Consider the following 144,179-nt stretch of genomic DNA (forward strand, 5'->3'; position numbering starts at 1 on the left):
TTAGGAAACAATAGAAAATGAAATTTAAAAAAAGAGTCCATAATTCACTGATTAATACTAATAATATTAGCAGTAAAAATGAAAAAATGGAAAGAGAAACGAAATTAACTTACCAGGAAAAGTGGAAAAGGAAACAGAATTAACTTACCATGAAACGGAATAATAATAATAATAATAATAATAATAATAATAATAATAATAATAATAATAATAATAATAACAATAATAATAATAATAATAATAATAATAATAATAATACCAATAACAAAGTAAAATTCTACCAAAAATTACTAATTAATAATAATAAGGATCTGAAATCTATACTATTATTAAAAAAAAATCCTCCTTTCGTACATACCTGCCCAGACACTTCTGCCCAAACAATAAAAAATGAAAATTAGAAAAGGAAATGGAAATCACTTATTTCTACTAATAATAATCAGTATAAAAGTTAGCAGTAAAAAGGAAAAATAAAAAGATCCTTAATTCAATAATTAATATTAATAATGTTAGCCGTAGAAAACAAAAAATGGAAAAGAAAATGAAATTCAGTTAGGAAACGAAATTCACTTAATAATAAAATACATACTAATATTTATGCACTATATTAATCATACAAAATTAAAATGCAAATTTTGTTAATTTTAAATGTGATTATTTTAATTATAAATCCATCAATATATATATATTATAATTATAGAAATTATATTATAGAATTTTCTTATATACTTATTAATAAATATTATTTGCATACGATGTATTATACAATCGTTAAGAAAATGCATCCAATTAGAATTTAAATTTACTAATACAAAACTTAAAATTTGCATCTTTTTTTTTTAAAATATAATTTTCTTAGTTATTATCCATATTGTTGGAATTATAATATATATGAAATACACTTATGAATAAATCAAATTAATTGTGTAAATTTTTTTTTCTATAAATTTATCTAAATGTGTACATGATTGATTAGAGACTATATTCATTATACAAAATTTAAATTTAAATCTTATATGCTATGAAAAATAGATACTTAACAAAATATATTGAATTACAACTATATTATTATATTGTACATTTTATAATATTTATATTTCTCAATTTTTTTTATTTAAATTTATAATAACATAATTTTGTTTGTGCATCGCACGGGTAAAACACTATAATAAAAAAAAGATTGAAGAGACGAAAATATCCTTGCCTAAAATAGTGTTTCACATAAAAAATCTTTGGAAGGACTAAAAGTGTCCAAAATATGATAGTCTGAGATATTAAATGGCAAAAACGATAGTTTGAGACTAAATTTAAAATTGCTACCAAAGATAATAGACCTCCACTAGAATTAACTTTATATATATATATATATATATATATATATATATATATATATATAGAAATAATTTCAGGTGCGGCCGTGCTCTCCCGTACGGTCGTGCGGTCACACACCACTCAATGTTACGAAATACACCACTCAATGTTAAGAAACACACCACAGTGCATATTTGTGTGGTGTGTTTCTTAACATTGAGTGGTGTATTTCGTAACATTGAGTGGTGTGAACCGCACGGCCGCACGGGACAGCACGGCCGCACCTGATCATGACTCTATATATATATATATATATATAGAGACATGATCAGGTGCGGCCGTGCTGTCCCGTGCGGCCGTGCGGTTCACACCACTCAATGTTACGAAATACACCACTCAATGTTAAGAAACACACCACAGTGCATATTTGTGTGGTGTGTTTCTTAACATTGAGTGGTGTATTTCGTAACATTGAGTGGTGTGAACCGCACGGCCGCACGGGACAGCACGGCCGCACCTGATCATGACTCTATATATATATATATATATATAGAGACATGATCAGGTGCGGCCGTGCTGTCCCGTGCGGCCGTGCGGTTCACACCACTCAATGTTACGAAATACACCACTCAATGTTAAGAAACACACCACAGTGCATATTTGTGTGGTGTGTTTCTTAACATTGAGTGGTGTATTTCGTAACATTGAGTGGTGTGAACCGCACGGCCGCACGGGACAGCACGGCCGCACCTGATCATGACTCTATATATATATATATATATATATATATATATATCACGATACTTTGGGCTTATTGGTTATTGGCGGATCCGCCATTTTGAACATCAATACACTAAAAAAATAGTTTGGTAAATGGCCGTTTGGAGCAACGGATTTGCTCCAAACTGCCAAGTTTCTACAGCCACATATAGCAGCCTTTTATCATGGTGTGTTGGGGAAAGATCTTTCTTTCTTCAAAATGCCCTTATACTATTTAAAAAAAAAACTTGTAACTAGAGAAATTAAGGCTTCTTAAATGAAGTTAATTTCTAAAGAAAAACAATGCTAACCGCTAAGCCTTTTTACATGTTAACCGCTAATAACAAATAGCTAATTTTATCAAACATCTCTTTACAAAGATACTAATAAAATTTGTTGGTCAAACCCACCAACACAAACCACTATCTATTAACTGCTAACATAATCCGCTAACCGCTGATTACCAAACAAGGCATTTGATTGCAAGAAGTATATAAAACACACTGTAGTTGTCATTTTTTCTTCTTTTTAGACTTGGCATTACAAAATAATGAACTTAGACCAAACAAAGTCGCTTTAGAAATATAAACAGGTGGGATGTTCAAAACAGGGCTAATTTTTAAACTACCATAAGCTCTACCACTCCTACTCTTCTTCAATGGACTACTGCTACAGCTACTACTACTACTCTTTTTAGATGAACTTCTCAAAGGGTGGCCACCGCATGATGATGCGGCGCGTGTAGCCATCGGCGGAGGCTCTTTCTTTGAACTCCGCCGCTGAATGGGCCTTGGGAGCACAGGCGGTGGGTGATTCTGTGAAGAGCCTGTAGAATTACTTCGCGACAGAAACTGCAGAGATCTTATAAGGCTATTGGCCCTGCCATTTTCGCAGTTCAAGCTAAAGCTTCTTTTGAACTGCCAAAATGGTGGCTTTGATGGTGGCGGTTTCTCTTCTGATGAGTTTGCTGATAGTGATAGGAGCTCTTTAAGCATATGTCGTTTTGTGGGTTCATTAGTAGAAGAAGAAGAGGGTTTTGGTGGTGTGGATTTCTTGAGCTCAACGGGGAGGATTTTGCCGTTGGCAAAGAGCTCGTCTGCGGAGGAGAAGATTTGGTCGGCTGTGATGCGGAAATCGAAATCAATGGTGGAGATGAGAGGATGGGATTCTCGGACAGGGGTGATGATCATCCTGTCTGATTCTTTGAGGTCATAAGAGAAGGAGATTCTTGGGCTGACTACCAAGCTTGAGACCTCACAACACACATCAACCGCCATGTTTATGATGGATGTTTTAAGAGTGGGAGAGAATTTATATGGGTGTGGGTGAAAGGGGCTAAAGCCTAAAGCACAAGAATCAAGAAAGACAAAGGGAAACATGGTGTTAGATTTGGGAGTCAAAAAGAGAGGGCTAAAGAGAGGATATTGTGGGAATGAGAACCGGCTTTTGCTTTTCTTGTTAAGGTTAGGATGCATCAGCCCCAAGATTCCAATATTAAATAGAGTTTTAGGTCCCTTTTAGTTTGCCAAAATATTTGAAGGAAATCAAATTAAATTTCATGAAAAAATAATTAATTGAAAGATTGATTTAATTGTTTGGTTGGTAAAAATTATATTATTGTAAATATTGATTTTTTTGGTTGGATTTAGAATTGTAATGAATAATGAGTATAAAGATTTATATGTCTCTACACAATAATAATGAAAATAAAAGTAAGAATGAATCACAAGGATAAAATAGTCATTCACAAGAAAAAAATTTCATGAACCAAACATTCCTCAAATTTAAAAAAAAATTCTTTGACAAAAGTTTTCCATCCAACCAAACACCCTCTTACTACTTTTATTTTAGGAAAAATTACAGTTTGTCTTAGGTTATAACATAAGTGTTCCCTGATTAATATGGTGTTGTAATAATACCTATTACTTTCTTCCTATTACTATTTCTAAGTTACTAAGGTGGTGTATTTAGTTCTCACGTGTCGATACTGTAATTTTGGATGGAAAAATTCACACGTGTATTTGTTTCTAACATGAGTTGTAATTGATGATAGTTAGTAAATATTGAATATTGCAACTATATATTAACGATTATATAATTCTTACACTACAAATCTCTAAACTCCTACAAATGTTCTATTTTCCATCCAAAATTGATTGAATCATCTACAAATATCGTCTACAATACGTAGTATAAACTTGTTGGATATTTTTTTAGCTTTTAATATAAGAAAATCATACTGAAAATACAATTTTGTCATTTCTGTTTAGAGTTCCATTTAAAATAACTCCATCCATTAGAACTAGGACTAAGTATGCTACATTGGTGACTAATTAAGGAGTACTATTGTAATTCCACGTTAATTAGAAACGAAATTACAAATGCATTATAACGCTGAGAGTGAAACAACAACTTTTCTTTATTTTATTTTTACACATTTTAATTGATGATTGGTCTTAAGAGATGATCTTTTCCCCTCTTTTTTACTTCCTTTCTAATTTATGAATATAAGTTATATATAACGAAAATATCCTTAAAATGCAAATAGCATTCTCTTATAGGGGACAATGTGTTGCATAGACATTTACTTTCACTTGGGAGCAGAGTGATACTTGGGGGTTTTACATGATGGGAAATGATTAGAAGAGAGAGAAAGAGTGTGTGTGGTGTGAAAGTGATTGAATTTGGCCACCGAAAGGCTAGAGGGTGAATGAAAGGATCTAATCCTGTACAGGTTCTCCAAAGAAACTTTACTAGTTTTTGAAAATGATATTTGAATTAATAAATTAAAGAACCAACTTCATCTTGAAGACTCACCCTCTTTTTGTCAAAGTGAAAACAAAAATAATTCACATTTTAATTTTCATTGTTTGGCCACATTTAGCCAATGCAAATTTCAGAAGATCTGTAATGGATAAAGTTTGGATAAATAAATTAAATGAGATTAATTACTGTTTCAATTCACTTTTAAAACGTTTTTTTTAACTACCTGAAATAACTATTTGTTCAAAAGGAATTTAAAAATAAAAAAACTATTCAAATACAATAAGATAATTAGTACAATCACTAAAGATGGTTCTCCTTATAAATGATTACTCATGCTACTTGCAGATTTATTCAGTAATGATTAATTTTATACGTTTATACATAATTTTTAAAAATTTAAACAACATTTTAGTGCTGCGGAGTTATAAATATTATTTTAAACTTGTTAAGAATTTTTTAAATTTTATCGATCAGGAATTTATGTGTGTGTGTGTGTATTTGATGGAACTAATTGATCCGGGGTATGCAATTATATGAACAAATAAGCTTGCATAAAATATATAAAGGAGTAAAATAGATAATCGAGAAGAATTGTAATGATATGGAATGGATTAGAGCTTGAAGATTACAAGATAATTGTATGAATAGTACATATTAAGTGATATCTTGTAAGGACAAATTGACTTCTTGTTTGAACCCCCAAACCCAAGATGGCGGGGATTCTATTTCACCCACGTAACCAACAATTTCCAACTGGATAGAAGGCGTTGATCTTCCCCAGGAGTCCTCCTCTGATACTATAAACGATCTTAGAAACAAGTGTGCAATTCTTATTGAATCCTTCTCTAAAAGCCAGGGAATAAGACCTATCGTGGTAATAATTGGGCAATATAATGCCTATTTATACAAGGGGATTGTATCTAATTTAACTAAATACGTGTTAACCACATGACAAAATCAAGATCCACACTCTTAGGCAACAAAAATGGGTTGGATCCGACAGTTTGAGCTAGCCCTGGAGATGGGCTCCAAGGCGCCCAGACACCGCCAGGGGTCGGCCACGGAGGCCAGACCCTGGTGCTCGAACTGTTGAAATAAATGCTTTTAACTGTTGAGTTTTCGAACCTTAATGTATTAAACGGAAGAAGAACATCGAAGCTCTTAAGCGTTTTGATTTGATGTAGGTTGGCTGAGAATGAGTGTTTATAGGAATAGGAGAGTAGTTATGTTTCGTGTCTAACAACACTACCTTAAAAGCATTTAGACTAGAGCAATCGTATGCTTTCGACAGGTGCGCATAGAACAACATGTCACAACCTGTTTATATATAATGCTCAGACGTGAAGCTTTTAGCAAGGGAAGGATGGATTACGAAATCTGCATTCTCAGCTTTTAGCAAGGGAAGGATGATTTATATACTGTAAGCTATAACGAACTCCTCTCTTACCAGCCTCTTTTAAAGTCTCTTTAAAAGTCTAAATTGAATACTCCAAACTTTTAAAGTTGATAAAAGTCTCTAAAAATCTATAAAAGTCGTGATTGAATACACCCCCCCCCCCTTAGTTTGGAGGGTGGGTCTAGCATCCTACTATCGAAACGTAATGTTGAGTACTACGCAAGTATAAAAATAAATAAAGTTGTGTATTCACTACTAGGTATAACTTTTTTGTATAGTGGAAGCTCTTGATACGAACAATTTATATTAGACAGGTGTGCATTTGTAGCTTCAATTAATATACTTAGATATAATTGTTGCAAGACACAAAAATTTATTATTATTTTGTTAAAATTTAGATATACTTGTCACAGCCAAAGGCCTTGTGGTCAAGCGGCATGAAGTGATTCTCCCAAATGGGAGATCATGGGTTCGAGCCTCAGTGGGGGCAATGTGCTTCAGTACTTTGAAAAAGTATATGGACAGATACTACATGTAACATGGTCAATAGTATTCAAAAAAAAAGATATACTTGTCACAAAATATGAAATAATCATTTGCTTGTCACTAAGCGTTTTTAAATTATCCATATGCTAACTAATAGTGAACTTAACAAGATCATGATATGTAAAATTGTTTTTTATTTAATTAGATATAATTATTACAATATTTTTTAAGTACTACTGACTCGGTTATAGTGTAGTATCTATTCATAACTACTTTCTCAACCTATTGAAGTACAAAGAGACAATATCGCCCCTATTGGGGCTCGAACCCATGACCTCCCATATAAACGTTTAATATTAAATTATCAAAATTTGAAATTCTAGATATAATTTTCATTTATAATTGGACATGTAAGATAAACAAAAGTTTAGTATTAAATTACTAAATATTTACAAAGTTTTAAAATTTTTATTTTTTTCTCTAATAAACCTTTAAAACTTTGGTGTTAACTACAGATTTGTTGTTCTATTTTCATTCAACTCTTTAACCTTAACAAAATTAAATTTGGCCCTCAAGTGGACAAAAATAAACTGATTTAATTTGTAGGACATTTGCTTAAACTTCACGTAAATTATTTGTTGAGATGAAAGGAAAATGTCAAAATGTTGATGTTCAAAGACACAGAAATGATGGTGCCCAATACTTGCACGTTCAAATCTAAATGTCTAGTAAAGAGAGGCCTACTGTCATCAGTGTGTCATGCAATCTGGTATACAAACCGAGAAATGGCAATATGAATGTGCAAGCAAGATTGACTTTCCTGTGTGAGTTTTAGCATGGACCATTTGAGGCATTGATACCTCAAGCTTTTTCTTTTTGTTTGTTTATCTCTCTCTCTCTCTCTCTATATATATATATATATATATGGGCGAGCTCAAGTAAGAACAAATGTCTAGGAAAGAATTGAAAACCAATCGCAGTCGTCCACGTGTCCAGATTTAATGGATCAGATGTATTTTTTTTTTTTTAAAAAAAACACAATAAAAAACACCTATATAGTGACGGATTTAGCAGCCAAAATTATTTTCCGTTGCTAAATTAGCGACAACTTAACGACGAGTTTTAATTTTGTTGCGAAATTGACATTTAGCTACGGATTAACAACAAACCTGTCGCTAACGAATTATTGAATCTGTCACTAACATACAAGGCGGGAATTTCATTTTTTATTTTTAGCAACAAATTATTAAATCCGTCACAATTTAGCGACGAATATGTAAATCTGTCTAATTAAGGGGTGCAACTGTGCTTATTTGATATCCTTTTGTGGCTAATCTTGGTGTTTTATGCTCTAATGTGTCAATCAATTGCAAAGCTCCACTCTTGGCACACTTTGGATGGTTCTAAAGGTTCATGAGGCTTAAAGGGGAAGCATGTGAACTTGGCAAGTGAAACGAAAAAGGAGAAGAGACCGGAGGAAATCCACACACACTTCCACGCGTGGAGTGTGGCGTGGAAAATATTCAGCAACCTCCACGCCACCATTCCACGCATAGAGGAAGAGAGATTGCATTAAGTGGTGTTTTCCACGTGACCATCCACGCATGGACATGGCGTGAGGATATTGGCCAAGGGCAATTGGGGGAGGCTATTTAAGACATTAGATTAGATATTTTAAGGGAGAATTTTGTTAGTTTGATCATGAATGAGATTTTCCTAGAAAGAAGGTAGAGCTTACACTTAGATTGTAGTGAGAGAAACATTTACATTTCCTTGCACTCTTGTTGGAGAAGATCTACATTCAAGTTTTGATTTGGAATTCTATTGCTTTTGCTTAGGTAAATCTCTATTTCTATTGTGATCTTGTTTGCAATTTAGATTTCAATTTCCATTTCCAATTTATGAAATTAGGTTTTACTTTTGCAATCATGAGTAGGTAATTTTCTATTAGGGATTGAGTTGGAAAATTTCATGATGCTAAGTGTTGTTCTTAATTCCTAATTTGGAGATTGAATTGTGTGGATTACATGAATTGTTCTTGTTCATGATTGATGGTTTGTATGTGTTCCGTGAGGTTGGCCAACTCTTTGAATGATCTAAGGTATCAAAGCTAGGCAAGATATTGTTAGCATTGTTGTAGCTCCGATCAATTGTGATTTCCTATTTTAGACTTGACAAGTATGAATAGGTAAGGTGATGTAGGCAAAGTGTTTGTGAAAATGCCTCTTGGTTGCCTAAAAGCACTCCAAAGCTAGAGAGTTCCTAGTAGACTAAAGGTGAACGGTAGTAGCAAAGTTGCCCATGAATAACCAACCACACAAGTCAATTCTCCTATGCAAAAGATACACAATGAGGCATCATGATTGCTCACAATTCATTCCCTAGCTTTCTTTATTTGATTTAATTCATTGGTTCTTTCTTTTGTTCAAACTACAACAACAATTCTTTCATTCGTTGAATTTTCGTGATGGGGCGAATGATGAAACCACAAGGCATTCCCTTGACTAAAAGCTAAGCAATACTTCCTACTTGACCTCCTTGAGAAAATGATAATACCCGGGGGTAACCCCAATTTTTTTATATGCACTCAAAAAGCGTAAATCAAAATGGCGACGTTGCCGGGGAGGCAATTGGTTGCTATTGTTTAGCTTTTGCTCTTTGGAATACTTGTGTACTTTTGACTCCTTTATCACTTTTCTTTTTCTTTTACTTGCTACTAACCCTCCCTAGAGACTACTTATAGTTGGGGAGGAGATCTTGCTTCTTTCAACCATTTTGTAGGAGAGTGCACACGAGAGCGAGAGGCACTCAAGGCCTACTCCCTCTCAATCCGGAAATCAATCTTGCAACAATGAGCAAAAACACACACTTGGAGGATATGGCTTCAACTAGTGCTAATAGAGGGGGATCCCACGGAAGGGGGATTCCGCCCCAAACACCATCACATATTCAAACCCATCCTCCGGGGGAGAGAGTGCAAGGCGGAATCCAAATCCCTCTTAAACCTACAATCGAAAAAGAGCCTCACTTAGAGAATGAAGGTAATTTAGAACCCATCCGGATGGAAGAGTTCTATGATGCCCCAAATGACCAACGGGGAAGATCTATAGCCGATTACATGACGCCTGATTTTAGAGGGAACAATTCCATCTATGTGCCACCATTGGAGAATTTGAACTTCCACATCCATCCCTCCGTGCTTACTCTACTTCAAAATAGCCCTTTTAGCAGCTTACCATCGGAGGACTCACATGCCCACATTACAAGATTCATCCAGGCGTGTGGCATGTTCAAGCAAGAAGGTGTGAGCGACGAGATCATCCGGTTGAAATTGTTTCCATTTTCCGTTATCGGAGAAGCATCTAGTTGGCTTGATAGCCAAGATGACCATCATCTCCACGGCCTCTCTTGTTCTAGCGATCTCTTCCCTTTGTAGTGCGATGGCCTCACCATGCCTTGTGAGTGACTCCCCATGTTGAGTAAGAGTGTCTCCATGGGTACAAAGGAGTGCCATTTGCTCTTGATGAAGTTGATATTTGAAAGCCTCCATGCTCTCCCAATTTGTGACATTTGGCAACCCTTGAGGCACGATGTTGGCTCCTTCTTCTTTCTCTTCTTGTTCCTCATCTTCCCACTCGGGTACATAATCTCCTCCTCTCCTAAGGCTCGCGCTATCCAAATCATCCAAGGTTATTGCCTCCATTCTAGCTATCACCCTCTCTCTTGCTAATTTTCATCTAAGCCCCAAACCATTGGACAACTCGGTCACTAGAGGTCCTATGAAAACGGTTATCACATTGGTTTTCACTTGAGAAGCTAGCCACTTCTTAACTTGCACACCCATTTTGATGGGTTCATTGTTCTCCATGCTCCACATGTGGAAAAGATCTTGGCAGTAGGTTTTGTTCAAGTTTGTAGTCTTTCTAGAGAAATTTATAGCCAATGCTAGCCTCACCGCCTTGAGGTAATTGTTCTTGATGTCCTTGGCATGCAAGTTACTCGAGTTGTACTCGGTGTTGCCCGCAATTCCCTTCCAATAAGGTGATGCCTCGCCCTCGGTGTAGAAATTGTGACGATAGTTGTGAAAGGCAGGGTTACCCATCTCTTCTCGGGTGTAGTTATCCAATGTTAAGGCCAAGTCATTCAATGAAAGAGTGTACTTCTTGTTGAATAAGTGGAAGAAAATAGATGGATTGCTATCATAGGGCTCTTTTTTTTTTTATGTCCAATGTGGCTATGAACTCATACGTGACCAGGGAATAACTGTGTCCCCTCCAACTAAACACTGTGTGCCAATGGCGGTGGGATAACATGTCTTCCATCGCTCTCTTGCAGTCGAACTCATCCAAAATGGGGTAGTCAAAATACTTGCACCCCATCAACCTCCTTGTCTTCAAGTCATCAACTAGTGCCAATTGCTCGGGGTTCAATTTACATAGCTCTCTTGTCCCCACAAGTGCATCCTCACCCGATGCTTGAATATTGGCCTCCGTCGGCCCTCGGCTAGAGCTCGCATAATCATATTTCCTCTTCTTAGCCACTTCTTTATGTCTCCCCATAGTTCCTACAAAGTCTCAAGACAAGAATTTTCTCCATGAATTACAATGGTTAGCAAACGACGGACTCTTTTCTTTCTTTTTCCTCTCTTCTTCATTCGAATTTTTTTTTTCTCATTTTTTTTCAAAATTTTGACATGATATCCCATCAATTTTCATCAATCCTCACTTACAAAGTTATCATAATTTAACATAATTAATCAAAGCTGAAGAATATGCAACTTCAATCATGGTCAACAATTTAAAAAAGTCAACTTCATCTTCTTCCCCAATTCATAACTAGGATTGAAGAGGGAGAGTGCAATTTCATCAAGAATGTGTGTGCATCATCAAATTTCTTTCACAAGTAAGCATAAAACATGTTTCCAATCAATTTCCATCATCAATTTCAATCAATTTGCATGCTATCATCAAACTCATGCATGTGCAAGATTTCTATTTCAAACTAGGGTGGTCTAGTGGCATCAAACCCTTCCCTTTATACGGGAGGTGGTGGGTTCGAGCCTCAGTGAGGCAATACTGACTATTCAAAAAAAAAAACTAGGGTTCTTCAAGCTTTTCAATCATCACAAGATATTCAAATTAAACCAAAGAAATCAGAGAAAACATTGTTCTAAGATGCAAAACTAACCATTATTCACAAGTTTCAACCATTTTTACGGAGATTTATCCCGACTGGGTGGTGAAAAGTCTAGAGAGGGGGGGGGGGGGATGAATAGACTTTTCTAACAATTTTATAACACTTCAATAAAAATAATTCCAAGTGAATAAGTTCAACTTGAAATGCATAGTGGAAATATCGAACAGTAAAGTGCTATAAAATAAATCTCCGTAAAAATGAAGAGATGTATCACATGCAACACGATGGATTATCTAGAAATAGCTCAAAGAATAAGTATGTAAAGTTTGAGTCACATGCAAACGCGGGAACACACAAACCCAGATGGATTAATCAACGCAGTATGAAAAGGGTTAGTGAGTCTAGCATGCAAAATAAATAAATTGTTGTAAAGTAAATACAGGTAGAGATTTATAGTGGTTCAGAGATGTGGTGTAATCCTACTAGTCCACTCTTCTCCTTTCATTCCAATGAGGGAATTCCACTATCTTATTTACCCATATATAAATAGTGAAACACCAGTGCTACCCAAGCATTTCCCGAGTGTCTCGCACAAAACTACACTCAACACTGAGCTCTTCGCACAAAGCTAAGCTCCCGAGCGCCTCGCACAAAGCCATGCTCCTACACCAACCAAGTGCCACGCACAAAGCTACACTTAGTTTCTCTGAGTGTCTCGCACATAGCTACACTCAACCAAGGATTTCACAACTCCTTGCTACTCTCCCTCTTTCTACACTAAGTAGAGATGTTTTTACAAGAAATAAAGATTTCTTTTCTAAGACTTGAATTTCTCTCGTGTATAGCTCAATATCAGCACTTTGGATTTTTATCGTAATTCTCGTTGTAAGTCTGTTACCGTCACCATTGTAAGTTGTGATTGTCTTCAAGTCTTCTTGGGCTTCTTATAACTCAAAAAGTTATTTGCCCATTGTGAATATTCAAATTTGAGCGTTCACTAGATCTGATGGCCATACCAAATTGATCCGGCGACCATCACTCTTGATCAGATTGCTTTGCCAATTTGTTCTGCAACATTTAGGGGTTGTTTACTATCTTGGAAAAATGGAGAATTTTCCAAAAAAAATGGAGAAATGAGGAAGTGGAAAAAGGAAAAATGGAGGAGTTGTTTACTAAATTTCTTCCTCCAAATCATTTTCCATCTCCATTCTCCACTTTTCTTAAAGAATTTGGAGAAGTCCAAAACAAGCTTCTCCAAATGGAGAAATGGAAGGATGCGGGTGAACAGTACTCGCTATGCTGAGGGCCTGGGATTGAATCCTGCTAGCGCTTGAGATTGCTGCGCCTTGTCTTTTTCGTCTTTTTCATTATTCTTATTTTGTTTTTGTTTTAGAATCCTGCTGAGTGCTGGCGCTTCTTATTATCTATTATTATTATTATTATTATTATTATTATTATTATTATTATGTTTTTGTTTTTGAATCCTGCTGAGTGCTAGCGCCTCTTATTATTATTATTATTATTATTATTATTATTATTATTATTATTTGTTGTAGAAATATACAAATGTTGAGATGATTGTATTTAATGAAGTTTTGCGCATTTTGTTTTGTAATCAAACTATATAGTAAAATGATTGAATTAAATATAATTTATTTAGTAATATGTTTTTATTGACTTTTGTTACCTCACCACCACCACCACCACCACCACCACCACTTCCTTATTATTATTATTATTATTATTATTATTATTATTATATAAATATAAAAATGTTATATGGGATGATCGTATTTAAGAAATAAAAAAAATTAGAGAAATGAAAAATTGGAGGAATGGGAATGAAAATTAGAAAATTGGAAAAATGGAAAACTGGAGGAATGGAGAAGGAAAACTGGAGAAATGGAGAAATGGAAAACTGGAAATGGAAAAATAGAGAAATGAAGTAAACGACCCCTTAATACCTTTGCTAATTTTTGAAAAATTACCTCTACAAATTGCTCACAAAGTCTTCTAATTCGACTTAATTGATCTTGAAATGTGTAGCCTCCAATTTTGACATTGTTGCCTTCAAAGCCTGATATTTTTGACTTTGTTACCTTCAGAGCTTGATATTCTTGACTTTGTTGCAATCTTGATTTGATCTTGGCAAGTTGATATTCCAAAATATTTTTCTGGTGATTCTTGCTTGAGATTTGATAATAATCTTCATGAAATCACCATCTTAAATTTTCAATCTAATCTGGTTCATAACTTCATGTACTGGACTTCAAATATATGTGAGATGTTAGAAAATTGGCTAAGTATAGTTCTACTCAACGTTGCTCCCCAACATGCTCTTTGATCAGTCTTCACGCGTGTATAGATGAAGTGTAGTCTACGCGCCTAAGCCTTGCCAAATTTCTTCCCAAGGTTCCTCCTCTTACTCAAAGTACCTCCATAAGTAGCTCCCTTGAGTTATGTTGACTTTGATTTCCTCTAAAAGTTTAGCCGTTCCAAACTAGCTCCCCTTCATTATCTTTGAACGCTAGACTAGTAGATATAATGTTCAAGTCTCTAACCAATGTTCCATATTAACTCATCGATTAATATCACCAAGATAAAATATTTAGACATACTTTGCTTGTGGTAGCGTATGGTGCAGCTTTAGACTTTCCAAACTTCCTCCCCTTTGATCTCCATTGACCTTGAGTTGCTCCCCAACATACACGACAACATCCTCCCTTCCTTAATAATTCAGCTTAAAAATAAATAAGCTTAATTTTGGGATTTGAACTCATGCCTTCTTATATAGGATATCTAGGTCTTCTCCATTCTATCACACATTCTCATGTGTTTAAGTGGAAGCAAATGATTTACAGGTTTCATGACATGATGAACTCTATGATACAATAATTCGTACCATTTTAAGTCACGATTTTGACTTTCGGGTCAACTAGCTATACTCTAAAAATAAAATAGGGAATTTCTAAAAATTACAATTTGGCTCATCAAAACGATTACAATTTTATTCCTAACATGCCCGATTCTGGATCACTTCCACTAACAGTTCCACATGTGGAAGTGCTCGTGAAAGTTTATGTTTATTTCCCACGTTCTGTTCAGGCGTGGTTTTTAGGTGTGGAAGTTTCTGTTTCTTTTCCACGCCCAAGTCCATGTGCTCGTGAAAGTTTATGTTTATTTCCCACGTTCTGTTCAGACGTGGTTTTTAGGTGTGGAAGTTTCTGTTTCTTTTCCACGTTCAAGTCCATGTGGACTTGGGCGTGGAAATGAAACAGAAGCTCCCCGCTTTCTTCCACTGTTTTCCTCTCTACTTTTGATCATTTTATGCACACTTTTCTCACAAAATTTTCTACACAACTCTTGTAAGTTAGTCCCAAAGAAGTCCCAAGAACAAAAACCAACAAAATCAGCAAAAACACAAAAGAAACAATAACACATATTCACAAGATAACCTTGGGGTACCTCCCAAGAAGCGCCACGTTTGGTTGGTAGCACTTGGGAACCCAAGTGTTCTTCCACCTCAATCTATCAATTTCCCATTTAGGCTTGGTCTTAGTTTTCACCTTGACCATTTGCTTTGAAGCACAACTCCTTTCCATCACACAATTGACCATTTCGGTCTTTGCTCTATTTCCATCAAAACGAATAGTAATTTCCCTCGTGCCTACATCAATCAAGGAACGACATGTGGCCAAGAAAGGTCTTCCCAATATCAAAGAACCAAAAGATTCATCCTTGCCCATTTCACATATAACGGGCACCAGAAAATTTCCAACCTTGACTACCATATCCTCCGCCACACCTTTGGGATACCAAATGGTCTCATCGGCTAGTCGGAGGGTGAGTCTAGTCGGACTCAAATATGGCAATTACAATTCCTCAAAGACACTTAATGGCAAAAGATTTATGGCAGCTCTGAGATCGGTCAAAGCTTTGTGGAATTCCACGTCCTTGATAGAACATGAAACTACAAAAGCCCCGAGGTCACCCTTTTTGATTGGGCACCCTGTAGAGAATAAAGTCGAAGTCTCTTTGCCTATGCAAGCAAACTCCTCAACATCATCATCATTTTCAAACATTTTCCGCCATTGGGCATCACAATGAAACTTTAAAAAAGGCGCTAAAAGTACATTTCCTTGCCCATGTGTCTTTCTTCTTCGGGGTATTGATTTGGTGCTTTAGGAGCACCTTCTCTTCCTTTTTGCTTGGTGGACCACAAGAGGTGGTCTCTTTTTCTTCCTTCTTTCGAAAACCACAAGAGGTGGTCTCCTTGGCATAATACGTTTGGACACAAGAGGTGTTCTCCTTTGCTTCTTCCTTTTGGAAACCACAAGAGGTGGTCTCCTTGCCATTGAACAATGGACCACAAGAGGTGGCCCTTCCTACTCTGTTCTCCTTGCTCTCCCCACCACAACAAGTTCCGCACACCTTTTCCATAGCATCACATCCTCCATGGCTATCCTCCTTGATTACGACAATCGCATTGACCCTCTCCTTGGGGTTGTTCTCCGTATTGCTAGGCAATTGTCCCTAATGCCTTTCCGACATCATCTTGAACATTTGTGAAATTTGATTCGCAATGGTTTTCATGGTGGGCTTTGATTCTTGCCTTAATGACGCAATCTCTTGTCTTATATCTTGTATGATCTCATGCTTGAAATTCACCTATCATTCTTTAGCTCCATTATAGCCTTAGATAGCCTCTCATCAAGCTCCCCCAAATCGTCTCTTTTTTCCCTGGGTGGTCCATTTGGGAGACATAGTTTGGCTAGTAGTGATTCATTTGTGCTCCTCCTCCTTGTTGTGGGCCATATGCAATTCGACCTCTATCACCTTGGCCATAGGTGGGTTTGCCACCTTGGTTCAATTGGGGCCTCCCTTGGTACCCCCCACTATTGTTCCAACCTTCTCCTAGCTTCCAACCTTAGTTGTTTCCGCCACCTCCATAAGCATTGAAGTCATTCCCCCTTTGGTAGTCATCCGCCTCCACTTGTTCACTAGCGGAGGTGGAAGTGCACATGTTGGTGTCATGGGGTCCGCCACAAATATTGCAATACAATGCAAGGGCCATACATGGCTTCGACCTAGCTTCTAATTTCTCCACCATGGCTTGGAGTTTCTTGATCTCATGGTTCATAGCCTCCACTTTTGCATCACTTGCCAGGTTGTCTTTCACTTCATACATACCGGCGCGGGAGTCCCACTTGTTATACCAAAATGAGGTATTGGATGAGATCCTCTCTATCAACTCCTCCGTGTCGGATGGGGACGAAGATACAAAGGCACCATGAAACAAGGAGTCAAACAACATTTTCCTCTTGTCTGTGAGACCTCCGTAAAACGAACTTATTACGTCCCATACAAAGGCACCACGAGACGAGGATTACAACAACATTCTCTACGCTTCACCTAAGCTTTCAAGCGAGCTTTGCTTGAATTCTTGAACTTGTTTGCTGACTTTCATGATCTTGGTTAACGGGAAAAAACCATTCATGAATTCCTTGTGGAGTTGGGGCTATAAGCGGAAGTGGTGATCATCTTGGCTATCGAGCCACCTAGATGTTTCTCCAATGACGGAGAAGGGAAAAAATTTCAACCGGATGACTTCATCGCTCACCCCCTCATGTTTGAGCATCCCACATGTCCAGATGAATCTTGTGATATGGACATGTGGGTCCTCCGAAGGCAAACCACTAAACGGGCTATTTTGAACCAAGTTGAGTACTAATGGATGGATGTGGAAATTGAGATTCTCCAAGGGTGGCACATAGATTGAGTTGTGCATGCTAAAGTTGGGTGTCATATAGTCGACAATGGATCTCCCCCTTTGATTATTCGGAGCATCTAAAAACTCCTCCACCCGGATGGCCTACATTCTCCATTTGGGGCTCCTTTTCATTGGTTGGTTCGAAGAGGGACTTGGACTCCCCCTTGAGCTCTTTCTCCGGGTGGGTGGTTTTGGATGTGAGGTGGTGTTTGAGGCGGGATCCCCCTTTCCTGTGATCCTCCCCTATTGGCACCTGTGGAAGCCATGTCTTCTTGGTGTGTGTTCCTCCTCCTTGTTGCACGGTTTATCTCCGTATTGAGAGGGAGTAGGCCTTGGTTGCCTCTCGCCATTGTTTGCATTCACCTATGCAAAGTTGAAAGAAGTAAAGTTTCCTCCCCGACTAGAAGTAGTCCTTGTAGGGAGGTTAGTAACAAGCAAAAGTAAAAACTAGTGACAATGGAGTCAAAACATGCAAATATTCCAAAGATAAAAGACTAGACAATAACAATCGTTTGCCTCCCCGATAACGGCGCCATTTTAATTTATACTTTTCGTGTGCAATCAGTCAAAAGATGATTAGGGTTAGCCCCGGGTTTTGTTGGTCTCTAGATAGGGAGGTCAAATTTGAAAGTATTGTCTAATCTTTAGTCTAGGGAATACATTGCAACTTCCTTATTCGCTATATCACAATCAATCAAAGAATAAAGAATTGGTGTTGTAATATCTACAATTACAAAGAATAAGGGCTGAAATCAATTAAAGAAACTAAGAAGTGAATTGCAAGTAGACATGATGCATAATCGTGTGTCTAAGTTCTAGGAGAATTGCATTGCTAGATTGGTTATTCCCGGGTGGTTTTGCAAATACCTTTCACCAATCGGTCTGCTAAGTTCTCCCTAGATTTGGAGTGTTTTCTAGGCAACCAAATAGCTTAGGGGCATTTTCACAAACACTTAGCCTTCACCACCTAACCTACTTGCACTTTCTAGGTCCAGAATTGGAAATCAAGGTTGATATGAGCTACATCAAGTCTAGCAATATCTTGCCTAGCCTTGATGCCTTGGATTATTCAATTAGATGGCCACCGTCAAGGAAAACACACAATTCATCAACAATGAACAAGAATAAGTAATCCAATCACACAATACAATCTCCAATTTAAAAATGAAGAGTTACACTTATCATCATGTCACTTCGCAATTGAATTCCTAATGAAGAAATTATGTAATCATGCTTGCAATTGAAATCCCAACTAACCTAACTGCACAAATTCGAAATAGCAATTGAAATCAAAATGCAAATAAAATTAGAATCAAGGAATTACCTAAGCAATAGCAATTGAAATCCAAATCAAAGAGCTTAAAAGTAGATCTTCTTCAACAAGATTGAATTGAAGTAAATGTTCTTCTCTCTACAATCTAAGAGTGAGCTCTAACTTCTCTCTAAAATTGTCTAATTCCTTTCTACTAAAACTTTCCAACCCCCTAAAATATCTAACCTAACTCCTTAAATAGCTTCCTCCAATTGCACTTTGACCTCATTTCCGCGGCAAGGATGGTTCCACGAGTGGGCTTTTTACTAAACCGCCTTCTTCCCTCTTTCCACGTCGTGGAGTTGTGGCGTGGAAGTTTTTGGAAATAATCCACACCACATTCCACGCGTGGAACTGGACGTGGATCTTCCATTGTGCCTCCTCCTTTTGTTGTTTCAATGCCCCAAGTTCATATGCTCTCTCCTTTAAGCCTAAAAAATCTACAAAACCATCTAAAGTATGCCAAGACTAGAGCTTTGCAATGATTTGCACATTAGAGCAAAAAACACCATATATTAACCACAAAAGGATATCAAATAAGCACGATTGCACCCCTTAGACCCTTAACCTAGGTATCTTTGGCACTTATCAAGGGGAAAGCTGGCTAGTTGGCCTAGTTGGTCGAACGCTCGACCAACATCGGCGACCTGTTGCCTAGTCGACCAGCCTATCAGCAAGCAATATATATATATATAAGGTGCATTAGGTATGCATAAATGCACCATACAGTATTCAGAAATGCACCAGAATGAAATGCACAAATGCACCACACACCACAAAAATGCACCACACGTAATGCTGCATTTATGCATACCTAATGGTAAAATCTACACGCCCGCAAGGGAAGTCTTGTCCGCACGGGAACCTGACCATATATGGAAGGATTCAGGTGTGGGTATACTTTCCCATGCGGCTGTGCGGTACTCACCTTAAGCATTAAAACGACGCACCTTAAGTACACAAACCACGCACCTTAAGCAAAGAACAAAAACTATGCACCTAAAGGTTTTATATGGTGCACCTTCAGTTGAGAACACACTGCGCACCTTAAGTACACAAACCACGCACCTAAAGTACACAAGCCACGCACATTAAGAACACAAACCACGACCTAAGGTTTTAAAATGATGCACCTTAAGTTTGAACAACTCACGCACCTTAAGCATATATATCACGCACTTTAAGAAGAAAAACAACGCACCTTAAGAATGAAAATGATGTCTTTGATTCTGAACCATTATTCAATCCTTATTTTAGTTGTTTTTTTATAGTAATTGCCTAACTCTTAATAGGAAATTGATACTCATTTATATATTTGGTGTCTACAGGTGCAACTGCCTAAAACGAGTAGCAAAGGAAGAATTTTGGAATGTTTTGGATTAATTTTGGAAGCAAAGTAAATTACCTAAGGAATGAAAGGAGCAGCGGAGCACGAAAGGAAACAAGAATCAAAGTTGGAAGCTGCCTCACGGCCGTGAGGTGGGCCGTGAGGCCCATCTGTCCGCTATTTATTATATGAATTTCTGCAACTTTAAGTGGTTCCCAACCCTAGTTAGTTTTAGTCTATTTTTCATCTTCTCTTTAGATTTCCCTAGCATAGTTTAGATTAGTTTTACATTAGATTATTTAATTTCAAGCTTGGAATCTCGGATTAGAGTTGGATTTATTCTTTATTATTAGTAAAGTTATCTTTTTCCCTTTATTTACTTTCTTTTCAGATTTCTTGCAATGTTTATGGCTATTCATTATTGCTTTGCTTTGTTTACCATTACAATGCGTGAGTAGTTCGCTTTTGGGTTTGGATTAGAGTTCTATTGCTATTCTTGACGCTAGGTTTATGATTATTGCATAAAGGGGATAATTTATTAACCTAGGATTTTTATGTTTGAATTGGATTATAAATTCCTCTTATTGATAATTGATGCACATCTTTTATTGATTTGCTTTGGAGAGGTTTTTTTTACAACGAAAGTTGGATGAAAAACTCAGCCTAACCAATTTCAAACCCAATTTTCGTACTATGAGAATAGGGGTAATTTAGGGGCTTATAATGCTTGTGTGTTTCAAAGGTTAAGATTGATGCATCACGAAAGTGGGGCAATCCTACTCTAATTCTTGTTTATTGATTGCGAAAGTAGCTTGAACTTTAATTCTTATGTGCATTGTCAATAATCCCTTGGTTAATTGTTTTCCCCTAATTCAGAGATTGTTAGTGTATCAAGATAACAATACCCCTAATCTGGACCCATTCTTTTATCATATAGTTATCCCTTGTTTAATTTGCATTCCTTTATTTCCATTTCTCAATCTTAGTTTGCTTGGATTCTAGTGAATTTCAAGATTTTAGTGCCTAGAATTCTACATATCATACAAGTACGCGTCATAGCGCTAATCCTCAGCGTAACGACATTCACACCCTCTTTTTACTATCACCATTTTACTCATCACAATTTTGGCGTCGTTGCCAGGGATTGGCTTAATTTGGTTGTATTGTATAATTGTTTTATTTCTAGCATTAGAGTTAGTGAATTCTTAAGAGATCAAGTTTTTATTTTATTTTATTTAATCACAAACTTTTTTTTGCTAATGTGTTTGCAAGTCTATATCATTTGATTTGATTGAAAGGGATGTCCCATGATGGATCAAGGAGGATATTGCAATTATCAATTCTATGAAGGGTATAGATACTACATGTCTCAACAAGGATACAATAATGTCCCATAGTCCTTGTACAATTTAAGCCCCACCTCCAAATAATTACTATGATCCTCAACAATACCAAGATCCCCAATATGCTTCATATGACCAATACTTTCAATATTTACATGACTACAATCCACCTCAACATCCTTTCCCACCTCAAGATTACTCTCAAATTCAATACCCCTCACCCATTCATTACACACCATACCCCCAAGGCACTCAACCCCCATATGCTCACTACAACCATTCACCAAGTGTGGGGAGTTATGGGATAGATGAGGAGACTTTGGCGTTGGCTAGGTGTTGGGGAGTCACTTAAGAAGAAAATTACGCACCTATAGCCACCAAACAACCGCATGGGAAACACCCCACCACACTAGAATTGAATTATATTTATATACATATATATATGTGTATACATATATATATATATATGTGTATACATATATGTGTATACATATATATATATATATGTGTATACATATATATACATATATTCATTTCCGGTGACAAACGAAAATTTTCGGCCTCTGATGACAACTTCCGGCGACCGGCGACGACCGAAACGTCGCCGGTCGCCATCTCCGGCGGAAGAAAGGTCGCCTTCTCAAAAGGTTGGTCGCCGTCTCCTAGGGAAAGCGACCAGAAACTGGTTGCCTTCTCCCGGGAAAAGGCGGCCAGGCGACCAGATCTGGTCGCCTTCTCCCGTGAGAAGGCGACCTTTTGGTCAACTTCGCCGGCGACTCGCCGGAGAAGGCGACCTTTTGGTCACCTTCGCCGGCAACTCGCCGGAGAAGGTGACTGGGGCCTTTTCCGGTTAATTTCTACCGGTAACCTGTTGGTTACCGGTAAATTTGATGTATTTGACTCAATTTAACATGTTTGAGGGTTTAATTGATTTTTTGAAAGTTTAGGGTTCTAATTGACTTCTGGTGTAAAGTTTAGGGGTCTATTTGACCCTTTTCCAGTAGTTTTATCAAAATGTAACTGTAGTTGTGTTGAAATGTAACTGAAGTTGTGTTGAAATGTAACTGCAGTGTATATGAACTGAAAGTGAGTGACGCGAATTCATCCGTCTATTTTTATTAATCAAAACGACGTCGTTTTGATGCGCGGTCCACGATATAATTTGTGGTTTATAACTATTAGGCCGGCATGAACTAGGTGACCCCACCATTAATTAAAATTGAAAGTTAATTATTCAATTAAAAAAAGTCTTGCAAGGATGAAAAAATTTAGAGGTATAAGTACCATTATTCTTCTAACAAAATTGTCCATTCCCCTAAATAGAAAAAATTGCACTTTTCGTCCCTAAGTTATATGATACTTGTAAAATTCGTCTCTAAATACTGGTCATGCTCACTTTTCGCTCCTAAGTTATTATTGGTGTTGCAGTTTTCGTTCTTTTATTAACATTTTGTGCTCACTTTTCGCCTCTGAGTTATACTAAAGTTGCAAATTTTGTCTCTGATGTTTTGTTAGTAAAGGGATGAAAAGTGAAATAACAATGATAACTTAGGAACAAAAAGTGAGTATAAGTGTATAACCAACACTTAGTGACGAATTCTACAATTATCGTAAAACTCAGGGACGAAAAGTGAAATTTTCTCCACTAAATATATAACAATAATAACAATTAAAGCTTCATCACCAAAATATGTTATAGTTAATGAAAATAAAAAATTAAGCACATTTATTCTGTGTAAAAATAAATAAATAAATAAAAATAACTATGTGCCTGTCAAGCGGCATGAAGTGATTCTCCCAAATAGGAGATCATGGGTGCGAGCCTTAGTGGAGCGATATTGACTTGTTATGCTTCAGTTGGTTGAGAAAGTATATATATATATATATATATATATATATGGACATATACTACATATAACAAGGTCAATAGTACTAAAAAAAATCAATAGGTCAATATATTAAATACTATATATATATATATATATATATATATATATATATATACACACTCTCTTATATTCGTATATTATTAGTACAGGACTACGGAAGAGTATTATGAACCAATTGTCGATAATGCCTAAATGCCTAATTTTTGGGTAGTGATATAAAATTAGTTAAAATTATGTTGAATGAACATTGAACTGGTGAGTGATATAACTAATTAAAATATTGACATAATTGAAATAGTGAGTTAATTACCGATTTGGATCGACTGTTGGGATTTCACCACTTTGGTCCTCGACAATTTTTCTTGCCCAATTAAGTCCTCAACTTTGAAAAAATTAACCAATTTGGTCCTCCGTTTATTTTACCATTTCATATTCGTTAAATCGGGATCAAATTGGTAATTTTCACTATAGTCAAGGGACCATTTCAGTCAAAATTAATTACCGAAATGGTCCCTTGACTATAGCAAAATTACCAATTTGGTCCTGATTTAACGGTTGTTTAACACCAAAATAAACGGAGGACCAAATTGGTTAATTTTTTCAAAGTCGAAGACTTAATTGAGCAAGAAAAATTGTCGAGAACCAAAGTGGGGAAATCCCAATAGTCGAGGGACCAAATCGGTAATTAACTCTTGAAATAGTAGTTCCCCTCGTAATATTCATCTCATTATGTGTCACGTAAATATATGATGGTGTATTTTGTATTTGATTAATAATTTTTTTTTTTTGTGTGTGTGGGTGAATGACTAATTCACAATAGCCAATAATGAAGAGTTCTAATATATTGCCATTTGAAGGTAAACAAACATTAGAGGTAAAATTAAGAGAGGAAAATAGCATTATCGGTTTGATTATTTGCACTTAGAATCATCATTGCAATTAAGAAAAAAAAAGGACATAAAATGGATAAAAATATAAGAAGTGAATGATGAGTGGTTACCTGATGAATGGCACACATTTCCTTCGCCTTTTCCAGAATACCAACTGAAACCATGTGATTCCTCTCTTGGATAGAGGTAACCAATTCCGGAGCTGTTATTTTGACCCAATACGATTCAGTCATTCATGAAGTTGAAACAATTAAAATAAGGAAAATGGCATCTTTAGTCCCTGAGTTATAGGGGTAGTGTAGACTCAGTCTCTGAGTTATGGCTGTATGCGAGTTTAGTCCCTCAGTTATTCGCGAAGTGACGAGTTTAGTCCCTGACCATTAAATTTGACGAAAAAATTAAAAAATATTCAAAATTTGAGGAGTAAAATAGGAAATTCACATTTTATTATTCTTCTTATATCAAAACCACTTTTACAACATTATTTTTCACTTCTTAGCCTAATTATTTTCAAGATTTTTCATTTTTAAAAGCATTTTAATAACTTTCAAATGACTTGTTAGGAACCTGACTCTCGTATAACACACTTAAAACTTAGCACAAATAAAGAAATGCGTGATCATTGTATTTAGGTGTATGAAACACACTATCCTAACAAGTTTTTATCTTTTTACTAAGCAACAAATGTAATAAAATTAAAACTTTTGAGATAGGATAGTGTGTAAAAAAATCTCAAAAGTTTTAATTTTATTACATTTGTTGCTTAGTAAAAAGATAAAAACTTGTTAGGATAGTGTGTTTCATACACCTAAATACAATGATCACGCATTTCTTTGTTTGTGCTAAGTTTTAAGTGTGTTATACGAGAGTCAGGTTCCTAACAAGTCATTTGAAAGTTATTAAAATGCTTTTAAAAATGAAAAATCTTGAAAATAATTAGGCTAAGAAGTGAAAAATAATGTTGTAAAAGTGGTTTTGATATAAGAAGAATAATAAAATGTGAATTTCCTATTTTATCCCTCAAATTTTGAATATTTTTTAATTTTTTCGTCAAATTTAATGGTCAGGGACTAAACTCGTCACTTCGCGAATAACTGAGGGACTAAACTCGCATACACCCATAACTCAGGGACTGAGTTTACACTACCCCTATAATTCAGGGACTAAAGATGCTATTTTCCCTTAAAATAAACCCTAAATTCCTGTCACATTTGCAATGAGAGTGATATGATCCTAATTTGGGTAACATATTTCTCTAAATATTCACTCTTGATATGACACTACAGGATAAAATGTTTTTGTATTTAATTGCTAAACTGATGTTTTCAGTTCGTGATAGAATTCGATCACCTATTCATGTTTCAATATATACACACATGCACACAACATTATGAGATAAATTTAATTACGAAAGATCAAAAACAACATCCGTTTAGTTGCGAAATGTTATATCTTAAATTGTATAGTATTTTACACAATAAAATATTAAAAATAAAGGAGGAGTACCTCATGAAAAATATTATTTTTCCTACTAAAATCACTCTATAATGTTGATTCCAAACATACATGAAATTATGCTCTAACAAATTATAAAAAAAAAAAAAAAACATTTTACTGTTATTGACTACTTCTGATTGGGTCAAATACCACAAATTAAGAAAAAAGTAATACTACAACGGCCTTTCTAAAAACTTCCATCTCAAATTCCCCTCCTAATGTGACAACATCTAATTGGATTATATAGTATTTCATTAAAAGTGTGTAAGCTCAACTAATTTATGACATTTAATAAATATAAGTCGCATCGTGGGATAAAATATTAGGAAAAAGTTAAGAGGGATACGTAGAATATTTCTTAATAAAAAGCTCATGTATAGAGGTATCTACAATTAAGTGAAAATTCAATTAATCAACCAAACTAATAAAGTTAATCATATTTTAACTAAAATAATTTTTTTTAGTTTTACTGACTCTATTATTATAGAGTGTAGTATATGTAGAGTGTAATCCCATGTGGGAGAACTGAAATATTTATCTAAGGCTCAATCTCATGATCTCCCATATGGGAGAGTCACTACATGCCGTCTGAGCATAAGGTGCTTGGCTTCTATTAGTTCAGTTTGAAAGTATTAGTAAATCTTCAATTTTTTATAATTCATAAATTATAATTATAATATATATATTATAATAAAGTTTCAATTTTTATGATTTATATATTGATGTAATGGTTTTCAAAAAAAAAATATATTGATGTAATGATTTATTTCAAAAAATATATATATATTGATGTAATGACTATTTTGGAGGAGAGAAAGGAATAGGATGAACGGTAAGTAATTTGTTTTTCTTAGTTTTATAAAATTTTAATTAATAATTTGAAAATTATAAAAAAATTGAATATATGTTATTTTTATTCATTATGCATTACAAAATCATCAAATGAATATTTTGTACCGCTGTATGTGTACACAATCTTAGCTATCACGTTTACTATTAAATTTATTTAGTTATTTTAATTTATTTGAAATACATTCTTTTATAATTTCTAATTATATTTGTAGTGTTTAATTATTCTCAAAAAAAAAAAATTGTAGTGTTTAATAAAAAATTTAATATAGTTTTCAAATAGGGAAGCTCTTCTTACCCCTCTTAATTTTTTTCCTCTTAAATGGTCCCTCGACTATTGAGAAATTACCAATTTAGTCCTCGATAATTTTTCATGCCCAATTGAGTGCCTCGACTTTGAAAATTTTAACCAATTTGGTCCTCCATTTATTTTGTCATTAAACAACCGTTAATTAAATCGGAACCAAATTGATAATTTTGGTATAGTCAAGTGACCAAATTGGTAATTAATTTTTCACTGAAATGGTCCCTTGACTATAGTAAAATTACCAATTTGGTCCCAATTTATCGGATGTTTAACGGAAAAATAAACGGAGGACCAAATTGGTTAAAATTTTCAAAATCAAGGGACTTAACTGGGCACGAAAAATTGTTGAGGACCAAATTGGTAATTTCGTAATAGTCGAGGGACCATTTCAGTAATAAACTCTTTCCTTTATGACATGACTTTTAATTATTGCGTGTCATGAATTGGTTATCCCTACCTTTTAATAAAAAAAATAATGTAACCAATTAAATAATACCATGTTAGAAGAGAAACTAATTAGAGAAAAATTTGTTGGGGGGCGAGTAGCATTACTTTTTCAAATATATGTAAAATTTCCATACTAAGGCCTTTCCCAAAAGAAGGTTTTGGTGGGATTTTGCAGACCTTAAAATGAGTGAAGAGTGTTCTATCAAATGGGAAGAGGTGATTTGGGGCTATTTTTTTCTCCTGCAAGCTTGAGATTTTATGCTGACATGGTGGGCCCCCTTGGTGAGAGGAGAACTGCGCCTCACAGTCCGTGAGGCGCAGTTCTCACGCCTGCCTGGGCGCGTAAATAACCTTTTTTTTTTTACTTTTTTTTTTAGTTTTTTAGTTTTGTTTTATTTTTTCCTTTTATTTTTTTCCTCCATTCCATTTTCTCTTTCCTAATCATTCTTACAAAAACTCCTCAAAATCCACACCAAAATTATAACTATTGTGGAAGGCCTAATACTCCATCTTATTATTGTTTAAATCAAATTTCTTTTCTCTTATTTTTAACATTTTATTAATTTGTTTTGTACTTAATAAGTTTTTTAATGTATCTTTAAATATATATAATTTTTATTCATTACTACTATAAATTAGATTAAAACTTTTGAGTTAAATTTAATTAATCAAACCAAAGCTACAAAATATTTATAAAAAGAGTTAATTTCATTTTTAGTCCTACACTTATATGTATAATTTCATTTTTAATTCTATTTTTAGAACACCCCATGTTAGTTCTAGTATCATCATGATCATTTTATCTTCTAGCAACAAAATTACATAAAATACGATAACATTTTTGGTTTTTATACAAAGTGGATTGACCTAAGGGGCATTTCATCAGCTTGCTGACAAGTTTTAAACAAGTTTGTTGACAAAAGATAAAAAATAGTCATGTAATAATAATAACCAGACCAATATATAAAATGTTCTAAGAAAAAAAAATTAAAAGTGAAATAACACATGAGTCTAAAATTAAAAATGAAATTAGTCCTTATAAGAAAAAATAAATTAAAAGAAATTTAAAAAGTCAAAAGTAGTTAATTAGCGAGGCACATAATAAGACGATAATCATTATTGTGTAGATCATGTGTGGACCACACTATTAAATAATGTACATTCTATATAAAAATAATGTACTTTTAATATATTAAAAATAATGTACTTTTAATATATTAAAAATGTACATTATATTAAGGAGATGTACATTATTTGTGTACTGAATATACATTGTATTAAACTTGTTTAATGTATATTCAGTACACAAATAATGTATATCTAGTATATTAAAAATATACGTTATGTTATGGTACACACAACACCAATCGTTATTGCATGGATCATGGTCCACACAGCTGTGTAGATCAAAAATAAAAAGTACATTATTTTTGTACTGAAGGTACATTATTTTTGTACTGTAGGTACATTATTTTAGAGTACATTATTTTTGTACTGTAGGTACATTATTTTTGTACTGAAGGTATATTATTTGATATGTACTATCAAATAATGTACCTTCAGTACAAAAATAATGTACTTTTTATTTTTGGTCCATACAGCTGTGTGAACCATGGTTCATGCAATAATTTGCCACACACCACTATGAGGACCATGGTCCACACAATAATTTGCCATAAAAGGAAATGAATGTGATATAATAGAATTGAAGAGCGTAGATATGGATGGATGGGGTTTGAATACGTAACTGGAGGCGGCGCTACAGTACATGCGAGCCGAGGAGAGGAGGGCGGGAGCGACGGTGTTGGAGTGGTTGGGTCGGGGCTGAGCCATCAAGAGGATGAGAGAAGAGGTTGTTATGGATTCTTTGAGGTTGTCCAGAACCCATTTCAGCGCGTAGGAGCTCGACTCGCTCTCGTCTATTCACACCATAACTCTCTTCTCCGCTTTGCTGCAACCTTCCCCTGCCGCCATTTCTCTATCTGCGCTAGATAGGATTATGGTGAAACCACGACACCTCTTTCTTTCGGTTTTCTAGCTAGTAGACTGGAATTTGTCGGTTAATGTTTATCGCACCCAAGTCGGTTTCAACAACAGGCCGCCCAGGTGTGAAAATAACATGTTATATACGTGTCCTGTTTTACCCATACTTCTATTTTAATACATTAATTAATCTTTTCAATCGATAAAGTTTATTAAAAATATCTGAAATACCTCTTCACTTCTAAACATTATTTTATAAAATTTTACCCTTTTCTAATGTTAAACTGAATTTCATCCATTCAAAAACTTTAAAAGTTTAAATTTGGTCAAAGTAATAATTAATAACTAAAAGTAAAAATATAAAAAAAACGTGACGTAATCTGTACAATAAATTACAATTGGGATTAATTAATAAACATTTGTATTATAATCAATTAATACACACACACACAAAGTAGCTGAGTCATTGCCACTTTTGGTCCTATTGTTATTGGGGCATTATCAATTTTAGTCCAATTCATTAATTTTTGCCACATTGCAGCCAGTCTTATTTAATCTTTGCCACTTTTAGTCCACCGTTAAAATTATCGTTAAATGGCTGTCCAAAACAGGGATATTTTCGTCTTTTCATGCTTTGTTCGTCTCCTTTACCCTTTGCAGTGGTTTTCCTTACACATTTTCATCCAATGGAGACCTAAATCTTTCTATGAGGCGTCTCCTATTTTGGACAACTGTAAAGGGTAAAGGAGAAAGGAGAAAGTGACGACTACAAATGTGTAAGGAAAACCACTGCAAAGGGTAAAGGAGATGATTAAAGCATGAAAAGACGAAAATACCCCTGTTTTGGACGGCCATTTGACGAAAATTTTAACGGTGGATTAAAAATGGCAAGGATTTAATAAGACTGGCCATAATGTGGCAAAAATTAATGAAGTGGACTAAAATTGACAATGCCCCAATAACAGTATGACCAAAAATGGCAATGACTCCATAGTAGCTCAAATGGAACATGAGCTCCCATGCGGTCATGTAGTTGCATCTGTGTCATTCAATTCGATTAATCTAATAGTGGCAATTGTAATTCGCGTATGTTAAGTGGATGGTTTTTTTGGTAACTTTAGTATCTATATTATGTGATTTGAAATTGTGCATTTTAGTACGTGGTGTGATGCGTTTTATTACGTATGTTGATACATTAACCGTGTTGTGGAATTGTGTGTTTTAATCCATCCGCTGGTGTATTTTCATACGTAGAATGGTGTGTTTTAATCCATCCTCTGGTGCATTATTAATACGTAGAATGGTGTGTATTTTAAAACACATATTTTCTAATAAGTGTAATAATGCATGTTTATAATCTGATATGTGAATTTTCTATAAGTGGAATTATGCATTTTAACACACGTTGTGGTGCATTTTAGTACGTAGAATGGTGCATATTTTACCACATGTTTTCTAATATGTGTAAATAGTGCATGATTATAATCTGACATGAGGCACGTTGTGGCGCATTTTAATACGTAGAATGATGCGTTTTATTACGTATGTTGATGAATTTTAAGTGAATAGGTGCATTTAGTTATAGTGTGGAATGGTGTGTTTTATTTATCATCTCGTCCATTTTAGTACGTAGAATGGTAGGTATTTTAACACATATATTGCGCGTTAATTTGATGATTTGCTGTCATCTAATGGCTGAAAAACAGCCGCACGACCACACCTAAGGAGCAAGCCACACTTGAACTCAACTATATATATATATATATATATATATATATATATATTTCTATTCAGATGTGGCCACGTACGTCTTCCCGTGCGGAATACACCACTATGTATATAAATATACACCACTCAATGTTAGAAAATGCACTACAATGAAAATACACAAGAACACCAAAAAAACACATCACACATCCAAAATAATGCACCATAACTCCCCTGCCCCTAATGGTGCATTTCCTAACACTGTGCGGTGTATATTTACATATCTAGTGGTGTGTTTTTTGATGATGCGTACCTAACGGTGCATATTTGTGATTCATTTTCTAACATTGGATAGTGTATATCTGTATACATAGTAGTGCGGCCGCACTGACCGCACATTAAGACGCGGGCACACCTGATTATGAATATATATATATATATATATATATATATATATATTCTGTGGTTTTGATTGGGTATGGTGTCGAGTTCTAAATAGTAGCATATTCCTTTCATGAGCAATAACATCTATTTACAATTTACCATGTAAGTCTATTAAAATTAATTATTTAGAAAAAAAAAAGAAAAAAAAAACAAAAGAAAACGCTTGCCATATTTAATTGTTGATTTTAACAAAGAGTTTTGATTCATTGAGAAATTTTTTAAATTTAATTAGAATTTTAATTTTAGTAAATTTTAAAAAAAATGATGGAATCAGGCATTAATCCTCAAAATTGATTGTGAAATGTATTTTTCATTAGCAATACTAAATTGATTGTTTAAAACAACACAGCATACTACTAGTAGAATATTATAAAGTATTGTGTTATTAGATACCATGTACACCGCGTTTGAAAATTTTAAATTTAAATAATTCAAATGTACTTATAATACGAAACTTACATATATATATATATATATATATACACACACACACACACACACACACACACACACACACACACACACACACAAAACAAAAAAAAAAAAAAAAAAAAAAGATTTTGAACACTACCAACCTACTAGAAAGGGACTACCACATGCATGAATAGGAGAGGTAAGACCAAGAATGACACTGAAAACGGGAGCATGAAGCAAAAGAGGATATGTTTGTGCCATGTCAACCAACACTACCTTAAAAGCATTTTATCCTAGTGCAACCACGATGTTTTTCCAGTATGCCTTCAACAGGTTCACACAAGTGGCTTCTGGATTCTAAGCTCAGACATAAGGGAGAGATATGAAACGGTTTGTGTCATATGAGTGTTTGTATTTTTTGAGTTTGTTGTATTTTGTAACCAGATGAATGAGGTTATTTATAGTACAGGAGTTCAACAAACTTTGTAACATTGTCCGCAAAACTAACCCAAAAAAAAAAAAAAAAAAAAAAAAGAGGAATCATGGATCGCACTTTGACACGCTCATGCAGCGGACGTGCGGACAAGGCATTGGTGATCCGTAAAATTATGAGAAAAGACTAGTCTGAACAAAGCATAACACACATCTTTTCCTTTGAATGACTTATTTTTCCCAACAATCCCTTACTCATTTAAGGTGTGTTTGAAAACCAGGAAAATGACTTCTGAAAAATGTTTTCTGGAAAATGAGCCATTTTCCAGAAAATAGGTTCATTTCCTGTGTTTGGGTGTGTTCTGGAAAACTGTCTTTGTATGTTTGGTTCATTTTCTGAAAAATGAATAGAATTTTATAATTATATATTTTTATTATTTTTTAAAAATATTAAAATATTTATAATATTATTAAAAATAATATTTTAATTATAAATATTTATAATAATAATAATAATAATAAATTAAAAAAAAAAAAAAAAAACTCCCCCCGTTTCCGGCGGAAACCAGGGCACTGCCCTGGTTTCCGCAAAGCAGTGCTCTGGTTTCCCGTTGCCGTTCCGCCGGAAACCAGAGCATTTTTGGTTTTCGGTGGAAACCATGGAACCATGGTTTTCGCCGGAAACCATAATGCAACGAAGGACTGACGGGCGGAAGTCATTTTCCGCCCTTTTGGGGTGATTTCCCCAGTCAACGGAAATTGATTTCCGTTGACTGGGTTTTCCAAGGGCAGCCAAACACTCAAAGCCCAGAAAATGATTTCCGGAAGTCATTTTCCGGGCTTCCAAACACACCCTTAAAGGAAAAGGAAATTGAAACAGATTACGTCTAAGCAAAGCACACCACTGAATTTTGTATCAGTGTTTACATACTGACATTGAGTAGTCTCCTTCCCGAGAGTGAGATTTATCTTGAACTCATCAGTCATAAAGACTTTGAACTCACGTGTGCACATTAGCCTCTCACCAGGTGTAGGATCTTCGGAAGTCAAACTTTGATGCTTCCGTCCCTCAACTTTGTCAAGTCTATCTCAATATAGACCACATTTTATCGACTACAAAGTTGATTATTGTTTTATGTAAGTTTTTCCATGATTTCGTTAGGCTACAGAAGTGCTATCCATCATGAATTCCTTACCTCGCAAGGTTTTAAACCCATCATTTAAATATATTAGAACTAATATAAATTTACAATTCATTTCATTTTCTAGACTCAACATATTTTGGATTAAAGGAAAAATCAGCATTAACCTTGACAAAAAAAACACTTAGTATTCAGACTACTTGTAGAGTCGTTGTTGTTATTGTCAAGTAAATAAGTTATGGAACTAGAACAAAATGCACTACTCATAAACCTTCTACAAATATAATAAATATTAATATTTTGTTCAATATTTTTACATGAGAATCTACGACACACATCTCACAACACATGAAACATGTAAGGGAAAAAATTACCATTGTCAAAAATATCAACAGCCGCTTGCAAAATAAAGAGTTCATAGTACAACTAAGATCCCAATCATATACACAGCAAGACAAATCTAAAACTTCGTACACCATAATCTCATTACATGACGTTGCCCTGTATGTTACTACTAGTAACCCAATTGCATATGACACACTATGAATAAAAAAGAAGAGGATAAATACCGAAGATTCAATGCTACAAAAAGAGAATTAAGAAGACTTAGATATATTCAAACCAAAAGTATTATTTATTTAGACTAATATTTTTTAGATTAAGTATTTAGACTAGCATTATTACAAAGTTGAAAACATTTATTTTAATGACAATTATAATCAATCTCTTCTATATTATCTTGTCATATACTTTGAATTATTGGTTTAAATAAACAAATTCAACATTGAATTACCTATGCATGAACATCTCCTACATAATCTTGCTTGTATATAATTTGAAGTACTTATTTAAAAATAATCATTGGGCATTATATCATCCGCACAATGCACGTGAAAAACTAGTGCGTGCGTGTGTGTCTATATATATATATAAATATATATATATATATATATATATATATATATATATATAAGGGATCCTGTGAAATTAGTCCCTTAAGTGAGAAATAGGATGAAATATAGACCATTGGATTCAATTTTGATGCATGATCTCAGCCATTGGATTTAAAACTTGTGCTTTAAATGATCTGTAGTAAGATTAGCGTTCTTGGGCAAAATCGTCTGTAGCCTTTCCGATCCACTAACCTTTTCCGTTACTCTGTTTTCTCTGTGTCAAGCTCTACCACTAATCACACACAGTATAAGAAAAGGATAGATTGTATATAAACGAAACAAAGATACAAATATCATTGCATACAAAGTGAAATAGGAACCTGATGCTTTCGAGGTTCGTCCATGGCGGATTGTGATTTGCGAGGACAGTTGACGGAAATAGTTATTATTGCGAGGACACTTTTGTGTTTCGTCTTGAACAAGTTACTTTCCGCCGAAGAAGACGAAGTGAAGTCGATGAATTCTACGACTAAACAACGTGCACTGTTCGTTGAGAAAATGTGCACTACTAGCCGCAAAAAGTTGCACTATACAGTTGAAAATTATCCACTACAAGTATTTATGAAAAAATAGTGTGATTTGTGCATTTTTATTTGATTAACCATAAGAATGTGCACTGGTAGGCACAAACCTTTGCTCTGTACGGCACAAAAACACGCACTACAGAGAACTAACCTAAAAGATGGATGATAGCCTGAATTCTACGATTGAACAACGTGCACTGTTAGTTGAGAAAATGTGTACTACTAGGCACAAAAATTTGCACTATACGGTTGAAAATTATGCATTGCAAGTATTTATGAAAAAATAGTGTGATTTGTGAATTTTTATTTGATTAACCATCAGAATGTGCATTGGTAGGCACAAATTTTTGCTCTGTATGACATAAAAACATGCATTACAGAGAATAAAACTAACCTCCTAAATGGTTAATAACATGAACTCTAAGACAGAAAACGTGCACTGTTAGATATAAAAATGTGCACTACTAGGCACAAAAATGTGAACTACATGAGTGAAAATTATGCACTACAGGTAACTATGAAAAATAATATGAGGTAATTACAATAGTACCCTTAATGATGCAATTTCATACGTTGGATTGAATTAGATCTATGGCTATAATTCCATCTTATTTCTCACCTAAAGAATATAATGTACATAAGTATCTTCATATATATATATATATATATATATATATATATATATATATATATGCTGGATAAAATGCAGGCAGACCTTCCCGTGCGCATGTGCATTCATGCACCACCAGGAATGCAAGAATACACCACCACGTGTTCAGAATTGTAGTAGGGTGATGAACAAATGCCCCACACCTTGGTGTATTATTCCTAATTTAATAGTTAATTTATTGGAATAAATTATTTCCATAATAATTATATTAACACACAAGCTAAGTTCGAACTTACATATTGTTAAAAATTCTAGTACATGATGTAAATTGAACTTAGTACAAGGACTAATATACAACTTTAAAATCCTGTGTCTACGCTGAATGTAGTATTTCAATTTTTTGCATTGTACGAGGCAACCTAAACAGTCATCAAACAATGGAGAGACCACAATAAATTATAGTACGTGAAGAAACAAACTGTCAATACCAATCTAAATCATTCAAAATTGAAGTCTCCATTGCCTTATCTTGGACAAGTTCAACAGGTATTACCGGTATAGAGTCCCACCATTCCTGCAGCCGCCTGTTCCCCCTTTGGTTTTGCCTTTCTTTCGCCACCATCAACGTTGCCATGAAACTGTACAACGTAAGGGCCATGAGGACAAACTTGAATGGAATCAGTGCCAGCACAATTGCAGCGATGGTCATAGCGATCATTACAACGTATGCATGCTACATTACACAAAAAGGTTGGAAGTCATATCAAAATACGCAAGAGAAAATATCAATTTTGGTCCCACGAATATTAACAAAATGGCAGTTTTAGTCGACATGTTTAATTCCAACCAATTTTCATCCAACTATTGTTTTAGTTCCAAAATTCATCACGCCCGATCACCCATCCGTTTAAGACATGCCAGATGAAATTATTATGGGTATTTTCATCCTTTCGTAATTAAGATCCCAATTTGAGCATAAATAAAGGGATTTAAGCCCTAAGATCCCAATTTGCCATTCTCCTAATTTAAGAAGGATGAAAAGGAGAATGGCGAATTGGGATCTTAGGGCTTAAATCTCTTTATTTATGCTCAAATTGGTATCTTAATTATTAAAGGGAAATACACTTATAATTTCATATTCCAGTATGTCCTAAACCGAGGGGTGACCGGCGTGATGAATTTTCGTACTAAAACAATAATCATGGATAAAATTTGATAGGAATTAAATATGTGGACCAAAATTGTCATTTTGTTTTATACCGTGGACCATGGTCATGGCTGATATGCAGTTGTGTTGAACTGATATTGCAGTTGCGTTGAAAGGGAACTGCAGTTGCGCAGAATAGACAACTGCAGTATCAGTTCAACACAACTGCAGTTTCAGACGGATGAAACGGCCTCTGTTTCGTGCAATTGCAGTTTCCTTTCAACATAACTGCAGTATCAGTTCAACATAATTGCAGTATCAGTTCAACACAACTGCAGTATCAGCCATGACCATGGTCCACGGTATAACGATTGATTTTGATAATACTTGTGGGACCAAAATTGGTATTTGTTGGAATACACAAATGCAAACTATGAGGTAGAGTCATAGTTAGTACCTTAGGAGTGTGCGAAACCATAACTGACCAGATTTTCAATATTATGACGTTCAAACATTGAATCATGTCATACACAGTTCTTATTCCCTGTTGTAGTGACACAATGCATTGCATTGTCGTTTGAGGTTCAGTATAAACAACTACCTTGTTGTTCTTGTATGGATTCCTACTTCGTCTTGCCATCAACATTGTAGCAACCATCCACAATAAGAAAGCTGAAATTGCCTTGCCCACCCACTCTCTACATTTTCAAAAGATTTCAAATCCATCCAATTTGTAAGTGGTAAGAATCTAAGAGAGAACATATGAGTTTATAAGGCTATGGGTTAGACTAGCTAATTGATTGGATTCAATCTTTTGGTGTGATTTGACCCACGTGCATTATAGCCCAATTGAGTGAATAACAAACAAATAGCCAAACTTAAAGAACATACTTGTAAATAACTAGGAGGGTTGTTACAGCAACAATAGAAGTGGTTACTGGTCTTTCCCATGTAAAAATTTTCCAAACTCGTAGCTTTAAATCTCTAAGTGGCTGGAGAAGACACTGTGTGCAACAAAATTAAAGTCAAATGAGTTAGAAATATGAAGCATCAGGAAGATTGTCAATTAATCGGAATTAGCAATGGTGGTGTCTACTAAACCGCTTATCAAGTACGTAGTCTAAAAATTTTCATAAAACCAGTGATATATTGATGGATCTCAGCATTGCATGCATAACCATAGAGTTTTTGATTCTCTAGGTGTCATATCTTTCTTAAAACCAATTGGTGATAAGTATGTGGATATTAGCCATTTAACCACATCCCTCTATGGTAAATCACAGTGCCACATCTCGAATCGAGCATGGGCTGAACTCGGCTAACGTCCAACATATATGTTGAGTTAGATGCATGGGTCTTCATGCCTCATCGATTTAGATTGTTCATTTATATATAAACATGCACTTTTATCCCCACTGGGATGAGCACTTACTATAAAAACCTGGAAGCTGTCTCCGAGTCCTTCTTCTTTTACTTCCCGAGCAGTAGCTTTAGCCATGTCTATTTCTTTCTCTTCCTCCCGCGATTGCTCAATTGCACTCGCCAGTGGCGAGGCATTTTGAGATTGAACAAGTAGGGTGCCCTTATTGTCAATTTCTTTCACCTCAGTAGCAGGTACAGAGAGTTGGGGAACATTTATGGTCCTCAAGATTGAGCTGGAACTACACGGATGCCTAGTATCGGTCTTCTTCAAACTTTCACAGAGCTCTTGAAGTAAATGTTCACCCTTGGGCAGCTCATCAATCAAGTCTAAGATTAAGAAACTCTTGGGAATTGGGGGTGAAAGCCTGAGCATTTCCCTTGCCGCGTGAAGCCTTATAATTCCTAATATTGTCCTAGCATGCATTCCCCATGATTGGACCGGCGATTTAATATTGAACATTAATAAGAACTGGTGCAGCAACATAATCTCCTTTATGAGAGCAAGCCAGTGGTCACGTCTTGTGGAGCTTGTCATTTCTGGAAACTCTAGGACAACACCTTCTTGCCTATATATATAGCGGTCAGTCAATGTAAACAAGCCATCACATAACAATATCTAAAACCTCAAAGAATTCCAAACAGTGCAATTACTCTCTGTTGGTATTAAGATTTTGCATAGGGTATATTACATGTTATGTTTGTCAACCAAAACCAAGCTGCTATCCAGAAAACCCAAATTCAGTAAGCAAAGTGCAATGCATGTGACCATTGCAACAGTCAACTAAAAACCTTATTGAAGTAGGAGGTTACCCTAGCCAAGATGGCAAGAGATCCACACTTGTAATCACAAGGTCACAAGTTTGAATTCTTGCCTCCTTGGTTTGAGCTGGTTAACCTAGCCTGATTTACTTTCTTGTGGTCCTTTGCTAGCTAGGGAAACAAGGCGAGGTTTACCTACACCCAAAAGGGATTTGGGGTTTCCCTCACCATCTAAAAAAAATGAATAATAGTCAAATAGGCCACCGAATCAAATAGGCCACCGAACTACACACGAAACTGCAATTAGGCCACCAAACTAAAAAACAATGCAACTGAGTCCCTGAACTACACAAATTCATACAAATTAATCCAAAGTGACTTGTTTGACCTGATCTTCCGGTTACCCGTTTTAAAAAAATATTTTAAAATATTTTTAAATAAAATAATTAATTAAAATATTTAAAAAAAAAAAAACAATAACAGACGTCTCCGGCCGGCTTCGTCGCCATGGCCCGAAGACGAAGAACCTTCATCTCCGGGCGGCCATGTCGACGAAGCCCGCTTGAAGATCAGGTCAAACAAGTCACTTTGGGTTAATTTGTATGAATTTGTGTAGTTCAGGGACCCAATTGCATTGTTTTTGAGTTTAGTGGCCTAATTGCAGTTTTGTGTGTAGTTCGGTGGCCTATTTGACCCTTATTCCCAAAAAAAAAAAAAAAAACCTTATTGAAGTAATCGTAAAGACCTAGGCAATGGATCTGACTCTTTTTTTTTTTTGCTAGACAATTGCCAATCTACATGGGCCTTTGTTCCTTGGATTCTTTTCTGAGATTTTTCAATACTCCTCTGCCTTTTTGTGCTAGGTTTGGTCCGTAAGATGAAATTTTATCTGTGTACTCAAGAAGCAGGAGGGTGAATGCTAAAGTTTAAGAATTAAATTACGCAACACACAGGCATTTCCTTATCATATGCTGTTCAGTTGCGTTAATGATCCTATGCTTACACAATCCAAGGAAATGCCATTACTTCCAGCTCCACCAGATGGGAAATAATTAAATTTACATGCTTAGGTAATTTTCTATCAATCTTATGGTTGAGGATTGGACTTACATCTCAGAAGATTGATACACTATAGCCTTGTCAAAAAGCGGAGCACCCCATGGTCCTGTTACAGTTGGTTTCACACTCTTTTGAACGTCCTTCGAAAGGTCAAGCTTAAGAGCATCTTCATAAGACAAGATTCCAGATGCCTCAAAGTAGAGAGCATAGTTTGTTAATGTTAGCCTACCTAAAAGACAACTCTTGAAATTATTGCCATTTACCCGATAATGTAAATAATATTTATTAAAAAAAAATGAAAAAGCTTAAGACATACCAGGCCAACTTGTTCCTCCTATATGGCGCACAACCCTCTGCGAGGTTGCAGTTCCTTCAACGTGTAGTATAAACTCATCATCCACGAGCTCCATCCCCGTTGGTACCACCTGTTTTTGTAAATGCCTTACGCATCTGTTGGAAACAATCCGAAGAATAAAGGATTGATGCAGAAAACTCAATATTAACTTGATTCCAAATAAGAGCATGCAACAAAACAAGTACTTTTTTTTTGTTTTGGAGACTGAATTACTTGTCAATCTCTTTCAAGAACACGTCGTAAGCTGGAAAATGGAGCCGACTGCCAGTAGAGGCTGTCAAAATCTCAAAAGTAGATCTCGCATTAACAACATCAGCTACTACTGGTACAAGTGCTGCAAGCCAAACAAATGAATCTTCTCCAACACAGGAACTGTCATCAACCTGTAAACGCAGTCACAGTTAACACGCACACACCAAAAAAAAAAAAAATCGAATCTTTTATTTGTTACCATGTAAAAATGAGTTAATACCCAAATTAGTTCTCGACTATATATAGTGGTTTTTTTCTCAATTTAGTTCTAAATGACTTTTTGTGCTTAATTAGGTTCTCGACCTTGATGGTTTTACCCAAGTGACTATAGTCGATGATTAAATTGGGCATGGTTGCAGTAGGTGCTAGGCGCTAGTCGGGCGCCCGGGTAGCGCCTAGCACCTAGGCGGCTTAGGCGGGCACAAAAAAAATAATGGCAGACTTGCAGTTTTCAACATTCAATCAATCATCCAATGATTCAAAGTAGCAAACTATAAAAAAATATCAGGATATGGTAATAATGTTTGTTAATTAATGAAGTATGAAATAAATCAAATAAATGAATAATTATTAATTAATAAATTGGATTATAGAATCAATGAATAAAATGTATTAACTAATGAAATAAATTAAATGTTTAAAGTTTAAAACTTTACAGTAGCAGTCTAGACTCCAACGACCAGTCAAAATCGGATGAAATCGGCCAACTCGGCCGAGTTGGCCGCCTAGGCCGATTTTGCCGCCTAGCCGGCCGACTAGGCGGCCGACCGATTTTTTACCGCCTAGCAATGAAAGCGGAACGGCCTAGGGGCGCCTAGCGCCTAGGCGGGCGCCTAGGCCGATTTTTACAACATTGAAATTGGGTAAAACCACTATAGTCGAAGACTAACTTGGATAAAACTGCCATAATCGATGACTAAATTGGGTATTAATAGATGTGAAATTACCAAGCTATCTTTAATAGGTAGAGGACTCAATTGAATAAAACCATCAAAGTCGATGACATAATTAAGCACAAAAAATCGTTTAGGACTAAATAAAAAAAACCGCTATAGTCAATGACTAAATTAGGTATTAACTCTTGTAAAAATGCAGTCACAATGTTCAAATTAAAGGTCAGAGTTACGTACAAGGAGTGGCATGATATCTGAATAGAACAAAGCAATGTCATCATGTTCATGACTCATCTTTATAGCCTCTTTGTTAGTATCTTCTAATTCTTTAACCAAACTCTCCTGTACATGGAACAGATTAAAGAGGTGTTCATAGTACACATTGCAGTAATGGACTTAACCATTCATAAAATGCCCCCAAAACAGGCATTGAAATCTCTCAAATGATTTGAAGACCATTTCAATGTAGAATTTCATGTCCATTACTTAAGGGAATGTTAGGATCAAGCGTTTACCATTACACTTAAAGCTATAACTAGTAGCGAAGGCGCAACTTTATTTCCTTATACCGCCACACATTTTCTAGAACCAGGGTTATGGACTTGACCGTTTACTGGCCTCCGCCGAACAATCCCCTAGCCACATGGTGCTTTATTTCCTTATACCGCCACACATTTTCTAGAGCCAGGGTTCTGGACTTGACCGTTTACCGGCCTTCGCCGAACAATCCCCTAGCCACATGGTGCTTTATTTCCTTATACCGCCACACATTTTCTAGAGCCAGGGTTCTGGACTTGACCGTTTACTGGCCTCCGCCGAACAATCCCCTAGCCACATGGTGCTTTATTTCCTTATACCGCCACACATTTTCTAGAGCCAGGGTTTTGGACTTGACCGTTTACCGGCCTCCGCCGAACAATCCCCTAGCCACATGGTGCTTTATTTCCTTATACCGCCACACATTTTCTAGAGCCAGGATTCTGGACTTGACCGTTTACTGGCCTCCGCCGAACAATCCCCTAGCCACATGGTGCTGGACTTGGCCCTTACCGGCCATCGCCCAACAGAGAATATAATATTTTGATATCCTTAGCAATGCCAGCAAAAAAATGGTGAGTGAATTGGAATGTATATGTACAAAACAAATATTGGCATAATAAGAATGACAGGACAGAGATGATTACTGCATAGAGGCCTTCATGTTCTAAGCTAGGCATCTCCCAAGCAAGCATCATGTTGAATGTGAAGCGGCTAAAAGAATCATCAAGAATACAATTATCAGGGTAACTGAATATTCCAGTGAGTGCCTTGGAGCAGCAAACTTCCACTATCTTCCTTGAATATACCTTCACATCAGCCTCATATCCACCACCCTCACTTTCAGCCACTAGTGCATCAACAGATGTATCTAGCTTCCTGCAACAAAATGTGCTTATTGTAAGCTAGGCATCCCCTCTATATGGAGATTTTTCTTGAAAGAAACATTTAAAAAAAGGGAAAAATGCAAGTTTGGTCTCCCAGTTGTTTCTTGCTAGCGGTTTTAGTTTCTAACTTTTTACCGTTGCAATATACAACCCTAACCCTTCAAAAAAGTTACAGTTTTAACCCCTGAAGCAACAAAACAATTAAACTCTATTCAAATTATACTTAGTACATTGGAATTTCGTACTCCGTATTTTTTAATGTTTATTCTCTAATTATAATCTTATTTAGTATTGATATTTCATTTGTACAATTTTTTTTTTAAAAAAAAAAAACATAATTTTAACTGGGTCATGTAGGAAAAATAGGGACACAATTGAAAAGGAAAATTTTAGGGAAGAAGGCGGTCAAATCTCTATTTTGCAGATGAAATACCAAAATTGACATTGTTATAAAGAACAAAGATAATAAAACTTTAAAATATCCATGTACTAAGTAAAAATTTTAATAGAGTTTAATAGTTTTGTTGCTCCAAAGGTTAAAAATGCAACTTTTTTGAAGATTTAAAATGTATATTGCAATGATAAAAAGTTTGGGACTAATATCGCTAACAATGAAAAAATTGAGTGACTAAAATTGCATTCTTTCCATTTAAAAAAATACATGCGAGTATAAACCTAAGACTGTATTTATCCCGGTAAGTTACTCTCACTTTCAAAAATACTCAATATTATCATACCAGCATATTTACAATTCATTATTATTTTATTGCACTTCTAGAATTCTAATTTACTATAATAATAAAATAATGTTTAAACTTATTATTAAAAAAAAAAAGTAGAAATTTGTTTTAAAAAGTCAACAAAAGAATACAAATGGATTGCAGTGACATAAACAGGATTACAATGCACTTGAATTCTAGGGCTGCATTCAATTCAATCAGGCCGCCGATTAAAATGACGACTACCACTTATTTCAACTACTCGATCTATCTGGACTGAGTTTCTGGCGTCAAAGTAAATGATCATCCAATGATAAGTACACATATTAATATAATCAACATGATACTAATTCTGAGAAGAAGAAGAAGAAGAATTTAGGATCGATATGATGATGGGGGAGGTGAGAGAAATAATTACTGTGCACATTGGCGAACGACGTCGTTGGCGATGGCTGAGAGATGTTTCACCTCCATTAAATTAAAGCCTCGCTGATTGTACAATGGCGATTGGGATTGAAATTGATAGCTTCGCTTGTTGGGAATTGGGATCCGGCCGGCTGATGATCGATCGTTGAGAGAAACTGTCTGCGTGAGCGTTTTGCAGTGTGGGCGGCCACGTGCTCGACATGCAAGTATCCATGCCACATTCAAACGTCAAATTTTCTACCTCATTAGATTTATTTGTATTTTTTTATAAAAGTATTTATAAAGATGTACTCCGTAATATATTACGTTCATTGCACATATTTTGTAAGAATCAAATTTATAATAATTCAGATACTAGAATTAAAAATTAAACTTGTAATCATTTAAATATTAAAATTATTTTTAAATTTTTTAGGCCATACTTGTATGAATTCATCTTACAAATCCTTATTCGTGAGACGGAATCTGATCGGATCGAATCAATATGGGAATATAATACTTAATACTTATACTGAAAAATATAATACTAATCAGGAATAAATTAAAATGTTTGTTATTTTTAGGATATTATTTTGATGAAAAATGTAATAATTTTAAACCAAATGTAAAAGTATTACATTTTTTTTTTACTTATAAGAGAAAAATATAATACTTTTAGAGGTCCTTTGGTAGTCGGGAATGTTTGAACTCTCCTGTGAATTTAAAAGGTGGAAAATTATTTTCACATTTGGTGCAATCTTTAACTTAGTAATTAAAATTCGGATCAATGAGAATTACATTCCATGATGTCAAGAAAAGTAAATCTCGCCTCGCGGATGTAGGATTTTTTTCCCGAGTAGCTAGGAATCTACAGTACGTACGTACGTGTTATATATATATATATATATATATATATATATATAACTTGATTAACTTGAGTTTAATTTTTATTTTTTAATAATTAATTAATTTGATGACTTGAGATTTTTTGGCATATTATTTATTAATTTACAAGTAATTTATTAAACTCTCGATTATTTGTTATATATATATATATATATATATATATATATATATATATATATATATATATATATATATGATTGTTTTAAGCAAGAATACATTAGAGATTATAAAAAAATTTCTAGGGAAGTTTAAACGAATCAAACATGTTAATTAATGATTCATGTAAAGTTATTCTCATCAAACATATTCATTGTAAACATAGACGGAACCACTGTGGGGGCAGCTGCCCCCACTCACCTCACCCCCACCCCATATATAGCCTTTGTATGTATATATGTATATATAGTACATGTTTTATATATAAATATATATAAACAGATAAGAGTAATCAATTATTAAGCTTGTAGAGTTGGTAAGTGTGTGGTTTTGTCTTGAAATGGCGAAGGTTTGAATCCTAGGCCTAGCACTTTGCTTTACAATTGTATACGTACATATATAGCTTTCTTCCTTTTTTAATATATATATATTAATAATAAGATGTATAATTTATAATGTGTTTTCTATTTGAATTATTTTATCAAATTAATTATGTTTTACATAGCGTTATGAATAATTTTATAAAGTTTTGATACGTTTTATTTTCCGCCTATATCCAACAATATTTATAATGTATTTTGTAATTTAACAATTTATTCGTATCTGATAGAGTTTTTTCCACTTTTGGTCCTATGACTTTAGTGTTTCCGTCAATTTAGGTACACGACTTTCATTTTGCCACTTTTAGTCCTTGACTTTAATTTTTTTGCCACTTTTAGTCCTTGACTTTGATTTTTTTTTTCCACTTTTAGCCCTTTCGGCCATCCGAGCGACAATTTTAATCGAAATCAACAAATTGTTATGCCATTAAGGGTAAAAGTGTATTTTGATAAAGTTCTAAATATATTTATAAATAAAATCAGATAAAAAATAAAAGTTCTAAATATATTTATAAATAAAATCAGATAAAAAATAGGAAAAATAAATATATTTATAAATAAAATCAGATAAAAAATAGGAAAAAGAAATATATTTATAAATAAAATCAGATAAAAAATAGGAAAAAGAAATATATTTATAAATAAAATCAGATAAAAAATAGGAAAAAGAAATGTTATTTGCTTGTTCTGCTTCGCTTTTTAAGCAAAAAGAAATGTTATTTGCTTGTTCTGCTTCGCTTTTTAAGCAACAACTTTTAATCGGAATCAATAAAATGTTGTGTCATTAAGTGTAACATTGTCTATTGATAAATCTCTAAATACATTAAGCGTTATTTACCCTTAATGGCACAACAATTTGTTGATTTCGATTAAAAATTGTCGCTCGGATGGCCGAAAGGACTAAAAGTGGAAAAAAAATCAAAGTCAAGGACTAAAAGTGACAAAAAAATTAAAGTCAAGGACTAAAAGTGGCAAAATGAAAGTCGTGTACCTAAATTGACCGAAACACTAAAGTCATAGGACCAAAAGTGGAAAAAACTCTATCTGATATTTGTATTTGAACCTTGTGGCACTTGGTTTACACTTCCACATGGAAATGAGTGAGTTCGAGCCTCAGTGGAGACGACTGTGAACTCTGGAATTTAATTGATGGAAAAGTATTAAACGGCATCTTAAATCATAACGTAAAAGTATTCTAAAAAAAATCATAATGTAAAAGTATTATATATATTTTTTCAAAAGTATTACACTTTCCTTATACGGAGTAAGTAATATAATAAATATTTTATTATTGATTAGTATTATATTTTTCAATATAGATATTACATTTTCATTTGACTTGACCGTTCTCACACAAGTTTCGTTTTTACTTTTTTTTTTTTTTTTTTNAAATAGGAAAAAGAAATGTTATTTGCTTGTTCTGCTTCGCTTTTTAAGCAACAACTTTTAATCGGAATCAATAAAATGTTGTGTCATTAAGTGTAACATTGTCTATTGATAAATCTCTAAATACATTAAGCGTTATTTACCCTTAATGGCACAACAATTTGTTGATTTCGATTAAAAATTGTCGCTCGGATGGCCGAAAGGACTAAAAGTGGAAAAAAAATCAAAGTCAAGGACTAAAAGTGACAAAAAAATTAAAGTCAAGGACTAAAAGTGGCAAAATGAAAGTCGTGTACCTAAATTGACCGAAACACTAAAGTCATAGGACCAAAAGTGGAAAAAACTCTATCTGATATTTGTATTTGAACCTTGTGGCACTTGGTTTACACTTCCACATGGAAATGAGTGAGTTCGAGCCTCAGTGGAGACGACTGTGAACTCTGGAATTTAATTGATGGAAAAGTATTAAACGGCATCTTAAATCATAACGTAAAAGTATTCTAAAAAAAATCATAATGTAAAAGTATTATATATATTTTTTCAAAAGTATTACACTTTCCTTATACGGAGTAAGTAATATAATAAATATTTTATTATTGATTAGTATTATATTTTTCAATATAGATATTACATTTTCATTTGACTTGACCGTTCTCACACAAGTTTCGTTTTTACTTTTTTTTTTTTTTTTTTATAAAAAAAATACATTCTAACCTATAAATAGTATTTGTTTAACATAATGCCGATCTTGATAGTGCATGCATGCCATGTATCCTTCAATATACACTAGGTAAAAAAAATATTTTAATGTTTGATATATTTGAGATTATTTATTTGTGTATACTAATTCCTACCGTTGCATACCTATATCAGATATCATCATATCAGTTAATAGATGAATTTGAAAAAGGCAGGAATGAAATTCAAAATTTGACATGCGTGTCGAGATATACTCATCTCCCTTGTTATCAAGTACTAAATCGATAAGATTTTGCAACAAAGTCGTAAATGCGCGCAACACCCAACCAACACAGGTTCTTACATCACTATTCTTAAATGCATATATATGTCTTCTTCTCATTTATAAAATTATTTTTCTCTGTATAAATACCTACCATCAATGCACTACTCCATGCATCATATCCTTCCCACAATCTTTCTACGTAGTATTAGAAGATCGACATACAGGGCCATGAAATCTAATGCATATATTTGTGTTTTCGTTGTTGGTGTACTTCTTGTCACCTCAGCCTTCGCTACTGATACATCTCAAGATGAAAAGAAGAGTATGTTACAAAGGCTCTACTTTGCTAGCTTAGCTTGCATATAATAAATTTATAGGTTTTATATCCTTTATTTTTTCTATGGATCGGAATACCTATTTAAAGATCATGGTTGTGCATGCATTTTTGGAATAATGCCGCTGATCCATTAGTCTTTAATTACAAGTCATGTTTTTATTTAAATAATCTGTGTGGTTATTATGTCAATTATCAACACAAATTTGAGTTTGATCTTGTAACCATTCATTTGGAATGGTAACAAAGGTGTCCGTAATTTATTTTTAAGTTAATATAGAGTAGTGATTTGGCATTTATATTAGATGTTTTTCTAAAAGGTATTTAATTAAATTATTGTAAATATAGATACACATTCGTGCAGGTATATAGGTTTATTATGTATTAAATTAGCGTGCAAAGATAGTTAAAATTGATGATATATATATATATACACACACACATTATGTATGTTTTGCAAAAACTGAGGCGTGAGGGCATATATGCAGGCAACGATGTGAAAGACGCAAACAAAGAGGAGGAAGCTTTTGAAACCAATCCATACTATGGAGGCCGCAGGTGTAGATACGGTTGCTGTGGTCGTTTGGGCCACTTTGGGTGCACCCGTTGTTGCAGACCAGCTGGTGAGATAGAATGATAGATGTCGCCTAATTATATATATATATATATATATATGCTTGTGTTTATATTAGAATCATGTCTTAGGTAAAATATGCATATGCGAACTACTCATGAGCACATACAATCTATTACAATGCACACAATTTACTTGAAGGACAGTGAAGACCCTTGAGTAATTGTGTGTGCATTTGTAATAGATTGTGTGCATTCATACAGTTCTCACATTATTAGTTCTTATTCTAATTTAATTTTAATTTTGAACCTACAATTTATATATACTTTCAATAATATTGGAGGATTGGAATTAGCTAGAACTGGAACCTTATAAGGAAGGTTCTGTATCGATTCCTCAAATAAACTGCTTCATTACAAATTGAGAATTTTTTTCCAATTTTTATATTTTTAAAATTTAACTTTTAAGAGTTTTTTTTATATTATTTTAAACAAATTTTAGATCAAATATTTAGAGGGTGCCAAAGGCCTTGTGGTCAAGTGGCACCTGGTATACACTCCCATGTGGAAGGGAGTGGGTGGGTTTGAGCCTTAGTGGAGACATCTGTTGACTCTTTGTGCTTCAGTAGGTAAAGTTTTTAAACTTTAAAATACTTGAGTGATTATTTTTTACTTTCTAGTTTAATTTTGAACTAGAACTCATGGTTCTGATCCTAATAATTTACAAATCAAAACTGCCCTTATAGTTCTGGTACGTTCTAATTAATGGGATTAACCCTTTATTTGTGGACGGACCAATAATATAATATAATATAATACAGAATTGGGCGATGCCGAAGCAAATGAAGTAACAGCTGAAGATGCGGAAGGCGGCGGGTATGGCTATGGGTACGGAGGAAATGGAGGGTATAGGTACGGGTGGGGTGGAGGTGGTTATAGCGGTGGAGGGTGGGGAGGACGCGGTGGCGGCGGCGGCAGCTGGGGAAGAGGCCGCGGATGCCGTTATGGTTGTTGTGGCCACAACAGATATGGAGGCTGCACCTATTGCTGCCATACTGCTCAAGAAGCAAAAGCCTATGCGGAGGATAATGAAGCCCAGCCTTGAGCACTCTTAGCGAGCATCATATCCTTCCTTGTAGTATATAGAAAGTATGTAGCACGTACAAGCCACCATCCTTGTGGCTAGCTAGCTTTATTACGTATTCACAATAATGATGTACGTGTATTATATTGTGCTTGTTATGAAATAGTTATATGTGTTGTTATGTGTAATTTAAATATATATAATAAATAAGATTAAAGAGTTCATATTTGTTTGCGCTGAATTGAAGTGCTTGATTCTAATTCATAAAGACACGATTCAACGATTGAAGAATTATGTCTACAAATTTTAACAAATTTAATTACAAACAACATGTATCAAAATCAATCCTATGAGTGGCCTTATTCAAAATCTAAGAAAATTATTATAATAGTCCATAAATTAAGTTGATTTCACTGATTTTGTCCTTATGTTTTAAAATTGTTCAATTTAGTTCTTTGACGATCAAATATTTACTTATTTTCATCCTATCCTAGATGCTTGAGATATAGCAAATTTGAAGCATATAATTAAAACATCATCGAAAAAAAAATAATAATAATTAAAACATCATCACTATTGACATCCAAGCCATATTCTTTACTCGCTCGTACAAGAGTATGTTGCCTAACAAACAAAGCCCCCAACTCTATCTCTCTGTCAAGATATGATAATCGAATAGTTCGTTGAACATTCAAAAATTGTAAGGATGTCCAAACCATACTAGGGAGCCTTTGGGTAACGATTGAAGAGCAAGATCTCTTGATGGAATCTAGGTTCATCCCTCCATGAACCTAACTAAAGACAATCATGGGCATCGAGAAAACTAACATTGTAACTTAAAAAAATGTTTTCTCCTTTGGCCTATAAGGTGTTCTTCTTTAATTGCTAGGGAAAAAATGACAGTTCTGAGCTGAGTTAAATTCAAATGTAAGAAACGCCATGCCACTTTTCTTTTTCTTTTTCTATTTTCCACTCTCTCGAAGTTGACATAGCACCATAGCTACTCTTGCTCACGCTTGTAGTGGGCTTGATGAGGGAGTGTTTACCTTGAGCCTAGGATCTCATCATTGACCACAATAAAGGATACTTGAATCTATGAATCCCCTAGAATCTCATTGACCACAATAAATAAATACCTAAAATAATTACTTATGTATAAGACCGTGAAACCTCCTAATTTATGCTAATATATTTTGCAAGAGTATTAGCAACTAATTCACATGTTTGACTAATTGGAATTTTCACTAAAATAAAACCTCTAAAGATTGCATTAAGGATTTATGATTTCTACTAACGATTTCACTCGAATACATACAAATGATTGATGTCATTCTATTCTAGGGTTGCTTGCTACTCCTTTCAATCTTGTGGTGGTCTACACATACAGAGAATATCTCTATCGCAATAAATATGCATCAAACATTAATTTAATAACTCAACAATTATTAATTCATGGATAATGAAAAAATGATTGAATCAAATGATAAACAATTATATTAAGGCAAGAAAACAATTAAGAACAAGATCTCATACTAACGCTCATCAAAGAATCCAAGAATACAAAAAACCCTTTTAATCCGCGAAGAATTCTTGTGGCCAAACTTTCCTGAGATGTAAAGAGTTAAAGCATGGTTGAAGTTCTTAAAAGTGTCTTGGATCATCTCTTTGAAATCTAGGATCAAAAAGTCCTCCAAAAGGGTTAAAATGCGACAGGATAATTGGGCACGCAGCACCCCGACCCGAACTGCAAGAAGACACGCACTGACCCGAAAGAAGATAAACGGCCACCAGTTACATAAGAACTGCACATTGAAGGGAAAAGTTATTACCAACGGCTCCATCACCATACATTGAAAGCTCACCATCATACTGTCTGTTACAACTCATAGAAGAGGAGTCGTTGCACCTGGAGTATATGTAGAAGCCTATTGTAGGAGGAAGGGGGGACACTTTGTTTACTACACACAACACTACTGTATTGACATTGAAATCACTGATTGCACTGAACTAATAATACAAATGATATTCCGGTAACATATTTACCGTCATTGGTGCTCTTGTTGAGAGTTGAGGCCAAATCTCAGGTAAAGCTCTACATATAATAAAAATACTAGCTTATTATTGGAGATGACTAGATGAGGATCTAGCAGCTCCCATAGATCCTGTACTGCAACGGCAATCATGGCCGCAATGGGGATCTTTGTAGTAACCCAAGCTGACCGCGATGAACCCGAACTGGGTGTGGTTTTGCAACAAGTTCATGAGACGGTTGCCCCGCTTCTCCGTCTCCATGTCGACGCCGATGAGGTCATCCAGTGCGCCTCCGCCTCATCCGGTGCGTCGCTAACAATCGATTCTTGAGTTCTAGTGGTGGTAAGATGTAATGCATGTGATAGAAGTGATAATGATAAAACGAAGAGTCTGAACTCCTCGAGTGTCTGTCTCGAAGGAAGGACGTGGAGGTTAGTCTATGCTATTGCTTTCAATCGAATGAACATGTGATGAGACGAGCGTGGGTGGTGAATGGCATGTGAGAAATGTAAGTGTGCAAGAGGTAACGAAAATCAATGTAATAAATGATAAGAAATAAGTAATAAGGGATAAGAAATAAGAAACAAGGGAATGAACTGTGCTTGTCTATGTTGCTTCATCGTGTGTCTCAAGTAGTGGTCTAATGATGCAATTGTATTGGCTATTCAAGAGTGTGTCATCTTAGTCCTTTTCCACCTTTGTGTACTAGGGCTTCTTAGGCTTAGGAGTACCATTTGGCAACCAAAAGCCCTAAGAGACATTTTATCAAACACCTAGGCTACACACATTCCTACTATTCCCAATCATGGAATTCCATAGGATCTAAGATTGCAAAAGCTTCAACTCAACTCAAATCAATACCATGATAGAGTCAATGTCTCAATCTCTCAATAGATTGGCCAAATCTATACAAGATCTAATCAAACCAACAATCAATAGACAAGAATAGATTTTCCAACATCAAAGCGATCAAAATCACAATAAGAAATATGATCTTCACACTAGCAACATGGATTCACACAACTCAATCCCTAGATTAAACTAGCCAAACATGATCATAGATTTAAGCTAATAAACTAATTCAATCCAAGAACAAGATATGTAAATAGAAATAAGATTCAAATAGATATCACCTAGTAGATGAAATAGTAGTCTTCAATCCAAGCTTCAATTCTTCATTCACTAAGGAAATGTAAATATAATCTAATCTAGAATGGAAATTTTGGGAACTTTCTAAAACCTAAAATTTAGAAAACTAAGAAATCAAAATTCTATTGGAGCTTCCTCTCCTCTTTTTGAAAAATCCTATCAATGTTCCTTAAATAGTCTCCCAAAAATTGCCCTAAAAATAATTTCTCCGCAGTGTCTCGTTCACGTGACCTTCACGCGTGAATGGTCACGTGAATGCATACTAGAAGTCATCCACGTGGCATTCACGCGTGGATGCAACATCCTGGGCCCACGGGACTTCTGTCCTGCTCGGTTTTGCTCGTTTTGCTTTTCTCTCGTGCCTAACAGCTCCCGGGACCTGTGAAATGTCTCAAAATACACCAAAGGTAGCTTTGTGTGTGGTTCATTGATTTAAAGCACATAATCTCATAAATCAGTCACATAAGGATACCGAAATGCTATAAAACTATCCCTACTTATATCAAAATATATAGGTATCTTGGGAGCTTATCGAGTTTCCACACTTTACTTCTTGCTTGCCCTCAAGCAAGACAATTCATTTCTAATCACATAAGTTTCCAAGATACTAAGCTCAATCAATATGGAACTCTTGGTTAATCAAAAATGAGTTTTTAAGACTATCAAAGAGAGGAAATCTTTTGTGTTATCTACAAAGAATGTTGGTTAGATGCCATATAACTCAAGGAATATTTTCAGGAAGTAAAACCCTTCGTAGATAATCAATTAAAGCAAAGGGGAACACACTTCTCACACCACGCGCAAGCATGCAACCCAATTTAGAATTTACCTCTCATGTAATTAGAGCCTCTAGCCGATCCCACTAGTGGGAACGATGTACACTAGTTAATCAACCCTTTCGTCCTAACGCCAAAGCCCAACGAGTAAGATAAGTGAGGGTAGGGACATGGACCACTCACCGCCAATGGCTTGGGGCGGTCCCTCTTTCTTCTCACTTCTCCTGGGATATCGCCATCGAGCGATCCAACTTCACATGGAGTTCCATGCTTTTTAGAAGATAGTGCAATGAGTGCCCGAATCCTAGCGAAGCGGCTCACATCCTCTCTATTTTCTCATCTCCTAGGAACATTTTATGTGGACAACTTACTCTAGGTATAGCTTTTGATTTTCCGAAGACTATGGTTGAACACAACCTAGTGAGATGGCTTTCCTCAGTTTTTATCTCTAGGATTGGCCTTTTTGCCTTTTCTACTGTTTCTCCATACAACCCCTCATGCCTTTTCCTTGGGATTAAGGGATTTTTCACTCTAAGCTCACTAATAAGCTCACCTTTTGCCCCATGCCCTACCAAAAATTAGTTCAATTTCGGGCCCCGCTTAATTTATCATTCTCAAATTAAAAAGTGCACACTCCACTTCGAGAGATCCTTGACTAAGGTCCTACTTAAATAAGAGGTGAACATCATGCAAGCAAACAAGAATATAAACTTATTTGGCTCTAAACACTCTCATGGGTGCAAAAAGTAACTTCCACAAAGATATTTCAAGAATAAAAAGTTAATTGGCATCTAGTCAAAATTCTTCCTAGATAGCAGAAACAATAACTCACTCTCCAATTTGCAAACACAGCCGTTTATCATGCCCAAGAGACCACTTAAAGCAACAAACATTAAGCACAAAGTGCGTCATTTCCACACTTTAAATGAAACATCGTCCTCGATGTTACCTCCAACTCAGGGGATAAAGGGAAACAGGTATAAATAAACATTGCAAACAAAATTCCTTTCCACACTTTGGAATTTGCTATGGGATATAGGGTATACTAAATTGATCCTTAATGACAAAATAACATGGTACGTTCATCATTTGAACATAGTACACAAGCAAAGCTGTATAAACAATTTCCACATTGTGAATTTGAAAACGGGGCATAAAATAGAAAAGGGATAAGAGGTTAAACCAAGTATGCATCCCTTTTTCTACACTTTAGCTTCCAACATCGGTTGGCCTCCGTTATCAAAGCTATATCGCCTCCTCAAGTGGCATCCGCCTTATTAAGTGCGTCGCCTCCTCAAGTGGCGTCCGCCTCATCCAGTGCGTCGCCTCCTCAAGTGGCGTCGGGCACATCAAGTGCGTCTAGGGGTGGGAATAGGCCAAGCCCCTTTATAGGGGCCTATGGCCTGGCCTATTTAGGGCCTGGTTAGGCCTGGCCTATTTATTAAATAGGCCAGGCTTAGGCCCAATCTAAGGCAATATATAATATTTTATATCCAATATATTTTTCTATTTAAATATCTTTACTCAGACATGTAAACCCTAATCTACTTCTTATCTTCCTCTGCCGCCTCCTTCCCCTCCCTTCCCCTTTTCACCGCTCCTTTCCCCTTTCCTTCCGTTTCCTCTAAGCCTACGTTCAAGGTTTCATTATTCATCAACGATGCTCCTGCTCTGTCTCCCAACTCTCCTTCTCCGTCGCTTTTCCTTCATCAACAATGTTCCTGCTCTGTCTCCTAACTCTCCTTCTCTGCCGCTGGTCCTTCTCCGCTGTTGGTGCCGGCTTTGTTCGTGATCGGAGACTCCTCTGTTGACTTGCCAAGTCGCCAACCTACTGGCCGCTTCTGCAACGGAAGAATTCCGGTCGATTATCTTGGTAAGTACTTCTCTAGTTGCTTTAGTTTTCTTTTCCGACCTTAGAGCACAAATGAAAATTCACTGTTTTTATTACTTAAAATTTTAGTGACTATTTAAATATTTTCACTGTGTGGTGCCTCAACATTCAATCATGCGAACAACATATACTACATATGTCGTGCTCATCAGTTGGTAATGGAAGGATATAAATGGATGTTTAATAATTCATAACTATTGCTACAGGTAAGTTATTTAATGATGCTTAGATCCTTTCGTAATCTATCCTAGAAAAAAAACTAGTAAAATACTCACTGTTTCTTTGTGGAATTGTGGTACTGCAGATGCGGGAACTTTGCAGCAAATCTAACAAGTTCTTAAAGGTGACAACATTAAAGAATATGCTCACGGGCGACAGCATTAAAGGAGTGGCCTTCATGTGTTTTGAGAATTTATTTTATTGTTGTTTAATTTGTTTCAATTTGTTAATTGCAAGTGTCTGGGAGCACTTTTTTTGAAAGTGAAGTATAGGTTGACATAATTCGTATATATTAGGAATTTGCAATGTACTTTTTTTAAAAACTGTATTTGCAATGTATTGGTGGTTATGCTTCTCCAGAATCTCCTATTATATTACACGAATTTTATTAGGCCTTTAAACAAGCTTCAGGCCTGTCAGGCTAATGGTAGGCTTAGGCTTGAGCCTAAGAAAAAGCCTGCATACAGGCTTAGGCCCAGGCCCAAGCCTTGAATTATTGTAACAGGCCCAGGCCTAATTATTTAAAGCCTGGCCTAGCCTGGCCTATTTCCACCCCTAAGTGCGTCCACCTCCAATGGCGCCACCTCCTCAAGTGCATCCGCCTCCAGTGACGTCGCCTCCTCAAGTGGCGTCCGCCTCATCTAGTGCGTCGCCTCCTCAAGTGGCGTCGCCCCAAGAAAAATTTCACACTCTATTCCCTTAGGACCGGCATAGGAACCGATCTCGCTAGGTACCTGACGGGAGGGTGTTTTCTGGGTCAAGCTTAAGGCTTGGTTACGAAAACACCACACTCTATTCCCTTACGGCCGGCACGGGATCCGATCCGCTAGCCACATTCAGCCGAAGCCCTGCGTGTTGCCGCATGTCTCCCTGGTAAGTAACACACTTAATCACCAGTCGGGGTTTAGTCGGTAGCCACCTACAAGCGCAAACTTGGGGTTCCGGAGGTCATCCTCGTAGATGGCAAGGATCGTGCGACAAACACGTGACACGGTGTCGAATTCCTCCCTGGTCGCAGCTATCCATGTGGCGCTGTCATCGCTTCTGACGTTGGTGCACTACTTCCAACCACAGCGCAAGCAGCCCAACACCACCACACACTCCACTCCACATGCCACAGACATTACACCAAATAATATTTTCACCTCCTCTCTAGTTTATGCTTTGATTTCTACCATTTTCATACACTTACCCAGATTTTTCCTCAACTAGGACAGATAATTTGTGTTTAATCGAGTAAAAGGAGTCACGACGGAGATTAGAGGAAGAAACGGATTTCGCCCAAGTAAATTGACTACTTTACCCTCAAAATAACGGTTCAATGACGACAATTGTAACGGTGGACGACATTGGGTGTGATTTTAAAAGACATAGGACTAAATTGGGTACTAAAAATACTTTGGGACTAAATCGAGTATTAACTAATAGTCGGGGGACCATTTTGGGTATTAACTCAATAATATACTATGAGTTGGTCTGTAGAGTGATATCATAAATTTCAATGTCATGATCAAACAGTATCACGAGTTCCTTACATTTAAATATACCATTTATATATTATTAATACCATAATGACCTAAATCAATCCCAATACTGCAAAAGCATAATTAAAATATTAAGTATTGTTCTAAATAACCAAAAGAAGATTAATTAAACGAAAAAAAAAAAAAAAAACTTAACATAGATTTGTTTTTAAAAAATGCAAGAAAATGATTTTCAATGTTTCTTATTAGTAATTTTTTATGCTCAACTTTGAATGTTATGTATATAGTCTGACTAATTAATTGACCAAAGTTCATGTCAAATTTTATATTGTATTTTTTAATACATTCTAACATATGCATAGTATATGTTCAAAAATTATGCCAACTTCGATGAGTAGGTTGGGGTTCGAATCTAAGACCTTCCTTATGAAAATAAATGATTAAGTTAAGAATAATAAATATTTAACAGAATATTCCGTTACTAAAGTTTACACTAATAGAGTGTAGTGGTACTTAGGAAAAGTAAGTTATATAATAGAAGGTATAGTAGGAAAATCAAACAAAAATACTAAAATCAAAATAATCTAAATCATTCATTTCATCAAATAATTGGACGGAAATTTTATAGTTCTCGTTATAGGCCTAACTTTATTGGCTCTTATTAATATTATAATAATAATAATAATAATAATAATAATAATAATAGATTTTGCACATTTAGGATTAACATTTTGCATATTTAGTATTAAAATATTGCACTTGCAAAAATGTGAAAGTGTATTGTACTTAGAGTTTGTATTTTAGAGTTTATGACTGGGTTTTTGTTTTATTTGATTTAGTAGTTCACTTTTTATTGTTTAATGTCTAGTATTTACGGTTTAGATTTAAAATTTTGTTTTTTTTCGTTAATTTTATAAAATTTAGTAGGTTTGCATATTTAATTGTTAAACATTGCATATTTAAGTGTTCAAGTTTGCATAGCGAAATTGATGATAATTACAAAAACGCCATTGCATTATTTTTTAAATATGATCAGATCTGTCAAATTTTTACAGATGTATGGCTGAAATTGGTTCTTATTTCTCTCCTATGGTATTATTCTCACAAAATCATTAGCATATATATATATATATATATATATATATATATAATATCGTGGTTGCAGTAGGCGCTAGGCGCTAGCCTACCGGCGCTAATCGGGCGGTAGACTAGCGCCTAGCGCCTACTGCAACCACGATATTATATATATATATATATATATATATATATATATTACTTCTCTTATTTATATAAATAAATAAATTTAATCATATATAAATATAATAAAATATTAACAAGGTCGACTCTCCCGAGTTAACTCGGCTAACTCTGCAAAGTTGCGCGAATCAACTCGGCCGAATTTTGTTGAGTCAGCCGCCAACTCGACCGAATCGGCAAAGTTAGGCGCTAGGCAGCTGCCTAGTCGGCCGACCACTTAGGCGACCACCTAAGGAGCAATTCGCCTCGGTCTAAGGGCGCCTAGCGTCTAGGCGGCCAATTTTTGCAACAGTGATATATATATATATATATATATATATATATATATATATATATATATATATATATATAGGTAAATCGACTTATTCGCCACCTACACTAGGAATAAAGAAGAGGGGGATTATTATGTTTTAAATCAATAATAATAATAATAATAATAATAATAATAATAATAATAATAACATAAAAATGTGATAAGTCTCAATCCAAGTTATATCTCTGATTTATATCCATTTTTTTGTTTTTTTTATACGCTATGTTATAAGAATTGTACTATACAATTTTTTTATATAAAAATATCCCTACCGGTATAACTTCCATTATCTTTTCCCATTATTATTGTCGTGCACATGCATACATAATATATTTTACTATATTCTTCCATGATAATAATATATGTAGACATTATTATACATTGACAAGGGTGTTTGGTTGGAAGGAATTACAATTCCATTTCCACATAATTCCGAAGTCAAGCAAATTTTTCGTTTGGTTGGAGGGAATTACAATTCTGCAGAATTGAAATTTCTTCATTTTCATAGAATTGGAATCCAATGTCCCCCTTGGTATTTCAATTCCATGGATTTTAGGAAAAAAAACAACTTTGAGACAAAATTACCCACTCTTTCTTTAACCTAAAATTGATGTTTGACTTATCTCTTTCTGATAACGTTAATTCTTGCATTTGCTCATGCATATCAATCACGTAGAGGAATTGTATGAAAAGTATAGTGTAAATTCCATGACTGGTTCTCAATTCTTCTTTTTTTATTCATTGTCTGAACCATTTAGAGAGAAGAGAGAGAACAATGCTTGTTGGGTATTTTTAGAGAGAGGAAGAAAAGGCCAAAAATCCTCTAACTTGAAGGGTTAGGACCTTTTTATAGGCTCATACTCATACTCGTATATCGACATACGTATAAAGTACCTATGGCCGTATACCCGGGGTATATTCCCTATCAAGTAAGCCCCCAATCCGAGCCCTAACGTCGAGTTAACAAGGAAGGGGTCGGGCTGGAAGACTGGCCTTACGGTCCGCGACTTACGCTAGTTGCCTCTTTAAAAACCTTGGGCTAAGAAAAAAACCCAATGGGAAAAATCATAGCCAAGGAAAAAAGATCACAACTTTAAGCGCCAATGACGAAGAGTTCGAGCTTGAAAAAATTGATTGTATAGTCTGCGACTTACGCTGGTTGCCTCGTTAAAAACCTCAGGCCAAGAAAAAACCCAATGGGAAAAAAATCTTAGCTTAAGGAAAAAAGAGCACAATCTTTTGGACTATAAGGGTCGTTCGAACTCAACCGATCGAGGGATCGGATTTGCGAAACGATTGAGAGGTCGAATTTTACCGATCTAAGGATCGGGTTTTACCAATCAATAGATTGGATTTATTCGAGGCGAAATGCCGACCTGGCAGGCTGAATTGCCTATCTCGTAGGGCTTAATGCCGGGAATTGGTTCCGAGCTAATTGTGTCGATGATGGCGATATGATGCCGATCTAATCGGGTTTATAGCACTGGTGGTGGTAACGCCGACCTAACCGGACTTAACTGCCTACCATGTAGGACCTATGTCGGGATATGGTCTCGGGCTCACCAAGCCGATGGTGGCAATGCCGACCTAATCGGACTTTGCACATGAGTTATCTATATACATAACCATGTACAATTTACAAAGTTAATTAAAAAATTCACAAGCTTTTTAAAACTTCAGCTTTGCTCAGTCGCCACTTCGAACATGCGAGCTCGAGCGCTTGATGGAGTTCATGGATCTTAATGATCGCGAATGGGCACCTTACTCCCAATGCCCTATGACTGGGCAAATAAACGGGCACCTTGCTCCCGTGGTGGGCACTAAACCCAAAAAATCGGTTCGAGGACCGTAACGGGCACCTTGCTCCCATAATGGGCACTATACACCCAAAAAGATCGGTCCGAGGGCCATAACGGGCACCTTGCTCCTGTAGTGGGCACCTTGCTCCAACAAATCGGTTCGAAGACCGTAACGGGCACCTTGCTCCCGTAGTTTTTTTCTGACTTTTCGATCGTAGCGTTTTTTTCGACCGCCGTCATAATTATGCCGGGATATGACCTCGAGCTTACAATGCCAGTGGTGGACAGGCCGACCTAACCGGGCTTATTACATTTTATTTTTCTATTACAAATTTCTAAGTACAATGCTATATCTATACAAATTTTACAATGTGACAATAATTTAAGAAAAAAAAATCTAAAAATTTCGAAAAAGACCCCGAACTGCTCACTTAAAATTTATGCAAGCATTTTTAATCGGGTACATGACTCTGAGTCCGAGGACGGGATTAGTCAGCTACGCCCAGCTCGCGATCATCGAAATGATATGCTCGGTGCGACATAGCTTTGGGCTTCTAAATGACAACTCTGTTTCCGGTCTCCCAACCTCGCTTTAGTGATGAATTTGTTTACCAGAGTTCATCATGCTGTTGCAATAGCTCTAGATGGCGTGCTTGTGAGCTTTTATTTCAGCTCAGATAATGTTTTGGTCGGTGAGTTCTAAGCGGATGGAAGCGGATCCCAACCACAACTGACCTTCATGCACGTACCGGTTTCAACATTTTAACATTTACAACGATAGTCTGTTGAGGTGCTCATTTGCTCGAGAATGGGGGGTTCTTGATCTTAGTCACTAGCCCGGCAACGATTCTAGAGAACATAGTCGGAGAATTGAGCACACGAAGTCGGGAAGTCAATCGGTGCTATTGGAGGTTGCCTATAGCTCTGGGTCTTGAAATCTCCTCCTTGGCCGGTCGTACTCCGATCGGTTGAGACTGATGCAGAATGGCAGATGATCTTTAGGTTGGTAGTTCATACTCAATCTGCCCCGAACTCTTGCAAAAGATTTGTTAATGGCCTATGTTTACGCAAAGAGTATGGAGATATCATTGCAACAGCATGGAGCTTTGGCTCAGCTCGGTGAAGTTGGAAAGATACAGACAACCAATTCAGGCTAAACCCAGAGGTCTTTTTCAAGCAGACTTTCGGATTATCACTCAGGTTGTGCAATTTCTTGCCAAAATCTTGCTATCTCTTAGAAAAGAGCTTGCACAATTTCTTCTAGAAGACTCTTGCTTGCCGAATTCATTAGCAATTTCTAGCTTTCCAACCAATGGGCCACATCCAAACTTGCTTTATCTATTACAGCTGGATACTGAAGCTACATTAGATATTCTGCAATATGCATTTGTAGAAGATGTTCCACAATTGAACCATATTTCCGATGATTCAACCAATTCAAACACTGAATCAGCTGAAGTAATTGGTTTGTCTAACAATCAAAACTTGGTCCAAGAACTAGTAGATGTCTTAGCTGTAATTCTTGATGCAAGTTTCTTCCAAAGTAACTATTAGAGGAACAACATCAAGGTGGTATCTCAACAGAAAAGTCAGTGGCAGTTAGTACAGCTACAAGTAGCAGTTAGTTAGTTCAGCAAGTGGTTCAGTTCCTACCATCTGTTAACTGCAATATATATAGCATTATATAAACAATTCTGAACTAACCTCTAAAATACTGATGAGAATCTTGGCAACTTAGCAATGAAAGACATTTTTCTTCTCTGAGTTCAGTTCCTCCTGTATATGCTTTTTGTTCTCTTTCGTGATATGGTATCAGAGCTATAAGCTGCGTATATGGCATGGACAGGAGCAACAGTCAGATCATCGGCGATTCCAACGGTGGTCACCTCTCCAATCAGCACAAGTGCAGCGAACGAAACTCGTACTATTTTCGATCCAAACGACACCGCGAGTCCGTTCTCTCTACATCCAAATGAGAATCCATCTCTAATCTTAGTCTCTACTGTTCTTAATGGTAGAAAATATCATCTATGGGCTAGAGCAATGGATATGTCACTACTTTCGAAGAAAAAATTAGGGTTCGTTGATGGTACGATTGAGGTACCGAGCATAGATGACGTGAAATTTCCATATTGGAAAAGATGCAACAACATGGTTTCTACATGGATTACGCGGTCAGTATCACCAGAAATCGCTCAAACAATCCTCTGGCTCGGCACGGCAGCGAGGATTTGGAGTACGCTGAAAGCTAAGTTCAGCGAATCAGACATCTTTAAGATTTCTGATCTGCACGTAGAAATTCATCAAATCAGACAGGGTGATTTGAGTGTAAGTGCTTACTTTGCCAAATTACAGGTTCTATGGGATGAATTACAAGTTATTAGGCCACTACCTACCTGTAAATGTGCTAATAAGTGTAGTTGTGGGTTGTTGGACACCTTGCAAAACCATCTGGAATGTGATAATCTGTCTGTATTCTTGAGGGGCCTTAATGACAGTTATGGTTCTGTTCAATCTCAAATTGTGATGATGAAGCCCCTCCCTACTGATGATGAAGCCTTCATGATGGTTCAACAACAAGAACGAAGGATTAATGGTGGGATTGTAGGCCTACAGTTACCACATTTGGCATAAAATCTAGGAGCTGGGAGTGTATTTTTGGCACAGACCAATGGGAACAACTAAAGACCTAAGAAGTTCTACTCTAATGGAAACAAGAAACCAATCTGTACCTATTGTGGCTACACTCGACACACTGTGGAAAAGTGTTACAAGAAACATGGGTATCCACCCGGATGGAAACCAAGGACCAAGAATGGTGGGACAATCAACCAAGTGCAGCTCAATACCACTCAGATGACTACTGAGAATGCAGTTTCTTTGACTCAAGATGAATATTAGTTGTTCAAGCAACTATTGCACAGGGATATTGCTACACAAAGCTCACCTTTGGATGTGACTGGGGAGTAACACCTCAAGCTAATCTCATTGCTGCCAACTTTGCTCCCAACTCACAGCTTGAAGGTATTAATCCTAAACTTCGCTCTAAAAGCAAGATAGTCTGGATATTAGACAGTGGGGCTACTAATCATGTTGTCTGTCAACCCCATGTATTAACAAATGCTAAGAAAGTCCAAGGCATGTTCGTTGAACTACCAAATGGTGGTAAGGCTGATATTACACATATTGGATCTATTCATGCTGCCAATAATTTGGTTTTACAAAATGTATTTTGTTTTCCTGCATTCCATTACAATCTAGTATCAGTCAGTGAATTAATGAGGACATCTAAGTGCATATTGTTATTCCATTCTGAAACATGTGTTATACAGGATCAGAACCTTGGGATGAAGATTGGTATGGCTAGCTTGAAGAATGGCTTATATCAGTTAGTGAAGCCTGATTTTTTGTATCTTTTTGACAAAGTAGAACAAGTTAGGGTCAATGCTTGTACATCTGGCAGTCTTTGGCATGCTAGATTAGGACATTGTTCCTATGGAAAGATGAGTTTGTTACAATTGTCAAACACAGATCTCAAATTTAATAAAGAAATTCCTTGTGACATTTGTCATTTGGCCAAGCAAAAGAGACTCCCTTTTACTAATAGCTCTATTGTTTCTTCTGCATGCTTTGATCTTATACATATTGATATTTGGGGGCCATACCGTGTACACACTATATATGGACACCAATATTTCCTAACTATTGTAGATGATCATAGCAGGGCCACATGGGTGTACTTAATGAGAGGGAAGAATGAGGTCAGATCCCTTGTGAAAGGTTCTGTGCTTTTGTTCAAACACAATTTAATAGGGTAGTCAAATGCATTAGAACAGACAATGGTCAGGAGTTTAGAATGGATAATGTTTATCAAGAAAAGGGGATCATTCACCAGACTTCATGTGTTTACACCCCACAACAAAATAGTGTGGTTGAGAGGAAGCATGGTCACATTTTATCAGTTGCAAGGGCTCTCAAGTTTCAAGCTGGCTTGTCAGATGGTTTTTGGGGTGACTGCATCTTGTATGCAGTATACATTATCAACAAGTTACCTTCTATAACTTTGCAGGGTCAGATCCCACATCAAATTGTGTTTGACAGATCTCCACAGTTCAATCACCTCAAGGTATTTGGGTGCCTAGCCTATGTAGTATTGCAAAACAGGGGTCAAGGGAAGTTCTCTCCTAGGGCGAGAAAATGCTTATTCCTTGGAGATCCAAATGGAGTAAAATGATACAGAATGTATGATTTAAAGACTGGGAAATATTCATTTCCAGAGATGTTGTGTTTTATGAGGATATTTTCCCCTATAAAGCAAGTAGTTTAAGTGAAGAAAGCCACACTCAGGGTCCTATTTTTCCCACAGACAGCAACCTCATAACAGATGACACTATGCCTCAGAGAGCTCCTCATGAAGTGGATAAAACTTGTATTGACATCTCAACAGAATCAGATGCTCATGATGACAATTTGTCTGAGAATTCAACTAATGATTCCCATGTTTCCCAGCAGCAAGAACAACCCAGAAGATCTAGTAGGCAAGTATCCAGACTTGCTTACCTTAAGGACTACAGCTGCACACTTCCTGCCACCAGGATTTCCCCCTATACACTTTCTGCAGTTCTATCTTATGACAAGGTGTCCTCCAAATTTAAAGCCTTTGCCACAAATATTCTCAACAGCAAGGAGCCCAAATCATACAATGAGGCTATTAAACATGATTGTTGGAAGACTGCTATGCAAGCTGAGATAGATGCACTGCAAAGCAACAAGACTTGGGAGTTAACTACCCTCCCACCTTCCAAGCAGGCCATAGGTTGCAAGTGGGTTTATAAGGTGAAGTACAAGGCTGATGGGACTGTGGAGAGATGCAAAGCTAGGTTTGTGGAAAAGGGATATACCCAAACCTGTGGATTAGACTACATTGATACCTTTAGCCCAGTGGCCAAAGTCACTACCATTAGGACTTTGCTTGCTGTGGCATCGACAAGGAAATGGCAATTGCACCAACTGGATATTAATAATGCTTTCTTGCATGGGGATCTCCATGAAGAAGTGTACATGACTCTTCCTCCAGGCTTTGATCCTCAAAAACCAGGGCAGGTTTGCAGACTGACTAAATCCCTATATGGCTTGAAATAGGCTAGCAGACAGTGGAATGCCAAGTTACTACTGAGTTAGCAGGTATGGGTTTCAAATATGGGTTTCAAATAGGTTGTGTGTGATAATTCTCTGTTCACAAGGGGCTCTAGTGATAGGGGTGAGCATCGGTCGGTTTTCGGTTAATAACCAAAAATATTCTACCCCTCCCATAATCGATCGAAGTAACCGACTCACTACTTATAACCGAACCGACCGAAAACCGAAATTTTCGGTCGGTTACGGTCGGTTATTTGTAACCGAACTTAATCACCTAACGAGCTGTAATTTCTTTAAAATATTAGGCTAAACTCAAAAATATTAACACTAAAAATACATTACTATTTAAAGTAGTAAATAACATAAAAATTTGAAATCAAATGTCCATAAGTAATAAAAATTAAAGTCTAACAGTCCAAAATGCTCATTGCCAATCTTCTTAGTGCTTACAATCCAAAGTCAAAACATCATGGTCTTAAAATTACAAAACAAAAGATAATACTCCATAGTCCATAGAAATAAGAATTAAATTAAAAGTCTAAGAGTTCATAATTTAAAATATGCTCCATGCCAACTTGCCAAGTACCAAACTGCTACTTAGTGTTCACTGTCCAGTGTCCATGACTCCATGCTGCTCACTGCCTCAAAACATAAAAGAAAAATTAAAAAACACCATCTAAACTAACTTTGACCAATCTAAAAACACATACAAATATAAATATCAAGTATTGCAAAGCAAAACTAAATTATATTTTACCCATTTCTTCAATTGATTTTGGCATCTTATGAGTCAATCACACCATCCAAACTAACCTTTGACAAATCTAAAAACACATCACAAATTCACAATAAAGTTAGTATATTTTGACATAGAATCAAAAAGTAATAAAACATAACATATTATGAACTAGAAAACAAATACAAATAAAAAGTAAAACATACCTAAGTCAAACTTATCCATTTCGGCAATTTCATTCTCCATATCATCCTCACGTGCTCCTTGTCTTATCCAATCTTGAGTACAAATTAGTGCTTGCACTATTTTAGGAGTTAAAGAACTCCTATAAGTATCAAGAACACGTCCACCTGTACTAAAAGTTCATTCAGAAGCAACGGTTGATATGGGCATAGCTAATATATCACGAGTCATGGTTGATAAGATAGGAAACCGATGACTATTCTTCTTCCACCAAGCAAAAATATCAAAGTCGTCGTCATCTTCATCATTATCAAGTTCTTCATTAAGGTACCTATCCAATTCAGACTTTTGCTCTCCACAACCAATTTCAACCTTATACTTCTTAAAATCACTCTTGTTCTTCTTTCCTTTCCCCTTCCTTTGAGAGATATCATCAGTTAAAGATGAAGCATTACTAAGCCCTATACTCTCTCTTTGTGTAGATTGAGAAGATTGAGGTTGATGCATTTTTTTGTATTCTTCAAATAATTCAACCATTGCATTTCTAACTTTAGTAGACAAGATAGAAGCTTGATCCTTCAATTGATCCACATGATACATCTTCTTAAAACAAAAATCAACAAAAGTGTATTTGTATCTAGGATCAAGTACACATGCAATATAAAGCAACATATTCATTTTCTCCACATTCCCCATACTTTTCAACCATTCTTTTAGCCATTGCACTAAACTCACAATCACTACCTTGCAACCAACTACGTAAAGTAGAATAAACATCACAAACTTCATCAAGATAAACATTGGCAGTGATATACAAAGAACCAAATATCTTCACAATAAGATCATAAAAATGTTGCAAGAACATGCTTAATCTCTTAACACTTTCCCAATCTTCATGATTTGGAACACCATCACCAAATAAGAGGTCATGTTTATAATTAGGGTCAACTTCTTCAAATCTCTCAAATGCCCTCTCAAACTTTTGAGCTGAATCTAACATCAAGTAAGTGGAATTCCATCTAGTGCTCACATCTAATCTCAACAAAGCTTTAGATTGAATCTTTTCCATCTCAACGCATTCTTTAAATTTGAGCAATCTAGATGGTGATTGTCTAACATACCTTACAGCTCCCCTAACTTTAGCAATTGAATCATTCATATCTTTCATCCCATCCATGACAATAATGTTTATGATATGTGCAATGCATCTCATATGAAGATATTTCCCTTGTAGGACACTAGTACCCAAATTATTTAACTTTCTTCTCAAGTATCCTACCGTAACATCATTAGAACTAGCATTATCAACCGTAATGGTGAAAACATTATCAATGCCCCAATCACGCAAACACTTTTCAATTGCTTTACCCACATCCTCACCCTTATGACTTGTAATTGGAAAAAAGTTAATTATCCTTTTATGCAATTTCCAATCATTATCAATAAAATGACATGTAAGACACATGTAATTGACCCTTTGCAATGATGTCCAAGTATCAGTGGTGAGTGACACTCTAACAGAATGTGAGTGCAACAAAGTATTCAGATTTTTTTTCTCATCCAAATAAATATCATAGCAATCCCTAGCAATAGTCCAACGAGAAGGCATTTTAAATCTAGGACAAGCAATAAGCATATATTTTCTAAATCCCTTTGCTTCAACAAACTTAAAAGGTAATTCATCTTCAATAATCATTTAAGCTATAGCTCTCCTAAGAGCTTCTGCACTATATTTCCCAAAACTTATTGAAATCTCCCCTTCATTTCTTGTGCAAATTAATTTAGTTTGTGCAGGATCAGAACTAGTATGTGGGAATTTAGAACAACTTTTCAAATGAGCTTTCAATGAACTTGTCACATTCATTTTAGTGTCTGCAAACAGCCCTCTTTCACAATAATGACATCTAGCTTTGTGCTCACCACTATCTGTAATAAACTTATGGAAGTGATCCCATACCTCTAACCTTGGTTGTTTAGCTTTCGGTTTACTCTTTTCAACCCCACTAGTTGTACTTGTTCCACCCGTACTAGCCTTAGTTGCTCGTGCTTTTGCTTTTGTCCCTTTTCCTTTCTCAACTAATTCCGAATCTGTTAATGATGTCGATACCTAGTAAAAGCAAAAATAAAAAATTAAATAAGTTGAGTACCAAACAATCAACAATATTAAAGAACCAAACAGATAACAATTTTGAACCAGAATAGTTAAAGAAAACATGCCAGAACCAGAACAGTTAAAAAAACAAAAGCATGCCAGAACTACTATTTATCAAAATTTTATAACAAAACCAGAACACTTTATCACAAATTAACTATTTTGTATTTTATTTTAATCCTAATTGCCTAACAAACAAGAATTAAGCAATTGATCTTTTGTATTTTGTTTTAACCCTAATTACCTAACAAACCAGAATTAGGCATTGAATCATTGATAATGTACAACAAAACTACTAACCTTCTACTGATAATGTATAACAAAAAATAAAGAAACAAATACATATTACAGGTTATTTCACTAGAACAAAAAATGGTCTAAACAAAGCTAGAACAAAACTGGTAGAAGCCAAACAAATGCAAATGGAGAATTGGAGATTGAGAGAACTTACACTATGATTTGAAGGAGTAGGACTTGATCAACTCCCGGCAGACTGAAGGCGAAACTTCTTTTTAAGAGGCCTCATCGCAGTTCACAGGTTCATCGTCGTCGGCGTCGCGTAGAGAAGGGCAGAAGGCAGTAGTGCAGCACCGCAGACCACAGCTAGTCCCTGTCGCTGAAGTGTTGAACGGCTGACGGCGAACTGGCGATTGGCGAAGACTCGACTCTCTCGAACGAGCAGAATAGTGTAGGCAAAGTGGCGATTGGCGAAGTTGAGAAAAGGGAATTAGGGATTTAGGATTTTAGATAATCTAATTGTCTAAGTGGCTTAACACTATTGAGTACTGACTTGCTAAGTGGGCTACTGGACTTAGTATAATAGTATGGGCTTATTTGGACTGGGTTATGTTAAAAATTATTAAAATGAATGGGCTTTCTTCCTCGGTTTTTCGGTCGGTTTATTTTTTTCAGTCCAAAACCGATAACCAACCGAAAAACCAAAATGACCGATTTTTTTTTAAAGGCCATAACCGATAACCGAAATATTCGGTCGGTTTGGTAATCGGTCATCGGTTTTTCGGTCGGTCCGGTTTTTTTGCTCACCCCTATCTAGTGATACTTTTATTGCCTTGTTAGTATATGTTGATGACATAATATTGGCTAGCAGTGATGCAAACCAGATTCAGCAGATCAAGGGTCATCTACACTCTACTTTCCAAATAAAAGATTTGGGAAGTTTAAGATTTTTTCTTGGACTTGAAGTTGCAAGAAATCAAAGTGGAATATTGGTAACACAGAGGAAGTATGCCTTGGATTTGCTACAAGAAACAGGGTTTCTAGAAAGCAAACCTATGAGATGTCCTATGGTGCACACTACCAAACTTTGCAGAGCTGAGGGCACAGCATTGGAAGACAATACTCAATATAGGAGATTGGTAGGCAAGCTTCTCTACTTAACAATTACAAGGCCTGATATATGGTTTGATGTACAACAGTTATCTCAATTCTGGACAGTCCTACAACGCTTCATATGCAGGATGCACATAAGATATTAAGATATGTTAAGGGCTGTCATGGACAAGGTCTATTCTTCCCCACCAATTCCAGCCTTAAGTTGAGTGGGTTTGCTGATTTAGATTGGGAAGCCTGTCCAGACACTAGAAGGTCATTGACAGGGTTCTGCATGTTCTTGGGAGATGCCTTAGTGTCTTGGAAGTCTAAGATGCAAGTTTCTTCCAAAGTAACTATTAGAGGAACAACAGCAAGGTGGCATCTCAACAGAAAAGTCAGTGGCAGTTAGTACAGCTACAAGTAGCAGTTAGTTAGTTCAGCAAGTGGCAATTAGTTTTGCAGTTTGTTAATTGCAGTTCCTACCATCTTTTAACTGCAATATATATAGCATTGTATAAACAATTCTGAACTAACCTCTAAAATACTGATGAGAATCTTGGCAACTTAGCAATGAAAGACATTTTTCTTCTCTGAGTTCAGTTCCTCCTGTATATGTTTTTTGTTCTCTTTTGTGATAAACCCCTTGTAGTAGTGATGATGATAGATCCATTGATATCTGGCCTTCAAACATAGAGAGAGATTATATTTTGGACTTCATTGCTTACTATGTTTCTTGAATTGATGCGGAATTTCCAACAAATTAAATGTTGATGACATTGTCAAGCCGGTTGGTGGAATATCACACACGCTTGACTTCACATTGTTGGGGATCCACTCCACAAAGTAGGATGAGTTCTTATCTGGACGTTTATCATCTGTTCATCCACCTCCTTTGTGCTCATTTTCCCATATTTGTTGAGTAAGTTCCGGGACAGTGAGAAATTGGAGATGTATTGTTGTGACCCACGAGAGGTGAGTGGTGCAAATCCCACCATGAAGAAATGACGACGTGGGAAAGGAATCAAATTCACGGCCAGCCTCCGAATGTCTGAGCTCAGCTGCCCAAGGAATCTCAAGCAGCAAGTAATTCCACCAATGGTTGAGGTTGCCAAAGCTTGGAGTGCTGAGTTTCAAGGTCCTGAAACAGATATCATAGAGTGTTTCGTCATCAAGGACCATGCATCCATTTGCATTCTCCACCAATTGATGAACAGAGAGTTTGGCATTATATGGCTCTACAGTCGTTCGTTCAGGTGGTGCTCGGGTAGTCGGTAGCTCGAGACTGCTTAGACTATGCCGGAGGTTCGTCCATCTTAGTCGGCGTGGTCAGACCGTGGTCGACGATCGGAACCGAACTAGGAGAATCTGGCAATGCGCCCATGTGCACATTTTTCTCTTTCCCCCATTCTGTATGTATATGATCGTCACCTTTCTTCCCTCGGTAGGATTTCAGTATCAATCAATAAAGCTTTGCTTATTCTCTTCACATGTGAGCTCCTCCATCAGAACGCGACCAATGACCGGTATTGCTGAATCGATTAATTTTCCCATGTTCGATTGATGCGAGCACTTAGTATTGAATGACAACGGCGCAGCCACGGTCTCTTGATGATCGGTGACCGGTGCAATATTTTGTGCGATGATCGGCAGTGCCATGCGAATTCTTCAATCCCCGGAGCCACGTGCAGGTTGCATGTCTTTTCCTCTTTCTTATTTTGCTTCTTTCCTTTTCTATCTCTTTCCCCTATCTTGAATTTTGCGCTTCACCGCCATTATCCACCAACCAACCTGCATGCACTCATTGAATTTCCTATTGGACCGCCCACACTCCCCATTAGAAGAGAGCGGTTCTCAGAAGCCACGCTGCATGTCCTCACAAACGCCTCCATGGGCGAAGAGTAGGATCGAACCAACGACGGCCACGGAGGTACTGATTGGTCTTCTGCTTGGATCGGTGTAGAAACGCAATGGCGAGCGGCAGTGATGCATGGCCAAGATCGCAGTGACGGGTGGCAGGGCTGGAATCTCCGGCCGCGTGACTAGTTCGCACCGGACTGCGGCTGCTCCGGCTAGGATTCGAGGAATACAGAGTGAAATGCAACACCAGGCTGTAACTCCTCAAACCCGCTCTCTGAAATACATTCAAGAGGAAAACCAGGATCACATAGCAGTCCGTCAGCCGTAAGGAATTCATCATGGCCTCCAAAAAGAAGAAAACCCAGGCCAAGCACCACCCTTCGACAGCATTGGTTGCAAGCCTCTCTCAATAGACTGAAGCGACGATGATAGAGTTTATGATGGTGAAGATGAAATCTCTCAACAGGGTCAAAGAAACCAACTTCTCGTGCATGCAATAGATCCCAAATATGCAACATCAAACTGAAAAGAAGGAGGCAATGGAAGTTTAAAGGGACACAGCTTTTCGTCGAATCTCCACGGACGGCGCCAATGATAACGTTAATTCTTGCATTTGCTCATGCATATCAATCACGTAGAGGAATTGTATGAAAAATATAGTGTAAATTCCGTGTCTGGTTCTCAATTCTTCTTTTTTATTCATTGTCTGAACCATTTAGAGAGAAGAGAGAAAACAATGCTTGTTGGGTATTTTTAGATAGAGGAAGAAAAGGCCAAAAGTCCTCTAACTTGAAGGGTTAGGACCTTTTTATAGGCTCATACCCGTACTCGTATACCGACATACGTATAAAGTACCTATGGTCGTATAACCGGGGCATATTCCCTATCACTTTCGATTAATACGTGCCTTCTTCTTTTACTCTCAACACAGAACATCAATTAATAGCCCAACATCAATCAAATATGTTTTCTCAAAACTCGCTTCTCTATTTTATTAATTTGGTTATGCAATTCTAGAGTTTATTTACAACGTGTTACATGAATTTTCAAAAGTAACATTTGAATTTGGTCGTTTAGGATTTATAATAATAATAATATGTATGGACATTTTAGACTCTATACTACTTATTTTCCTTTCAATTCCCATATATACCAAACATTGGAATTGAAATTTCCAGTAATTATATTCCTACAAACCAAACACTGGAATTTAAATTATCACTTTATTCACTTATATTCATCTCACATAGAATTGCAATTCCTTTCCCACCTAATTCCCTCCCTCCAACCAAACGCTTGTGAAGTAATATAAGAAATACATTTGGTTTTATTTTAGATTTTAATTAAATATTACCATAATTATATTTAGTAATTTATCATATCTAAAATTCTTACTTTAATAATATTAATCATACCATATTTATTACTGATAAAAAAGAGTAAAGCAGGAAATAACAAGAAGACACTGCAATTTTTAACGCAGTTGGAGAACACTCCTAATCTGCGGGGCCACGCCCAAAAACTTTTTCACTAAAGATCAACCTGTGGTTTTCACACTTACAAGGTTCAATGAATTACAAGACTAGGTCTGCTACCTATCTAAACATTAACCTTATAACAACTCTCTGAAAAAGTTTACAAATACAATTTAAGCTAATTCGACCAATTACATAAACTGTAAACCAACCTGGGTATAACAACAATTGTGCTTGACTTTTTGGAGCTGACTACCCCGGATTTAGCACGCCATTCTTGGACTTTGATTATTTGAAGTTTCCTGATTTAATCTCTCGTATTTTCTGAATTCTGAAACTTCACCTTTTTTCTTCATTACATAGGACCCTATTTATAGGGATGAGTTTCCTAAAATCACGCTATGCACTCCTCCATGATCTGATGTGCACCACTTGATTTTCTCCATGATCTCCTAATTTTGAGGAGACTTTTTCTTCCATCATACATTTGAGAAGGAGACTTTTTCATCCATCTTACATTTGAGAAACATATGCCAATATACCATAATATGCAATATCATATATCATAATATAAAATATCATATATAAGCTATGTACGTGGATCTATATTATGGATATACATATATATATATTGCTATGTGCGAAGGAATATATATATGTGTAAATTACATAGAGTGTATGAAAATATATATATATATTATGAGACCCAATGTATAAATATATATATATATTATGGAACCCAACAATCTCCCCCTTTGGCATATGTTTAATCAAATACTAGTATCTCCCCCTATGAAAGTGACTCCCCCTAACCAGATACAGGGTTAACTCCCCCTTTTGATAAACATGCAGCCAACGACGAATCTAATGGCAGTAAGCAGAATTCAATGCATCAAACCACTAGAAAGAGTAAATGAATATCAAGATAGTAAAGCAGTAGATTGAGGATGCAGGGTGCATGGAATGTAGAAAAGGAGACGTAAGGAATAGATCTCTGGATAGCTTTCACACCGGACTCGTCTCAGGTTCCGGGTAGCCCTCTTCCAGGAAGAAGACACCACACTAGACAGCTTTCACGCCAGGCTCTTCTCAGGTTCGTTGAACCATATTAAGCACTGGGTAGCCCTCTTCTAGTTAAAAAAAGAAATATTGAGTTCAACCGGTGAAAGATAATAGAAGATATTGATCAAGTAAAAAGCAAGAGAACAGAATATATATATGGCATTTCGGCACAGGGTGCAAAGAGAGTATCGGGGAAGAACGAACGACAATGTCAATGGAAAATACTGCTAAACGATCGAAATTCAACATAAACTCTAAAAGTGATAACTGCAAGGAATGCTAAAGTGTGACCATAAGATGTTACCAAGTAGACAGTAGTTTATTAGCTTCCACCAGGTGAACGAGTACCCGCACTTGCGGGTGCAGGAAGTTGAGATTTTAGGACCGTCAAATAGGTCTCAATTTGGTTTTCTCGGGCGAGCATATGTTCCCTCTGATTCCGGCTTAACTGTAGTTCGGACTCTAGAAACTGAATGGTCATAGTGGTGAAGTCTGGACCAGGGCTTGTAAGCAAGGAAGATGTAGGGCCATCGGAACCAACCACATGAGAGTCCTGGAGCAGTCAGAGGACTTCCAGACCTTGCAATCAAAGACAAATCTCAAGTCTGCGGACCGTGTCAGCAAGGCAAGCAAACCAGGATGTCCCATAAAAGGTTAGAACACATTCCTACTACTAAAACTCTTGAATTACTTCATATGGATCTTATTGGACCAACTCAGGTTGAGAGTTTAGGCGGAAAGAAATATGTGTTAGTCTGTGTAGATGATTTTTCACGTTTTACTTGGATTGACTTTTTAAAAGAAAAATCTGACACCTTTAATGCTTTTGAAAAAATCTGCTTAAGACTGCAAAGGGAAAAAGAAACGCAGATTGTAAAAATCATAAGGATAAAAAGTGACCATGGTAAGGAGTTTGAAAACAATAGGTTTAGTGACTTCTGTAATCAGACTGGCATACAACATGAATTTTCTGCTCCTAAAACACCACAACAAAACGGAGTTGTGGAAAGGAAAAACAGAACTCTACAAGAGATGGCAAGAGTGATGCTACTCACCAACAATATCTCTAAAAGGTTCTGGGCTGAAGCAATGAACACTGCCTGTCACATTATAAACAGGGTTGTTTTAAGACCAGGTACCAAAACTACCCCATATGAACTATGGAAAGGAAGAACACCTAATCTAAAATACTTTCATGTGTTTGGTAGTACATGCTATATTTTGAATGACAGGGAACAGAGAGGCAAGTTTGATGCTAAAAGTGATGAAGGAATCTTTTTGGGATAATCGTTAACCCTGTATCTGGTTAGGGGGAGTCACTTTCATAGGGGGAGATACTAGTATTTGATTAAACATATGCCAAAGGGGGAGATTGTTGGGTTCCATAATATATATATATATTTATACATTGGGTCTCATAATATATATATATATTTTCATACACTCTATGTAATTTACACATATATATATTCCTTCGCACATAGCAATATATATATATGTATATCCATAATATAGATCCACGTACATAGCTTATATATGATATTTTATATTATGATATATGATATTGCATATTATGGTATATTGGCATATGTTTCTCAAATGTAAGATGGATGAAAAAGTCTCCTTCTCAAATGTATGATGGAAGAAAAAGTCTCCTCAAAATTAGGAGATCATGGAGAAAATCAAGTGGTGCACATCAGATCATGGAGAAGTGCGTAGCGTGATTTTAGGAAACTCATCCCTATAAATAGGGTCCTATGTAATGAAGAAAAAAGGTGAAGTTTCAGAATTCAGAAAATACGAGAGATTAAATCAGGAAACTTCAAATAATCAAGGTCCAAGAATGGCGTGCTAAATCCGGGGTAGTCAGCTCCAAAAAGTCAAGCACAATTGTTGTTATACCCAGGTTGGTTTACAGTTTATGTAATTGGTCGAATTAGCTTAAATTGTATTTGTAAACTTTTTCAGAGAGTTGTTATAAGGTTAATGTTTAGATAGGTAGCAGACCTAGTCTTGTAATTCATTGAACCTTGTAAGTGTGAAAACCACAGGTTGATCTTTAGTGAAAAAGTTTTTGGGCGTGGCCCCGCAGATTAGGAGTGTTCTCCAACTGCGTTAAAAATTGCAGTGTCTTCTTGTTATTTCCTGCTTTACTCTTTTTTATCAATGGGTATCAGAGCAGTGTCGCTTAATTTATTAGCGAGATCCTAGGGAGAATCGAATATTGTTTAGCAGAATGGAAGAGGGGGCATCAATTTCGAGGCCTCCATTACTAAAAGGTGTGAGTAATTATGCTTTCTGGAAGGCCAGAATGAAGGCATTCATAAAATCACTAGATGAGGAGTGTTGGGATGCCGTAGAAACTGGTTGGACCCCACCAACAATCACTACACTAAATGAGGAAACGACAAAACCAGTAAGCAGGTGGACGACAGAAGAGAAAAGAGCATCATCCGCGAACAACAGAGCTTTGAACGCAATACACAGCGCCATGAGTCCAGACCAATTCATGTTAATATCAGCCACAGATCAGGCTAAGGGTGCTTGGGATGCACTAGAAACTCACTTTGAAGGTACTGGATCTGTAAAAATGTCTAAAATACAGATGCTTATGTCTCAATATGAGAGTCTGCGGATGGAGGACACGGAGACTGTCTCTGAGTTTAGTGCTCGGATCAAAAGCTTGACAAATAACGCATTTAATCTAGGGGAACCGTTTGATGAAGAGAAAATGGTTCGTAAGGTGTTGCGGTCACTACCTCCAAAGTTTAAAATGCAAGCAATTGCTATTAAACAATCTACAGACTTGAAAACACTGTCACTCGACGCATTGATGGGAAATTTGCAAACTTTTGAGATGGAGTTAGAAGAGGAAGATAAGCACACAAAGAAAAACAAGGGAGTGGCTTTCGGTGTCACGACACAACATACAGGCTCAGATTCTGAATCAGATGAGGCTATGGCATTGTTGACCAAGAAGTTTACAAAATTTCTAAAGAAGACCAGAGGTCGAGGAAACACTAAAGGCTCAAACTCTAGAAGTGAAGGATTTGGGAATAATCAAAGAGTAAAGCAGGAAATAACAAGAAGACACTGCAATTTTTAACGCAGTTGGAGAACACTCCTAATCTGCGGGGCCACGCCCAAAAACTTTTTCACTAAAGATCAACCTGTGGTTTTCACACTTACAAGGTTCAATGAATTACAAGACTAGGTCTGCTACCTATCTAAACATTAACCTTATAACAACTCTCTGAAAAAGTTTACAAATACAATTTAAGCTAATTCGACCAATTACATAAACTGTAAACCAACCTGGGTATAACAACAATTGTGCTTGACTTTTTGGAGCTGACTACCCCGGATTTAGCACGCCATTCTTGGACCTTGATTATTTGAAGTTTCCTGATTTAATCTCTCGTATTTTCTGAATTCTGAAACTTCACCTTTTTTCTTCATTACATAGGACCCTATTTATAGGGATGAGTTTCCTAAAATCACGCTACGCACTTCTCCATGATCTGATGTGCACCACTTGATTTTCTCCATGATCTCCTAATTTTGAGGAGACTTTTTCTTCCATCATACATTTGAGAAGGAGACTTTTTCATCCATCTTACATTTGAGAAACATATGCCAATATACCATAATATGCAATATCATATATCATAATATAAAATATCATATATAAGCTATGTACGTGGATCTATATTATGGATATACATATATATATATTGCTATGTGCGAAGGAATATATATATGTGTAAATTACATAGAGTGTATGAAAATATATATATATATTATGAGACCCAATGTATAAATATATATATATATTATGGAACCCAACAATCTCCCCCTTTGGCATATGTTTAATCAAATACTAGTATCTCCCCCTATGAAAGTGACTCCCCCTAACCAGATACAGGGTTAACGATTATCCCAAAAAGATTCCTTCATCACTTTTAGCATCAAACTTGCCTCTCTGTTCCCTGTCATTCAAAATATAGCATGTACTACCAAACACATGAAAGTATTTTAGATTAGGTGTTCTTCCTTTCCATAGTTCATATGGGGTAGTTTTGGTACCTGGTCTTAAAACAACCCTGTTTATAATGTGACAGGCAGTGTTCATTGCTTCAGCCCAGAACCTTTTAGAGATATTGTTGGTGAGTAGCATCACTCTTGCCATCTCTTGTAGAGTTCTGTTTTTCCTTTCCACAACTCCGTTTTGTTGTGGTGTTTTAGGAGCAGAAAATTCATGTTGTATGCCAGTCTGATTACAGAAGTCACTAAACCTATTGTTTTCAAACTCCTTACCATGGTCACTTTTTATCCTTATGATTTTTACAATCTGCGTTTCTTTTTCCCTTTGCAGTCTTAAGCAGATTTTTTCAAAAGCATTAAAGGTGTCAGATTTTTCTNAGAAAAATCTGACACCTTTAATGCTTTTGAAAAAATCTGCTTAAGACTGCAAAGGGAAAAAGAAACGCAGATTGTAAAAATCATAAGGATAAAAAGTGACCATGGTAAGGAGTTTGAAAACAATAGGTTTAGTGACTTCTGTAATCAGACTGGCATACAACATGAATTTTCTGCTCCTAAAACACCACAACAAAACGGAGTTGTGGAAAGGAAAAACAGAACTCTACAAGAGATGGCAAGAGTGATGCTACTCACCAACAATATCTCTAAAAGGTTCTGGGCTGAAGCAATGAACACTGCCTGTCACATTATAAACAGGGTTGTTTTAAGACCAGGTACCAAAACTACCCCATATGAACTATGGAAAGGAAGAACACCTAATCTAAAATACTTTCATGTGTTTGGTAGTACATGCTATATTTTGAATGACAGGGAACAGAGAGGCAAGTTTGATGCTAAAAGTGATGAAGGAATCTTTTTGGGATAATCGTTAACCCTGTATCTGGTTAGGGGGAGTCACTTTCATAGGGGGAGATACTAGTATTTGATTAAACATATGCCAAAGGGGGAGATTGTTGGGTTCCATAATATATATATATATTTATACATTGGGTCTCATAATATATATATATATTTTCATACACTCTATGTAATTTACACATATATATATTCCTTCGCACATAGCAATATATATATATGTATATCCATAATATAGATCCACGTACATAGCTTATATATGATATTTTATATTATGATATATGATATTGCATATTATGGTATATTGGCATATGTTTCTCAAATGTAAGATGGATGAAAAAGTCTCCTTCTCAAATGTATGATGGAAGAAAAAGTCTCCTCAAAATTAGGAGATCATGGAGAAAATCAAGTGGTGCACATCAGATCATGGAGAAGTGCGTAGCGTGATTTTAGGAAACTCATCCCTATAAATAGGGTCCTATGTAATGAAGAAAAAAGGTGAAGTTTCAGAATTCAGAAAATACGAGAGATTAAATCAGGAAACTTCAAATAATCAAGGTCCAAGAATGGCGTGCTAAATCCGGGGTAGTCAGCTCCAAAAAGTCAAGCACAATTGTTGTTATACCCAGGTTGGTTTACAGTTTATGTAATTGGTCGAATTAGCTTAAATTGTATTTGTAAACTTTTTCAGAGAGTTGTTATAAGGTTAATGTTTAGATAGGTAGCAGACCTAGTCTTGTAATTCATTGAACCTTGTAAGTGTGAAAACCACAGGTTGATCTTTAGTGAAAAAGTTTTTGGGCGTGGCCCCGCAGATTAGGAGTGTTCTCCAACTGCGTTAAAAATTGCAGTGTCTTCTTGTTATTTCCTGCTTTACTCTTTTTTATCAATGGGTATCAGAGCAGTGTCGCTTAATTTATTAGCGAGATCCTAGGGAGAATCGAATATTGTTTAGCAGAATGGAAGAGGGGGCATCAATTTCGAGGCCTCCATTACTAAAAGGTGTGAGTAATTATGCTTTCTGGAAGGCCAGAATGAAGGCATTCATAAAATCACTAGATGAGGAGTGTTGGGATGCCGTAGAAACTGGTTGGACCCCACCAACAATCACTACACTAAATGAGGAAACGACAAAACCAGTAAGCAGGTGGACGACAGAAGAGAAAAGAGCATCATCCGCGAACAACAGAGCTTTGAACGCAATACACAGCGCCATGAGTCCAGACCAATTCATGTTAATATCAGCCACAGATCAGGCTAAGGGTGCTTGGGATGCACTAGAAACTCACTTTGAAGGTACTGGATCTGTAAAAATGTCTAAAATACAGATGCTTATGTCTCAATATGAGAGTCTGCGGATGGAGGACACGGAGACTGTCTCTGAGTTTAGTGCTCGGATCAAAAGCTTGACAAATAACGCATTTAATCTAGGGGAACCGTTTGATGAAGAGAAAATGGTTCGTAAGGTGTTGCGGTCACTACCTCCAAAGTTTAAAATGCAAGCAATTGCTATTAAACAATCTACAGACTTGAAAACACTGTCACTCGACGCATTGATGGGAAATTTGCAAACTTTTGAGATGGAGTTAGAAGAGGAAGATAAGCACACAAAGAAAAACAAGGGAGTGGCTTTCGGTGTCACGACACAACATACAGGCTCAGATTCTGAATCAGATGAGGCTATGGCATTGTTGACCAAGAAGTTTACAAAATTTCTAAAGAAGACCAGAGGTCGAGGAAACACTAAAGGCTCAAACTCTAGAAGTGAAGGATTTGGGAATAATCAAAGAGTAAAGCAGGAAATAACAAGAAGACACTGCAATTTTTAACGCAGTTGGAGAACACTCCTAATCTGCGGGGCCACGCCCAAAAACTTTTTCACTAAAGATCAACCTGTGGTTTTCACACTTACAAGGTTCAATGAATTACAAGACTAGGTCTGCTACCTATCTAAACATTAACCTTATAACAACTCTCTGAAAAAGTTTACAAATACAATTTAAGCTAATTCGACCAATTACATAAACTGTAAACCAACCTGGGTATAACAACAATTGTGCTTGACTTTTTGGAGCTGACTACCCCGGATTTAGCACGCCATTCTTGGACNGTCCAAGAATGGCGTGCTAAATCCGGGGTAGTCAGCTCCAAAAAGTCAAGCACAATTGTTGTTATACCCAGGTTGGTTTACAGTTTATGTAATTGGTCGAATTAGCTTAAATTGTATTTGTAAACTTTTTCAGAGAGTTGTTATAAGGTTAATGTTTAGATAGGTAGCAGACCTAGTCTTGTAATTCATTGAACCTTGTAAGTGTGAAAACCACAGGTTGATCTTTAGTGAAAAAGTTTTTGGGCGTGGCCCCGCAGATTAGGAGTGTTCTCCAACTGCGTTAAAAATTGCAGTGTCTTCTTGTTATTTCCTGCTTTACTCTTTGATTATTCCCAAATCCTTCACTTCTAGAGTTTGAGCCTTTAGTGTTTCCTCGACCTCTGGTCTTCTTTAGAAATTTTGTAAACTTCTTGGTCAACAATGCCATAGCCTCATCTGATTCAGAATCTGAGCCTGTATGTTGTGTCGTGACACCGAAAGCCACTCCCTTGTTTTTCTTTGTGTGCTTATCTTCCTCTTCTAACTCCATCTCAAAAGTTTGCAAATTTCCCATCAATGCGTCGAGTGACAGTGTTTTCAAGTCTGTAGATTGTTTAATAGCAATTGCTTGCATTTTAAACTTTGGAGGTAGTGACCGCAACACCTTACGAACCATTTTCTCTTCATCAAACGGTTCCCCTAGATTAAATGCGTTATTTGTCAAGCTTTTGATCCGAGCACTAAACTCAGAGACAGTCTCCGTGTCCTCCATCCGCAGACTCTCATATTGAGACATAAGCATCTGTATTTTAGACATTTTTACAGATCCAGTACCTTCAAAGTGAGTTTCTAGTGCATCCCAAGCACCCTTAGCCTGATCTGTGGCTGATATTAACATGAATTGGTCTGGACTCATGGCGCTGTGTATTGCGTTCAAAGCTCTGTTGTTCGCGGATGATGCTCTTTTCTCTTCTGTCGTCCACCTGCTTACTGGTTTTGTCGTTTCCTCATTTAGTGTAGTGATTGTTGGTGGGGTCCAACCAGTTTCTACGGCATCCCAACACTCCTCATCTAGTGATTTTATGAATGCCTTCATTCTGGCCTTCCAGAAAGCATAATTACTCACACCTTTTAGTAATGGAGGCCTCGAAATTGATGCCCCCTCTTCCATTCTGCTAAACAATATTCGATTCTCCCTAGGATCTCGCTAATAAATTAAGCGACACTGCTCTGATACCCATTGATAAAAAAGAGTAAAGCAGGAAATAACAAGAAGACACTGCAATTTTTAACGCAGTTGGAGAACACTCCTAATCTGCGGGGCCACGCCCAAAAACTTTTTCACTAAAGATCAACCTGTGGTTTTCACACTTACAAGGTTCAATGAATTACAAGACTAGGTCTGCTACCTATCTAAACATTAACCTTATAACAACTCTCTGAAAAAGTTTACAAATACAATTTAAGCTAATTCGACCAATTACATAAACTGTAAACCAACCTGGGTATAACAACAATTGTGCTTGACTTTTTGGAGCTGACTACCCCGGATTTAGCACGCCATTCTTGGACTTTGATTATTTGAAGTTTCCTGATTTAATCTCTCGTATTTTCTGAATTCTGAAACTTCACCTTTTTTCTTCATTACATAGGACCCTATTTATAGGGATGAGTTTCCTAAAATCACGCTATGCACTTCTCCATGATCTGATGTGCACCACTTGATTTTCTCCATGATCTCCTAATTTTGAGGAGACTTTTTCTTCCATCATACATTTGAGAAGGAGACTTTTTCATCCATCTTACATTTGAGAAACATATGCCAATATACCATAATATGCAATATCATATATCATAATATAAAATATCATATATAAGCTATGTACGTGGATCTATATTATGGATATACATATATATATATTGCTATGTGCGAAGGAATATATATATGTGTAAATTACATAGAGTGTATGAAAATATATATATATATTATGAGACCCAATGTATAAATATATATATATATTATGGAACCCAACAATTACTCAAATTATCAACTATAGTTTTAATATAATATAAACTAGTATTTTCACCCATGCATTGCACGTAATGGATTTGTTATAATATTTTAAGAATATTTGGATCGATATATAATTGTATAAATTATAACATCGAATATTATATAGTGCAATTGAAGAACTGAGTTAGATTGATTATGTTTTTTTTGATGTTATCATTGCTTGAATTCAAGTAAATAATTGTTAATTAATAACTAACTTGTAAATATAAGCATTCAGTGTTGAAACTTTAGAGATTTTATATATCAATGTTTAGAATTTGTATTAATTCGGCTAATTAGTTCGTTGTCTAGCAACTTAGTTATAAAAATTATTCGTACGGAAGATATATTTTCTATGCAGATATATAATAATTTTGTTATCTTTGTATAAAAAGAAAACATAATATCACTGTTTTACTCTTTATATTATGTTGTTCATCCAATTCGTTTCACTTAGGAATGGTATGGGCTTAGGGAATAAATTACAACGGAAGTAACATCTGGAGTCATTTCCGTTTTTTGTCCTATTGTTATTGGGGTATTGCCAATTTTAGTCCACATCATTAATTTTTGCCACAATGCGACCAGTCTTATTTAGTCCTTGCCACTTTTAGTCCACCGTTAAAATTTTCTTCAAATGACCATCCAAAATAGGGGTATTTTTGGTCTTTTCATGTTTTGGTCATCTCCTTGACCCTTTGCAGTGGTTTTCCTTACACATTTTCATCCAATGAAGAGGTTCGACGAAAGCCATGTGAGCCACATTACAAACCCATGGCTTTCGTCGAACCTCTTCATTAGATGAAAATGTTTAAGGAAAACCACTGCAAATGGTAAAAGAGATGATCAAAGCATGAAAAGACCAAAATATCCCTGTTTTGGACGATTATTTGACAAAAAATTTAACGGTGGACTAAAAGTGGCAAAGACTAAATAAGACTGGTCGCAATGTGGCAAAAATTAATGAAGTGGACTAAAATTGGCAATGCCTCAAAAACAGTAGGACCAAAAATGGAAATGACTCTAACATCTGAATTAGCAGTCACTTGATTTTTACTTGCAATAACAAGGTTAAATGAGTAAATGCATTTTTTAATGGGAAAATTGCACTTTTCGTTCCTAAGTTATAGGGTAACTTTAGAATTCCTCACTGAGTGTCGGTCATACTCACATTTCGTCTATGAGTTATACTAAAATTGTAAATTTCGTCCTAATATTTTATTAGTAAAGGGCATGGTTGAAAAAATCGCTATGCACTACTCAGGCGCTCGGGGAGCGCCTAGCGCCAAGGACTCCTAGGCGGGGATTAATCGGCACCCAGGACGCCTAGGCGGGGATTAATCGGTGCCTAGACGCCAGTGTATTTTTTTATTTTACTTTTTATTTTTTTAAAAATTGTTTAAGTATTTTCAATTTTTTAAATACTAATAATTATAAATTATATAATACTTTAAAAGTTAATACTAAAATATTAAGTATTATCCTAAACAATATCTAGAATTTGTACAATTTAGGGTTATTTCCCACAAAACGATATTGTTTTGAGTGAAATAACCCATTAAAAAAAGAAGAACAATAGTTAATTGCCCGACTAGGGCACTAGGCAGCCTAGTCGGCGCTTAGAAGGCCTAGGCGGTCAGCGTCTAAGCGACCTAGGCGACGTTTAGACCACCATTTAAGGTAATACGCTAGGCGGTCGGTTGGCGCCTAGCGCCTATGCGAGATTTTTGCAACACTAGTAAATGGACAAAAAGTGCAATGATAACTTAAGGACGAAAAATGAGTATAATCAACACTTTGAGACGAATTTTATAATTACCTTATAACTTAGAGATGAAAAATGCAATTTTTCTTAGAGATAAAATGTAATTTTTTTTTTTATAATCAGGTTTAGTGTTGATTTGAAGTTTTTAACTTTTTTTTTTTTTGAAAACAAAAAAAAAAAAAAAAGTTTTTAAACTTTTTTGGAAGGCGGACTTTCCACAATAGTTTTTTTTTTTTTTTTTTTTTCAAAAAAAAAAAAAAAAAAAAAGTTTTTAAACTTTTTTGGAAGGCGGACTTTCCACAATAGTTTTTTTTTTTTTTTTTTTTTCAAAAAAAAAAAAAAAAAAAAAGTTTTTAAACTTTTTTGGAAGGCGGACTTTCCACAATAGTTTTTTTTTTTTTTTTTTTTTCAAAAAAAAAAAAAAAAAAAAAGTTTTTAAACTTTTTTGGAAGGCGGACTTTCCACAATAGTTTTTTTTTTTTTTTTTTTTTCAAAAAAAAAAAAAAAAAAAAAGTTTTTAAACTTTTTTGGAAGGCGGACTTTCCACAATAGTTTTTTTTTTTTTTTTTTTTTCAAAAAAAAAAAAAAAAAAAAAGTTTTTAAACTTTTTTGGAAGGCGGACTTTCCACAATAGTTTTTTTTTTTTTTTTTTTTTTTGAATAAACTTTCCACAATAGTTTGAAAGCTATTTTTAAAAGATAAAACAAAACATATGAGCATTTTGGTAAATTTCTCTTGGAAATGGGATGAATGGAATATAGCTGAGCTGAGGGGGAGGAAGAATAAAGATTCTTCACAATTTCAGTCTATACTTGTCAAGAAGAGATTTGAGAAAATCTTTGGGCGGCATTTCCATGAGCAGCTCTCTCAATTTCTCTTCAGTTTCCCTTCTACTCAACCAGCCAAAGCGCTGTCGTTTCGTTCTCTTCAACCACAATGCTCCCAGTAGATTCTCCTCTTCCCTTCCCCGCCGCCGCCACCACCGCCGCCGCCTCCTCCACAAATTCTTCCCCGATATCTCCACCGTCTCCGACCCCTCCTTGCCGCCGTCCGATAAAAACCTCCAGTTCATCCTAACCGTCGACAGGTTACCCACCGCGCCCCTGCACCCCCTCAGGGACGTAATTGAGTCTAAGCTCGCCGAGTTCCTCGACTCCGGGCGCGCCGCCGTGGAAGACCTGCAGACTCTCGTTCGCGTGGACGGCCAGACCCGTAGGGTCGTGATATCCTGCCGCAGGTCAACGGTTCAATTCCTGGGCGCCCTCTTCCTTTCCAGTATCGTGATTGTTTTCAGTCTTAGGGCTTTTGTTAAACTAGTGTCGTTAGGGCTTGGGAGAAATTACGGAGAGGGTAAAGTGGAAATGGTGTATAGAAGAGACCGGAGTCTGGGTGGGAAAGAAGTGTTGGTTGCGAAGAGGGAGAGAAGTGACGTTAGGAGCAACAAGAAGAGAATTGACATACTCGGAAGTATTGAGGAGGAGGATGGGAATTTTGAGTGGATGAGAGGAATGAGGTTGTCGAGAAGAAGTAGCTCCGTGAAGAGATTGCCCAAATGGTGGCCGCCCAATACGGATTCCAGTCAAGGACTGATGGAGTTTCGGGAGGAGAATCAGAGAATGGCCAATATGTTGGTTCGAGGTTGGTACTTGGTAGAGTTTACTTACTGCTTTGAAATCCATATTTTTTGGTTATTCTTTAAACCCTCAGTTTTTGGTTATTCTTTAAACCCTCAGTTAATATCGGTGATCACTAGTCTATATATATATAGGCTAATATTCAACTATTCAAGTGCATCCAGTTCTCGTGAGACTCTTCTTAAATGCACACAGGCTACTACATGCATTCATGTCGGGTGAATTGCACATAATCTAGTTTGTGTGCATTTGTGTAGTAGCTTGTGTGCATTTATGAAGGCTCTTACGGGAAGGTGTCGTGTCATTTGATTATTACTCTATATATATAGGCACACGCCTAGGGGTGAACTGATTTTCTCGTGTGAAATGAAGGAATGCACCACAACTATTCCCAGTTTCGAGTAGTTGTTGTGCATTCGTATAGTAGTTGTGGTACATTCCTTTAGTTTGCAGGTTAAGGTAGTTGCGGTGCATTCGTGCATTAGTATAATAGTTGTGGTGTATTTTTTTAGTTTGCAGGTTAAGGTTGGTTAGCATATGAACTCAAATCTATATATATATATATGAACTCTAAGCTCTGAAGTGCTTTCTTAATCCATAGAATTATATAAATTGGAGACATTGCCTTGTGAATTGTGATGTGAGAATTTGTAACAGATGGAAAAAGTCTAAAGCTCTATTCCCATGTTCGATTCTTTGGATTGAGCTGAAAATACAATGGTGACTCCAATTCCTTGTGCTTTTGTACTCCTTAATTTCAGTTCAACAGAAAATTTCCAAACTTGTTGAACTGTTGCACAGGCAGAAAATTTCTCTTGCTAAAATTAAATGCTAGTAACCGAAAACTATTGGTTTCTGTTATGGATGACTAATGTAAAAACCTTTATTCTAGTGATCTTCAAGTGCTTCTTAAGATGGACTGCAAAAAATCACCAGTACATTTTCTGAATTAGAAGATTTTAGCAAGTTTGGATCAAATGGTTAAAAAGTGAGTTTTTTTACATATAAGCCTTGAATAACCTAGCTTCCCCAACGAATCTTAGAATATGATTTTTTTTTTTTAATTGAAAGCACTAATGTGACTGCTCTTACTAAAAACCCAAGATCTGCTGATCAATCTATACCCAAATGATTTTGTTTCCACCAAAACTGCAAAAGATCTTGAAAACAAGCATCTTTCTAGCACACCAAGAATTTGAAATTTATTATTCTCTACACAACCCAACTGGACTTTTCATCTTCTAAGCATAGAGGATCTATTTCCTGCCCAAGTGACTTCTGCAGTTTCCCTGGTTTCCCCTATTTGTACTACATTTTTCATGATCAATTCTGCACCAAGAGCTTTAAGCTGTTTTATGTGCTTGGTAACTGGTGTCGTATTTTTGCTGCCACCATGCCATCTAATAACTGAATGTCTATTATGGACCTAGACCTCCTTGTAGCCTGATCTTCAGACTCAGAATATTTGTATTTGCTTAATTCCTCTGTCAATTCCCAATTTACATCTATAGTCAAATAGATAGCTTGTTAAGGAGGAACCTTGCTGCCCTTTGGCATTGGCATCAGTGTTTGAGTCACTATCTTCCTGTCTCACGGAGTTGTGGACTCGTATCCTTCTCCAGTGGGAATCCAATTCTTGTTCGCTGGGGTATAATCTCCCGGCTTATTCAAGCACTCTCATTATTTTGAACCTTTTGTTGGTAATACTTTTTTGTTTTGCAGATCCTGCATGAATTTTCTTCACCTTTGAGGTCAATTAGGGAATATGGCATTAAGGAAGAAGTTGAAGAAAATTCATCAGTGCATCACTATCTAACCTTATCTTGTGCTGTTTAATTCTATTTTCCCTAATACATCATTGATCCCTTCCACTAAGCAGAATCCTTCTTCATCCTGAAACACTGACTCTTGAGTTCCAAAGGTTTTCTTTTCAACTTAGAAGATGCTTTACCTTGTTATCACACTTTCCAACTGTTGAGAAATAAGAGAGAAAAGAAGTAAAGAAATAATGGAGGACAAAGTTTAGAAGTGAAGAACCATGTTCTCTTACTCTTATTCCTTCCAGTCTGGGATTACACAATATATATACACATAAAAGATGCTCAAATAGTAAACCTACAAAGCTACTCAATAATCTTTTCAGCTCCCAAGGCTACAGTATGTTCATTTCAGCTCCCAAGGCTAATGTTCACACTGCTCAAGGAAGACAATTCTAACACTCTCCCTCAGGTTGGAGCATAGATGTTAATCATGCCCAACTTGTAACATACATATCACATGAGCCATAGCTCAGACTTTACACCTAGAACAATCTTTGGATCAAGTTGTGATAGGGATTGCACCAACAAAGCTTCCGCCAAATACAAAGAAAACTTGGCCAAACATTGCATAAAATCACTTGTGACTTGTACCCGAGCTCACTCCACAATCTCTTGTGGAGCCAATATGGGATCGTATCATTGTCCACCTCTTGAAAAAGCCGACGCCCACGGTGGCTTACTCTAGACGACTAACACACTGGACTCTTCTTGACACCAGGTAGCCCTTTTCTCCTTTGGATGGCTTCACTCCGGACCTTATCAAGTACCAGGTAGCCCTTTTCTAGGTCGCCCCTTCCACTAGGCCGGCACCGGATGAGTGGCTGGCTTCACTCTGGATAACTTTCACTCCAGGTTCTTCTTGGTTTCCTTTGAACCTTGTCAAACACCGGGTAGCCCTCTTCCAGGTAGCCCTTTTCCATCACACTCCGGCTTCTCAATGAGAACACCAAAATTGATGCTACTCGCATAAACCAAACAAGTTTAGGATATGATACTCCCCCTGAAACAAAAGCTTGGATACCCTCGTCACCAAAGTTGACAACATCTTAGTTGACCACAAAGCCTACTTTTATTTGGCCAAAAACTTTCTGCTATCTCTTTTCCAATGAAGGAACGCCCTTCTACACAATCCTATGACCCATAATAATTATTTAAGACAACACTTAAACTGAACTTAAGACCACAAAATGAACAAACAAAACAGGAAATAAATCAAACAAAACAAAACCTACTGCCTCATTACTATAATGAACCCAGAAAGCCTGAACCCCAGCAGCCATACACCCTATTATCATCATCTTCAATATTTCAACATCAACAACACCATCACTTCACCATCTACAACCATAGCTTCCGACGGTCATCACCAACCACTACCGGAAAGCTTCGCCGGCCACCACTGCTTGCCGCAGCTGCCTTCACCGGAAAAGATGAAGGTCCAGAGGTCGCTGTTGCTGTTGCATGAGGAAAATGCAGCACCGCTGCTGGAGTTTTTCTGCTGCACCGAAAGTGAGAAAAAGAGGGGGACATAATCGCAAAAGCTGCTGAAGACGGGCAGCAGTGACACCATGATGGAATGGGCTCACTAAAACAAGACGAACAATACAAATTTCTGCCGGAGAGGTCGCCGGAAATGGCCTCACGCGCCGTCACGCGCCGGCGCGTGGTCGCCGGAACTCCGGTCAACGGAGACGCGTGGCGGCGCGTGGGGACTCTGTTCGCCACGAACTTCTGCTGGTGAGATCGCCTTCTTGCGACGATCAATGGCCAATAGGCTCTGATACCATGTTGAGAAATAAGAGAGAGAAGAAGTAAAGAAATAATGGAGGACAAAGTTCAGAAGTGAAGAACCATGTTCTCTTACTCTTATTCCTTCCAGTCTGGGATTACACAATATATATACACATAAAAGATGCTCAAATAGTAAACCTACAAAGCTACCCAATAATCTTTTCAGCTCCCAAGGCTACAGTATGTTCATTTCAGCTCCCAAGGCTAATGTTCACACTGCTCAAGGAAGACAATTCTAACACCAACAATTGATGTACTCTTGCTCTCTGACTTTTAAAGAAGTATGACTGAATGAGAGTGGGATGGGCGTTCTGATAAGTGATAATACATGTATTGGTAATATACTTTGATACATTTTTTGCTATGTTTGTGAAATACTTTGAACTGCAATTCTGTTTGCTATAGATGAGCATGTATATTCTTATTTCTTAAACTTCCATAAATACTGTGATCATGCTTTTGTTGTTAAACCACAGCTTACAATTTGATTTCCAGCCATCTTGGACAATAGAATGAGCGGAAAGGATGTTTTGGAGGATGATATAATTCAAGTTAGTATTTTATTGGCCTCTTCAACCTTTTGCTTCATGTACTCGTAATTTTAAACTATAGGCTGAGTAATTCAATGCTTTTAATTCCTTGCCTTTTCTGGTCTTGCTATTCCTGATTTCCTGTTAGTGTGACATACAACTGCATAAGTTTGTTACTTTCTAAGCGTACTTAGGTGTCCTATACGAGTAAAACTTAAAATAATAATAAGAGAAAATGACATTTTCCCCCCTAAGTTATAGTGATATTGATACAATACAGATTCTGCTACCAATATACTTAGTTATCTTATTTCCTAGTTTATTAGTAGTTGCCTATTTTACTTTAGGTACCAATATACTTAGTTATCTTATTTCCTAGTTTATTAGTAGTTGCCTATTTTACTTTAGGTAAGCATATTTTAGAATAGTGTTTCCTTATGTCTTAAGCTTTTAACTCCTATATATAGGGAGAATATTAGATTGTCTTGGTAAGTTGGAATTGAATAAAATCAAAAGGAAGTTTCTTCCACCAACTTCTCTCTCTCTCTCACTATTTCCAGTCACCATAGGCAAATCAACAACCTCTGTTAATCACTGACCTGTGACGCGAAGTCAAGTTACTGAATCATATCATCTGGTTCCCGTTGCCGGCGTCATGGGTACTGATTTGAACACCGAATCAGCCATCAAAGCTTTGCAGAAATCTGTCAAAGCTTTGGAATTACAGTTTGACAAAATTGAGACGTTGTCCACTACTGTCTCTTCTCTGTCCATTACATCCCACAACCATGCCGTTGCTCTTGCCAATCTGGAGAAGCTAGTCAAACAGTTACTGACCAATCAAGCAGGGGCAAACGCAAATATCTCACCCGGTAACCCTATTCATCCTCCAGCTGCTGCGACTTCCTTTGTTGGTACCCAATCTCATAATCATTTATGTCAGCAACAAGACTCTGCATTGGTGGCACAGAGCCCAGGAGCACTAGGACCTTCAAAAGCACAATTGCCCCCAAAAATGCCACCAACAAAGACAACCCTCAGGTCAGATTCAATGGCCAAAGAAACTGCAGTTGCTGTTGGGACTTGCATTGCTACCCCTTCAGATGCTGCATCACTGCTTAAGGCTGCACAGTCTATGAATGTTGTCCTTATACCTCCTGGAGGAGGAGACCCTGTGGATAAACCACCTGCTGTTGGTGCAAATACATTACCCAGACATAATTGCCGCCACCTTTTTATGTTGTGGACATTAGAGGATGGTGACGAACCGCCTGCTTGGCTTGCATCCACGGAGAACTTCCCTGAATTCAGCCTGAACGCACGCGATGGAATCACCTGAATTTGTCACCTGCTTCAAGCTTGAGGACAAGCTTGATCTCCAGGAAGGGTGTAATGATACAATACAGATTCTGCTACCAATATACTTAGTTATCTTATTTCCTAGTTTATTAGTAGTTGCCTATTTTACTTTAGGTAAGCATATTTTAGAATAGTGTTTCCTTATGTCTTAAGCTTTTAACTCCTATATATAGGGAGAATATTAGATTGTCTTGGTAAGTTGGAATTGAATAAAATCAAAAGGAAGTTTCTTCCACCAACTTCTCTCTCTCTCGCATTATTTCCAGTCACCATAGGCAAATCAACAACCTCTGTTAATCACTGACCTGTGACGCGAAGTCAAGTTACTGAATCATATCATCTGGTTCCCGTTGCCGGCGTCATGGGTACTGATTTGAACACCGAATCAGCCATCAAAGCTTTGCAGAAATCTGTCAAAGCTTTGGAATTACAGTTTGACAAAATTGAGACGTTGTCCACTACTGTCTCTTCTCTGTCCATTACATCCCACAACCATGCCGTTGCTCTTGCCAATCTGGAGAAGCTAGTCAAACAGTTACTGACCAATCAAGCAGGGGCAAACGCAAATATCTCACCCGGTAACCCTATTCATCCTCCAGCTGCTGCGACTTCCTTTGTTGGTACCCAATCTCATAATCATTTATGTCAGCAACAAGACTCTGCATTGGTGGCACAGAGCCCAGGAGCACTAGGACCTTCAAAAGCACAATTGCCCCCAAAAATGCCACCAACAAAGACAACCCTCAGGTCAGATTCAATGGCCAAAGAAACTGCAGTTGCTGTTGGGACTTGCATTGCTACCCCTTCAGATGCTGCATCACTGCTTAAGGCTGCACAGTCTATGAATGTTGTCCTTATACCTCCTGGAGGAGGAGACCCTGTGGATAAACCACCTGCTGTTGGTGCAAATACATTACCCAGACATAATTGCCGCCACCTTTTTATGTTGTGGACATTAGAGGATGGTGACGAACCGCCTGCTTGGCTTGCATCCACGGAGAACTTCCCTGAATTCAGCCTGAACGCACGCGATGGAATCACCTGAATTTGTCACCTGCTTCAAGCTTGAGGACAAGCTTGATCTCCAGGAAGGGTGTATTGATACAATACAGATTCTGCTACCAATATACTTAGTTATCTTATTTCCTAGTTTATTAGTAGTTGCCTATTTTACTTTAGGTACCAATATACTTAGTTATCTTATTTCCTAGTTTATTAGTAGTTGCCTATTTTACTTTAGGTAAGCATATTTTAGAATAGTGTTTCCTTATGTCTTAAGCTTTTAACTCCTATATATAGGGAGAATATTAGATTGTCTTGGTAAGTTGGAATTGAATAAAATCAAAAGGAAGTTTCTTCCACCAACTTCTCTCTCTCTCGCATTATTTCCAGTCACCATAGGCAAATCAACAACCTCTGTTAATCACTGACCTGTGACGCGAAGTCAAGTTACTGAATCATATCATCTGGTTCCCGTTGCCGGCGTCATGGGTACTGATTTGAACACCGAATCAGCCATCAAAGCTTTGCAGAAATCTGTCAAAGCTTTGGAATTACAGTTTGACAAAATTGAGACGTTGTCCACTACTGTCTCTTCTCTGTCCATTACATCCCACAACCATGCCGTTGCTCTTGCCAATCTGGAGAAGCTAGTCAAACAGTTACTGACCAATCAAGCAGGGGCAAACGCAAATATCTCACCCGGTAACCCTATTCATCCTCCAGCTGCTGCGACTTCCTTTGTTGGTACCCAATCTCATAATCATTTATGTCAGCAACAAGACTCTGCATTGGTGGCACAGAGCCCAGGAGCACTAGGACCTTCAAAAGCACAATTGCCCCCAAAAATGCCACCAACAAAGACAACCCTCAGGTCAGATTCAATGGCCAAAGAAACTGCAGTTGCTGTTGGGACTTGCATTGCTACCCCTTCAGATGCTGCATCACTGCTTAAGGCTGCACAGTCTATGAATGTTGTCCTTATACCTCCTGGAGGAGGAGACCCTGTGGATAAACCACCTGCTGTTGGTGCAAATACATTACCCAGACATAATTGCCGCCACCTTTTTATGTTGTGGACATTAGAGGATGGTGACGAACCGCCTGCTTGGCTTGCATCCACGGAGAACTTCCCTGAATTCAGCCTGAACGCACGCGATGGAATCACCTGAATTTGTCACCTGCTTCAAGCTTGAGGACAAGCTTGATCTCCAGGAAGGGTGTATTGATACAATACAGATTCTGCTACCAATATACTTAGTTATCTTATTTCCTAGTTTATTAGTAGTTGCCTATTTTACTTTAGGTACCAATATACTTAGTTATCTTATTTCCTAGTTTATTAGTAGTTGCCTATTTTACTTTAGGTAAGCATATTTTAGAATAGTGTTTCCTTATGTCTTAAGCTTTTAACTCCTATATATAGGGAGAATATTAGATTGTCTTGGTAAGTTGGAATTGAATAAAATCAAAAGGAAGTTTCTTCCACCAACTTCTCTCTCTCTCGCATTATTTCCAGTCACCATAGGCAAATCAACAACCTCTGTTAATCACTGACCTGTGACGCGAAGTCAAGTTACTGAATCATATCATCTGGTTCCCGTTGCCGGCGTCATGGGTACTGATTTGAACACCGAATCAGCCATCAAAGCTTTGCAGAAATCTGTCAAAGCTTTGGAATTACAGTTTGACAAAATTGAGACGTTGTCCACTACTGTCTCTTCTCTGTCCATTACATCCCACAACCATGCCGTTGCTCTTGCCAATCTGGAGAAGCTAGTCAAACAGTTACTGACCAATCAAGCAGGGGCAAACGCAAATATCTCACCCGGTAACCCTATTCATCCTCCAGCTGCTGCGACTTCCTTTGTTGGTACCCAATCTCATAATCATTTATGTCAGCAACAAGACTCTGCATTGGTGGCACAGAGCCCAGGAGCACTAGGACCTTCAAAAGCACAATTGCCCCCAAAAATGCCACCAACAAAGACAACCCTCAGGTCAGATTCAATGGCCAAAGAAACTGCAGTTGCTGTTGGGACTTGCATTGCTACCCCTTCAGATGCTGCATCACTGCTTAAGGCTGCACAGTCTATGAATGTTGTCCTTATACCTCCTGGAGGAGGAGACCCTGTGGATAAACCACCTGCTGTTGGTGCAAATACATTACCCAGACATAATTGCCGCCACCTTTTTATGTTGTGGACATTAGAGGATGGTGACGAACCGCCTGCTTGGCTTGCATCCACGGAGAACTTCCCTGAATTCAGCCTGAACGCACGCGATGGAATCACCTGAATTTGTCACCTGCTTCAAGCTTGAGGACAAGCTTGATCTCCAGGAAGGGTGTATTGATACAATACAGATTCTGCTACCAATATACTTAGTTATCTTATTTCCTAGTTTATTAGTAGTTGCCTATTTTACTTTAGGTACCAATATACTTAGTTATCTTATTTCCTAGTTTATTAGTAGTTGCCTATTTTACTTTAGGTAAGCATATTTTAGAATAGTGTTTCCTTATGTCTTAAGCTTTTAACTCCTATATATAGGGAGAATATTAGATTGTCTTGGTAAGTTGGAATTGAATAAAATCAAAAGGAAGTTTCTTCCACCAACTTCTCTCTCTCTCGCATTATTTCCAGTCACCATAGGCAAATCAACAACCTCTGTTAATCACTGACCTGTGACGCGAAGTCAAGTTACTGAATCATATCATCTGGTTCCCGTTGCCGGCGTCATGGGTACTGATTTGAACACCGAATCAGCCATCAAAGCTTTGCAGAAATCTGTCAAAGCTTTGGAATTACAGTTTGACAAAATTGAGACGTTGTCCACTACTGTCTCTTCTCTGTCCATTACATCCCACAACCATGCCGTTGCTCTTGCCAATCTGGAGAAGCTAGTCAAACAGTTACTGACCAATCAAGCAGGGGCAAACGCAAATATCTCACCCGGTAACCCTATTCATCCTCCAGCTGCTGCGACTTCCTTTGTTGGTACCCAATCTCATAATCATTTATGTCAGCAACAAGACTCTGCATTGGTGGCACAGAGCCCAGGAGCACTAGGACCTTCAAAAGCACAATTGCCCCCAAAAATGCCACCAACAAAGACAACCCTCAGGTCAGATTCAATGGCCAAAGAAACTGCAGTTGCTGTTGGGACTTGCATTGCTACCCCTTCAGATGCTGCATCACTGCTTAAGGCTGCACAGTCTATGAATGTTGTCCTTATACCTCCTGGAGGAGGAGACCCTGTGGATAAACCACCTGCTGTTGGTGCAAATACATTACCCAGACATAATTGCCGCCACCTTTTTATGTTGTGGACATTAGAGGATGGTGACGAACCGCCTGCTTGGCTTGCATCCACGGAGAACTTCCCTGAATTCAGCCTGAACGCACGCGATGGAATCACCTGAATTTGTCACCTGCTTCAAGCTTGAGGACAAGCTTGATCTCCAGGAAGGGTGTATTGATACAATACAGATTCTGCTACCAATATACTTAGTTATCTTATTTCCTAGTTTATTAGTAGTTGCCTATTTTACTTTAGGTACCAATATACTTAGTTATCTTATTTCCTAGTTTATTAGTAGTTGCCTATTTTACTTTAGGTAAGCATATTTTAGAATAGTGTTTCCTTATGTCTTAAGCTTTTAACTCCTATATATAGGGAGAATATTAGATTGTCTTGGTAAGTTGGAATTGAATAAAATCAAAAGGAAGTTTCTTCCACCAACTTCTCTCTCTCTCGCATTATTTCCAGTCACCATAGGCAAATCAACAACCTCTGTTAATCACTGACCTGTGACGCGAAGTCAAGTTACTGAATCATATCATCTGGTTCCCGTTGCCGGCGTCATGGGTACTGATTTGAACACCGAATCAGCCATCAAAGCTTTGCAGAAATCTGTCAAAGCTTTGGAATTACAGTTTGACAAAATTGAGACGTTGTCCACTACTGTCTCTTCTCTGTCCATTACATCCCACAACCATGCCGTTGCTCTTGCCAATCTGGAGAAGCTAGTCAAACAGTTACTGACCAATCAAGCAGGGGCAAACGCAAATATCTCACCCGGTAACCCTATTCATCCTCCAGCTGCTGCGACTTCCTTTGTTGGTACCCAATCTCATAATCATTTATGTCAGCAACAAGACTCTGCATTGGTGGCACAGAGCCCAGGAGCACTAGGACCTTCAAAAGCACAATTGCCCCCAAAAATGCCACCAACAAAGACAACCCTCAGGTCAGATTCAATGGCCAAAGAAACTGCAGTTGCTGTTGGGACTTGCATTGCTACCCCTTCAGATGCTGCATCACTGCTTAAGGCTGCACAGTCTATGAATGTTGTCCTTATACCTCCTGGAGGAGGAGACCCTGTGGATAAACCACCTGCTGTTGGTGCAAATACATTACCCAGACATAATTGCCGCCACCTTTTTATGTTGTGGACATTAGAGGATGGTGACGAACCGCCTGCTTGGCTTGCATCCACGGAGAACTTCCCTGAATTCAGCCTGAACGCACGCGATGGAATCACCTGAATTTGTCACCTGCTTCAAGCTTGAGGACAAGCTTGATCTCCAGGAAGGGTGTAATGATACAATACAGATTCTGCTACCAATATACTTAGTTATCTTATTTCCTAGTTTATTAGTAGTTGCCTATTTTACTTTAGGTAAGCATATTTTAGAATAGTGTTTCCTTATGTCTTAAGCTTTTAACTCCTATAGGGAGAATATTAGATTGTCTTGGTAAGTTGGAATTGAATAAAATCAAAAGGAAGTTTCTTCCACCAACTTCTCTCTCCCTCTCTCACTGTTATCAGCCACCATAGGTAAACCCTCTTCATCTGTCAACCACAGACCTGTGACGCGTAGTACTTTGAGTACTGAAACATATCAGATATAGCTTATTCCCCCCTCAATTATAGATGCTTTCCCCCCTCAATTATTTTGAAGTGGCTATTTTTACCAAAAATTCGTTGACTATATACAGTTTACATCGAAACCCTAAATGTGGGGTTAGTAAGCGATATCACTATAACTTAGCGGAAAAAGTGTCATTTTCCCTAATAATAGTTATCGTAGTGGAGGGAAGCTTGCAATTTAGAAAATATATGGAGATGTGGAAAGCTTTACACTAACTATTCTTGAGTGTATTTATTTCTCTACACTCTAAATGTTTGTAGGTTTCCATTCTTGTGGTCTTGCAAATTAGATCTGTGCTTTGTGACTTGAACTCTTTCTGAAAATTTCTAATTTATTGTATGGCGATTGCATGGAAAAGTAATCTGAACATACAAGACATGGACTTCGATAGATAATTTCTGCATTTTCATTTTCCACCAACAGTTACGGAGCATATGCAAAACATCTAAAGTGAGGGTCTCCTTTGACACTGAGCATGCTCGAGATTCACTGTATCGTACATCTGTTGACTATGTTCTGAACTATTGTGAAAGGTATACTCTCTCAGGCTCCTGCACATTCCTTTGATACTTATGTATTTGATGGTTACCCAATTTCTCAGCATTTTAGTAACTTAGTTCTATATTTGGCATTGGCAGTACGGGTAATCAGCCAGGCTTTGTTCAGATTAATGGTGAGGATGTGCAGAAGTTCATTGCAGGGCTTGCTGATAACATTGCCCTTGAGAACACTAGAGCTGCAAGAATGGTGTCTGCAGCAGTTGCTGCACGCACAAGGTCCAGGCTTTTGCAGGCATGGGTAAGCTATCTGGATTAGGATTTGCAAAATGTTAAAGTTAAGCTCATTCATCAATCATCACAACATTTGGAGTTAACTTTGGTGTCTTTGCCTTAAATTTTAAGCTTGATAAATTTCTTAAAGCTACCCAAATTGGCACTATAGAACCCTACTTTTCCAAAGTAGCACTTGTTCTTTCTCCAAACTTCAAAAAAGTTTAGAGCAAGGACCTGCTTCTTAAATATCAATAGCAATGTGACTAGATTTTCATGAAATTTCACCCACATTTGCTCTTGAATTTCAGGCCCTTGAAATGCAAAGCAGACATGCAGAAGCTGTTGAGGAACTGCAAAAGATTCGTCTCATTCACCAAATATTTCCCCCTGATGAGTACTCGGTATGCATACCCTTCATTTGCAAGATTGATTGTTTTGTTTCTTGTCATTAAGGAAGACCTTTCTTATGATATTCATATTTGATATTTCATGTATTGACGAATTTTTTTTATGTATGTTACCGCATTTTTTATGTATTATAGAAACAAAAATAAAATGGCTGCATGACCAAGAAAAAGGAACGAAGTTGCAGGCTGAAGCTATGAAAAATGGTGTTTAAAACTTGCATATAATGCTGGCTGGGAAATTTGTATCTACAAGTTCCTAACCCTGTATGATTTTAAACAGTGAAACTCAGAAACCTTGATGAACAACTAACTAAATGGAAACAGTTAAAATAACACTCTTAAATTGATTAGGTAAGTAATAAAATTAAAATCACAAAGAAAACCCAGTTACGATTGTAGCATGTAGATTAACCAAGATAGTGTAGGTTACTACCAGTTTAAGGTTTGATAAGGCTGTAAGGCTTTGATGGATACAAGATCTTGAGGCCAATGACTACAAGATGGGTGATGGAGCCTGATCCACCAAGCTAGGCTACTTGTTATCATTTCTCTATTCAGTCTGTTAAAAGTTCATTGTATTGTTATCAAGCTTTTAATACACTGGAAATTCATCATTTTTAGCTAATAATGTTTCTTGCATTTTTGGCAGCCTGAGATGGAAATGGTGGCTCGAGGCCTTAAAAAACACTTAAATTTAGAACAAAGGGAATTTCTTATGAACACATTCAAAGGAATTTGTGGTGAAAGCTCTGGCAGAAGTGTGGCTGAAGCTCTTGGTCTGGTACGCCTTTTTGTTTTTTCTTGAAAATGTGTGTGTGCGTGCGTGTGTGTGTGTATATATATATATTAATGATCAAATGAGAACCCCTATTCCCGTGAGAACTGAAAGAAATAGATTGTGTATTCATTGATGCTTTAAATTCACAACTGAAAGACTGTTAATGGGGCCTACCTGATCTCTAGGAGACTTCAAAAATCCACTTCAGTTTTCTCTTTATAGTTACTCTACACCTTCAAATTGAAGGCTTCAATTGCATATGACCTTGCATTATGATTCTGTTATCATGGTTGCTATTTTGTTCAAGGCCACCTCTACTTATTGACCTTTTGTGGCTCATTGCTTTTCTGCAGATGCATTCACAGGATGATGCTGTTTATCAAGAGGAAGCAAAATACACTTAAGATTCCATAAATGGATTGTACATACTAGTTGTTTCAAGACTTAGGTATTTCAGATATATATATATATATATATATTGCTTTTGTACTTCCATTTCCATTAGAAGTTTCATGATTTATAGAATATTTATTAATATTTTATCATAATTCATAAAATATATGGTGTTTTTTCCCCTAGATTATAGACATACGGATAACAATAATCCATTGGAGTGTTGGGGAATCCAGTTCTCCGTCCCACTGGGGTTGTGGTCCTTGTGGATGGAGGGGAATCTTTTTGGGGCACGAGTGGGGCGAGTTTTTCCATTCTCGCCAGGGCACCTCAGCTCCAACCCCAATCCTCCAAATATTTTTATGTACCACATGGATCAATCTTTATTTGTAGTCACCTTCAAGAGCAGGGCGGGCGAGATAGGCACCTGCCCTGGGCTCAACGTTGGGAGGGGCCCTAGTTTGGGGTTTTTTTTTTTTTTATTAAGTTAAAAAAAAATGATTGCATATCATGACTTCAAAATTGTCTATTAATTTTAAATTCATTTAACAATTACAATGTGATATACTTATTTCAATTAACAAATTTATATTAGCAAACGCTGAATTAATTTATAATTAAACTTTATATAGGGCTGAAAGTTTGAATGGACACTATTCCAAGGCTAATCTAAAATGTTTCTTTTAATAAAAAATTAAATGTATACAAAAATTTAAAATTATCATTTAATTATTTGCAATTAACTCATACAATCATTTAACTTCATACATTAAGGACTTTTGTTTTTATTTGGCCCGGCTCTATAAAATGACCGGCCTTATTCAAGGGTTAATAATTATATTGCAATTGAATTACAAATCTACAAGTTAATGATTCTACTTGTGAAACCTACTATAGTATCAATTTTAGGTATATTAGCTTTATTCTATTTTCTTTCAAATGATCAATATAGGGGTTTTTTAAATGATTAATTATTATATACTTACATGCTTTTTATGAATGTGAGGCTAATTAGATATTCAAATAGTCAATTATTATTGCATGGACCATGGTCCACACAGCTGTGTGGACCAAAAATAAAAAGTACATTATTTTTGTATTGAAGGTACATTATTTTTATACTGTAGGTACATTATTTTAGGGTACATTGTTTTTGTACTGAAGGTACATTATTTAATATATACTATCAAATAATGTACCTACAGTACAAAAATAATGTACCTACAATACAAAAATAATGTACTTTTTATTTTTGGTCCACACAGCTGTGTGGACCACGGTCCATGCAATAATTTGCCTCAAACAGTGGCATCGGTGTCCTGATTTACACTCCTACATGGATGATAGGAATGGGTTCGAGCCTCAGTGGAGTCAATTGGTTGACTCTTTGTGCTTCAGTAGGTTGAGAAAGTAGTTATGAACCAATACTACATTGGAATAAGAAAACATAGTTACACTATTGTCCATTTTTCTCTCTACTTCTATTTCTTTATAGTCATCCAATTCGTTTCACCGAGGAGCGCTACGAGCTAAATGGAAAATAATCACAATACGTTATCAGCACGATATATATCTTTGTTGAACGGTATTTATATATTTATGTTGTTATTTTTGAAAATGTTTGATATTGAAATATATAGACATAAATTGATATGAAAATATGAATGATTGCAATTCACCATATCATACAAGCATATTCATATTTACTGTATTTTATGATGTATATATTTATATATATTGTTCAGCATACACTTTGTGAAGTATATACATTTGTGTATAACATTTTTTTTTGAACATATCTATTTTCGTTTTTCAAAGAAGGGGGGGGGGCGCTATATTTAGGCTGTGCATCGGACGGTTCGGATCGGATGGAAGGGTGTCTAATCCGATCGGATGTCGGATTGGTGTTTTTAAGATCCAATCCGTTCTTTTCATAAAAAAAAAAAGATCCAATCCGTTATTTTTTATTTTTTTAATTTACCCTATCGGTTTTGCTAAATGTCGGATAGGTTCGGATCGGCCGGATATCCGACCTTTGTTCGGTTTTTAAATATATGCAAAAAACACTTAAAAATAAACAAAAATTACTGAAAAAGTAACTATATATATCAATAGCATACTAATTACTAAACTTGTAAATACTAATTACTAAACTAAATACTAAGTACCAAGGTCTTATTATTAAGTATTAAGACCTAAGTACTAAGTACCAAGTAGGAAAGTATTGCCAAAGACTTTGTGGTTTAGTGACACCCGGTTGCACCCCCACATGGGAGGGGGTGGATTCGAGCCTCAGTGGAGGCAATATTGGCTCTTTGTGCTTCATTTGGTCGAGAAAGTAGCTATGAACAGATATTACATTGTAACAGAGTTAATAGTACTCAAAAAAAAAAAAGTAAGAAAGTATAAGTACTAACTGATTCATTCTAAGTTCTACACAAGGTTATTACTTATTACAGATTTACAGACCAAAATGGCAAAATGGAATGCCTATTTACAAATTACAAGTTTTCATAGGGGCAGATTCACAGAATGCAAGAGATGAAGCCATCCAATGTCTATCCACAAAGACCTAGAATTGTTGCAAGTTAGTGAAAAGAATTAGTACACATTACACAAGCAAACTGCAAAGGGAATAAGGGATTATATAATTAATACTTTAATAGTTATTAGTTGGCATATGGCTCATGAAAGCATTTTTCCGTATCAATTTTAGATTAAGGGCAAATTGCTACAATATGTATAGAGCAACATACCAACTTAATCCTTCTTTTTAGATTATAGGTGGAAGCTTTATCATTGCCACATAAAAGGGACAAACATAATAAAATTAGCCAAATATAAACATTACTAGAATACCATGTGTCCAGAATAACAGAGTTAAAATAAGGCAGCAACTCACATAAAGATACCAAGCCTTACACTCTTACAGTTACAGAGTTGCATACTTTATACTTACTGTGGTCCAGTGCAATCAAGGAATCAAACCAGCAACAAATAACATATAGTTACCATGACCTCAAAAAATACCAACTGAGATTAGTCAAGTAATGTAAATTGACAATTAATTAATTTGAGACACAAGTAGTCAAGTAATGTAAAGAATAACATTACAAGAATTGTAGCCAGTGTAGAACCAAGAGTCCTTCCACTTCCACCATCAGCATTTAACTCTGCAAAATAAGAAATGTAATTTGTTAAATCAGATTTGTAAACCAGTAAAAGAAAAAATGAAGTGTAAAACACTAAAACTATTACCTTTTTCAAACCTCTCCAATTCTTTCAGATTTCCTTCAATACATAGAGGAGTATTTGGCAGCCTAAGCCAATACTGGGTACACACCAAAGCTTCCACAATTTTTGGAGTTAATGAATTCATAAAAGGATCAAAATAAATACTCTCCCAGATGTACTAAAGGCAGATTCAGGGGCAACAGTTGAGATAGGAATAACTAGGACATCCCTAGCAAGCTTATAAAGGATGGAAAACCTTTCACAATTAATCTTCCACCATCTCAGAATGTCAAAGGAGTTTTTCTCAACTATTACCTCACTCAAGTAGATATCCAGTTCAGTTTTTTTCTTACTAGTTGTAGCGTTTTTAGACAAGCAAATACCCGGAGTATTCCAGGGTTATCGATCCACAGGGAAGCGTGGTATTAAGCACTAGTTACTAATTAATTCACAAGAAGTTATTCCTACGTTAACAATGGGTAATTAACTACAAATATGTAAACAAAATAAATGAAGCAAGACAAACGGACATTTATATTCAAGAGATTAAGAGCAGAATTTTTGGGGGTCAAAGTGTTTAATCACCTAGTGCCAATCTAAAGTGAAATAATCATTTGGGTTAAAATAAGTGTGGATGATTGCAATCAAAAAGGGAAAGATTACTCTCGTAATTCAAACCCAAAATAAGGTAATTGGAATACTCACTCTCGTGAGCTATTCAGAATATAAAATCGAGAATAAGCAATAAATGGAATACCCACTCTTGTGGGCTATTTACAATTGGAATACTCACTCTCGTGAGTTATTCACAATAAATCCCTTAACCAAATTGTCCTCTCTCGAGGTACAATGGTCAAGTGCAATTGTAGGAGCTCTAATTCATATCCTAACTCTCATCAAGGGACAAATCTAGCATGTGTACAAGTAATCATATGCATCTAATTACAAGTATCAACAACATAAATCACAATTGCAACACTAGTAATAAACCCAAATAGAAATTTCATTAAAACAAATTAAGAACTAGGCGCATAGATTCATAAACACTTTTATACCCAAAAATCCCAAAGGAAAGTTTTGCCTAACATGGCTAAAATAGTTTCAACAAATATTCAAATAAAGCTTAAAATAGAAAAGAGAGGAAGATATTTTTCCGAATGATGCCTCCAAGCTCTTCTCTTTGATCTCTCTTCTCCAAATGATTTTTCCTTTTTGAGCTCTTGAGAAGATGAGAGCTTCCTTTCCTTGCTCTCCTTTGTCCAAAATCCGTAGCCAAGCTTAGGATTTGAAGAAGAAATGAAACCTTAAATACTGGGATCCAAAACAGGGGCAAAATGGGAAGATTGCAGTGCTGAAAATTCCGCCACGCAGGATTCTCGACTCGTCGAGAAACTGACCTAGAAAATTTTCTACCCAAAATTTGGGACTTTTGCCGCGGCGAACTTCCTCGGTGAACAGTGATCCCGGTCCAATTTTTGCTCTTCAACATTTTTGGTTCCTTTGCATTGGGTTTTTGCTCCCAAATGGTTATAATGCACTACTAAACACATAGAAAACACTCAAACCAAGCATTATACCATTTTAAATAAAATAACAAGGAAATAAGCATTAGAGACAACATTTTAACACATAATTAACTATAAAACCTAAATAAAAACACAAGTAAAATAGACACAAATGAGAGTGTATCAAACTCCCCCACACTTAAGCTCTTGCTTGTCCTCAAGCAAGACAGAATATCAAATCACAAGTCAGGTGTAAGTTCTCATACTCTCTCTTGTACCACCGGTCATACCACAAAGCCAACAAGATCCATTCCCAAGCTAACATTTAAGCACCAAAATTATTTATTAGTGACAAATCCAGTGTGTGCACCTACTCAGTTAGGTTTATGCAGAATTTGGAATTGAGAAAAACATCTCATATGCTTGCCTTTCATACTCCTCATAGTACAAACCTAAAAATGCATGCAAAGATCAAGTATGTCTTTATTGAACTTATAACGGGGCTAAAGGTAAAGAGTTAACAAAGAAGGGGTATGGAAGTCACACAAAAAAAAGAGAAATTCACAATTATTCACTTTTTGGAGCTAGAAGAGATTTGTGAAACAAGGAGCATATTGCAAATTAGACATAAAGCAATCCTAATGAAGAGTGGAGTCAAGTACAAGCTTTACAGCAAAAATAAAATAAACAACTGTAGCAATAATTTTCTGATTTTTTATTTTTGATTTTTATTTTTGATTTTTTTTAGAGAGGGATTCATAAAAACAAATGCATTACAATAGATGAAGAAGACCCCCACACTTAAACTTTTCAAAGATAGGATTACTTGCAAGATAAAAGCTCCAAAAATTCTCTTCTACAAGAATATGAAAGAATAAAAGTTACCTTCTCTCAAGGGTGGAAGGAGATGTTTTTGGTCAAGGGCTAAGGGTTTAATGATGAGGGTTTAACAAGAAAAACAATTCACAAAGATGGGTTAAGCGCTTATCACTTAATAAACAAAGAAAATGCACGATGGGGACACAAAGGATAATAAAAACACATAAGGTGGAAAGGTATTTAAGGCTAGAGGTTAACAAAAATGGCCTAAATCATTTCTAAGCATGCAAGAATTAGACTACACTTAAGGAGTATTGAGGCAAGTTCTAGTATGTCAACCAACACCGGAGTTCCACATAATCTTTTACTAGCACAACACTAACCAATGGATTGAAAATTAGTTTAGTTTATTATGTGGCTAACAAGAATATTGGCAAGGGAATGAAACAAGTTCAACTAAAACAAACCACACACCCACAAGAGAGAGTAATAATAACCATGCCAAGACAAGTGATTCAAACAAAAAGGACAAGAGTCATCCAAGCAAGATCATAAAAGCAAAAGAAAGCTAAAATAAAGCGAAAAAGAAAGAAAATGAAACAGTCTAAAACCCCCCCCCCCCCCATACTTAAATTCTACATTGTCCCCAATGTAGCAAATTAAATCAAAAGTGGGGTTATGAGGGACATTCCTAGTGTGTTTACTGGTGATTGGCATCATCTGGCGGTGGTGGTGGTGGGTAATGCTGGCGGTAGAAGTCTGGGACATATTAAGGATCTTGAAGCCATGTTGGTGGTGGTGGGAAATGAGGAGGTAAGCTTTGAGCTGCTCGATTATGTTGATACATGGATGTACGGCTTGAGCTTGACTTCTTGTTTTTCATTAATGGGCACGCCTGCGAGCCTACAAAGCTCAGTGATAAGGAAGGGGTGGCTGAGATAGCAGCGTGATTTCTTGTCAGATGACGCAATCTCACAAATGCTCCGGTTAATAATGGCCCCACATCAATGGTGCGATGCTCCTTAATGCAGTAAGCCAAATGGACTTGATCCCTTCGAACATTTCCCTTATGTGAAAAAGGAGCGAGCTTTGCTTTGATGAAGTCCAAAAGTGTACGGTCTCGCGCTCTAAAGTAATGATAATCTATATGAGTTGGCAGCCCATTTTTGATGTTCCAAATTAGGGATGACAACGAGGCGGGGCGGGGCGGGCGGGGAGTATACTCCCCATCCCAGTCCCCGAAATCTCGACCTCGTCCCCGTCCCCGTCCCCGGCGGGGAATGAAAAATAATACACATCCTCATCCTCTCGGAGAATTAGGCGGGGATGGGGATTCCTTGTCCCTAGTCAATTCTTAGTCAACATATTAAATTAGTATAATTTTAATTTTAAAAACTATGATCTTAATTGTACTAAGGGTATTTAGTGCAAACCTTCATGGGTTGTGAAGAAGAGTGGAGTAGGATTAGTTAGCAGTCGAACCACTATAAAAGTTCTCTCTCTCTCTCTCTCTCTATATATATATATATATATATATATATATATCTTTTATTGCTTTATATTTCGAATATTATTCACATACAACCCTTAATTTTCACCAAGCAAACCTCACATGTAAAGAACATTTAGAAATGGTTAAGTAATTATTTTTGCTGTGCATTCAAACTCTGAATGATTTGTTAAGCTTACCTCTCAAGTAAGCTTAACATTCGCAAAGAAATTTTGAAAGTTAAGAGAGCCTATTCACCCCCCTCCCCCCGCCCCCTCTAGACTCTCTCCCTAACTCAATCGGGACCAACAAGTAATATAAGAGGACTTACCTTGTTCGGTAAACACTCTGTGTATACTGCATGGAGATCTCATTTCCAAAAACCCTTAATGGTTGTTGCAATGTGTTTTTTATTTCTAGAACTTAGGGCAGATCTGAATTTTGAAACCTGGGTGATCTGAATTCTAAAACCTAGTTGTGTTAAGGTATTTTACAGGCGAGACCAGTGCCTCGTGCCCTTGTTGTCCTTCGCCACAATTGTTATTGTGCTGGTCGCGGAGATCACGAGAGTTCGTTGGCCGAGCGTTTATGCTAGCTTGCCATTATAGTTCAAGTTGCAGGAACCATGGGAACTGCTCAATCTGGATCATGCTATCTTCAACCTTGTATGGTGAGAAATGTGAAGTGTTCAACCTGCTTGAAAGTTAATCTCAAGCTCTCAATGAAAGCAACACTGACATTAATAATGTTACTGGAAACATATTTAGAAAGAAGTAGTTTGTATTGCTGAGTTCTGAGTACAATATTAAGCGTGTCTCCTGCTTGACATAGGGTCTAATATTTATATTAAATGAGTGCATGCTCCTATGCTCAATGCAACAGATCTTGTAATAACTACGACGTCCCTAATAACTATGCGCTCTTGTAACGAAATTAGTTGACCATGTTATAGAAGCACACATATTGACAAGAACAAATTCTGACACCAATGTACTAATAGCTAGAATGACTATCACTCCATCAGATTCAAGACTGTCGTTCAAGTTTAATAGAAGACAATTTCCTTTGATGCTTTCTTATGCAATGACTATCAACAAAAGTCAAGGTCAAACACTATCGAATGTTGACTTGCTATTATAGAAATCCGTTTTTGTTCATGGTAAATTATATGTGGGCATGTTGTTGCATCAAGAGTGATTAATTCAGATGGGCTCAAAATCTTAATTTGTGTTGAACTCGAAAGATTTTCTACTTCTACTACTAATTTAGTTTACACGGAACTTTTTAATAAGCTGTAATTTATATTTTCAATAATAACATAGAATCGAACATTAAGTATTGTTAGTAATTGCACATGTTTTTGTAAACTATATTATATTATTATTGTATTTCTTTTATTATTAATTTTATTATTATTATTATTATTATTATTATTATTATTATTGTTATTTAAACGAAGGAAGGGGAAAACCCTAGCCATGACAAAGCCCAACTTAATTAATAGGAGAGAACACACCAGCAGTGCCTTTATCATTCCCAAGATCTCTTATAATATGAACTGGAGGTCGTATAAACTCAATCCAGTCACAGTCGCAATTGGTCACTACCTTTGCTATAGCATCAGCTACCACATTATCCTCCTTGGGGCAGTAAGAGATATGCACCATCCAATTCTCTTTCTTTTATTATAATTATTATAACAATACTTTATATTTAATTATATAAGTTTAGAGCGCATGGAACAATATCTAGTTGTATTCTATGACAAAAGTGAAAAAGTAAAAAAACAATTTTGTCTAAATATAATGCATAAAATTCAAAAAAAGGAAAAAATACATTTCAAAATTTAATTTAAAATTAGTGACATTTTCGTGCATATTTATATTCAAATTTATTCACCCAAATTTCGATGTCAATTACTTCTCAAATTTTATTTTCACTTACAATTAATACCAATATATAGATTCTAAACAAATAAAAATATTTATTAAGTATAAAAATATTGAACTATATATAAAATATTTTTAAAAATATTGGGCCCCAAAAATTGGGAGTCCTGTGCGGTTGCCTGGTCAGACATGGCCAGGACTGGCCCTGGTGGGGGCAACCTCAAAGTGAGGGCCTCCTTGTGCGTGGTAAGCAAAGATCTAACATCTGTGTTCAGATTTACATATCCCCAGATACTTTGTCGGGTCGGGGAGTGAGGCTCTTGAACGGGCAAATTATTGTGTGAACCATGGTCCACATAGCTGTGTGAACCATGAATATAAGGTACATTTTTATTATACTAAAAGTATATTATTTTTGTATTGAAAGTACATTATTTCATAATATATATAAAATAATGTACTTTCAGTACTTAAATAATGTATTCTAAAATAATGTACTTTATGTACAAAAATATGTACTTTTAGTTTATTCAAAATGTACTTATCATTTATGGTCCATGCAATAATGATTGCTTGAGGTTGAGAATTCAACCTTTTAGGAAGAAAGAATAATAAAAAAAACTCAGAAATGTGTGGCAAAAAAATATGGGTCACACTTGTGTGAGACCGTCTCACGGATCCTTATTCATGAGACGGGTCGGGTCGGGTCAAAGCACCATGCAAATGTCATACTTATATGTGCAAATGTCATACTTATATGCTCAAATATAACACTAATCAAGAAAACTAATTTTATAAGAGAAAAGTAATACATTTTTCATAATAAGTAATGTTGACAAGTGCCCCTTACTTATAAGGGCAAATATAATACTTTTGAAGAAAAATGTAATATTTTTAAATCGAAATGTAAAAGTATTGTATTTTCCCTTAAAAGTATTACATTTACCCTTATAAGTAACAAAAATTTTATTCCTGATTAGTATTGCATTTGAGCATATAAGTGTTACATTTGTATCTTGACCCGACCCGACCCGTCTCATGGTGAGACGGTCTCACACAAGTTTTTGCCAAAAAATATTGGAGTGATATATATATATATATATATATATATTAACAATATTGGAGTGATTATTACGGTGTAGTCTTCACTAGGAAAAAGTGGACATCGGAGAAGAAGCAAGTCAAGCAACAGCACGAAACAATGACGGTGGCAGCAGGAATCGGATACGCCTTGCTAGCCTTAGGTCCCTCTCTCTCCCTCTTCGTCGCTGTTATCTCTAAGAAACCCTTCCTCGTTCTCACTTTTCTCTCGAGGTATATCATACTTCTTTCTCTTCCCTTAAATTTCCGATTTCCAATTCTCTCTGCATTTCTTAGTATTGGCGTCTTAAGTATTCATTCATGAAATCTGAAGCAACTAAAATCCCTTATTACGGTTGGCTTTTTGCTCCTTGAATTGACTAATAATTTGAGCTGTCCGATTCCTACACATCCGCAGTAAATTAAAGCTGATGATACATATGGGTTTTTAAATTTCTTGAATTGACTAATCATTCTAACTGCTCATTTCCTAGAAATTCAGTTCAGGTTCATCTCCGTGATTGTATGTTTCATTGAGGACTTTTGGGAATTTGCTAATTTTTCATACATTGTTTTCTTAATCTTTCAGAGTGTTGTGCAATATTATATTTGTGAGTTATTGTATTGATGTTTTCAGTGACATTGTGTGTGGGCAGTAGTTAATATGTTTGGTTTTGTTGTTTGTTTCATCGTTGTAGTACATTGGTATGGCTTATAAGCTTGATTGGGTTATCAGCAATCTGGAGGGCTTTCCTTCCACTAAAGACAACAGCATGGTGGCCCTATGCAATTCTTATACTCTCTTCCGTTAGTTTTCAAGAAGGTCTTCGTGTGCTTTTCTGGAAAGTTTACAAGTATGTATTCAATTTTTATACTCTCCATTATTTTTCAAAAACAGATTATGAGCTTTTCAAAAGTTTACAAGTATCTTTGCTTCCAATTAATTTTGTTGGATGTATTTATACTGTTTATGAATGATCTTTCTTGTTTACAATTTGAAGAACAAAGTTGCTTTTACTGGGAACCTGAGGGCACTTGAATCTTTTTTTATATGTTTATTAATTGAATTCTGAAAGGCAAAAAAGCAAAAGACCAGGTGACTTTATTGCTCCAGGCCAAGGTCGTATGCTTGATCAATATTTTTAGGATGTTTCTTATAAATAGAATAAAATTTCCATTTTTACCAATATTTTTAGGATATTCTTTTCTTTTCTTATTCTGAATTATTTTAGATCATTCTTCTCTTGGTTGCATACAGTGAGTTTATATGAGTCAGCTATCACTCAATAAGGAAATGATTTAGTTCTTTGTGTATGTGCCTGCAATATTTTGACCTAGAAGTAACATATGCAGAAACTCTAGTGTGGTTACTGATTGGAGAAAGGAAAACAGATAAAATGAGTGCTAGTAAATGTATTTTTAAAATTGAAAACAAAGAATGGAGAAATTTAATACTGGAAAAAGAAAAACAAAAGGAAAACAATGAATTGAAGTAAATACAGTCTAAACTTTTTATTTTGTCAGGAAAAGCTCAGGTGGTTGGATTCCTGTTATAACCTCATAAATTACATGGTCTAATTTGCCCTGAAGAGTGGTGAGGTAAATTACTAGTGAAATGTGGATGATGAACCTACTAAAGGTTCAAGTGTGGCTGACAAATTGTGAAGCCCAGCTTGCTAAACCTAAGTGTACTTAGGTGAAGTGATTGATTGGAAAACACTTAAGAGCACAGAGGCATGGTAAATTGATTAATTCAATAGAGTTGTGAGATTGTGAGCTATAGACATGGTTTTTAGTACAATAGAGGAAACAAGTTTGCTATATTTACAAAGTTTTATTTAAATCTAAGAAATGCATTTAAAGGAAGAAATATACTTTGCTTACAAATGACGAGAGTTGTCCTGGTGACCACACTTCAAAATGGAGGGTTAATAAGTTTCTTTCTCCTAGTTGTTTATACTTGCACGTGGAATGACATTTTTTTATTAATTTTTTTTTATTTTTCTTACAAAATACTCTTAGTGCTTTGGTCATAATTAAGAGACGAAAGCTTGTTAGAGATTTGATATATTTGCAATTGTGTGATGCGTGTGCTATACCCTTGTCATCTAGAAAGTCCTTAACATCAATCCCTTTTGTGGCTTTTGGACCTATGCAAGAAACATATTTCTTCCCAATGAGTAGTACTTTCATCCTAAACAAAAGCACTTTTCTCTCACATGATTGCCGATACATTAACTTATAACTCTTGCCACTAGTAACAAACTGGGTGCTTGGTTCAAGAGATATCAAATTGATGGGAATATTAGATTACATGGAATTTGTTTTAATTGTGTTTGGTTAAGATGGAAGCTATACAATATTAACATGTTTCTTTGAAGGTTATCATTTATACAACAATAGTCATTTTACTTTAATGTTCTCAACTCATTTAACAACAACAACAACAACAACAACAACAACAATAACAATGCTGATGATGGGGATGGCGACAATAATAATAATAATTATTTTTATAACTTATTCTTAAATTAAAAATACTCTTGGAGATGAGCTTTGTCTCCAAAGGAATCTAGAGACAAAGGCTCCCTCCATGTCTATGATTTTTTTTAGAGAAGGGCAAAGAAAGCCACAATGCAAGGTAATGTGAGGAAACCTAAGAAAGGCAAGGGAATCAGATTCCAGCAAAACAAGGGAAAAAGTTAGTGTGGTAGGTATATGCCATTTCCTTGGAATGTTAGATAACATCAACCAAATGCCGGAATCTAACATTACACTGCAATATTCCCTTGGTAATGTTAAATCCCTTGAACCAAACACCCCCTAAAGGCAATTATTGAAGCAACAATGTTTTAGTACAAATCTTGTGCAAATCAACTCATTCAACCATTGAGCAATGGTCTTTTGTTGGTCTAGTTAAATATTTTAACATCCAGTGCATAGTTATTTAGGCGGACTTTCTAGGCGAGATGCCGTCGACTAGGCGGCCGCCTAGGCGATGAGTAATAATGTAATATATATATATTCCCATACAAAATAATTAGGATGTGAATAGGCAATTAGGCATGATGTGTATTGGAAATAGGCAGCCATATTTACTCTACTCTAGGAAGTTGTAGCACCCATTTTTACTCTACTTTAGGGAGTTGTAGCAGCCTCATTTACTCTCCTCTAGGAAGTTGTAGTCTTGAGAAGAGTGAAACTGTAAGCTTTTGTATATTTCTATGTATTATCACTACACACTGATTACACATATATATACATAGGAATTGAGACAAAAAGGAACTCTTTTACTGGAAATACTACTCCCACTATCAGCACTAACGCCACTAATGCAAACATCCTTATTTTGCTCCTACTTTGCTCCATAATGTTTCTACAAAGAGGAATGGGCTTTGCTCGGAACAGGAGGACGACGCCGGAGCTCGAACCGCTCCGCCATCGGAGCCACCACGTGCCGCCGCCGCGCCGTTGCTCCGTCTCCGCGTGCCGGCGCGTGAGGAAGATTCCGGTGACTTCTCCGACTAGAAATTACACCGGTAGACTCGCCGTAGTGTGTAGGTTCTACCCATGTATGTTTTGTGGAGTTTTGGGGTTGTATTCTACACTTAGGCGAGGCGAGCACATTAGGCGTTTGGTCTCGACCGACCGGACGCCTAGGCGATGCCTTGATAACAATGATCCAGTGTGAATTAGTCTAACAAACAACTCGTTACTAGTCTAACAAACAACTCGTTACTAGCCCATATTATCATGATGACCTTTTAGTTGGGACAGGTTCTCAACTAAAAGATAAAATGCTGGTTATCATAATCAATTGACACTGCACATTTTAGTTTTTAATTTTTTATTCGTTTTTAATTTCAACTTATTGCACACTAAGTTGACTCATGTACTTTTGGAATTGCTGCTTGCCATTTTTTTTTTTTTTTTCTAAATCATCATAATGCCTAGCTTCTTACATCTTTTAAAATCAATTTTATTATTTTTAGTTTATTTAATCAAATGTTAATAGCTTTTATAGCATATTTGATCTCACTACTAGTAAAAGAGGTACTATACTTTATTGTAGGAGCTCTATACCTGCATTTTTAAAATTTATTTACACACTTCCTTAATTTGTAGTTCTCATTTCTATTCTATAGGAGGCTGGAAGATATATTGGATGGATTTGCAGATAGAGTCTCTAAGCCTCGCCTCTTTATAACAGATAAGATGCTAATTTCTCTAGGTAAGCTTCCACTATTTTTTATTTTTATTATTTTTTTAAATCTTTGCACTGAAATTGATTTCTGCTGTGTGCATCAATGACTGACACTGTTCTTCAGTTGTTTATTATCTGTGGTGTTAAGATATTCATTTTTTCCTTTAGCCTTTTAGGAACATGGACACTGGATACCTCCTAAGTCCCAACTCCCAAGTCTGTTCTCAGCAATCAAAGCACACAACCTGAAGTTTTGGTCACATTAATAGTACTTGCTTTTTTTTTTTTTTTTGAAAACCATTAATAGTACTTGCTCTGTTCCGTGTTACCTATCATATTTACTATTTGGTGGTTAATTGACTTTTTTTTTTTCTTTGCTTATTTTCTAACATTTACTATAATTTTTAAAATTTTCTTTTTATAATTAATGGAATATTTAATGTAATTTCTAAATATATAAATTGTATTCACTAATATTAAATTAAACGATACAAAAAAATATGTAATTGTGAATAGCACGATCCAACCCTTATTAAGTAAACTAGACACATAAAATAGGATGAACGTAGTATTTTTTTGGGGTATAGTGACATATAAGAGTTTACATAAACAAATACTCTTGCATTAATGTATTTCATGTGCATAACTGAATGTTTACACTACACAATGATAATTGTTGCTTAACTTATTGAACATGTATGAAAAATACTGAGAATTGTGTAAGTGATGTACTATTGTACTGCAATAGGAATTGCCATAAGGCATCAAGATGAAAATAGGAAAAGTAAATTGGTAGATAAGTATAAATATCCCATTATATGCTCAAATCCTCCATTCAGCTTTGTTGATCTATCCTACTGTCAGTACTGTGACATTTTGGAGATTCCACTATTTTTCACCTTTTCTGTTGTTCACTACAAAACATATTAAGTAATCCCATTTTATGTATCCTATTAGATGTTTTGGACTTTTGGGTCAATTTGACTAAATTTAAACTTAATTTGTTATATTGAAAAGCCTAAGATTTGGAAATTAAATTTACATATTGCAAAACTACATGAAACAAATGAAAAATACTGCTCGATGCCTTGACTCAGCATTTGAATTCTAAAAGCAGTAAATCACTACTTTAACTATGATAAGTGAACATTGAAGATTGCCACTGTTATATCATCATTAATTGCAATATTTGTGATGAATAAGGTGCTTTCCTTAAGAAATTTGAGGGGAACCAACTACTCATAGTTATTAAGCTAAATCTAGATGCCACTCTGAAGGAGTTAACTAAGATGGTATGTGCCTATATTGCCTCCTTATTTAACAATACGATATTAAATCTTTTTCCATTTTCGACTCTTGGATTATATCATTTTAGGTTAAGTTGTATGTGAACATTCAGTAATTGAAAATCATGGGGTAATGAAGAAAAACTAACTGTTATCAATTATACTTATGTTTGGTACCCTAATAACTAAATGACTTGCAAAATTGAACTGCAGAGAGATTTCTGTAGGCCAGAAGTTGTACTTTTATATTTGCAAGTGGCCTGCATATTTATTATGCTCTGCCTAACTCAAATTAGCCAGGTTGCACAGAATTATTTCCATGAAAGATTCAATAATCTACCAAACTAGCAGTGTAGTCAAACCGAGCCAAGCCTAAGCCTCGCAAGCGTGATGATTTGAACCCACTAGGGTATTACATAATTGACCCAACAAATGAGGAATTGCCTAGATTTCTCACAACCAAGATCTCCAAGCCACAATGTTTGGATGTTCTTGTGTATTTCCTCACAATCCACTCTTCTCGTGTACCTCTCATTGGCAAATAATCTCTTCTAAGAGCTTAATCCTCTTTTTCAAGTTCTTGTTGTAGTGAAAAACTCACAAGGAATTAGGAATCATTTTGGATAGAATGAGCATCAATTTCTAAATTACAATTCATTAAACAAAAAATTATTGCGAGTTTGGTAAAGTTCGTGTGAACAAACAAAGAAAACTATGTTATAAACTAAGGAACTATCATAGTATTGATTATTAAGTCTTCCTCAATCCTTCCATAGGGTAAAACTTGTGTGTTGAAGTTCAATTTTGAAAATTACTCCCTTGCTTTTTTTTTTTTTTTTTTTGCTATAATTGTTTTTATATGTTTTGCAGCTGGTGGTTTGGGTCATGGTGTGGCACATGCTGTATTTTTTTGCCTCAGTCTATTGACTCCTGCATTTGGGCCAGCAACATATTATGTACAAAAGTGCTCTCAGCTTCCCTTTTTTCTTGTATCTGGTAAAGTTACTCATTGCTTTTCACTCATTAAAAAGAAATGTGAAGAAATGGGATTTCATATGTTTGTGTGTGAAAAATCATATATACAAGGCGTTATGTATATACACACTAAGGAGACGAGTAAGCTTAACCCATCACTACAACCCTAGTGTTAGGGTTAACATATTCAACACTTCTCGTTAAGTTGTTCCATATAGGTCATGTGCCCCAAGCTTTTAACAAATTAACATATTCTAGGACCTCTAAGAGATTTAGTAAGATTGCTTGCCAATTGACCAATAAGATGAAAACTTGAAGTAATATAACTGAACACAATGTTCTCCTTGAGAATGTGCATTGCTTCTTGGCTATCACATATAATTTTCATTAGTATTGCATCTCCATATTGTAACTCCTAGAGTAAGTGTTTCAACCATAACAGTTCACACATCACTAGGGCCATAATATGGTACTCAACACCAAAACTGGATCTTGTGACAAATCTTGCTTCTTATTCTTCCAAGATACAAGGTTATCTTCAATGAAAACAAAGTTTCTAGAGGTGGAATGCTTGTCTAAGGTAGAACTTGCATGGTAGCACCTGAGTATCTAATAGCCTAATTGCCTAAGATGGCCTTTGTCTTCATAAAGTAGTCCTTTGTCATTGTGTCTTCTTGATGTGCCACACGATGGAAAGTTGCAAACAACATTGCAATGTTTGTCACATGGAGCTTCAAGAAACTAACTTGGGACACTTATCACAAAGATATCTAGTATCTTTTGATGGTGAGGTAGTTTAACTTGTCAATAATTATCCTATATTGCTCAAGATTGGGGAGTGGTTCCCCCCATTTTGGTAGGAGTTTGACATTAGGATCGATATGATTATCAGTAGGCCTACAATCAAGTGTGCTAATCTCCTCAAGGATGTCCAAAGTACATTTCCTCTGAGATGGTTATACCACTATTGAATTGACCCACTTCAATACCAAGGAAAACAAGCTTATGGCTTACCCAAATTCTTAGTTTGGAAATTGCTATAAAGATGAGCGTTCAATGGTTAGATGCCTTTGTGGTCATGGTTGGTAATGAAAACATCATCCCCATAGACCATGAGGTTGATGCATTTCAGATCCAATGAGCCCCAAAAGAACACTAAATAGTCAACGTCACTATGAATCATGCCAAATTGTTGGAAGTTGCAACATAGAACTAAATTGGCCAAACTAAGCTTCAAACCATATGAGCAATAGAGCTTGCATTAGAAACTAAATTTCCCGTGAGCAAGAAATCTAGGTGGTTGCCCAATATAAACATCTTCGTAAAGGGCACCTTGGAGAAAAAACATTCTTGACATCCAACTCGTATAGGGGCTAGTTGCTTAGAGCAATGATAGATACAATTAATTGATCAAATCACTTGAATAGAGGCGATCTTAGACATTAGGAAAAGGTGTCGATGTAGTCCAAAACAAGGATTTGGATAACCATTTAGCAACCATGTAAGGCTTAAGGAGGTTTATCTTGCCATCTATCCAACCTTCATAGAATAGATCCACTTGCAAGTTGCAACTACAATTGCAATAACAACTTTTTTTTACTAGGCATAGGAAGAACTTACTCTTAAGTGCCATGAGATTACAAAGGCCTCCATTCAAACATTGATAGCTAAACTCTCTGAGTTGGTCATGCTATTGCTTTCCAGGAAGAGTATTGTTGAGTCTAAACACATTGACATATCCGCCTTCGCCGGTATCGATCCAATTGGATGGTTGGCTCGCGCAAAACAATATTTTGCAATTCAACGTACCTGTGAGAATTTGAAGGTGGCAACAACCTTCATTAGCATGGTGGGTCCTGCTCTTCATTGACTCCGATGGCTGCAACAATAAATTTCTGCATTGACTTGGGGACAATTGAAAGTAGAACTCTTAAGAGGATTTTGGGGGCGAATTGTCTGGTCCCCCGATCCAACAATTAGCAACATTGTGCCAAATGTGATCAGTGGATGACTATGCGAATGAATCCCAGGCTCGGGTAGCACAAATTCTGGGACTCTCACAGTTGCATCTCATGTTCAACTTGGATTATTCCTCAGTGGACTAAAGACCTGAGATTCGTGTGCGCCTTCGTCAAAGATGTGGTGGACCTGAGGACAGGTATGAGGGTAGCACGGACGGTGGAGTGAGAGATTGAATTTCTGTCCACTGGTTGTGTATCGAGGGAAACTATTAGTGTAGGATCCCTTACACATGGGCACTCGAGTTATGGGCTTGGAGGGCCTATTAGGCGCACTAGATTTGACCCCACCTCATTCCTCCTCTAATGTATCCCATCAATTCAAACAAGACTCGGCCCCAATGAAAGATCCAGACAAATATATTAGCACTTCAAGCCATATGCAAATTATGCAATACACTGCTGCTCCTTCGTGCAACTCCGGATAACACCAACACAGAAGGCAGCTTGACAATACTCCTACAGGGAATATATCAATATGAGGGCCAAGGGACTTTGTTTCCGCTTTCAGCAACCATACAGTCCGCTCCATGTGTGCCTGAAATCCTGAATAAATCCTAGCGAACTCTGATTGCAGCAGAAGATTACGAGGGCAAAACTGGCGACAAGCCTGGTGTGATTGACCATGTTCACACCAGACAATATAAGGCTTTTTCCCCACTCTAGCCTTGGGGACAAGGTTGCTTCATTGGCGGGCAGCAATGATAAGGCACTAAGTCAAGATACAAATGAAAATGGAAAGTACCCAATCAATCAAGCATCAGATTTGCAGGTCACAATTCACAAATGGAGCATAATTCATGGGATTGGAGCAGAAAATCAGGGGAAGACAAATCACATAATTTCTGCTATTTAATTAATTTATTCATTGTATTAGATTATAGATAAGGAGCCTCCCCTAGTGTTGAAGGCATCGAGTATTGATTAGAAAATAATAGCACTATTCCCAATCCATTCTTGCTGGAGGATACTTTACAGTATCCTTGTTTGTCCCTTTTCATTTTAATCCCATCATTTCTGCATTGTTTCTTCCTCATCTGCTCTTTACTCTAACAATTTCTCACCTGACATTATTGGACAAACAATGAATTTTAGTACCTTTTTCTTTTTGCTCTGCTTATGCAGCCTCATATACCCTTCACTAGGAAAGTTAAAAATCTTATATGGGTGGGAAGTGTCTAGGATGTTTATCTTGAAAGCTTGGTGGTAGAAAGGGTTATCTATTCTTGCTTAGTGGTGTTATTTCTCTGTAACTTTGGAGTTTGTTAACTGCAATTCTTTGTATTGTGAAATGCAGCAATTATAGCTCTTGCATTTGTTACCATCCACACCTTTTCAATGGTCATTGCGTTCAATGGATATGCAGAAGGAAATAAAGTAGACCAATGTTTTGTTCCTGTTGTGCATTTAGTTGCTGGCATGCTGGTAAGTGCCTAGAAGAATACGATTTTGGTAAAATGGTACCTCAAGTTTCCTTCTACTAACCTGTGGTTTTATGTTAGACCATGACAAATCTAGCAGCTGGAGGTTGTGTTATTGGAATACCACTTCTGTATTGTGCTGCAATCGTAACACTGGTACATTGTGGGAAGATGGTGTTTAGGAGATTGACAGAAAATCAGAGCAGGCTGGGAAACTTGTAACAGTAGTCTTAAACGAGCTCATTTATTTGCTGAAGCAAGTGTGCTCTGTTATGAACAAAGCACCTCAGTTCAACGTTACATTTCATTTATGGTGGAATATGCAATGTCCTTCAGGCTAATAGCTAACCTTCCCCCTCTTGCTCAGCTTGTCATTTAATTATTATTTTTTCCTTATTATACATCTCTGTGCGAATGGTAAATAGATGGTGTTTGATTGAGTGTTTTACTGGTAAATGAGATTATACATTTGGGAGGGTCGTACATAGATGGTGTTTTACTGCTAAATGAGATTATACATTTGGGAGGGGATTGAACCAATTAGAGTGATTTCCTTTTTTGGTTTATTGGGGCATTGCCAATTTTAATTCACCTCATTCATTTTTGTCACATTGCGGCTAGTCTTATTTAACTTTTGGTCCATCGTTAGAATTTTCGTCAGTTGGTTGTCCAAAACACGGGTGTTTTTGTCTTTTCATGGTGATTACTTTATGTTTTCTTTTATCTTTTCCTCAGTCAACAACACAAAGGGTAAAGGAGATAAAAAATCAGGGATGCAGGGACTAGTGGGAGTGGGGAGGTTACGATTAAGATAATTGGAATAGTTGAGCAGAGGATCGGGTGGGGATTGAGGATGAGGCGGCAGCGGCGAGTAGAGGTGTGGAGGCGATGGGTGTGGGCAGTGAGGAGGTAGCTAGAATGGCGGGGATTTCGGCGCTGGGGAAAGTGGCAGTGGGACTAGTATGGATTCTTCGTACTAGAGATATGATATACAGCAGATTGAGCAAGTTCTTTCATTTTCATTGTTCCTCTTGGTGGGTGAAGACAGACGACGACGCTGAATTTGACCCCGGTTCTTAAAAATTTGACGAGAGAGAGAGAGAGAGCAAAAGATGGCGGAGAAATCAGGGGAAGAGATTGTGTACTTGCATGGGGATTTGGAGCTGCTTGACATCCGAGCGCCTCCGTGTACAACCAATGACTTAAGCGTGCAGGTTATTGACTACACCAAATATCAAAGGCAAGGTATATAATCACACTTTTGATTTGCTAAGTTTTCTTTTCCAAAAAACATCTTACATAAGCTTTTAAGCATTGCTGTTACGTGTTGAAAAGATGCCATCAACTAAAGAATCTTTATCTAGTAGTGCATCTGCATTTGGTCTGAAGTTTGTGAAAGAACTTATTATTGGAAAGACAACAAACCACACCTTTCACATGGTTATTGTCAGTGATTCGAAGATAAATCTCTAGGACATTGGTAAAGTACGAGAGATGAGCATGGCTTTGCGGAACTCCCGGCCGTCAGATTTACAAGGAAGAGATGAGTTGAACCTTGATGAACCTTGCTACAAAAAGGATAAAGTAGAAGACCAAAGCATGAAAAGACAAAAAAAAAAAAAAACCCCTGATTTGGACGGCCAACTGGCGAAAATTTAACGATGGACCAAAAGTGACAAAGACTAAATAAGACTGGCCGCAATGTGATAAAAATTAATGATGTGGATTAAAATTAGCAATGACCCAATAACAGTAGGACCAAAAAAGGAAATCACTCGAACCATTTATTATTCCATGGACCATGACCCACACATTTGTGTGAACTATAAATAAAAAGTACATTATTTGTTTATATAAAGTACATTATTTGAAAATATATGATTTTTATATATCATCAAATAATGTACATTCAACAACATTCAGCATACAAATGATGTACTTTTAGTATATTAAAAATGTATATTACATTCATGATCCACATAACTATGTGGACTATGGTCCACACAATGACAAATTTGATTGTGGACCATAGTCCAAAACGATGACGTTTCTTTTAATGATGAAAAGAAACGACACTCGTTTTGCGTAATTAGCTTTGCTTGTATAACATATTCAATTTCATTTTATATACATAGTAGTTTTATTTCAGTACAACTATAGTTTCATTTTTTTAACTACAGTTTCATTCGACATTATACATACAATAGTTTTATTATAGTGAAACATGTTATTGAATTTCATTTTATACACAATGCAATCTTATTACAACATCATTAAAGTATAATTTTAATTCAACTACGGTTTCATTGGACAATATATACTCAAATATGTGAAAATGTTATTTAGTTTCATTTTATATACATTGTAGTTTCATTACAACGCAACTACAGTATCATTTCTATATAATTACAGTTTCATTTGACAATATACACTCAATATGTGAGACATGTTATTCAGTTTATTTTTATACATGTTGTAGTTTCATTTTAGCGAAACTAAAATATCATTTTTCAACTACAATTCTATTTGATAATACATACTTAATATGTGAGACATGTTATTTAGTTTCATTTTATACATACTGTAGTTTTATTACAACACAACTAAAGTATCAATTCAATTACAGTTCAATTTGATAATATAAACACAATATGCTACACAGTTTCAATTTAGATACACTGTAGTTTCATTTTGTTATTAAAACACAAAAAATATGAGATTTGTTAATGAAGTCTTACGGTTACAATAACCCAATCTATAGCTAATCAATACTACAAGTACAGACTTGTTAACTTGTTTAGGGTACTTAGTTTAAGATCAAGTGCAGTGCAATAAAGTGGAAACACACAAGGTATAGAAGGTACGAAGGAACCGGAAAGCATAAGAACACACATGTTTGGTAACCCAGTTTGGAATAACCATTCCTACGTCTGGGGGGCATTCATTTCATGACTGTCAATATGTTTACCAAACAAGAAGATCACAAAGCGAGCACTTCACGGAATGTGTCTGCTGATCGATAGCCTCCGAACTACGTGGAATTGTCTTGAAAAGTTGGTGCAAGATTTCTCAATCTTTACAAGTTAAAGCTACCCCTTAACTGCTATTCTCTTGAGTTGGTATTGTGGTTTACAAACCTTTATGCATAATTTCATCAATCAACTTGAATTGAAATTAATTCATCAAGTTGCTCCGGTTAATTTTATGGATATGCCATCGAAAGCGTAATATATAATTCTTGAATTCTTTCTGAGAAAATCATCATATGATCTGGTTGATGTTGAAGGCTATTTATAGGTAGCTCATTCAGTTTTTCTAATTGAATAACCGTCTTGATCTCCACTTTGAACTTGGTCTTCAATCTTGGTTCACAACCGTTCTAGTAGTCTTGTAATTCTTATTGCTAAACTAACTTCCTTTAGTAGTGCATACTCAATTTAAACTTAATACAAGTTTTTAGACAAAACTAAAACTTGAACTAAATGGTATTGTTCCTTAAAAATTAAAAACAACTAGAGGGATAAAAACAATCTTTTAAAGAAGAATCATTTTCCAAGATTTTATTAACAATCTCCCCTTTTGTTTTTAAGTTTTATGGAAATGCATTTAGTTTAAAAAAAAAACTTAATACCTAAGACTTAATTTGAGCAAAAGAGCTGGCTTTTTTCATTTTGATTGCTAATGCCAAGTAAATCAACCCTAAAAATAAGTTCACAAAAACATATCTAACCTATAACCTTGTGTGAACTTATGCAAAAAAAAAAAAAAAAAAACAAGAGGAAATGAAATGTGCTAGGAAGAAAATAGCCATATTGTTTGCAGCTTTACAAATGGGCACTAAGGCTAAACCAAGTAACCTAGGGCAAAAGAACTAGTCATAATAGTTCAACCCTATTAATAGTAACTAGTAATCAATAACAAAGAACCAAGAACCAAGTTAAGTTTTTTCAAAGGGAATACTCCCTCTCATTGCATTAAACTCAGGCAGAGGTGAGTACAAGTAACCAAAGGTTGTTTCAATCCAGATCTCCCTCATCAGGAGATGTCTCGTCTGCATCCTGCTTTTGGGATCCTTTAGCTATCCTTCTCTATTGAAGCTCAGCCAGCAGCCTCATATCCATGTCTCTCATCCTTATCATCATTGTAGTTGCATTGCTCAAATAAGCTATGCTTGTTTTGAAAACTTGTTCTGTCATCAGATCAGCTTGGACATATTGTTGTGTACCTGAACTCTTTGAGCCTTCTAGTGCAACATTATCACATGAGGACTTTGTAGAAGTCTCTTGTCAGCCTATCTAGTTTTTGGTGTCTCAAGCACTTCATATGAGTATGGTTTAAGACCTTGGGTTGAGAAGATGCCATAGATCATACTTGGGTATGGCAGTTTGACTTTGGGATCCTTTTGTTCTAGAAAGCTCATAATCTAATTGAAGATTATTTGTCCTAGATCCACTGGAGTCTCAATTCCATTCTTGTAAATCAGAGAAGCCATACCAAGATTTACCTCTCCCCCCCCCCCCCCCCCCTATGCTCACCAGCCAACTAGTTTGTGAGAGTCGGTTTGTGGAGTATTGCAAACTTTGTTGTCAGTCTTTTGGTTATCAAATCTAAGGTTATGTATCATTTTTCAATATCATCAAACAGTCCTAGATATGTGTTGATTCTCTTTGATGTGAAGGTATACCAGCTATGACGAATCCACACTCTGCCATAGAGAGGAGAGTTGATCTGTTTGACATTTGTAGTAAGGTTGGCATAGAATTCCTTGATAAGCATGGGAGGATAGGGTCTGAATTTAGTGACACTGTTAAGCAGATTTGATCTTTCGAAGATGGATATTAGTTGAGTCTTAGCCTTGAATTTTTCAACATCAATCTTCTTCTCAACCAGGATGTCCCTTTTGCTCACTATCTTCTTTTTGGCTTCTCCTTCAAAGGTTAGAAACTGGGGTGTATAGGGTGCTGCGGCAGGTGCTTCAACAGAAGGGTTAGTTGCTCCTTGAATCTAAATGGGTGTTTGTTGCTTCCTTTTCTTGTGCCTTTTAGGTGGGATAGGTGCAAGTTTAGATGGTTGCTCCTCAAGGACTGTCTTGCGTTTAGATTTCTTTGAAACTGCATGGGATGCAATAGAGGTTGGTGCAATAGCTGGTTCAACAAAGACAATTGTTGGGACCTTGTCCTTCTCCTCAGTGACTGTTTTGGAATACTTGCATCTTTTGAATGGGTCTGTCGTGGGCATCATCATCAGTTATCTTGGCCTTTCACTTTTTTTTTTTTTTTTTTTTTGCTTTTGCAGCCATAATTTCTATCAACGTGGGCTCTTGTTATCATCCTATAGAGTAGCAGGCAGGTCTCTCATATGAAAGGTTTCAATGGGGTCATTTTCAGGGGGATTTTGGAAAGAGTCAAGTAATTCAACAGGTGATTTAGTCTTAGATCGAGCAGGCTGATCTATTTTAGGTATTTTGGGCAGAGTCATGTTTATTGCACCATTTAAAACTTCGGTTTCCAGGTATTGGTTAAGAATGGTATGAAGTTGTTGGGATGTTAAGCAAATAGGTTCATGATAGGTGTCAAAGATAGCTATGTTTTGTGCGGTAATTAGGAGGTATAATATGTTATAAATGAAGTCATTTAGGCATACAACATGTTAGAATAGTTCAATTTAATCAAATATAGGCATAATGACTAATTGGGTTTGCGTTTGTCAAAAATAGCACAAGCTATAATTTTGTAGGGCATTTCGGCGACAATTCAATAAAACGGGCATAACCGGAGCTAGGAGTGTCCAAATGAGGTGATTCAAATGGCTATGGAACGGAAACATCAAGAGCTGCAATATTGATGAAGACAACAATGACTGATTCTGGGTCCACACACGCGTCCATGCGTGGACATGGTGTGGAACAATTCTAGTAGCGGTCCACACCTATGGTCCACGCGTGGACAGCTCGTGGATCAGCCCTGGGTGCAAAAAATAACTATTTAAGTAGTATTTTTGGCTGATTGAAGTATCTAACATTTCTCCCTACTTTTCCTAACATTTTAGATTAGCTTTTTCTCCCAATTAATAGCATAGATTAGATCTAGGTTTGCTATTGAAGAAGAGATTAAAGATTGTAATTCCATGCTTTGATTGGTAATTTCTACTCTCATTTACATTGCTCTTTAATATCATTGCACTTTATATTTTAGTTCTTAATTGCTTTTAGATTTCCTTTTGTTTTTTATTCTTGCAATGATTAGCTAGCTTAGATTTGGAGATTGGATGTTCTAATCTAGTTATTGTGTTTGATTTGATACAATTCTTCCATTGATTCTAGAAATGTTGATTTAGGGTTCTTATGTCATGTGTGGTTGATGTGTATCTTGATTTGTGCCTATTTGAGGCCTCAATAGATAGCAAAGTTAGGGGAAGTATAGATCGTGCGATAGCGGGTCTATATGAGTCCTAATTGACCACATCCCTGCCCTTGATCAGGAAGGATGATGCCCGGAAAGAGTGGTAGACCAAGTGTTTGTCAAAATGTCCCATTCAAATGAGGAACCAGGAGTCCGGTGTGTGACGCCACTCGGTGATAGTGCCGTGGGCTCCCTTGATTGAGCCTAGTCACATTGCCTAGAACCCCCGTAGTAGGATCAAACACGAGACCTAGATAGGACATCCATCTCCTTGCTTTCCTTATTTGTTCACTTGTTTTACTTTTGTCAAAATATCTTCTTCATGATCCCCCTCTTAACATCCTAAATGCCAACATGTAATTCGATTCCAATTTGTCATCCTTGAGAACACGACACTCGAGGAACTTCTTCTCCGTTTTATCACTTTCATCCACCACTAAAACCACAACATCAGTTCATCAGAAGATTGTTTCATCACAGAATATGGGTTAGGAACATCGGATTGTTTTTCAAAATCAACATGCACATCATAAGCAATATAAGCAGGTTCTTCAGAAATGTCAAATCAGAGTCTACAGGTTCCTTTTTCACGACAATAACAGATTTTTCAATATTAGAGGGCTCAATGGTTTTCTCATCACTATCAGATTCAGAAAGTTCTATTATATCATGAAAATTTTAAGTTCAAAATAAGAAAACATAACTATCAGCTTAATTTGCCCTAGAACATGTATTTATAAGTGGGAGAAATTAAAAGCTAGGGTTTAGAACGAAAGGAAAAATAAACCTATGGATTCGGGGCCACTTGTTCTGTAGGAGTTAAATCTGATAGAGCCTCTGATATTGGTCTCAAGAATCCTTGCATGTATGGGAGTACCATCGCTCGAAGGTAGAAAGCCTACACCTCTATGTGGATCATTGATACTATTGAGGATTCTGGCAAGTTAAGTCGGTGCTTGCTGCTGTACTTCTTTAAGGTATTTGTTTGTGATGGTCTCAAAGTTGAAGTAGTTTGGGTTTTCTGAAACCATTTTGCTTTGTTGGAGAAGGTTTTTCTTGTTTTCTTTTGAGAGGGTTTTCAAACTTGTAGACTGGAAGTAGAAGATGAAGAGAAAAAGTAGATAACCTTTAGTTTCTTTAAGCTACCGGGGAACGTGCCTGATGTGATGTCTGATAACTGACGCACGTCTCTTCCATTTAATGTGGATGGCAGCTACACCTTTTTTCCTTGAATATTCTCTCTCCGATTTAAAAGGGTGAAATAGCATATAAAGACAAAATAAGATAAGAGACATTGTAGTTACTTTTGAATTTACTAGAAATGTGATCTATAGTCAGAACTAGTTTTGAGCTATAGTCCACATGCCTAGTTCAATGTTAAGAAGATTGAACCTGGTAATGTCCAATGGCTTTGTAAAAATATCAGCGAGTTGTTTCTTGGTTGGGATATAATGGAGCTTTAAATCACATTTTCAACCAGCTCTCGAATGAAATGATGCCTTATGTCATTATGTTTGGTTCTGGAGTGTTGAACTGGATTTTTGGCTATGTTAATGGCACTGGTATTGTCAGAATGTAGGTTAATTGAGTTGAACTTGAAGCTATAGTCATTCAACATTTGTTTCATCCATAATAGTTGTGTGGAGCAATTTCCAGTTGTAATGTACTCAGATTCAACAGTGGATAATGAGATAGAATTTTGTTTCTTGCTGAAACACGAAACAAGATTTTTTCCAATGAAGAAGCATCCACCAGATGTACTTTTCCTATCATCAAGATTTCCAACCCAATCTGCATTACTATATCCAAGTAGTACCCTTCACATATTTGATAATTCTTTTTACAGTGTTCAGATGTGTCTCCTTGGGATCTGCTTGGAATCTTGCACACAGTCCAACACTATACATGATATTTTGCCTGCTTGCTGTGAGGTATAGTAGACTACCGATCATAGATCAATAATTCTTGGCATTTACGGCCTTTGAATTCGGATCCTTGCTCATTTTCGTGGTTGTGTGTCTTGGCTTCTTTAGTTGATTCTAGTTTGAATCTTTTAACTAAATTTGTAACATATTTAGTTTGTGACACAAATAGCCCAATCTTCATTTGTTTGATTTGGATTCCAATAAAGCAACTTAGTTCACTGATCATACTCATTTCAAATTCTTGTTGCATGACTTTTTCAAAGTGTTTCCTAGTTGAACTAGAGGTTGAACCAAATATGATATCGTCTACGTAGACTTGAGCTACTATAATGTGATCTCCGTGAAATTTGACAAACAAGGTCTTGTTAGCTCCCCCTCGCTCATATCTATTTTTCAACAAATACTGGGTGAGTTTTTCATACCAAACTTGTGGAGCTTGTTTGAGTCCATATAGTTCTTTCTACAATTTAAACACAAAGTTTGGATGTGTTTGATCTTCAAAGCCTTTGGGTTGTGCTACATAAATATCTTCATTCAAGTACCCGCTCAGGAAGGCTGTCTTCACATCCATTTCATGTAGTTCAAAGTGTAGAACACATGAGGCCGCAAGTAACAAGCGGATTGACTCGAGTCTTTCCACTGGAGTAAATGTTTCATCATAGTCAACTCCTTCGATATGTGAGTACCCTTGTGCCACCAATCTTGCTTTATTCCGAGCCACGTTGCCTTGCTCATAAGTTTTGTTGCGGAAAATCCATTTTGTTCCTACAACATTCACATTTTGTGGACATGGGACTAAATCCCAAACATCGTTTCTTTCAAATTGTGCCAGCTCATCTTTCATGGCACGAATCCAATGTTCATCCTTCATGGCTTCCTTGTATGTTTTTGGTTCAATCTGTGAGGTATAACAGGGATAACCTACTAGTTCTGTTAGGCTTCCACGTAACATGCCTCTTGTTCTTATACTAGCAGTTGGAGTCCTAATAATATTTGATGAAGGATGGCTCTTTTGTATGTGTGTAGGAACTGGTTTGGGTGAACTGTTTGTACTATGCTCATCTGATTCCTCTGGTTCAGAATTTGGTTCAGACTTTTGTTCAGCTTTAGGTTCTTCCTTCTTGGAGATCACAAGTGTGTTTGGCTCTTGATTTGTACTTGGATCAACTATTAGTTTAGATGGCTGATCGTCAATAATAACATTTATAGATTCTTGAACGGTGTTTGATCATTTATTGTACACTCTATAAGCTGTGCTCATTGGAGAATACCCCAGAAATATCCCTTCATCGCTTTTTGGTTCAAATTTTCCCAACTTTTCTTGATCATTTAGAATGTAGCACTTACTTCCAAAAATGTGAAAGTACTTGAGATTTGGTTTCAAATTCCGTAAGGTGTTTGAGAAGTGCCAACTCGTAGATAGACTCATTTGAATATGTGGCATACAATATGAATAGCTTCAGCCCAAAAGTGTTAAGGAACATATTTGTTGTTGATCATAACTCTGGCCATTTCTTGGATGGTACGATTGTTGTGTTCTACAACCCCGTTATGCTGAGGTGTTTTTGGTGCTAAAAATTCATGACTTATTCCATTTTCATCGTAGAAGGTGCTGAATTCCTGATTCTCAAACTCCCTTCCATTTTTACAATCTTTATGATTTGTGTATCCATTTCCTTCTGAAGTTTTAGACACAACTTGCAAAATTCTCCAAAAGTGTCTAACTTATTTCTAAGAAACATTACCCAACAAAATCGTGAAAAATCAACTACACACACAAAGATATACCTTTTGCCACCTAGACTTTCAATCTGGGTTGGTCCAACAAGATCCATGTGAAGAAGTTCTAAGTAGAATGAGGTACTGATGTAGTTGTTTATCTTGTATGGTGACCTAGTTTGTTTACTGATTTGACACAGTCCATATACGCTTGTGTTGTTGATTTTGAACTTAAGAACCCTACGAACATACTCGTTGTGGATGAGACTCCCCATATCTTGACTATTTATATGTCCAAGTTTCTGACGCCACAACTCCATATCATCTATGTATGTCCTTGATAAAGTAATATACTGAGATACGAATGAAATACTCGGCAAAACCGGGCTACGTGACAGTGGGTCAGAGGTTCCCGGTCTCTTTGACTATTATGTAGATGAAACAGCCAAAAGTCCCATCTGCCAGCATTAAATGCGCCTTTTATAGGCGACCTCGGGAAAGGTCCCGGACCAGCGACATGTGTTACGCGTATCAGGCATGCACCGGCCTGCGTGGCAGCCCACCGCGTGAAAGCTAAGTGTAAGCCCCGAATAGGTCGAGACTTTAGACGGATGAGGTTTCGATCAGGGTCGGGGTGCCGGCTTGACCGACCTACGAAGACCGGTAAAAGAGCAGAGTACCGGTACAAGGATCAGACCGGTAAGCGAATATAGACCGGTACTTATACTTAGACCGAGAGCACCTCCTGGGCTCCGTAGATCGAGATTTTATTCCTATCAGTCCTACTACAAATAAAGTTAGTAGAGAGTACATAGTAGTTATATGAAGAATGAATACCTTCCATAACCAGTTTGTCATTTCAATCTTTGACAATGCATTTGTCTTGTGTAAAGCCTTAAGCATTTGATCATAGAGTTGCCTTATGCTGATCAAGTTCGCTTCAGTCCTTGAACCAGTAGAACTTTATTCAAGTTTGGTAGTTCAGGAACATTCAATACTCCTATCCTATTGATCTCCATTTTTATACCATCGCCAAAAGTGACTTGACCTTCGTAATGTGTAATGTTCTTGAGAAAGATCTTATTATCGGTCATATGACGTGAACAACCAATGCCAAAGTACCATTTTCCAGTAGATTTCCCATGTTGAATAGAATAGCATAACACATCTTATTTTCTTACCCAGATTTGTTTACTAACAAGAGTGATCCACTTTTGTTGAAATTTTTCTACTCTTTGATCATGATAGAATTTTGAAACACTCAGGCCTTGTGTGACCCCTTGCACCGTAGTAGTGACATATTGGGGTGTATTTCTTCAATCTGTATCGTGCGCGACACAAGGTTGAACCAGTACATGCACTTGAAGAAACAAATCTAGTTGTGTAATAGTTAGTAGAATTTTGTGTGTAGCCCAAACCTTTACGAATATTTGGAGATCTTCCAGCATGTAATATCTCATTGAGCATTGAAGTTGTACTCATCATTTGGATTTTCTTTTTGGGTGAGTCGAGCTCAATGGTCAGAGAATTACTTTTTGAACATGATTCTGATAGTTGTTTGTCCTTTTCAGCTAGTTGGTCTTTCAAAATTCTTACATTCTTCTTGAGGATCATGGTTTTAGCTGTTGTGGCATTACGAACTTTTAGGAGAAGTTCGCATTTCCTGTAAACTGAAGGTAGGACACTTCAAGTTCTTATGGAACCTTCTCCATATCTTCATGATCAGATCGAGTCATTTCTTGGTTCAGCTGCTGGTTTAGATACAGAGGTAGTGAATGTAACAAAATTCCCAGAAATTTCTTGTTCGCCTTCTGTCGAGACTTCCATATCTTCATCATCACTTAGTGTAGAAGCTTTCATAGATTTCTTTCGTCTGAGGAAGTTTGGACACTCCGCTTGTATGTGAACAAAATCTTCGCACTCTCTACACTGTTTGCCTTTGCTCTTTGGCTTATATTCAGATATTTGCCACTGATTGGAACGATTTTGACTAGAATTCTGATTTGATTGGTTTTGAGGCTTGGACGCATTTTGATTTGAAGATCCGAAATTTGACGTCGAAGATGATCCAGATGAAACATTATTGCAAGAAAATTGAGACTTACCTCCTTGACTTCTTTGGTTAACTTATTTCAAGATTTTGGAGAAATTTCTTGAAATTAGGGCAATTGTATCTTCATCCAATTCCTCTGGATCCGATCTTGATCGTGTTTCATCTGCGAGAAATGCTACAAATTTGTTCTTCTTATTTGAGTTGGATTGCAATAAAATGTCCATCTCATATGTGTGAAGATTGTTCATCAAATCTACCACCGATCTCTTCTCTCATCTAACACTCTCTTGAATTGCAGTTACCTTCATCCTGAATCTGGATGGTAATGATCGAAGGATTTTTCACACTAACTTGTCAGGTGGGAAGGGTTCTCCAAAAACAATAACCTCATTTTTCAAATTTTGAACACAAGCATTGAATTGAACAATGGATTCATCTTCTTGCATCCTCAAATCTTCGAATCAGGTGTGTATCTATTGAAGTTTCACCTATTTGACAGAATAATCTCCTTCGTAAAGATTCTAAAAGAATTTCCCAAGCTTCTTTGGCTTGAGAGAAACCTGCAATTTAACCAAATTGGCTTTCATCAAGACTTCCTGTGATCATATTCAGGGCCTTGTTGTTGTTGTTGTCATATTCTATGATTTGAGCAACAGTCTATTGTTTTGTAGGTGTCAACTTGATTGTCTTATCTTCTTTTATGGTTGTATGATGTTCCCAACCATTCGTAACAGCTCGCTATACATTGACACCTTGAGCCTACAAATAGATCTTTGTCCTTGCCTTCCAGTAAGCATAATTCGTACCGATCAATTGTGGAGGCCCAGCATGTCCTTCCATGTCAAAATCAACAGACACAACAGAAAAATGTGGTGTTAAAAAAATGGAGTTACTGGGATCTTTTTCTCAAGAAAGGTTCTTGAAACCCGCTCTGATACCAATTGAAGCTTTACGGTTATACTAACCCAATATATAGCTAATCAATACTGCAAGTACAGACTTGTTAACTTGTTTAGAGTACTTAGTTCAAGATCAAGTGTAGTGTAGTAAAGTAGAAATGCACAAGGTATAGAAGGTACAGAGGAATCGGAAAGCGTAAGAACACACAGGTTTGGTACCTAGTTTGGAATAACCATTCCTACGTCTAGGGAGAACCACAATATGCTCAGCCCAACTTTTCATTTCTTGACTGCCAATATGTTTACCAAACAGGAAGATCATAAAGCGAGCACTTCACAGAATGTGTCTGTTAATCCACAGCCTCTAAACTATGTTGAAGTGTCTTGAAAAGTTGGTGCAAGATTTCCCAATCTTCACAAGTTTAGGTTACCCCTTAACTGTTTCTCTCCCGAGTTGGTATTGTGGTTTACAAGCCCTTATGCATCATTTCATCAATCAACTTGAATTGAAATTAATTCATCAAGTTGCTCTGGCTAATCTTCTAGATATGCCCTCAAAGGAGTAATATATAATTCTTGAATTCTTTATGAGAAAATCATCAATCTAATATGGTTGATATTGAAGGGTATTTATAAGTAGCTCATTAAGTTTTTCTAACTGAATAACCGTCTTGATCTTCACTCTGGACTTGGTCTTCATCCTTGGTTCACAACCGTTCTAGTAGTGTTATGATTTTTACTGTTGAACTAATTTCTTTTAGAAGTACAGACTCAATCTAAACTCAATACATGTTTTTAGACAGAACTAAAACTTGAATTAAAATATATTGTTCCATAAAAACTAAAAACAATTAGAGGGATAAAATAGTCTTTTAAAGAAGAATCCTTTTTCTAAGTTTTTATTAATAGTTAAAATGTAATGGTTGTCATTTCTTTACTTAAAGAAATGACGCCATTTTCGGACCATGGTATGATAGGGATGATATAAAAATACACATGTTAGTTTTGATATCAAATTTAATTAAAAATCATGTCTATCAGGTTCACATGTTCCACTCAGATAGACTTTTAGAATGAAATTTTTGGTAAAGAATTTAACCTTTAAATAAGGCTTTTTGGAACCATAAATAATTATTTAAATATTTTGTAATAATCATTTGTAACAAGGAGTTTAAAATATTTTATTTCTAAGCTCATTAGGCAAAATAATCGTAGGAATAAAAATTATACATAGTTTTATTTTGGAACTTGATAAAATAGGAGTTTTGGTAGAAAATTATTTTGGGGTGTCACAAAAAGCATTTGAGAGTCTTCGGGTTCGCGAGTCCTTGGTGTATTCGTTCTTTTAGTGTGCCTTCGGCTAGATGTATTCGGTGAAGCCGAATTGTCATGAGATTGATTCTTTCTCATGAATCTCTTAAATTTCCTAATAAACAAAGCAAAATGTTCGTTAGTGAAAAAATCAGCAGGGTTAGAGTTTGACCTTGATGATGTGGATGGTTGTTAACTAGCAGCTAGTGCCACGTTCCTCGTCTCTAGACCTGCTTCGTGTATGGATTTGAGTTCGAACTCATACGCCCTCACTGAAGATTTGAATGGTGTGGATTGTCTTGAGATCCCGGTGATCTCTCATGGCTATGACTTTCATTGGGAAAACCAAGGAGAATCTTTAGGTTGATCTCCTTCTGTGTAAGCTCTTTGCCAAGATTCGCCACTTCACTCATCAACTTCATAAATCTGGTTTCTATCTCATTGATGGACTCGATTGCTCCTATCTTGAAGTCTTCGAACTTCTTCATGGCAATTGTGAGTTTGTTCTCTTTTTCTTGCTCGTCTCCTTCGCCAATGAGCATCAAAGTTTCCCTAATTTCTTTTGCTGTCTTGCACTTCCTAACCCTTGAAAACAACATTTCATCTAGAGTCTTGTATAGAATGTCTCGTGCAATATTGTCTAGATTGCTACAAGTTCTCTCTTCTGCCACAAAGGAAGATTAAGTCTTGACTATCATCTTGGGTGCGCCAGCTCCTTCTGCTGCATGGTTAGGGTTCACCATCATGATTATGATAGGTCCGTCGATTATAACATCCCACATCTCGTCATGTATAGCAGACAAACGAGCCTGCATGCATACCTTCCAATCGTCAAATTTTGATAGATTGAACATGAGATGCCTAGAATGATGATGATCCATTTTTACAAAAATAGTGCAAAGTGAATTTGAGGGTTTTTTTTTAATTTTATTTTAATTTTGAAGTGAGATCTCCAAGCAGTATGCATAGAGTGTTTACCGGTCAAGGAAACTTCTCTGATACCACTTGTCTCCGCCTCTTTCTACTTCTCCAAATAGAGAGTGTTATTTGAAGAATTGATTTCTTCTTTCCTCCAACTGAAATCTTAGCTTGAGTGTGTCTTGAATCGAACAATGATGCATCTCAAGATGTCTTTTAGTGTCTAGATATAAACTTTGAAGCTTTTCTCTCTTATCTAGCACTGATTACTTGTAACTTGCACTTTTCAAGTTTTTAAAAACTTATGAATTCTTAGAATGACCAGCACCTCCTTCTGAATGGGAAGGGGGTATTTATAGGTGTGGACATTTGTCCCATTGGAGGGAAGACAAAATGTCAAAACACCCTTTGACCAGTATGTATTAACCGTTGGGTATTGAACCCATGTGGGTGTTAGTACTTTCTAGTCGTTTTATCCTTAATATGTGCAGACAATTTGTCCTGTGGTCCTGCACAAAAGGACATGACATTTAATGAAAGTTTTGACCTTGGAATCTGTTCTTATGACTCGATTTCTCCAATGTAGATCATCCCACACTTTAAGGCTTTGGACTGTTTATCGCTCAGAGAATGTTTCTGCCTTGCCCAATCGAATCTTGTAACGACTCGTCCCTTCGGTGCTCAATTATGGATGATTGACTTTATCATTCGCCCCATAACTTCTCGAGTGATCATTCTTTATCATTCGGCCTTGATAGACTTCAAGAGGTAGACCTTTCCATGATTAGGCCTTTGGTAACCTCTTAGTCTTTGTCTTTTGATCTTCATGTCTTCAAGCCTTCGAGTCTTCGGTCTTCATGATTCGTCTTTGGTACATAGACAATGAGAGCTTATCAACTTCAAGATGATGAGTTGATGTCTATGAATGCATGGTTACATATTATATTGGATAAAGATTCGTCTATCAATTCGTTCTATATTAAGACTCGACTTGACTTGTGAAATTGGGGGTCTAAACTCCTAACTTTTGTATCACCATCATCATCATGTTTACAAATAGAGGAAAGCTCTGTATGGGCTGAAACAAGTACTTTGAGCATGGTACTAATGTCTGACTTAGTACTTGCTTAAACATGGTTACAATCGAGGCAGTGCAGATAAGACTTTATTTGTTAAATATAATGGTAAACACATCATCATAGCACAAATCTATAAGGATGACTTAATATTTGAGTCAACATTTCAAAAGTACACTGAAAACTTGGGCCTTGTTTGGCAATCAGTGGTTAGCGCTTAATGGATTGTTTTAGCAAATAGTGGATATCGGACTGTGTCAGTAGATTTGACCGGCGGATTGTATTAGCGATTTGTAAAGAAATGTTTGGTAAAATTAGTTGTTTACTATTAGCAGTTGAGGTATAAAAAGACATATAAGAGCATTACAACAACAACAACAACAACAAAAACAACAACAACAACAATAATAATAATAATACAAAATAATAATTATAATTATAATTATGTTATGAAACAAAAAGAAAATGATGGATGTCCAAATGCTAGCTGAAAGTCTGATCCATTATCACAAAACAACAAGGTTAGGTGAATTGCTCAAGAATCAAACACGGGAATCCTGGAGGCAGCTTCATAGCATTTTGACCAACCAATTAGGCTAAAACAATTATGTCCAATTACTGTACATATATTATTTGTTTACTCATTTCTTGACAGTATAAACACTCCTCTCCCTCTTGTAAAGATCATCCCAGAAACATTAATACAAAGTGTTTCTTCCTCCTTTCAGTTTCATTGTTCTTCTGATCTTCTCTTCTTCATTATTTAGATTATCACACTTATAATTATATTTCATAACACGTTATTAGCACGAGTGTTCTGCCCCAAATCCACAATAATTACTTTCACTATTTTTTCCGGCGAAAACCAAATCCACGACACCATTTTTTTCCGGCCAGCTCAAAAAGAAAAATAAAATAAAAATCACCACTGTTTCGCCAACTCAACGCCGCCACCTCGCACCGTAACCCCGGCCTCCTGATTCTGATAGATCGGAGAAAGACGATGACGAGCTTTGCGTGAAGATGTCGATGATGATGAACACCAGGAAGAATAATTATCATACAATTTTTATTATATACATTGTTTTGATAAATTTTTTTTTTCAGTTGACCACGGAGAATAATGGATTGGCATACCGCTGCTAACCGGCGACCATGACGACCTCCCTTCTCCTCCGTGAGCAATAGATTGGAGCGTACAGCAGACGGTTGTTCGGTGCTACTGCTTCGTCGGAAATGAGAGGTCGTGATCGGCAAGTGGATGGTGGTCGCTATTGTTTACCGTCGTCGTCCTTCCACCCCGGTCACCGGCGCTCTCTCTCTCCGATCACGTTCGTCCATAAGCAAAGGAAAAAGATGATGAGCTTTCACGGGTTGTTTGGTATTATTGTTATTATTATTATAAGGAGGGAACAACCAGCCGAAAGGCTACTCCCTAATATATACTGCTCCAGTAGCTAATATATATATATATATATATATATATATATATATATATATAGGAATTGTATTTGGTGAGATCATCCTATTTAGACGAGATCATGAGATTACATCTCAACCATTTATTGTTTTTGTTTCACGGTTCAGATTTTATTTTAATTATTTATTATTTATTTTGTTTTCTCGGTCACATTTGGGATCAGGGAGGGCTATATGGTAATTTTAATTTTTATTTGCATAATTACGATTTGGGAATCCCATTTTTTATGCGATTGTTTTCCTTTTGCAATTGCATCTCCAACGATACTGCGACGGTCTCCTTCCCTGGCACCGGTGATATCTTCCCACGTTTTGCGATATCCAATTTCCGTAGGTGTTCTCACGTTTTGGTGCCGGTCTACATTCATTGCGGTCGCGTCTTCTTCACTCTCGCTTGTCGACATAGTCATAGGCTCGGAGTTCCATGGCGGGCTCTTCTACTCGGAGGTCGAAGCGTCTGAGGAGGAACGCTTCTAATGGTGTTGAAGGTATTCCGTGTTCACTTTTTTGGTGTTTATTTCTTTATCTGGTTTTTATTTTTTTTTTTGTTAGGGTTAGCATTGGGGCGGTTATTTGGTATTCCGGGTTACTATGTTTTGGGGCGGTGAGTGGTGTTCATATTTCGTAATTGTTTTATACAAATCAAATTGGGGGGAGATGATATTTCATATTTCATGAGTTGAATACAGTGGTATGTGCGTGGCAATTTTACCCAGTATAGTAGTTGGGTAGGTGCAGTCGAAGTATAGTGGCAGTGCAGTTGCTTAGGGCAGTTCGGCTATTATGTCCGTTTGCCAGTCCACATGTCGCACATATACGCCCTTTCTTTCTCATTCCCTTGATCGCAATCTCCTTCATCGATTTTATTCGCTTGCTAGAACCTTTGTTCTTCGATACTTGTGGCGGGTGTACTACGATTGTTTCCGAGGCTGGTATCCCACAGTATGTTTCCATTGTTGCACGTTTTCCAAGATTCGCCTCCCCACTATCTTTGTCCCCGGATATTGACGTTTCAACCCCTTCTAGTGCATGGGCAATTTGCTGCAAATTTTCAACCGTCCCGTTAGCTAATCCCAAACACTTGTAGAAAGTATTTATTACCTGGGTTTCCTCCATACTCTTAGCTACACTTTGTAATTCTTCCGCCTGCGTGCACGAATACGGATCACGACTTGTTTTTTGAACAGCATCCCGTGTCCAACGTGGAGTGATGTGCTGTGGTGGAATATGATCAAACCGCTCATCTTTCAGTATTACAAAAGCATGCCTACAAAGCAGCCCAATCCTTCTGTACATTCGGCATGTGCAACTGATGTTGTTGCTCCCATTTTCAACTACCACTGTGTATGACTTCCATTTATCGTCTTCAATCACGTATGTCCGGGTAGGTTCGCTAACTGCAAATGATCGCACTCGGCAGGAGAAACATGCACCTATTATTTCTCCCTGCAACTGGTAAAAAATTGCCAATGTGTATATTGACGCTGCTTCTCGCTCAACACTCAACGGTGTCTTTAGGGCAGGAAGGTGGCCATTGCAAGCGGCATCTAGTTCAGCTTGTTTACTTCGTTGCCTATTGATTGTGCGCTCAAACTGATAGAAAAATTCCACAAGACACATATGTTTACTAGTATTACTTCGGAAAACACTATTCTCGGATTCTGAACGAGAAGTTGTTCGCAACAGCCCTCCCATAAACATATCTTGGAAATATGCAGGTATCCATGATTCACGTTGTTCATACATAAGCTTCAACCATCCATTATTCGGTAGCCCATATTTATGCACAACACCATTCCAACGATTCTCAAACTCTTCAGGCATACAATTTTCATTCCACACAACACTGTTTAGCGCGCGACGAAATTCAGTATTCTTTGCCATTTCGGCTCCTACTTTGTCCCCAACTTTAGTCATTATATGCCACATGCAGAAACAATGACGGGTCTCGGGAAACTCCATAGCAATGGCAACTTTCATGGCTGGGTCTTGATCGGTGACTGTTATTGGTGGTGTTCTCCCCATTGCTTTTTTGAAGTTGATTAAAAGCCAACGATAAGAGTCCTCATCTTCCCTAGCAATCAAACCCGCCGCAAATGTAACACATCTCTTATGGTGGTCTACGCCGGTAAATGGAACAAACACTAGCTTGTACCTATGCATTAAAAAAAACCATTTTTTTAGAAAACAATGCATGAGTGCACCAAAGTGAAGCACACAATAGTAAACGTGCACACACATTAAATTATTTCCAAAACCGCTACCCAGCATAATGCACAGACCGGAACTCTATCGTTCACACACCAATGCACAGTGTAATGCACATACCGGAACTCTAACATGCACACCAGTGTACACTAACATTCACACACCCACAACTCCTTCGACAACCAAAACTACACACACGCACATATACTGGTTGTAGCATACAATAAACACAGCAAACACGTTGATTTACATATACACGCACATACATCAACAACCACACATGTTTCAAACAATGTAATAAATCACTTCATAACAGAATGGATTTTGGTCAATGTTATTGAGGGACTTACTTGTTGGTTTGGTATGTCGCGTCAAACGCCATGGCTTCTCCGAATACGCTAAACTGTTTTCTTGCAACACCATCAGCCCAAAACACACGACTCAATTGATCCTTTTCATTCACCTCATATTCAAAGTAGAAATCATCACAGTCTGACTTCTTTTCAAGGTAGTTGGATAGAACCATCTGTGCATCCCCACCCTTCATATATGCCAAAATTTCTCTCTTGTAGTTTTTGAAATCTTGTTGCGTAGCACCCACTTTGTTGGTTCCTCCCACCATTTCTACATACAGGTTGAAAGTCTTACTTGGCCCAATGTTAGCTTTAGCACAGTTTGCAATGAAGTGTTGATGCCCAATGTCTAGTTTCCGATTCACTTTCATGAACGGTTTGTAACTGTCCCCGCATAAATCGTGTGTGTGCCTTTCTTCAAATGACACCAGTTCGTACACCTCCCCATTTAGTCTGAAAATTATCTTAGCAATGCATCCCACTCTGTTAGAAGTACGTCGACGTTTGGGGTGTGTTGGTGCTCCACTTTCCATTAGATCTGTATCTTTAGCCTCCTTATATCCTTCCCGGGAACAAACCAAATACTTTTTCATGGAAACACCATATTTGTTCTTTATTTCTGTACTGCGGCGCACATCAAAACCAGCTGCTGAAGCATACTTTATATAAAATTTAATTCCACTTTCTAAACTTTCAAATCTCTGTCCTACAACTGGCTTAAGAGAGGGGTCACATGTTGTCATCCAGTACTTGGGAACGTCTGCAGATTCCTCCATATCAGTAGTTTGCATCTCCACGGTGTGATCACTGGGTCCTACATATGTTGGGGAAAAAATAAAATTTTCAATGAAGTGGATCAAACTACAAATACAAGTGTTTAAAAACAATACATGTTCACATACCCATAATCCAGAATTATGCACACGCTATAACTAAAACAAGCACACACCATGTCCAATAAAACACTAACGCACATTAGGTTCTCTACAGCCACTAAAACACTAACACCCACCATAACCAAACAAATCCCGAAATCAATCATGGAAATAACCATAACGAGACATAAAAATGTCATAATGTAATTAGTGTAAAATAAATTCGAGGAAAAGCACAAACCCACCAGCCGTGTACACACACTATCAAACTACAGCGCACACACTAACTCATCAAACCACATCGCAAACGCACAAACTCTGAAATCCATACACTTACGTGCATACTCCTAAATTCAAGTATTCATTACAATTACACAGTAATGCACGCACAGTAATTCGGTTTAAACATACACTATTAGCTCTCCCAAAAACATAAAATAACTTTTATATTACACAAGCCGAGGTTATGCACACGCTACCACTCACACACGCACACACCAGGACGAAATGAATAATATAATACAATGATGTAAATTGGCATCCCTCCACCCGATAAAACATTAACGCAAACCCTTACCAAACTAATATAGAAATCAATCACGGAAAAATACATAACGAATATGAAAATTGGCATAATGTAATTCGTATAAAATAATCTCAAAACCTAGCAAAAACTAACTGCCCTATGCACACACCAAAAAATAATCCTGTGAATATGTTGGAGCTTTAATGTTATACATGCAAACACAACTGGTAGAAAACAATGAATTAAAAATCAAACAAATGCACACACTTGAATAAAGAATTGCACACTCCTACACTCCATTAAAGCTCCAACATATTCACTCCTAAACTCCACATTGCTTCAATCACTCAAACTCAGCAATATGCACAGACCGTGCGCTATAAATGCACACACAATCTATAGCAGAAACAAAAAAAAAACCAAAATTGAAATACAAATTAATAACAACATACCGTCAAACCTATTAGCCATGGAAGTCTCCATTAACCTCTTTCGACTAATTGTTTCAGTTTTCTCACGCTGTTTGTTAAAAACAGACAAAACATCACATAATACTTCTACTTGGTTACCATGATTAGGATTCCTTAATATATGGGAATTATTATGTTTAATTATTTTCCTATTATAGTACATTCTAATCAAATTACAGCTCTATCCTTTTCTCTTAATTATGTCCTAAAATAATTCATATTTAAATATTAATCCTAACCATTCATTCCAATTTAATAAATGGCTCAGATTGAATCTCATGATCTCATCTTAGATGGTGATCTCATTGGATCCAGCCCCTATATATATATATATATATATATATATATATATATATATATATATATATTATACGTAGTATTAATTAGAGGTAGCAGCCTGGCTACTACCCATATATCATAAGCATATATAGTACGAAGATGAGTTATCCCAATGTGAAAGGGATATATAATATAATTTATAATATAATTGATTGTGTATATTTTATTACAATTATGTAAATGATTAACATCATTATTATTAGTCTCGTTTAGTTCACAGGTTCTCTATCAGATTGATCAGGATGCTATAAGGAATTCACGAGAACCTAGACTTTGATGGTTTTTCTGTCAAGCCCATGAATTAATTGACGGAACTAAGCATGAGTATACTGCAGAAATCAATTATTGATATATTGGAGATTTCGACCATACTCCGAAGAGGTTAGCCCGTTCATATTTTAATATGATAAAATATTATACATGCCATATATATAATCATATGATAGTAATTATGTGCAAATGATTATTATGTGCACTAGTAATATATTATTTGGCATGACAATATCATTATGGCATGTTTTAGATGAACATATGATCTATACTTTACATCGAAATTAATGATTCAATTATGAGAGCATTTGAAATATAAAATACAGCAATAAGCATATTAGAAATTACCATTTTATATGGTAAAAGCTATGAATATTATGTAACAATTATTTTTGTGTCACAATTTGCTCTCTTATGCTATGGCCATACGAATCATCATGAAA

At 36.5% G+C, this 144,179-nt stretch overlaps 7 protein-coding genes and 1 pseudogene across 7 annotated transcripts; 5 read left to right on the forward strand and 3 right to left on the reverse strand.

Annotated features, from left to right (window-relative positions):
* Positions 1 to 2,562: 2,562 nt before the first annotated feature.
* LOC116027983 lies at positions 2,563 to 3,347 on the reverse strand. The gene has a single exon (XM_031269785.1). It carries the CDS (start codon positions 3,345 to 3,347, stop codon positions 2,583 to 2,585), a length of 765 nt encoding a protein of 254 aa, XP_031125645.1. The 3' UTR covers positions 2,563 to 2,582.
* A 32,828-nt stretch (positions 3,348 to 36,175) lies between these two features.
* On the reverse strand, positions 36,176 to 44,198 carry LOC116026957. The gene is made up of 10 exons (XM_031268384.1): positions 44,143 to 44,198; positions 42,766 to 42,997; positions 41,819 to 41,923; positions 40,650 to 40,819; positions 40,398 to 40,531; positions 40,133 to 40,310; positions 38,274 to 38,829; positions 37,733 to 37,845; positions 37,299 to 37,539; positions 36,176 to 36,427 (listed from the first exon to the last, which is right to left on the reverse strand). Exons 1-10 carry the CDS (start codon positions 44,196 to 44,198, stop codon positions 36,176 to 36,178), a joined length of 2,037 nt encoding a protein of 678 aa, XP_031124244.1.
* Positions 44,199 to 62,612: 18,414 nt separating this feature from the next.
* On the forward strand, positions 62,613 to 64,256 carry LOC116028069. Its single transcript, XM_031269863.1, has 2 exons — positions 62,613 to 63,855; positions 64,164 to 64,256. Exon 1 carries the CDS (start codon positions 62,665 to 62,667, stop codon positions 63,463 to 63,465), a length of 801 nt encoding a protein of 266 aa, XP_031125723.1. The 5' UTR covers positions 62,613 to 62,664; the 3' UTR covers positions 63,466 to 63,855; positions 64,164 to 64,256.
* LOC116026959 lies at positions 63,503 to 65,973 on the forward strand. Its single transcript, XM_031268385.1, has 6 exons — positions 63,503 to 63,649; positions 63,756 to 64,046; positions 64,164 to 64,300; positions 64,645 to 64,854; positions 64,901 to 64,957; positions 65,109 to 65,973. Exons 1-6 carry the CDS (start codon positions 63,503 to 63,505, stop codon positions 65,971 to 65,973), a joined length of 1,707 nt encoding a protein of 568 aa, XP_031124245.1.
* A 2,813-nt stretch (positions 65,974 to 68,786) lies between these two features.
* LOC116026960 (uncharacterized mitochondrial protein AtMg00810-like) lies at positions 68,787 to 70,782 on the forward strand. The gene is made up of 3 exons (XM_031268386.1): positions 68,787 to 68,817; positions 70,119 to 70,417; positions 70,519 to 70,782. The coding sequence occupies exons 1-3, from the start codon at positions 68,787 to 68,789 to the stop codon at positions 70,780 to 70,782; spliced, it is 594 nt and encodes a 197-aa protein (XP_031124246.1).
* A 305-nt stretch (positions 70,783 to 71,087) lies between these two features.
* Positions 71,088 to 72,262, reverse strand: LOC116026961 (annotated as a pseudogene).
* A 14,043-nt stretch (positions 72,263 to 86,305) lies between these two features.
* Positions 86,306 to 101,143, forward strand: LOC116028031. The gene is made up of 7 exons (XM_031269828.1): positions 86,306 to 87,211; positions 91,314 to 91,369; positions 99,067 to 99,176; positions 99,282 to 99,441; positions 99,725 to 99,817; positions 100,473 to 100,604; positions 100,955 to 101,143. The coding sequence occupies exons 1-7, from the start codon at positions 86,428 to 86,430 to the stop codon at positions 101,003 to 101,005; spliced, it is 1,386 nt and encodes a 461-aa protein (XP_031125688.1). The 5' UTR covers positions 86,306 to 86,427; the 3' UTR covers positions 101,006 to 101,143.
* A 9,924-nt stretch (positions 101,144 to 111,067) lies between these two features.
* LOC116028082 (gamma-secretase subunit APH1-like) lies at positions 111,068 to 121,397 on the forward strand. The gene is made up of 6 exons (XM_031269879.1): positions 111,068 to 111,244; positions 111,709 to 111,864; positions 115,156 to 115,241; positions 117,371 to 117,496; positions 120,791 to 120,918; positions 120,996 to 121,397. Exons 1-6 carry the CDS (start codon positions 111,132 to 111,134, stop codon positions 121,134 to 121,136), a joined length of 750 nt encoding a protein of 249 aa, XP_031125739.1. The 5' UTR covers positions 111,068 to 111,131; the 3' UTR covers positions 121,137 to 121,397.
* The last annotated feature ends 22,782 nt before the right edge of the window (positions 121,398 to 144,179 follow it).

The sequence above is a fragment of the Ipomoea triloba genome, chromosome 8 (assembly GCF_003576645.1).
Source record: "Ipomoea triloba cultivar NCNSP0323 chromosome 8, ASM357664v1".
NCBI classification, from domain to species: Eukaryota; Viridiplantae; Streptophyta; class Magnoliopsida; order Solanales; family Convolvulaceae; genus Ipomoea; species Ipomoea triloba.

Excerpts from the sequence above, each read along its gene's own strand:
- LOC116027983 (XM_031269785.1), bottom strand. The coding sequence starts at position 3,347 with ATGGCGGTTGATGTGTGTTGTGAGGTCTCAAGCTTGGTAGTCAGCCCA.
- LOC116026957 (XM_031268384.1), bottom strand. The coding sequence starts at position 44,198 with ATGGAGGTGAAACATCTCTCAGCCATCGCCAACGACGTCGTTCGCCAA. Across the intron at positions 40,820-41,818 it reads CAGATATCATGCCACTCCTT|GTTGATGACAGTTCCTGTGT; the intron begins GTACGTAACTCT and ends CTGCGTTTACAG. Across the intron at positions 36,428-37,298 it reads TGGTTTCGCACACTCCTAAG|CATGCATACGTTGTAATGAT; the intron begins GTACTAACTATG and ends TGTGTAATGTAG.
- LOC116028069 (XM_031269863.1), top strand. The coding sequence starts at position 62,665 with ATGGCATGGACAGGAGCAACAGTCAGATCATCGGCGATTCCAACGGTG.
- LOC116026959 (XM_031268385.1), top strand. The coding sequence starts at position 63,503 with ATGGGAACAACTAAAGACCTAAGAAGTTCTACTCTAATGGAAACAAGA. Across the intron at positions 63,650-63,755 it reads GAAACCAAGGACCAAGAATG|GGATATTGCTACACAAAGCT; the intron begins GTGGGACAATCA and ends ACTATTGCACAG. Across the intron at positions 64,855-64,900 it reads TTTTGGGGTGACTGCATCTT|GGTCAGATCCCACATCAAAT; the intron begins GTATGCAGTATA and ends ATAACTTTGCAG.
- LOC116026960 (XM_031268386.1), top strand. The coding sequence starts at position 68,787 with ATGACATCTAGCTTTGTGCTCACCACTATCT. Across the intron at positions 68,818-70,118 it reads CTTTGTGCTCACCACTATCT|TATATGTTGATGACATAATA; the intron begins GTAATAAACTTA and ends TTGCCTTGTTAG. Across the intron at positions 70,418-70,518 it reads ATACTCAATATAGGAGATTG|GATGCACATAAGATATTAAG; the intron begins GTAGGCAAGCTT and ends CTTCATATGCAG.
- LOC116028031 (XM_031269828.1), top strand. The coding sequence starts at position 86,428 with ATGAGCAGCTCTCTCAATTTCTCTTCAGTTTCCCTTCTACTCAACCAG. Across the intron at positions 91,370-99,066 it reads TGGAGGATGATATAATTCAA|TTACGGAGCATATGCAAAAC; the intron begins GTTAGTATTTTA and ends TTCCACCAACAG. Across the intron at positions 99,177-99,281 it reads GTTCTGAACTATTGTGAAAG|TACGGGTAATCAGCCAGGCT; the intron begins GTATACTCTCTC and ends TGGCATTGGCAG.
- LOC116028082 (XM_031269879.1), top strand. The coding sequence starts at position 111,132 with ATGACGGTGGCAGCAGGAATCGGATACGCCTTGCTAGCCTTAGGTCCC. Across the intron at positions 111,245-111,708 it reads GTTCTCACTTTTCTCTCGAG|TACATTGGTATGGCTTATAA; the intron begins GTATATCATACT and ends TCATCGTTGTAG. Across the intron at positions 120,919-120,995 it reads ATTTAGTTGCTGGCATGCTG|ACCATGACAAATCTAGCAGC; the intron begins GTAAGTGCCTAG and ends GTTTTATGTTAG.